General features: G+C 44.9%; 1 protein-coding gene across 3 annotated transcripts; it reads right to left on the bottom strand.

Annotated features, from left to right (window-relative positions):
• Positions 1–40,789: 40,789 nt before the first annotated feature.
• Positions 40,790–124,221, bottom strand: RCOR1 (REST corepressor 1). Of its 3 annotated transcripts, none has more exons than XM_041476276.1 (13): positions 123,985–124,221; positions 123,165–123,344; positions 123,010–123,069; positions 82,351–82,434; positions 64,588–64,640; positions 60,387–60,548; positions 57,712–57,830; positions 54,260–54,338; positions 49,522–49,716; positions 48,454–48,531; positions 48,231–48,288; positions 47,401–47,630; positions 40,790–45,230 (listed from the first exon to the last, which is right to left on the bottom strand). In XM_041476276.1, exons 2-13 carry the CDS (start codon positions 123,340–123,342, stop codon positions 45,189–45,191), a joined length of 1,338 nt encoding a protein of 445 aa, XP_041332210.1. In that variant the 5' UTR covers positions 123,343–123,344; positions 123,985–124,221; the 3' UTR covers positions 40,790–45,188. The 3 variants fall into 3 exon arrangements, with proteins under 3 accessions (XP_041332210.1, XP_041332208.1, XP_041332209.1); XM_041476274.1 differs by lacking the exon at positions 123,985–124,221 and adding an exon at positions 123,611–123,716; XM_041476275.1 differs by lacking the exon at positions 123,985–124,221 and having other exon boundaries at positions 123,165–123,407.
• Between the last annotated feature and the right edge of the window lie 19,958 nt (positions 124,222–144,179).

The following is a 144,179-nucleotide window of genomic DNA, read 5'->3' as shown; positions in this document are numbered from 1 at the left end:
GGTCAAGGAAAACGGCTTTGAAAATCTAAAATTCAGTTAATTTCTAAAGAAAGAGAGAAAAAAAAAAAGACAACACCAGATGATTTTACCATGAAGCATTAAAAGACACAGGTGCAAGTAAAAGGGTCCCAGTAATCCCAGTAAATACAGCATAACCTGAAGCCTTCAAAGGGATAGCAATAACACACTTAATAACCAATGTCAAATTCTTGTGCCCTTGGAGTATTCCAGTAATAACTGGAATAAGACTGATTTTTGTCTCTAATCTTATACCTCTCGTTTCCCACAGTTCAGAGAAACCCTGCTGTCTGAAATAAAGTTCTGAGAAGACAAAGACTGAACAAGTCTTGGCATGAATAACTAAATTAATAGGGATGGCCTGGGATGCTGAGACTCAGAGATAGGTACTGTAATATCTGGAACAATTCTTCTCCCCTTTGTTGTCCCTCAAGAAGCTCTAATTAGTTCATGCAGCAGATAAAAGCTTTGAAAGGTCTTCAGGATCTTCCCTTGTAGCACAGTTCCAGCTCTGCCTCAATGCTCTGCTGATGGACAGGAGGTGAATGGATCTCTTTGTCAAGTGCTCTAACCCCTGCCTCTTGTGTCATCTCCAGCAGCTGACACAGAAACAGCACAAACAACAATAACACAATAAAGCAAAGTTTCAGGCATCAAGCTGCAGTTTGAATTCTGAAAGGAGACAGGCACTGCCTGGTGGCGTGCAGTCAGATGGCTCTCCCAAGAGAAGGGATGGATTTAGAGCTTTGGTCAGGTGGCCTCTTGCAAATGTAACTGTGGCAGTGCAAGGAATGTCCTTGTCCTTCAGCTACAGCTCCTGGCCTGAAAACTGTTGCTTTCCCTTAGCAGGGCTGGCAGAGTTGCTTGTGACATGACGCCCTGCCTCGGGGGTGGGCTGGTCCAGCATTGCCCTGGGGCAGGTGAGGAGTGCTCAGGTGAGCTGCTGGCGTGTGACAGTGGTGACCTCAGGCAGGGACATGACCAACTCGAACAGCTGAAGGGATCATCATGTCTTACACTGCTGCAGTTTCTTCTAAAGTGCTAATGTATATCCAAGGATGTCTCCTCTTTGCAGTGCCTCCTATTTTTTATAACTGGCATCTCAGTACAGTGGTTTTTGGGATCTTCTTGGGATGTTACCTTGCCATCTCCAGGCACTGAGGGGGTCTGCCACAGACCTGCAGATCCTCCTGTGGCTGGTGGGCAGCTGTGTTCTAATTACCCCATCAGCAGGGCAATCCTTCACAGCAAGAAAATGCCTTAGCAACTCAAAGGCACTACTAAAAGACAAGGAAGGAGGCCACAAGGAATTTTTTCCCGTACCAGTCTCACTACAAAGTTGGTCAAGTTTAGCCAAGAGTCACTTGTATCAAAAGAGAATATTCTTTAACTAAAGTTAATTGTAACTCTTAAGTGATGATCCAAATAATAACTTGAAATGAATCTTTACAGAATTAAACAAATAGCAGCAGAAAGGCTTGGAGATGCCAGATGGTACCTGCCCAATCTTTAGGGCTCCCAGACATGCACAAAGCCACCAGGCTGCCTTGTAAACCTTGAATATCTTCACTGTCAACTGACTTTGCCCTCTCTTCTGCCTCCCTCCCTCATCATCACTATGGTGACTACTGTATTGCAGCCTTTGAAACTCTCTCTCCCTTATTCATCCTTCTTCCTTTAGCATCCCTTTTCCTTTTGACCCAGTCCTGCCCTTTAAATGATAGGATCAGCTCTGGACTAAGGCTGAAGTCATCCCAGCTGTCCAGCCTGTCCCTGCTGCGTGCTTGTCTCATTGCTCATCAATCATCTCCTGAACTACCTCAGTTTGCCAAGCAACATTTTAAGGCAAACTGAAATAAGCAACAGTTCACCTTGAAACACACACTCCCAACTGTGACAGCTGAAGAACTGAGTGACAAGCAGCTGTACAACAAAGGGGAGGGGAATGAATGTCCTAAGGTAAACTTTCCCTTCTCTTAAAACAGTCTCCTCCATAATACAGGTAATGAATGCTCATCCATCTTCCCTTATTGATTTAATCTTGTGTCAAATCTACCTTTTCACATATTCTGGAAGAGATCCTGTTTCCCTCCGTGTGTCACCCACCATCACGTAGTGCAGCGACTGATAGGAGCAGGGTTGGGGACGAGAACGAGCTGTGCTGTTTCTGATGCAAGGCACAGCCCCAGAGGCTCAAATGTGCTAACTCAACTTCAGCTTGGCAAATGAAGTCCGAGGCTTCAGGCAGAGCCTCTCAGCCCTGTGTGCCCCCCTTAATGTATTGGAAGGGAGAGAAAGTATTAAAAGCATCAGATACGTGAAGGATCAAGTACAACTGTTATTTTAACGTGACTTGCTCCCTTTCACATTTTATACCGATTTCCTATAGAAATAAAGCTTATGAGTTCAGCTGGGAAATGCACATCTCTCACCCTTCAATCTTCTTTTCCCCATTAGCCAATTTCAAGAGCACTTAATAGAAAGTAAAGTCCTTCAGGCTTAAATTAATTTTTACAGGATTTATAAAAAACAGTGGCCAGGAAGCAGAGACCATGGTTTGGACTTTCCCAAGTTGACCTCTAATGATTTTGCTCCTGTCACCCTATTTCTAGAATATCACTTTGCTTTAAAATCGGAGGTGGGGGGAGAGGAGGGGGAGGGAGTGGGGTGTCAGGGGTGAATTATGTGTGGAATGTTGTAAGGGCAAAACAAAGGGGAAACACAGTGCCATGGTGAGTACACCAGTGCATCAACCAACGCCATCCACAACAGCCACAGGGAAGGCCCAAGACAGGATCCTCACAGCCACCTTGGGCAGCATGCCATGGACAGGCATAGGAACAGGAGGGGAATAGGGCAAGATACTGCAATGCCAAAAACAGAGTGCAAAAGCCAGGAAGCCTCATGTAGCTGTGTAGCTGTGGTCAAACTGGTGGGACCAACGAGCTTCTCCTGAGCAGCCCACCTTGTGGTCCAGTCAAGGACTAATCCAATCCTGGCCTAAAGGTCTGAAGTCTCACTTAATATGAGCCATAAAAGGATACTGTAGATTTGGGATATATCATCCAGGAAATGTCTAAATATAGCTTTACATGAACTGAACACGGGGTGCTGACAATGACTGCCATGAATGCGCGACCTCGGGATAAGGATGAAAAATTAATCAATTAAAAATGTATAATAAGAGATAGCAGCCACTGAGGAGGTGCACTGCACAGTGCAAAGGGCTGATTGAATACCAGGGAGCAGCTGTGGCTCAGTTCTTCCACCTTTAGCTGCTGTATCATGTAAGCCCTGGTACCAGTGTTAGGAACTGTCCCCCCTGTTGAGCGCTGGGGTGAGCCCTGTGCTGCCTAGAGATGTGAGAAAGAGCTGCACAGTGGCAGCAGCAGGAAAAGGATATTCCCTGGCTGGATTGTGGTCACTGCTTGGATGGTCAACAGTGGAAATGGGCTATTGGTGGTCCCATCTCTGGAGCACAGCAAGTTCTGTAGCATGTTGTGGTTAGTGGGATGTGCGAGACCTTGAGAGCTCACCGATTGTGGAGGAGTGGGGTGAGGCATTGCCCTGTTTCCCTGGAGCTCCCCATGTGCTGGGAGTTGTGCCTGCTCAACCACAGCCCCACTGCTATTTATGCTGACAGCAGCAGCCCCTTAAAGAGAATGATCAAGTCAGGGGAAGGGATGGGTTAAAAAGGAGGAGGAAACGACAAGACAATCTCAAGAGAAACCTGGAGCAGCAGAAAAACACAGAGGCTGTAAAGTGCAGAGAAGATGGAAAGCAGGATGAAAGGCTGAAGGCAGCAGAGCAGCCGTGGGGAGGTCAGGAAGGCAGAGTGGCTGAAGAACATGGAAGTTGCAGGGCATGACATTCTTTATGCTTTATGATTTATGCAGAGATAACAGTAGATTTGAGTATAGTTAACTTAAAAGTCAATATTGCCCTTTACATGATAGGAACACAGATCTGCAGAGAAACAGGCTTCATTATTTTTCCTGCTTACAGGATGACCTACTCCCGGGGAAAGTCACTCTCTGACTGGCTCTTGTAAGGTACCAGAGGTGACAACAACTGTCCATTTTGGCAAAAAGGGAAAAGGTTACTTTAAATGGGCCACAGGAGATGTTGTTCTCCTTTGTTTCTCTAGAGCTAAAATAAAAGATAAGAGCACAGAAATGGAGTGCAGGAGGGAAGAGCTGCAGAAACAGAAAAGACAGCAGCTCTTGGAGTGCTGACTCTTCCCCTCCATCTCATTGTGAAAGAAAGGGCAGAGCTCACACTCTCACCATTTCCTCTGAGATGATTTGTACCAGCGTTGGGCTGATCAGGGCACTGCTCAGCCTTCCTGAGCACCCTTGCAGCACTCTAACAAAAATGCAATCTTGGCTGCCTAATCCACACTCTGAAATAGGGGCACAAGCAGACAGAGAAGAGGAAACAGGGAGAGGGAAGAAAGAAAATAAGAAACCGAAACCCAAAAATGAAGATATTGGCTAGATTCCTTCAATTTCCCTAACTACATCACTTTTCTAACATGAAGTAGATTACACCCATTTTAGTAACTTAGCTGTTTCTGGGGTTTGAGAAACGCATGGGCAGGGCAGACCTGAGAGCTAACTACTTCCCCAGAAATGTTTACTTCACCTAGTGCCCACTGCAAGCCCAATATGAGCAGAAACCTCACTCACTCATTATTTAGCCCTTATTAATGACCTTTTAGTTTGCCATGTGGATCTACAGAACCCTGAGTCCGTGACAACAGGCTTTTTGTGCTAATGAATTCTGTGTTTTTTAAATAATTTCATTATTTTTATTTTTTTAAAACGTTGTGGAGGGACTGAGTTCAGCCCTGGGTAACCCCAAATACCTTATATCTGTTGATTTTCACGTTTTCACCTCTCTCTATTCAACCACAGTTAGTTCTGCTATAATTTAATGTTGTGAACTCTTACAACTGCTGCATTTAGAAGCACCCAAGAAAGTCCCCACTGCCCATGGCTGGAGCCTGTGTTTGGGGCATTTTGTTCATGGTGGTTTTGCATGACAGGCTGAGGATCACAGCTGCTAACTCCTCTCTCCCTGCCTTTCAGCGGTGTCAGTCCCACCTCAGCCATCCCAGCACACACACTTGCTCTAAGAGTGCAAATGCAAGGAAAAATAAGTTGTTAAAATATTGACCCTGCAGTATGGAGTGAAGCAGAGAGTCTCCTGAGAAATCCTCCTCTGCTGCATTTTATTAAACAAAAATAACCTGCAGAGGCCAGCGAGTTGAATATTTGCCCAGGCCCCAGTGAAGAGATTTGATTTTTATTGTACTTTTGCCTCTTTCCTGTGAAGAAAGGAGGATTAAAACACCTCCCCAGGTGGACAGGGGAGTCTGAGCAGAGCCCAACATCCAGGCGAGGCAGCTGACAATGGGGGATGATGCTGGGGCTGGTAGGGGAGAAGGGTCAGGAGCAAAGAAAACCAGACAGGCTTTCTGCAGCACTCAGTGACACTCCTGCATGAAGCCACCCAAAGGACTGATCCTCCAGGACATTTTATACAACTTAACTTTATGCCAACAGAACTGAAACAGAGCTAAACAGACATTTGCCCCCACTCCCATAAATTTTCATGAGTCAGCTAGGTGCTCGTTGTGCTTTGGATCCATTATTTTTCATAACAACCTGGTCATTGCTCCAAGAGGTGCCTCAGAGCTGAAGGACAAAGCTGAGGAGCAGAGGTGGGCAAGGACCACACCAGCCCAAGAACTGAACCAGCAGTCCTTGACAAAACCAAATCATTACTTAATACTTTTTTTAATGCATTTTTTTTCAAAGTGTAGAGTCCAAGAATTAAATCAAAGTTATCTAGAGACTGAAGTATATGTATTGGTCTCTCCAGATTCTCCCCAAGCCCCTAGAGGTAACACCTGTGATACTGGGAGTTCAATGTCAACACTCACAGAAAGAAACCAGCCCCTTTTAGTTCATTTCTTGCTCTTCCATGGAAATATCCACTTTAAGTCTCTTCACTTCTTACCCCTCAAGCAAACTTATTTGCATCTTAATTTTGGAAGGTTACTTTGGGGAAATGATTTAATACTGTGCTGTATTTGGGATGTTCAGGATTTTGCAGTGAGGGCTGGCTCAATCCTTTATTAAGTAAGGAGTCATCAGCATGTTTTCAAGCTACTCAAGCATCAACACAACCTGAAGTGGTCCTTTCTCACACATCAGTGGCCAAACCCAGCCCAGAGCTGCAGCTGCCAGGGTGGAAAGCACGGCAGCTACCTTCTTGGTCATCAGCTAAAATACCAGATTACAAGGCAAGGCCCAGGCATCTGTGCCATTAACATTCAAAATGAACAACTGCTTGTGGGTCACTAAAAGCCTTTCCTTTTTTCTATCTAAATTACTTATTTCTTGGGTTATTACCAAATCTTTTTAGCCTTCACATGCAGGAATTTCAAGAGGAATTTATTTCACGGTGACAGACAGACAGAATATCCCTGGGAGAGCTGGGAAGCCCATGCTTCTACAAACATTGGCACATGGGTTTTCACAGGCCAGCACTGCTTGAGACTGTGTGAGCAGCGTCTGGGGAAGCTGAGACACTCAAAGGAGCGGCTTTCCTCCTGGACGTGTAGTGTTTCCAATAAAAGGATGTTCTGTTCTCTGCCACCTCTAAAAACAACACTGTTTCTGTCATCTCCAGGTTTGTTTTGCTACGTCTGATATTTTTAAATTGTTTATTAAAGCACTGCTGATTTAATTGGGTGTTTGTAATAGCATGAGATGTGTGCTGTTGGCTCCAGCCAGGAGCCAGAAGGCTTCTCCCATCCCACTGACATTGCCAGGCCTCCGTGCTCACAGGAAACCCTTGCCAGTCACCCAGTACCAAACCTCCTCCGTGTGATGCCCTGCCACCACCAGCTGGGGTGAAACCGCTGTGAGAAGGTGTCTCAGGGTCTGAAATCATGCACAATATCACCTTGCTTTAATTTCACCATAATTATCAAAATTTGCCTTCAAATCCTATTGCAACCACAACACAGAAAGAGTCTTTGTAAGAGTCTCCTCTCCTCACTTCATTTACCAGAATCGTGATGCTGCAGGACCATTGCACTGGAAACTGTTATAAGGAAAACTCATTAAATTTCATTGCAGAAGTGATCAAATATGAAATGTATAGAGCAAAATAATTTCAAGGAAAGATCCTAAAAGAACTCATTTCAGGAAAATGAAAATGCAACTGTTTCCATCTGGAAACTGAAGAGAAGACTGTGCTTATGTAGTTACAATGCTAAAACAAATACTAGTAAAATACGGAAATCATCTTTGTAATAGTTAAATGAAGTCATTTAACTATTACATTGACATATATTGACATAATGACAATAGTCATTGCTAATTAAGAGACTACTTACACAAAATACACTAAACAAAAACAATGTTAAAATACAATATTAAGACATAAATACACAAAAGGGGGATTCTAAATTAAGTAAACTCTTTGTTTAATGTGAGTCTTATAAAAATTACACTTTTCCAGAAAGACACCTATTTCCCAGCATTTAATTTTTCTCTGCACCAGGCTATAGAGTAAGAATGAATAAATGGTTGTTTACAGTGTTTAATTAATGCTCCATATCTCACATCCACTGATAAATGCTTGGGACTCATGGTCGCCAGCAATGTGAGCAAGCTGCCAGGTCTCCATTTCACTCTGTCTTTCTTCCTGCCATCCTGCACGGTCCAAAGTCACTTCTGCAGAGGAATGGCAATGCTGATGTCCCCCTATCCCGGGCTTTCCCCAGAACCAAAAGCAAATAACATGCCATGAAGCCTGTGTCACCTTTCTCTCCAGTGCCCCCTTCCACACAGAGGAGATGGGCATTATCTGCCTTACCCCAGAGATGGCAGGGTTTGTGTCTGAGCCCATCACCCACCCACAGCAAAGGCACAGAAGGGACAGGGAATGCACACACCAGGTGCCACAGAAAACAAAACAGGAGGCCAGTGGGAGAAATATGAGATAGAGAAAAGGATGGAGGAGACAAAAGTTGAGGAAAGGAAAGTGAAACTAAGAAAAGTACTTACTCCTCTTGAGGGGAAGGCACCAGCCCCTGGTGAATTCTTTATTAGACAAAGCTTTCCTTCTGTTTCCAAATTCCTCATGCAGAAATGTAGACAAGAAAAATTTTCCTCCTGTCCTTGACAAAATAAATTGGGATGTGCCCTATAAGAAAACCTACTGAAGGAAAGTCAGCACTGGCACAAGAACAAATGGGTCTGAGCTGGCCACAAATCCGTTTAAGGTGGCAGCGACAAGCTGGTGGCTCTGGGGTGGGAAAGGACAGGAGCCTAATTAAGTATGGAAAGGATTTTGATGCATTCATTTAAAGGATTATAGAGTGTGATCACCTCCAAAGACAGGCAGCTTGTCTAAATGGTGCCCAAGACCCCCACCTCTGTTCCCAAATCCCACTGTACTTTCTTTGCCTCACTTTTGTCAACCTCTCATTCTTTCATGGACCCACACTTTCAGCACCGTGTTTCAAGAATAAAGGTCCAAAGCACAAAAATTTGGGTGCTATTAATGCAGTGCCACACAATTTTATACAATTACACAGGTAAGACCAACTCTTTCACTTAGAAATACAGGGCCTACCAAGGACTGCAAGAGTACATACAGATCCATCCCAAAATAATGCTTTCTGTATATTTCAGGAATGAGCCTTAACTATACTTAGGATAAGGAATTTGTCTTCATGTGATGAGCGTGACCTCATCTTCTACAAAGGGAGAGGTTGTGAGAAAGCAGACACTCCTCTCATCTGCAAGGTCCAAATCACCAGTATATTTCATATATTTAAAGTACTGATCTGGAACCCATTGCTGTAGTGTCTGGGTGCCTCATAGTCTGCCTAAAAATAAACAAATATCAGTTACCCAACTGGGTGACTCATAATCATACACGAGCCCCTTCCAGTGTGAGCAGATTGCCTGGTTAATTAACTTGAAATCTGACTAACAGATGATCCTAATACTATCCTCAAACTACCATCAAACCACTTAGTATGTGAAAAAAGGTCAAAGTGCACAAAGCTAGTAAACTAATTGCCTCTTCCCTCGTACATCATGTACTAGGAAAAATTACCTGTTCCCATCTCAGAATTCATCCTTATTGACAAGAAATGCTCATAGAGGTCTTTCTGTTCTACATTCAAAATATGGGCAGAAGGGCAGGTTTTCATCATGGTACCAGTGAAAACTGTTCACCAAGGCACGAATCCAGCAAAAAATTCAATCCACTCTTGAAATATTCGCTGTGATGCTCATATATTGTGTTGTTGATGCTTCTGATAATTTAACCTCACCTTCCATCATCTCCACACTCTAAAAAATACAGTCTATTGAGAGAATCCTTCTGAATCTTGATCTCATGGGAAATATTTGCTTTAAATAACGCAAGTATTTTTAAATGAAAATGTTTCTGAATGAGCAGAGCCCATTGTGACTCGGTAAGTGGTTAATTTCCCTGAGTTTAGCTTTTTGTTTTTAAAAACTCCTGTCTTCCTATAGGTATACACACACACAAGAATACAAATAGACAGATAGATATAGAAAAGTACAAGTATACATAAAAATATATAGGGCCACAAGGAACCCTCTTTACCAAGCCAGACTCATCCCAGAGGGAGCTTTGCTGGCAGGCACAGGAACCTTTGCTGTCCTTTGACTCAGCAGCAGCCCTCACAGTGCCAGCAACATTAGCTTAGTTACCATTCAAAAGTGCAGAAAAAAATATCTGGGCTTAATTTCCTTAGAAAGCTACCAAACTCAATTGTTCCAAGAAAAATAAAATTCATCCTTGGGGGAAAAAAAATAAACCAAAACAAAACAAAAAAACCACAACCAACCAAACACATCTACAGATCTTGTGGCATCTCTATGAAGTGTTACAGTTGGCCACCTTTAAAAGAAAATTGAAGTTTAAAACCATGTCTTACTCCACATGCTGCTTGCTTTCCAGTCTAAACAACTCCTTTGGGCTGGAGCAGAAAGCAAGGGGGATCCTGAGAGACACTCCTTATCTATAATCATCACCTATAACTGCATTTTCCTTTAGCTGGCTCTAGCATTTTCCTGGCTAAACCCCACCATTCACATGCAGGGAAGACTATTTGGAAGTCAATACAGAACTGCAGCTCTAAAGTCATCCTGAATTGACTTTTTCAGCCTCCCTGCAGGTGCCAGCCATGGTTGCTTTTTGACATCCCTGCATTACATTGGCTTTGTTTGTACAAATTAGTGACGTTCTTCCCCAGTGACTGATTTGAAGACACTTATTACTACCAACAGCTGCAGGAACACTCTTTTTGCTCAAGTCATAAAAATGTGGAGTTTGGAGCCAAACAAATAGGCAAAGAAAAGCACTCTGAAGGTGATGAGAAGACTCCTACCAGATTCAGTGGGACCAGAAATTCACCCTTTCTCCTGGGGGCTGACAGGTGTGTGCAGTTGTGCCTTGGATTTGGGGTTTATTTCCAGCTCCCACCCCCCAGGTCCAACTGGGCAGCCCTGCAGCACTTGCACACAGCAGGATCAGGTGTAAAACCAGAGCTCACATCACAAAGAGGTCTCGTATCTCCAGCAATCCCAGCATTTTTCTGCTCAGAATTACATGCTGGCCAGCATGTTTAATGAATGAGAAAAACATCTGGTCTCATAACTGCTCCTGTGAGCTCCACAGATCTGAGCTGAGGCAACTCTTCACAGCTAAATGTGCACGTACAATGCTTCTCTCGGTGCTGCTGCTTGAGTTTTCTATCAGCCTTCCAAAATGTGTGAAAACAAAGATAATTCAGGTTTTCACCTTGCTTTATTGACTGTTTCAAAGTGATGTTCACCAGTGCCTACATAATTATCTAAGTGAGATAATACAGCAAACACCTTTCAAGCTGCAGGGCTGCACCAGTGGATGAGCTGTGCATATCATTTGTACTGTGAAAAATAGTGTTGAAGGAAGCAGGGATTTGTGCTAAGTTATCAATCAAAAGTTTTTGGGGTTTCTGGGGGAGGTTTTTGATTTCGTTGGGTTTTTTTGGTTTGGGTTGGATTTTTTTTTTTTTTTTTTTGGTAGGAGTTATGAAACGACATGAAAACAAATGGAAAAAATGTGTTGTAGAGGCAAACACAATGCTCACCACAAAAGACATCCCAAAGAAAAAAAATAATTCCCAACATTATGTTATGTGGGTTTTGTTCCAGGAATAATAATTAGAATGAATAGCATGAACTGACAGGAGTCTGAACAAAGGCAAGAAAATCTTCATGTTGTGGAGGTTTTTTCCCATTTATTTTAAGATTCTTGTAAATGCCATGGGATATTTTCATCCTGGTGTTGGGATTGTGGTGGAAAATGCAGTTTCATGTGCTACACCTGGCCCTTTTCTCTGCACTACATGCTTTTCTGGATAAATAACTGCAGTTGCCTTTTGGGCTTCCTTGCTCTAGAAAAGATCTACACAGAGCTACAAGGGGAAAAAAATAGCTGATTTTACATGAAAGTAGCAGCAAAACAAATTATACAGCGGATATAGTCAAATCTATCCAGTGAATACACGAAAAAAATAGAGACATTTTAATTATTTTGAGTAAAAGCAGTGTGATGCTGAAACTGGTAACAACCTTTCATCATTAGCAAGGGCTGCCAGTCTTTGCTGGGGGTCAGAGTCTTGTCTCTATGTAATGGGGATTTCTCATTGAACACAGGTACACACACCCCTGGTCACTGAGCTGGGGTCCTTTTCTTCTTCCAATAAGTAAAGCAGGAGATGAAATAAGAAAGGAGATGGCACGAAAACATCAGATTACTTTAAAAGACATTCAGACTACAAGTTTTATTTCTGTCCAAACTAAGTCATTTGTGCCAATGCACTGTGTGCTGTGACCATTAGACTGCAATAAAGGGAATTCTGCCGTGAATGTTACTGAAGGAAAATAGCTTCTATTGTAACTCCCACCTTGGGAATTGTGCCTGGATTTGTTTTTTGAATGGAGGGGTTATCTTCCTTGCTTTAAAGTTCTAATGTAAAAAAAATACCTTCATATCTTTCTTATTTGTTTATTTTTAATTGATTTCAGTGCCTGAAAATAAATGCATCCCTTTTGTTTGGGTGAAACCCTGTAGTGGAGTAATGCCCCATGCTAGGAGGGCTGCCTTTGCCAGTATCCTCAAGATAAGCCTTTCCTTTTGTTCCACTCTGTGATTTGGTGACATGTCTTAACAGCCTGGGTTTGGCTCCTCTTGCCTTTGTATCCTGAAGCAACAAGAGCAGTGAGTTTTATCTCAGAGCCTGCATCAGTGCTCTCCAGCACACAGGGCTACACTCCACCCATGCAGGGCACACCTGCTCTGGGCCATTCCAGCTCATGGACATCAGACCTTGCTCCAGATGGAAGCAATTTGCCAGGTGCTACACATGGATGGCTGAAGCAGATCAGAAATAGATGCTAAAGTCCATAGAGACCTCATAACTGAGAGAGCTTGGTTTTGTCATGGTACCAGTGGCAGAGGGACTCAGAACACCTTGTGATCATCTGGTCATGAAGAAAGGACTATCCCCCAGCACTGCTGCTGTTTGGGGTCACTGATAGCAGGCAAATTCATTTCCAAAATCCTCTCCCAGGCCTGGACTCTGTGATTCAGTAACCAGCTGATGCTGCAACACCCATGCCAGCTCCGTAAGCCCCAGAGGCATGTCCCCTGTGTGCCAGCAGTGTGTGTCTGTGTGACACCCAGCCCATGCTGCCCTGCCTCACTCTCGTATCACAGCCCTGAAATACCTGCTGAGCACCACCAGCACCAGCAAAACCACGTCAGTTCCCACACTGGTTTACACCAGCAGCACAAACTCAGGCTTTGAGCACAATCCTGAGGTATTCTGGAACCTTGCCATGAGCAGTGTCTAAAGCTCCCTCACCCACTTATTCATCCAAAATTCAGGAGAGAAGTTACAGCCCATCATCACCCTTCTTTCTACCAATCCATCATCATCCAAATTTGACTTGTTAGCATCCTTCCCCAGGTCTATTCAGGTTGTTGTTACCTTTCTTGTAAGTCCCAATAGACTTACACACCAAACAAACTGGCAGGTGCAGTTCAGGTTCAGGCAGGGGTCTCTCTAAACTCACTGTGCTGGGTTTTGCACAGGCAGCCAAACCACCCTGATGAATTCCTGTCTTGGTTTGTATCACCTGATTGTTCCTGTTCCAGGCCATCACTGTTGGTCAGCATCTCCAGGCTGTGTTACAAGGTTTATCCATAGGGGACATCTGAAGAGCAGCTGCTCCCCTGTTCATCCCTCTCCTCCCAAAGCATCATGGCATGACCAGGTCCAACACAGATGGAAAGGCTGCTCTGCCCCTGGGCTTTAAATAAACCTTAAGTCTCAGTGTCATGGAGCCCTGCTCGGGATCTTCATACAGTAAAACAGACAAGTGCAATCAATCAAATAAACAGATAGTACTGTGTACAGCAAAAAGTTCTGTTTTCTACAAACAACATCTTAAAGGTGAAGCTTGATTCTTACCAGACACCCAGAGAAAGATGAGTTGCTGTTCCTTTCCTGTGTTAGGTGTGGTAACAGGTCTTCATATTCATGGAAATTAGGGAGCTCGGTATTTCTGAGGTCCCTGAAGTTTTATCTCATTTGATCAAATGAGTTAAAAATCTGAAGGGGACAGAGTGATAATATGAGCACATAGTATCACTTGCATAGTAGTCATTTAGCCTGAGTCACAAACACCTTTCCTGCAACTTCTGGGCCTCTGTGAGAGCTGAGGGCAGGACAGCAGGACTTGTGCCACCTGGACCTTTCATGGTGGGAAGTTTTCCCGTGTGCTGAACAAGAGTACAGCAAAGTGTCACTGACCTCAAATGGGACATCTCCCTGTGGGCATGAATTCACCTCTGCTTTTTCCCTGCTGGCCCACTAACACCAGGGGGACAATTCACAACATGGGACTCCCATTCACTGCTGCACAAGTAGTAACATCCTGCAAAGCTTGGGGTGGTCCATTCATTCAAACCACCACCACAGGACCCCCTACAGATCCTCTGACAAAGCCCTTGGTCTCTATGGCTTAGTGGTTCTCAGGAATATAAAACTGCTCCCCCTTTCCTGTTTTCACTTTTCTGGCTCTCACAGTAAGAGCAGAGGTTCAAAAGGCATGCAGGAGAGCACCCCAAACACCTGAGGTTTGTTTCCTCATTTTTTGTTTCAGTAGCAGAAATGCATATGAATTTGCAAGTGGTTGGTTGATTCATGTTTCCACAAGGATATCTTTTCCTTCCCAAGCATCCCCACCTTCCCCAGATATGGGTCACACCTCTCAGCAAACCCCTTAAGGAAATGCAGCTCATTGCAACCTCCTTCAGCTGGAATATCTCAGACTGGCTCTTAAGAGATAGCAAACAATGCCAGCAAAGTCCTTTTCAAGTGATACAACTGCATCAGCACTGGGACATTTGCCAGCACAGATATTTTCTGGCAACAGAAGAGTGAAAAGCCACTGCTCCAACCAGCATAACAGCACTGGCAAAACAGCAGGAGAGACCATTGCATCCCTGATAACATCCATCTCCTCTGTCCCCCTTCCCCTGGCCCCATTTTCTCCCCCCTCACTTACACACAGTTTTGGGTCTGCCCAGGAATGGGAGGGTTGCACTGCTATCTTCTCATGTAGATAAAATGTCTCCTGTAAACAAGTCCAAAGGATCTGTGGGAGATGTGGGCTGTATGCTGCAAGACAATTCATTCACTCATCACCTCCTTGAGCCCCTAACCCACAGCATCTCCTCAGATCTCATCTGACTACAAAGGCTTTGTTTCAAAGGGAAAGCTTTGAATGATCTCCGTGCAAGAAGATATTCCATGTTGGCACTGAGAGCTGCAGCACTGCTGCTCGGTCTGTGGGGCACTGCTGAAAGCACTGCAGAGCCAGCGTGGCTGCAGCCCTGTCACTTGAATGAGCAGGGAACTTCATGGGGGATTGGGGCTATTTCATCAATAACATTTATTCCCCCCTACCTCCTGCCTGTGAAAAAGGAGAGAAGTTCAGTTCTGGACTCTGCACTAATGCAACTGTAAAATTACAGTTTATAAAAAGCTCAGAAAGGGGAAGCTGAGGGGCTGTTTCAGCAGCAGCCACAGTCCAGCCTTGCTGCAGTGACCCAGGTGGATTCCCCTGGGTGAGGACATGCTGACAGTGTTACAGCTTCTATCATGATGCTTTGGCAGAGCACAGAGCTCAGGGAGGCTTGGCACAGCCTGGATGCAACTTCCAGAGCCTCTGCAGGCTCACACCTTGGCTCTCCATTTAGCAGTCAGCACATGGTGCAACCTGACAGTGCCTGGAAGGAGCCTGTGCCACACATGCATGCAAGCAAACTGAGGAACAGGTAGGAAAAATAAAGTATATGAAGTCACATCTCTGCTGGCATGCAGGTGAATCCTCATGATAGACTCTAATCCTTCTTGTTAACATACCTAAATTTCTTACTAGCATTTAGCAAGTTGATGCTATTTGGACAAAATGCTACAATCAACATATAAGTTGGCAGGCACAGCAAATTGAAAAGGCTTTGAATAATGTTGTCCCAATTCCTAGCTTGAAAGCTTATAGCTTACAAACAACATAACATGTAACAACATTGTGTATTGATTTCATTAAATAATAGCATCGATGGGGGGGGGGGGAATTGCTCTGAATAGCAGCTTTTAGGAAAATCACTTTATAGTCCATAGCATCTGATAAAAAACAGTGCTAGCAATCCAGACCAAGGGGAGAAAGAGCTGAATCAGAGGCCCTGGGGATGCAGTGCCAGTCTCTGCTGCAAGGGTGTGGGAATCCTGCAGCAAATTTTACTAATTCTCCTCCAGCCCTGCAGTAGCAGCATGTGACTGCAATCCCCCAGCCCCGCGCTGCCCTGCGTACCCAAGAAGTGCTGCTGAAATCCTTCATGGCCAGGCACAGCACCAATCCTCCCGAGCAGCACTTGTGCTCAGGCTGGGCAGATCATGCTGCAATTAACTCTGCCAGGATTAAACACTTCAAACTAAAAGGGGAGAGATTTAGATCAGATGTTAGGAGGAAATTCTTCACTCTGAGGGTGGTGAGACACTCGCACAGGTTACCCAGAGAAGCTGTGGCTGCTCCAGCCCTGGAGGTGTTGAAGCCCAGGCTGGATGGGGCTTTGAGAAACCTGGCCTAGTGAAAGGTGGTCTTTAAGGTCCCTTCCAACCCAAGCCACTCCATGATTCTATAATTTGGGTAGGGGCTAGAGCAGCACTGGTGGGGTTTCACCAGGACAACTGGACCAGACTATAACCAGGCAAAGTTGTCTAGATGCAGGTGTTGGTCATCTCCAAAAGTGAATTTCTGTCAGATAAATGTACCCAAGGTCTCCTCTGCTTCCCTTACCCCAAACAAGCCCTAGTAGGAAAAAAAGCTGCCTAGTGCATATCCAAGTGGCATTTTCCATCACTTCTATCTCTATTAACTGCTGGATCTCATAACACTTCCAACTGGTCTGGCTCTGTGGGGGTAAGGCCAGAGCCTGGCCTCCAGTAAGACAAGTGGGAAAAGCCTCAAAAATTGACAAATTAGCTCATGCTCAGAGCAGCACGAACTGTGTTGGGTCTGTGAGGCAGCCATTTAACCTCACCACTAAGTTTCCATCAGGTGACACCACTGCCCCTGCTAGGGTGGATCCCAGTTAACTGGGCTTATCACCTCCCCATCCCTGGCTCCTCTCATTCAGAGCAGTCTGTAAAGGCACAGACCTTGCCAGCCAGAAGCACACTATTAGTAGCACTAGCAGTGGCACTGTTATTATTAGCCAGTCTTGTATTTATTTTTTAGGGAGTTCTACTGCTGGACTGCAGACCTGCCTGCAATGCTCTTCCAAGGGGGGGGCTGGGGAGGGCAGACTCCCCGGCACCAAACCCATCATTAATCTATTTTGAAAACAAGATTGTGTTTTCCAAATAGCACTGCATGACTCGCTCCCATTCTGCCAACACATTTTTATGGTGGTTTGGGATTTTTAGGGGGTTTCTTGGTGATGGGGGAGGAGCTTAATGACTGATAAGCATACTAGTGTGCTTGCAGCCAGCCCGGAATAGAGCCTGTGCCCCTCATCCTGGGCTGCTGAGGGAATAAAACCCTCCTGCATGGGGTGGGCAGCAAAGTTCTCTTCCAGGCACTGGCTGTAATGCATTGCAGCTGCAGATGTGTCCATTGCAATATGCAGCAGTATCTGGAGGCAGCAGCATCACTGGCCATGCCCAGGTGCAGGGGTCCCACCTGTGTCCCTGCTGGGACTAAAGATGAGGCTCAGTGCCAGGCTGCGGGTCAGACCGCTCTGAAGGGTTTACAGTGCCTGAGCACGCAGCAGTGCTCCAGATCCGAGCGGACTTGCCCTGCACCTCAGTGCACAGCAGCTCAGGATGGAGGGCTGGTTCCGTGCCCAGCTGCTGCTATTGGAGGAGATTTGTGTTGTCCAGATGGGAAGAACTGAGCTGGCTGCCGGCAGGATGGGGAAGGACAGGCACAGACCATCGGCTTTGCAGTGAGGACAGTATGGAAAGCGAAACCCCAGGATTTTAGCTGGTAGCTCTGGACCCCTTTGGGGAATTCCCAGCATTCAAGATGCTGTTTGCTTCCTCCCGGTGTCCCCTCGGGAGCCTTGCGGCAATTACAAATGAGCGTGGTGGAGCACAAAACCTGGCTGGGACAGGGGAGGCAGGCTGGGTCTGCAGCGGGGCCCTCCCGTGCCCGGGGGAGCTCGGGGTGAGCTGCTGCGCCACCGCTGCCCCCAGCCCGGCCTGGCAGGGCTGAGAGCACAGGCCTACAGCTCAGGAAACAGAAGCTCTGCTTCCAGCAGCACCTTTGCCTCCGGATGATCCTGTACAAGGCTCCATGCCTCAGTTTCCTCTCTGCAAAACGGGCTCGCAGCCACCCTTCCGTGAGCTCTGTGACCGGCAGGGAGGGGAAGCCCTGCAGGAGCCCTCACACGGCTCTGCCCTGAGGAGAGGCAGGGAGAGGGAAGGGGTTGGGTGTGCGCCAGCTCTGTAGCAGGAGCAGTAGAAAGCACCTTAGAACCTGGGTTTCCCACAACGTTGATTTTAAAAAACGAGGAAACCTGGGTGAAGGGGAAGAAATTAAGAAAGTCAGGTGAGAAACCAGGTGGCTGGTGAAGTGACACAACTCGGGAAACTGAGGCAGAGACAAGCTTCACTTGGGAATCAATTCACTGACAGTGAAAAGCCTTTTCAGCAGAGGCTCTCATCCACTCTTGAGACTCAGACATTCCTGGCAATGAGAATTCCATATGCTGCTTCTAAATGTTGCAGAAAGTCCCAGCTGCTGCAGGGAAAGGAGCCTTCCCCCCAGGACAGAGTCGGGCCGGCTCGGGAGAACGTGAGTGTGCTGCAAAAGCAATCTCTGGGAGAGGCTACTGGGTGCTTCGCTCATTTGGAACAGCATTGTGCTTATTCATCTTTGTGCAATGTCCCCTGTGATTGCACACGGCTGCATGCAATACTGGGGAAGTTAGGAGAAATTCAATTATATTGATTTACGGAAGAAAGAGACAATAACAAATGTAACGGGTAGTTGCTATTCCATATTTTATCGTGAGCCATTAAGACTTCGGGTTCTAATATCCTCTACCTTTAGAATGAAATTAAAACAATCATTTTCAGGGTGAGGTGCTTCTCCACGCAGAGCCTGGAGCTGCCAGCTAACCAAGCGTTGACACACATAAATCAAGACCTCCTCAAATCTGGGTGCCCTGAGATGCTTACTGGAAATCTGTTGGAGAAGGTTCCTCTCAGTAAAGGTGCTTCTTGGTACAAAAGATGCCAAGCAGGTTGCACACTCATATTGCACACTTAGTCATGGGTTGCATAAATACACAGTGGGAATCTGAGTCTGAGGAGTCTCTGTTTAACATCCATGCTTAAAAGACCTACCTTCTACTTACTGTTTAGGAGAGCAGAGCCTACAGCAGGGAAATAGAAAACTCAAAGTTAAGCTGAAGCAAGCAGAGAATTGTACTGGTCTGTAGCATGTTCCAGCTCCCAATGACCAAAACCTGATTGATTTTAGGGGAGACTTGGGGGGAAAAAAAAGGTTTTTTGAGAGAGGTGACAAAACCAGTCACCCAGAACTTGAGGCTACCAGCTGAGAAATGCCTGGCATCTCCCACTGCTGGATACACATATCACTAGAGGCAGCGTGATGTGCTGCTGCTCTGACACCAGGTGTACAGCTCTGCTCCCACAAGGAATAAATCCCTGAGCCTCTCCTAACCAACTTTTCTCCTCTGGCTCACCTCTCATCAGGTTTTGCAGTACCATGACAGCCCAGATGGAAAACAAAGTGCAAGTGATCCTCCAAAGCTCTGACTTTCAGCAAGCACGGTGTGAAACCACCTCATGGATAGGTGTGCTGCCAGTGCAGGAGTTTTCCTCTCCAGCATTCAGGTTCTGCTGGGGACACACAACCAGGCAGCTGCTCTGTCTTGCGATGGCTGAAAACACTTGTTCTTTTTTATGAGCAAGGGCTAAAAGGCTGTTGAGACACATTCCAGCATTGTAATATTCCTCTGAATAGAAAACAATAGAATAAAACTCTCATTTCGTGAAGTAGAGCATATTTATGTTAATTGTGGTTTAGAAGCTCTGCTCAGGACTTGAGTGAGTGACCATTTGTTTGCATCATCTTAAGCTACCACTGCATGCAGTTTATGGCAATTTAACAGAGTATTTATAGCCAAGGTTAATAATTTCTCTGCAGTTTTTCTTTGCTCTTTGTCACCACCTGACACCTTGAATGGCTCCTGCCCACCCACTGCCTGCACCGAGCATCGATGTGCTGCCAAAACAGCAGCGAGGCCTCTTCCAGCTCACCTTGTCTCAGCTGAATGATGGGAGCAACTTCTGCTGACCTAAAGCAGAGCCCCTGATGCTGTCAATGGTGAGGGCTTCCCAAAAGCCACCCTTAATAAACACCACAGCAGCCTGCACACCCCTCAAGGGTCTGGTGAGACTCTGTTGCAGCTCCCACAGGACATGAGGAAGACTGTGAAGGCATCCAGCCTTCCTGCAGTGAGCAGAGCAGGGTGCTGCTTCAGCTCACAGCTGCCTGGCACTCCTCCAGGTGATGCTTGCTTGCTTTTCAAAAGCAAGCCACCCACAGCCAAGTCCTACCACAGGGAGTTTCCCCAGCACTGACTTTCTGCATGAACCCCAGAAGCAACTCGTGGTCCAAAAGCACGGCTGGGTGGAAAGTGACCACCTGAGCCCTGCACTGCCCAGAACTCTGCTCCTGCACACAACCTCCCAGGGGCTTGTGGTTTCTACCAGCAAAGTCCTCTCCCTGGATGGGGAGAGCCCAGAGGGCAGCTACATCCATCAGGCTCTTCTCTGCCATGGAGCTCCTGTTTCACAGCTGTTTAGGTGGATGGATGGATGGATGGATGGATGGATGGATGGATGGATGGATGGATGGATTCTTCCACCTCCTCAAGGATGCCCAGCCCCTTCAGGGCAGCTCACTGAGGGCTGTCTCTGTCCCATCCTGAGCCTGAAGCTCTCCCCTCCCACACCTTCAGGCCATCTCTGGGGAGAGATGACCTGGTGTTTGGGTGGAGGCCAGGCAGGTGGGAGTGGGCTCTGGGGCATCCCTGGGGTGCAGGGCAGAGGTGTGAGGGGAAGCAGCAGCTGCACGCCTTCCCTAGGGAGCAGAGAGCTAAGCTGCAAGTTTCAGTGCCAGTTTCAAAGGCTATGCTTCTCACAATTAACCCTCTGACCTCCCTGCACACCCTGGCAGGGTCAGACAGGGTAGGTTGCTCAACTGGGCTCTGTACATCTCTGAGGGTGGAGATACTGTGTTCTCTCTGAGGGCCCTGTTCCCATGTTTGCCACTGGTAACATCCATAACATCCAGGCAGGCTGGAATTTAATCTCAGTCAATATCTGAAAATGTCATCAAAGCTGGAGCAAAGCTGGTCTCTCTCATCCTTACCACAAGTCTCCTCTGTTTCTCTGTAAAACTGTCACCCTCTGCCTGGCCTAGTCCAGCTCTGCTCCTTGGGAGCCTGGACCATCTCAGAGCTACACCAGGACAGCAGACAGTCTCTCAGCTAGACCTACTCCCCTCTCTGAGCTCACCATCCACGTGATAATTCACAGATTCAAATATTCCACCTCTTGCCATTTAACCTTTTTCAGCAAAGTTAATTTGCAGAGGCAGATTGTGAGCTCTGTGGGACAGAAACCACATTTTTCTACTGTGTTGTACATAGTAACAGTTTCTATGTAATATTCCATAGAAATAATAGTCTTTATAAGTCAAGCTAAATATAACAGCTCTAATGAAGTTACCTCTGGTCTTAAACATAACATGCCACCTTTCCAACCTGCGGGGCTTCAGCACACGCATTGTTCCCCTTTAGCAAAAATAGGGGAGTAGGATGGTTGTTTTTCTGTCCTCAGGCAGCTTTACCTGCTTGCTTTTTGTCTGCAAGCTGCTTAAATACATCCTTTACTTTCTAAATATCACATGGTGACCATTAGGACATGTCACATTTCTCTTTTGCCACCTCCTCCTGCCCAGGCCATTTCCCTGCTCTGTCCCACCACTCCATGACCTCCTCACCCTCACCCCTGCCACTGCCTTTCTTGGCATCTCCATCCCTCACTACTTCCCAGCACTACCCAAACCTCAGCAGAACACAGGTCTGCCACCTTTTGCTATGCTCTTTTTTTTTTTTTTTTAAATTTCCTGTGAGTATACCTAAAAATGAGGAGATAAATCTTCTATGAAGGAAAACAAAATGATCCCCCAACCTCAGGATAAACAAAATGAAGCCTTTTCTGGTTAGCTAGAGCAGAATTGAAACTTTCCTCTAAAAGTGTCACCATAAGAGCTTAAAAACTAAGGAAACTAATGACTTCAGCTGGTGAATTAGGCAGCTCAGGTTGATTGCTACTTGTGAGTTACATGGCATCACGCACAGTGCAGCAACACAGCCATCCCGGCTAAAAACATCCACAGTCATCTCCAGGGCTGCAGACAGTAATGAAAGACAAGGGATTCCTTCCTGGCCTGAACTGAGAGTGCCTTGGATCACTGCACCCTAAAGATGTGAAGTTATTAAATGTGTTTGTTGGGACCATCTGCTCCCAGAGCTGCAGCAGGCAGGGGAGGCTGCCTGCCATGGCTGCTTGTCTGTAGCTGCTTATCTGGAACCTGAGTCACAGTTGGCTGCTGGTCCAGAACTGAGAAGCGAAAGACACCCAAATGAAATGTAGTCAGATCGAGCTTTGGCATTTCACTCATGGTCTACCTTGCTTCAAATCTCTTACAACTTCTGCTACACATGCAGAGGAAAAGAGCGCTCCAGAAGTTACAGATACTCTACAGATACACAGAACCAAACAGTGGCTCAGCTGAAATTGAGTATAGATGTGGGAAGCTGGGGCAGGAGGGAGAACCCAGTATTCTATTATGCATTTCAGGCTCACAGATAGTAAGAGTCTCATTTTCCTTTCCCATCTGCCACCTGCATTCTCTCCCACTGCAGGCAGTGTTTGGAGAACCCAAATAAACCGAGTACCCCGATGATGTGCCAGTGCAGATGCAGTGGTGGCACTTGCTGTTTGCACACAATTGCCTTTACTGTGTAAAACTGACTTCATGCTTTTGTAAAACAAGCCAGAGACCCTGTCCCACACTGCTTCATGAGAGCAGGTACACCTCCTATAGATGTACCTATAGAACTCTATCTATTCTAAGGGCAAAGAAGGCACACTCATTATTTGTACCCAAAGATGAGCTGGATGAGACTGTGGAGAAGTTCCCTTAAAGTACCCATTTTTCATTCCCTGCAAAGGCCAGACCCAGGCAATAGTATTCTGAACGGTGCACTGCAATAGAGTGTGGATCACTGTGTGACATGGGGACATCAGTGCCTCCAGCCAACCTGATGGGCTCAGGACCTTGGAGCACTGTGTACTGCTCTCCCCACTGCTCACTCCAGGTCATGAGGTCACTCTCTTTGGCAACAGTGATCAACACAAGTCACAGCCAACAGCCCTGTGGCTGAGGTTGTGTCATGCAGCCTCTGTGACTCCCTTTGCAAAGGGCAACAAAGCAGGGTAGGGGCTAATGGCACTGGTCAGCTGGCTGGCTCCTGAGGAGTGTTCCAGATAGCAGTGAGGGGTTACCTGCTGTAGCATTCTGGCTGGGTGCCTGGTGCCTACTCTGTCGCTCTATCACTCCCTTTGCCACTGGGACAGGGGAGAGAATAAGATGGAGAATGACCAGCAGGGTGAGATAAGGCAGTTTTATTACAGCAAAAATAAACAAATGGAGATCTGTGAGTGCAAGAGCTGAAGAGGAAAAAGGTCAGTCAGTACCTCCCATCAGCAGCGATGTTCAGACACTTCCTGGGAAGCAGGAATCAGCACACATAACAGTTCCTGTGGAAGGCAAACACTGAAAACTCACTGAAATGAAACTCATTGAAATGGCCCCCTTCCTCCTCTCTCCCTTAGCTTATATCTCTGAGCTGACATCATACAGTGTGGAATATCCCTCTGGCTAATTTGGGTCAGCTGGCCTGGCTGTGTCCCCTCCCAGAATCTTGCCCACTGCCATTCTCTTTGGTGGGAGAAGGAATGTCAGAAGGACACTGCTGCTCAGCAGTAGCCAGAACACTGCTCTGCTGTTATCAACACCCATCCAGCTACCAATGCAAAGCACAGCACAGTGAGGGCCATGAACTCTGCCTCAGTCAGGCCCAATACACCTGCCTAATGGGGTCTCAACTTGGGATGTTCAAATTACAAGTAGCAGGTCAATTTAGGGAGTTAGACCTGGAGCTCTGTGCTTGCAGGAGCTTGAGATGCTCTTCTGAGCATGACACTGTCACGAGGAACCAGCCACCTGCCAGGCCCAAGGTCTCCAGGATGTGGCTGTAACTTGACTCCAAAACCAAAAACCCATGTAACATTCTCATTTTCTGTTTTACCACTCAAGAAATGCTGTGTTTTCTCACGTGGCCAACAGCACCCAGCTGTCACTGGTGAGCGAAGGCAGCCACAGTCCCCCTGGCATGCCAAGCTGAGTGTGGCCACAGCCAGGAGAAGAGCTGCACCAGAAGGACTGTGGAGAGGCAGGATCATCCTTCTGCTTTGCTTTCTATTCAAATGTTTCCTCATTTTATCACTTTCATTCCTCCCCTAACCTTTTTCTGCTGTTTTCTTCCTCCTCTCTCCTTGGTCATGAACCCACGCGTGGCTCCTACCAAAGCCGGTGGATTCAGCCTCCGGCATTTGAAGCTCCCAACACTGATCCAAGATGTGCTCTCTCTCAACCAAGGATCATCAGCTCCCCACCAAGAGTGGTCCCCAATCTCTGCACTTCATTTCCCCCCACAGCTTTTCCTCACCAGTCCCCAGAGTCACCCAGCTGTCTGGGTGGGGTTGGATTTGGAAACAGATGTCCATGGGGACACAGGACAGCCTTTGGCTGGATCACTGGAACAAAGCTCTGTGGCTGCTCGAGCTTTGATGCCGGGTCTGTGAGTCCCTCATGGGTGCACATGGTCCATCCCTCTGCCCAGCTGTGTTTGGACCCACAGCTCTCCCTTGCCAAGCTGGCACCTCTGCTCACATCACCACCCCCTGCTCTGCTTCCAGCACTTGCTCAAGAGTCAAAACATACTCAAAGTCACAAGGCATTCACGGTGATTGGGTACCTATGTCCTTCATTCCCACTCTGTTTCACTGAGGCACAGTGAAAAAATACTCTTCAGATTCAGCTTAGTGCAAGAAATTCTTTCATTAAATGCTCACCAGAAACCCCTCACCTTATCCTTGCTGCTTATGCAGCACAGGACTCCGCATTAATCCAACCTGCAGCCACCAACAAACCACATTTGTTGCTAACAAACATGCAGAAATGCCTGGCAGCTGATGCATCCATGACCTTGTCTCTGGCATCACAAGGAATTACTGTTTTCCCTTTACCTGATGCCTTCTGTTCCATTTCCCAGGACGTTGAACAATCAATCATGGGGTGGGGAGGGAAGAAGGGAAGCAAGGAGCTGCAGGACATTTGTAGCCCAAGTGAAAAGCATCAGGATAACAGTCTGGCACCAAGTCATTCTACAGAAAAATTAGCAACGATCCCCACTGCAACAGGAACAGGAGCTGGCTGGATATTTGTCAGGGTTTTGGCATATGTGGGTTGGGGTTGGTTGGGGTTTTTTGCTTTTACACAAATTAATTTAGAAATTGAATGCAGAGGTGCCTCTTTTATAGTGGCTCAGCTCAGAAAAATGTCGATTTGCAGTTTTTGTGAGGGTTTAGGTGATAATGTTCCTCTTGCTTTCACTGTAGCAGCTCATTTCTACACCATGGACACACCAGTTTCCTTCCTCTTTGCTCATTTGTGAGGAATATATGTCAGCTATATATATGTTGTTTGTTTTCTGTGTTTGTATTTCAGACCTCCTTTTTTCCCTCTTCAGGCAATCCTTATTGACAGACTAATAAATATTACAGCCTCTCTTTCCTGTGGATTAGGAGGGCTGCAACTATCAGTTCAAATGCTCAGAATAAGCCATTTTTTCACTGCACATAACAGGGGAGGGGAAGAAAAAGCATCATAACCCACGAAGGGCAATCAGGCAGGGGAGCAGCGTGTACACAAAACACTCTGTGGCAGCTCTGGACTTGCACTGTACCTGTTCCTGAAAGCTTCATTTGTCATTTCAGGGTTTTGTATAGCAGAGGATCCAGCTGCAGGCTTGAATCACTGTATTCCCATCTGGGCAGCTCACAGAAATCATCCAGGAGGAAAGACACACAGCAACCACCACAGGCTTTATTGTTTGCAGCAGGCCAGGTAAGAATGGGTGCAGAACAGCAGCATGCCTGTATTTCTGGACACACAGAGCTGGGGCTGAGGTTCCTGAATCAAGGGCAATCTTCTGGTCTTCTCAGGCACCCAAATATCTCAGGATGCCACAGCCTCACCTGCTCTCCCAGAACCAGAGCTGCATTAGTTAATCCTGTTAATGCTGCAGTGAGGGACAAAACAGGGAAAAGCCACACCAGATGTGCAGGCAGGATTTGCATCACTGATGTATTATGGCTGCAGAATTCAATGCTCTAGGAAAGGCCAAGGCATTGGTACTTACTAAAATCACTGCTTTTCCTCAAAAAAACCCCAAACTTGTTCCTTGTCTTTCCTGCAGGGAAATTACCCACAGACTCATGGAGCTTTGAGAGGACACGGCACCAAGTGGATAAAACTGACAGGAGTAAGGGAGAAATGAGATACAAAATTAAATAATGGATTATAACACTTGTCTCTTGTCTGTAAGAATTTGGAAAATAAGAGACAGGAAGGTGCCCAGCACCAGAAATACCATCAATAAAAGCTCATGCAAGATTTTATTTTTATGAAGACATGCTCAAAAGGAAGACAAGCAAAGCATGGCTCTAAAACAAATATAATTTTTCACAGTCAAAAAGATTAGTCTTGCTCAATAGTCTACAGCTAAGTGGGAAGAGCTGGTAATTAGGTGACACTAAAAAAGAAAGAGAACTCTGCAGTCTCACAGAAAAATGTTGGAGGGATATCACTCTCATATAAAGATAGAAACTGCTGAGGTCTAAGATGGGAGATTTACATCTAACTCAGTATACTGAAATGCCTAATTTAACAGTAGGTTATAAGAGCTGTCAGAGACACCAAACTGGAAAAGACCCTGCTGAAAAAAGCCCAGTAAGGATTCACTGAGAATTGCTGAGATTGAGTAAGGATTGCTGAGAATCACAGCTTTAAATCCTGACCAGAAACCCATGGTGGACTGAGCAAGCACATCCCAACACCAGGGACTGGTGCAGAACCAGAATTGCAAGACCCAAAGTATTGTGGTGCAGATTTGCAAAGTCCAGTGTCTTTGCAGAAAGGGTTTTCCACCCAGTGTGAAAGTACACGTGGGCTTCTGCAGCCCTGCTGCGCTGACAAGAGCCCAGTGCAGACAGAAATGGACCTGGGAGCAGCCCCAAAGCCACCAGCACAGAGGGGAGGAGGGGAACCACCTGCAGGGATCTCTCCAGACCCAAGGCTCTCAGTGAGTGAAACACCAGTGTGAGGGTCTCTTATCACCTGGACACCTCTGTGAGGCTCAGTACAAGGGCTGGAAAGAAAATGTGATTGAGCTCACTGCTGAACTCAGCTAGCACAGTAGGAAATAATTTCTGTCATAGGCAGAGGCAAGCTACAGGTCTGAGGAAAACAAAATGTTGAGCACTTTATTTCAAGTAGCAAGTTTCTGTCCCAGAGCTGAAAACATCTTAAGCTTCAGCATCTGGACTCCTCTCCCCCAGCGTGGATGGAAACCTGAGTGTGCACTGACTGTCCAGCATCCCTCATGGGTTAAGGGAGGAGAACAGGCACCTTTGGGATGCATTTGAGCTCACCTGGTTTAGAGATCTAACTCAGGAGAGCATGAGTTGTGTCCTAGAAGAGGGTATTTTTCTTCATCAGATCAAAAGGGAGGCTTTAAAACAAAGGTAAACATGAGTTGGTCACATGAGTGATATGGTCGAGACACGAGTTGGTCACCATCGTCTGAAACCAGCATGGGATTCATCTCATCTAACTGAAGAAAATTTCCTATCACAGTACAGGAGCTTGCAGAGAAAAAATAAAGAGAAGCAGAACCAAACAAGGGAACAAAAACAAAATGAAAGCCCAATTCCCAGTAGCAGGTAAAAACAATGCAGAAAGAAATACCTCTAAAGTAAAATGAAAAAGAGACAGAATAAAAGAAAGACTTAAGCTAGTGTTTCTGAACATACTGGGGGAAGCCAGATTCACAGGCCAAGGCTGGCAAAGGCTTGCTTATTCTGGGAAAATATATATATTGATTTTGGATCATTGTCCTTAAAATCCCAAAATAGCGTGATTAAAGATTACAAAACAGTAACCATGTGTCGAAAGTCTATCTGCCAGTCACAGCAGAACAGCTATGGAAACAACAGATAAACAAAGCACAGCTCGTCTGTTACAAGTTAAATTGTTCCGGGGAGGGGAATTATTATGAATAAAATCCTCTGAGCCCAGAGTGATTTGGCTCAGTGTGGGATCTCCAGCTTATCTGCCTCAAGGGAAGCAATGCCTGCTGTCCCAGACCAGCAGAGAAATGTATTCTGAGGTGCCATTCTGTGTGCTGGGGGGCAATTCCACCCTCCTCTAAAGGGATTTTAGAGGTGCCAGGCCAGTGAGAGCACAGGAAACCCTGATCAGGTTCATGCAGGGACAGGGAGAGGGCAGCTCTGGCTCTCTGGGTTGGAGAGCAAGGCTGGCCAGGCCCATGGCACCTGGAAGGGCACTGAGGGGACAGCACAGGGACACACATCTGGGGTGCACAAGGGTGAGGAGGCCAGCCCCGAGAGCAACCAAATTCTGCTGAACTGCTTGTTCAGTGCAAGTCTGTCCTTCTGTCCCTCCAAACAGTGGGGCTGAACTGCAGTGTCCCAGAGCAACCCAGCCAGGGCATTTTTGGGAACAGCTTGAGTCTGCAGCCAGGGACAAGCAGAAGATGCCTTTCTTCAGCTGGCAGGAGGATTTTTTTAGATTTATCTCCTACACTGCAAGATGCATCCAAGTCATTATTCCAGTCAGGCAACGTCCCCCTCCTCCTACACATACTGCCTGTGGAGCACCCATTGCTGGGCACCTCCAGCCAGCCCTGGGGCTGAGCTGTCACAGCTCCCTGCAGGGGCAAGCAGGCTGCTCCCGGGGGAACCGGCACTGCCCCTGGGGCTGCAGCTCCTCTGGGGTCTCCGGTGGCTCCTCTGCATCCACAGCACCGCCACTTCGGGGTCTGCTGCAAGCTTGATGTTTGTGTTTGGACACCAGGAATTTTTAGCCTCTGGCACAGGCACAAGAAAGAATGGAGAAGGGAGAGGGTGATGGAGAAGAATTTGATGCTGCTCTGAGCACACTGAAAACTACAGAAAGAAAAAAAAAAATCCTGCAGAGGTAGAAAAACTGATTTACAGCTGAGCTCATTCTTAGAGTGGCAGCCACCAACATCTGCTAATAGCAGTGAAAGTCCTCCCACTTTGGCTACCCATCAGCTTCTGTATAAACTCATCTGAAGGCTGGCAGGCATTCTGGGATGGCTCTTCCAGTATGTTTTATTGCTTTGGCACTTTCAAAGGGAACAAATTTGTGTTCCTGGTGGCCAAGGGCCACATGTAACCTTCAGCCTCCCCTCCCACGGACATTTAAACCCCCCTGCATCCCCTGTCCCATGCTGACTCCTTGACGCTGCTCCAGGCTGATGAGTCCTGGCTCAGCACCCACCTCCACCAGGTCCCTGCCTCCCAGAGCAGGATGACAGCACAGCATCCGACCTTCCTTCCCCTGGTCAGGAGGGAGGCTCAGGTAACCAAGCCCAGGGCAGGCATTGCCTGCAGCACACAGCAGCCCCCCAGGGCACTGCCAGCAGGCCAGGAGAACAGCTACAACTTCTGCTCAAATTCCTCTGCAAAGGACTCAAGATGCTAATGGGTTTTAATTTTCCATGAATTTGCAAAAGCAGTATCCTGTAAAGCTGCAGATGATTGTTCATGCTTCCTCACCTAGTCTAACATTTATTATATTTTTCAAACAGACATTAGTATTAATTTAATCTTGATTTTTTTTTTTTCCTGAAGCAGGCTATAATTAAATATACTTTTCCCTGTGACATTTGCTGGGATATAGTGAGGCCAGGGCATTTTTAAAGACTCATTCAATATAACTAGCATTTCAATTAGTGTAAGCACATGAAGTAAACACTTAAAAAAACCAGCCTAGTCATTTGAACTCATCCACATGGGACAATTTTATTTTTAATTGACTGCAGTTTTTTATTTTTTCAAAGGATAGGAAGTCTGATTGAGTGCTGGAAGTCCTAGCAGAGTATGCATGCTAAAGCATGCTGAATTACGTCTCATTTTCTCCTCAGAGCTGCCATTTATTTTCCTTTCCACAATTGAAGCTTCATGTTGACACTTAATCTCTGTGTTCCTGCCCTTACTTGGGGAGGTTTTCATATAGGAAATTTCCTTCTGAGCAGCACTGTTTCACTGAAGAAAGCTTCTCTTTTGGTCCATCCCATCAACATGCCTGAGCATTGACTGGGAAAAGCATGAGTAATATTTCCAATGCCTTACCCTTCCTCTTTAAAAACAGTAACAGAGAAATATGGTATTCATCTCATTCCTCTGTTTCAGGGAACATCTCTTAAAAATACACAATAAAGGCCTCCTTTGGGAGTTCACAGGTCCCAGCTACCCACTGAGAAGTGGGTTATTAAAGCAAGAGTCACATCTCCCTGTGTATCAGTGCAGCATCACACACCAGACCCCTGACCTTGCTCGGGGTGCTGGGCAGGAGGCAGCAGCGCTCTGCAGCAGGAACAGCCATCCAGCCTTTAATAAGTTGTCTCAAATTACCATGGGAGCCATTAAGGAAAGAGATATTTAATTACAGTTCTCTGCTAGAGGAAAAAAAAAAAAAACCCAAGTATCATTTTAATCCATCTCCCACAAGCTTGGGAAAGGAAGGGCACCTTCCCTGTGCCAGGTCACCCTTCTGTACCACGGTGACTGAGGGTCACTGGGAAAGGACACCAGTGACTCCTGGAAAGCAACAGGGAAGGCTTTACTTTTCCAACCCACTATAAAGGCAGCTGTAATTCAGCTCTGGAGAGGTTCTCCTGCTTGGAGAACGCTCCCTGTGACCCTGCAAGCACCTGATGTTTGTTAGCCCCGAGGGTGGCATATTTGTGAGAGAGCTCTAACACTTGGGGCTTGTCACAGGAGCCACAGGGAGAAACTCTGGCTGAAGCTGAAGGGACAGGCTTGGGGAAAAAGTGAACCTGATCTTCCCCTGCAGGAAGCAGAGGCCAGGGGACTTACAGGGCAAGGGGGGATGTCCCTAAAGTGACTGCTCAAAGGCATGTGCAGGAGGCTCCACCATGGCAGCAACAGCTTGTCCTCCAGCAAACCAACTGGGCTGCAGTAATTTCGACAGGTCTTTGGCTCCAGTTCTCCCAAGACCTGGATAAACATGGGGACAGCACTCAAGAAGAAACTCTGCATCTGCACCTTTTCTCTTCCCAATAATACTGCTGCCATACTAAAATGAAGCACGATTACAAAAGCCAACAGTGTTTCTAAAAATAAAGAAATACCAGTAAATGCCTACATATGAAATGCAGCATTTTGTCTAACGCTCCCAACTGAACTAAACGCTGTGCTGCTCACTCTGCCGTTCCCAGGAAAAGCACAGTGCATCTCCAATTGATTTACCCTTATTACTCATTTTGTACTGGGGTTTGCAAATTCCTCTCCCAGCACAGCACAGAATTTTTCTCCATTGCTGACAAATGGCAGCTGGCTGACTCCAATAAATCCCACTTGGTCACTATCAAGTATCTCCATAATCATTCCTCCTAACCCAGTGGGTGAAACTCTGCCGGCACTGCATTAGCAGGAGGCAATTTCAGCAGTTGTCTTTGTCCTTCCCCTAGCCTCTTTCACAGATCCCAGAGCTTTCCCATTATTTCAGAAGCTGGAGATACTTTCCTCAGCTTAGGTGCAGGAGGAGATTTAAATGCCATCATCTCTGGGTGGAAAATCACCTTTAGAAAAGCTCAACCCAGAATCATCAGCCACTTCCAAGGGGAACAGAACATCCCACTGCCCTTTTTCCCATTTCACCCAGAGGCACTTGGCTTGAGCTGGAACCCCACAGACCCCATGGCTGGAGTCAGATTTGTGAGCAGTTTAGCACCATGTTTGGTTTTGTGCTGTCAGCTCCTACACACTGATAAGTGTCCTTAACATGACACTTCTGGGGCTGGCATTTCCTGCCCAACAGGAAAATTGCTGACCCAGGGGCTCTTACTAATTTATCCCTGGCCATGCTCAATATTCACTGACAAGACCCCAGAGTGAGGCCCAGGCTTCCTTTTCCTGGGTGTGAATAACTCACCTCCCCCTTTTTTTTTGATTGAACTTGCAGCATGTGAATACCAGAGATAAAGAGGGTAGAAGGAGCAAGATGACGAGTTAAACATGGAAGCAGACCTGCCTGCCATGCCAGTGAAGCTCCTCCATTGGCAAACCACTTCCCCACCTCTCCCTATGGCAGCAGAGAGGTGGCACAGGAGAGCACCACAGGGAATGCAGACCTGTGAGCTCTGTCTCTCAGTGAAAGGTGACATCTAGAAAGCTCCTTGCTGCAGGAAGAGGTGGCACTCCTGGCTCACTAAGACACTGGAGCCAACCCCAAACCCCCCCAGAGGAGCTCCATCCACCTCCCTGCCCCCTGGGCTGGTTTTGCCTTGAGATCCTGGTGCCCCCCAGGCCTCCCAAGGAAACCACGTTGTTTTTTTCTCAGGAACACCTGGGGCCCTGCCTGGACTTTGCCAATTAGAGGCAGAGTTGCAGAGACTGCAGAACTGCTCTCATTTTGTATTTCATTTTTTCATTTAGATTAGTTCAGGGATCAGAAAATGAATGAGCTTAGCTCAAGTCCCACAAGCCTGCTTTTCCTCCAGGCAGCTAAACACGCTGCTCAACTTGCTAGGCAAACATTTAATCACTCTCTGCACTCAGCATCCTCTGTCACACAGGAGGTGGGCTCTGGCTGGGCTCCTCAAAGAGGCAAAGCAGCCACACAATTATTTCCCAAGCAAGCTGTGGCCGATGCACGAGGATGAACACAAAGACAGGAAATCACCTTTTGGGAAGAAGAAACCTTGGATTGGGTTAAATGGATTTCTTGACTTCCAGAGCCTCTTCAATGCAGCCATGAAAAGGAACCAGGTAACTGGTTTCAGCCAGTACCTACCTGTCTGATAATTCATTCCAGGAAACACAGGAGAAGGGAGATCCACCTCTGCAGGCCACCAGTGCCGAACACCACGAGTCTGCATTGAGGACATTTACATTCTGTAAAGTCCTCCTTCCAGTGAGAGCAGCAGCAAACTAACAGTACTTGGTTTATCCAGAATAAGACTGGGGCATAGCTGCCCCCTCATTTACAAGTAGCAGGCTGGGAAGAAGTGGCTGATCAGTGTTTTTAACTTGGCAGAAGGCGATGCAATGAGATATGCTAAGTAGAAAAGAAAAAAGATGCTGGGCAAATTAAGGCAGCAAAGGTAACAAAATTGAAGCCACTTGCTTAGGGACCTTGTGAATTCATCATTGCTTGAAGTCAAACCTGGGCATCATTCCAAGAGCTACGTTACAGCTCAAGAATAAATTACAGGTGTGACAGGGCTGATGTTCTGGAAGCACAGAGATATGATAAAGGCTGTGGAAACAGTCACATCAAGCGGATGCTATTATGAATAAATTGGCATTCCTTACCTGATGGGAGCTGCTGAAGTCTTTGGGAGAGGAAAGGGGAGAAAGGCATAATTAGGGCAAGCTCCCACAATTGCCTGTACAGATGGCCTGCCCACCTGAGACATCTCCTCCCAAAGACAACAGCACCACTTGGCCTGGCAGGCTGGATGAAGCCTTTGAGGTAAATACCAGCAGTGCTGGGCTTGGGAGAGCACTCCTCCCTCAGGTACCAAATGTCAAACACATGCTCCACATGCACCACCTGCTCCCTCTGCTGACCTGGGCAAATGGGGACCTGCTCTGTGGGACCCTGTGCCCTCAGCTGGGCACCTTGGGCTGGCATCCAACACCTGCAACCTACCACCTTACATGTGAAAGCAGATGCATGTTTAAAACCCCACTTCTTGGTTTCCAGCCTTCAAAACCTACAAGAAGTCATCCCACTTGATCACTTATCACTAGACATGTGGGTCTTTCATGCATCCCAGCACAGCTTATGTCTCCCCTTCAAATTATATTAATCTAGACTTTTTTTCAGAGAAATCCCCCAAATAAATCATTAGTGATTCATAACTTATTGAAACAGTCCCCAATTCTTTGGAATAGGTATGCTTAGGCTGTCATCTGACAAGATTAATCACTTTCCAGGGCCACTGGGAACTTTTTCCCCATGCCTGCCTCCTCAGAGCTTTGCCGACTCTGGCAAAGTACAGGCTGGAGGTGCCACCTGCCACTCCTGCATGGAACACAGGCTGTTGAGAAGGAGTTTCTGTACAAAGATAACCAAACTCAAAGTTTCACAGCAATAAAGAATGTGGCACATCTGTCACTCAGCTCTGCTAATGATTAATTCCCTTTGCTGCCTCATTTCCAGGACTTCGTCAAGAGCTGACTTCTAGCCCTACCACACAGCCTGGGCTAAGGCATCCACCTGTTCACCCTCCCTGGCCAAAAACCATCTCCTGCAAAAATTAATTCTGTCAGTTCAGGGCTCGAAGCTGCTCCCTGCTCCAGGGGCACAGCTTACATTCAGTGCCTCCTTTCCATCCCCCAAGGACTTGTACCACGTCCCTCCAGCCCCTCACCATTCCTGCCATCGCCCTCCTGCAGCCTCAGCCTCACCTCTGGACAAGAGGTGGATTTTTTGCCAGCAGATTTCAGTAGCTTTGAATGGCCAGGGTAATGCAGATTTATGCCAAGCTTCCCACATAGAAGGCCTCCTCATAAGGGGGGCCAGGAAGGAGTGCAGAGGAAATGCAAGGACACATCCATGCCCCTTCCTCCTCCTGTAGGGTTGACAGTTTCTTTCCTAGTTCTGCTGCAGGTGCTATTTGAGACAGCAGCCTGCACACACTGCCCAGCTTCCAGCCACAAACACATGGCTTCCAAAGGCTTCTCTGAGCATTAATCAAACACTTCGGGACACACAACACTTCGGGACACACAGTTTTCACGTACTAATTTACTTAAATGACATGTTACTTTGTCTTCTCATGTGAGACACCTAAACAGCTGAACAGAAATCACAAAGTGAATATCAAAGGAATAATTAGTATACAAAAAAATAAACCAAGCCAAGCTAAAGCCACCCAGGCAAGACCCCTTGGGGGTCTGCCTGCAAAACAACTCATTTAGAACAAAACAGTCACACACTGAAGAAATTTGGACACTGTTCTCCAAAGCTCCAGCTATTCTAGGAGAACAACCTGCTATAAAAGGCTGTTGTGAAAAAAAAGGGAATTTGTGATGTGCAGCCAGATTCAGCAGGGAAAACAACCCAAACTTTTAATCCATTACTCAGGAATGGCCTTAGAGACAGGATCATGGCAGCAGTCCCAAGCCCAAACTCCCCCACAGACTGCAATGGGGCTTCCACTGCTCCCAGCACAGGTTCCAGGTACCTTCTGTTGATTTCTAGACACCCACGCTGATCTGCAGCTGGAGCACAGCCCAGCAATCTTGTTGATGTGTATAATATCAAGACATTCTTCATGTGCTCTCCAACTTTACTCTCTGCTTTGATTATGCTGGTTAGGAGTTTCCAGAAAAACCTGCTAAAAATACCATCATTGCCAAGGAGCAAGCCAACACCAAGGGCAATATCCTTCTAGTGTCAGAGAACTTCAGCCCTCAGAGAGCTGTGATGTTCCTCCAACAGGGACATGCAGCTCAGGTCAGCCCCTTCCCACCAGCATTGACTTTTCATGGGCCTTGTCTTACACCTACCCAAAAATAACCCTTTGCTTTTAGACAAGATCCTCTTTTACAACACCTTGCTTGATCACACTGCCTATAATGACATCTCTGGGGCTTTTGGTAGCCATGTACCACCAGGATTAGGAATTGTCTCTTTCTTAGGTACATAACTGCTCTTCTCTAACTGTGAAACATCAGCTAAAGGTTTTACCTCTCAAACACCCACAGGCTGGCAATGCCAGGCCTAACTGGTCATTATTCTAGGACTAATCCATGGGAAGGACACATCCTAACACTGCCCATCTGCAGATGTCAGCTCACAGGTGAGGTAATCTTGCCTTAGGTTTGGCAGAAATTAGCAGCAATTATAGTTTTGCTCCACCTCCATGAGCATGTTAGCAACTGGCAGCAATGCTGTGAATCCCCCCAAGCAACCAGCAGTTGTTTGAAGCCTTTAGCAGGTTCTGAATTTTTAAACAAAGACATATTCTCCTGAGGGTTTACAGGCCATTAAGTAAACATTTAACTTTTTAGTAAAAAGTAAAAACATTGAAAATCATCTCAATTACTCAGCTTTCATTTATACAGCACTGTGACCTCTCCATCCCAGGAGGCTGCAGAAACAAAAGTGAGTTACTAAATGAAAAAACACACCTTTACAAGAAAAACAGAGATGATTCCACTGCTTTATGGCAATCTTTAGTGCAAGAACAGCAACAAAAATCACAAACACCCTCTTTGCTTCATTTTACAGATAACTTTTTCTTAACAGAAGCAAAATATTGCAGAAGGATGGAAAAGTGGACCACATTCATTGCCCTCTTGTTAGTACAATTACTAGTGAAATCCTTGAGATTACCCAGTTCAATCCACAAAGTAACCACCTCCAGTGGACAAAGTGAAAAGGAGGATGTTTCATGAATGCAACATAATTCCCTGCTCTGTGTCCTCAAACAAACAGGTCCACCAACTAACCAGGAAGCCATTTGAGGAGCTGGACATTGTCTCAAGTGAATGAAGTATTGCTGAAACCTTGCTGCTCCTCAAAGGACACCAACACATCCCCTCATCAGCAAGGCACATCCTTGTTAAGTTTCTGCCTGACCCACACCTAATGAGAGGCTGACAGGTAATAGTTTAAAACTGCATTTGCTCTAATTTTATGAAGTTATTTACTATCCACCTGATCCAACTTTCCCTGCAGAATGTGTAAATGCACCTAAAGAAGTCTGGATTAGGCTCCCTATTTTTTAATGCCTATAGCAGGGGCATTATGTGGTTTAAAGCATTAATACAAAAAATACCTTGGGAAATGCAGCAGAAGTTAGGGAGTCATAGGTTATTTTTATATATACATATATACACACACAAAATCAAGTTTTCTCCTCTTATTGTAAGAGATTTTCTCTGCACCTTGAGAGCCAGGCTGGCAGAAGAGAACTCGGTGTATTTCTCATTCTGGAGGCCCTAGGCAGTGAACACTTGAGGGAAGAGAAGATGCAAGTCAGTTGATATTTATTATGATCTTTTTTCTTGACACTGAATGCTGAACCACAAATCTGGAGCCCTGTCAGATGCCAGCACTCACTGCTAACAATGCACTAAAATAAAACCGTGAGGAAGAGAAGTTATCCATCCATGCCTTGGGCTAAAGGCATTGTTCATAACAAATTGCTTGACTAGTTTATCTTCCCTGTGTGCATGGAACAGTTCTCTTAAATTATTTTTCTGCTGCTAAATCCCACAGTGGTTCTGGGTCACTCATTGAAAGTCAAAGCAAGAAGCTGCTTGTGATGGAGCACAGGCACATGGTATTGTTTGCTTCCCAAGCAAAGCACGGCACTGAACCCATGGCCTCCCCTGATTAATTGCAGAAACTGAAATCTTTATACAAATACTTTTAAAGGATAATTTGTTTAAGCTTAAAAGTTATCTTAGAATATTTGTGCCAGTGAGACTTGACCGTACAAGAGGGAGAACCAGTCACGCAGCAAAAGGGAATTAGCTTAAAGGAGAACATCCAATTGACTGCTTTTGGGTTTGGTTTATTAATAGTTGGTTTTAATTTATTTTTTGGGAGCATTAACAGCACAGCATATTGATAAGAGACACAAAGCTACTTTTGGTATTAGAAAAGCTGCCCCTCAAGTTGTACTGGAAAGGCTAAACATGGTAGAAAAGATACCATTATAACATTTTCAGCATTAGTGACACTGTTTCACAGGACGCTTCTTACCTGAGCTGTCCCTTTGAGAGAGGTGGGATACAGGGCTCAAAGGAATTGAAATTTGGCCCACTGGGGTTCCCCACACAATAAAGCTACATTTACAGAGCACTTACAAGATTCCAAGCCACTGGCGAGCTAGATTTGTTATCAGAGGCAAATTCCAACAAGCAATGAAAATTTGGGATCTTGAAGACATACTTGTCTAGAAGCTTCAGAAGTTTCCAGCCATCCCGAATTCCCCACTGTATCTTGTGTCAAGAACACAATATCCCAGAGGAACTTTCCAAAGCATTGGTATGAGGCATCAACATTTCTCTGTCCAGCTCCAAGCACAATGCCCAGCACTGCAGTGAGGGGTCCAAGTCCTTGTCCCCTCCTGGGTTAAGCCCAGGCAGCCATGGCACCAGTGTGGTTAATGGCCAGCTCCCACAGCAGAGACAGAGCCCTAGGCTCTACCTTGATCTATAATAAGGAAGGGAATAAGCACTTTCAGGATGTAATACATTAGATCAGTTTTCAACATCTAATTTAGGATTAAATTAATTATACCCTAGAAAAGCTTATTTCTCTCTAAGGGATTCTGGACAGTGAGCTCAGGCAGTGATATCCTTATCCACTGATGAATCCTGCACCTTGCCATAGACTAATCAGGCACACGTGGATCTCTGGCAAACCCACTGCACCCATTCTTCTATTTCATTAATTCACTTTCCATTGTGTCTTATTCTAAACCTTGATACACAAGACAGCATCAAGAAATCTGCAGCTGCCGAGATCTTCTATTCATCTTTTCTAATAGAAATCAGCTCGGTTTTGTCACACACACAGTCTCATCCTCCAATTCAAAAGGAAATCCAGGTCTTGCTAAGCCATGGTCTCACGTGCTAGAAATTAGACACATTAGGTCTGTGCCCCCAAAGTGTGCAGAGAGGGAAAAGCATCTCCCACTTCACATTTTATTGCCTCATTCCACACACCTTCTCCCGCTGCAAACTACCTTCATGGAAAGAACATATCCAGAATCAGAACAAACAGCTCACCTCTCCCTCACCCTCGTCTCCAGCTACAAACAAAAGATGTCAGCATGACCCAACTTCCATTTCCTGATCTGCCCAGTGTGAACTCCTCACCTGGTCAAGAAAATCCTGCCCTTTAGTGCCCTTGTTAGGCTAGGCTGCAGCCTTCCTCCATACAAACTTCTCCCCGTTCAGCAGGGGAAACTTCCATGTGATTTCTCCATCTATTAAAGTTCAGATCTCCTCTCCACTACTGTCCTCAGTAACTCCCTTCTTGATAACCCTAGAAACTTTGTTCCCATAAAATCTTACAGTGATTCCTCCTTAGTTCTTCTGCAGCAAAAGAAAACAATTTCTCTACCGCTCTCAGCAGGCCCTTTGCAGAAATGTTTTTGTTTGTACACATACATTTTGTTGACTGTTTACTAGAAGCATGGGCAGAAATTACATTTGCTCTTACTATTTCAAAGGCTATTTGGGTGGCTAAGCCAGAGCATGCTTTAGAGGTGAATAAGAGGTTTGATACCTGGTTTTCTCTCTCAAACATTAGTCTGTATCTTTCAGACTGGAAGATAGTTTATGAAATTAAATCCAGATTTATACTGTTACTTCATAGGGAAGATACTTGGGGATCATATTAAGATCTTGGCACACTTAGCAGCACCTAGAGTGAACTCTTCCCTTTGAGCCTGAACTCCAGCTTGTACCACATCCTGCAAGGCAGCTCCTACTCTAAGGGAGAAGTACTCGGCGCCACCATGTTCAGATTCCAATTTGTTTATGTAGGACAGGCTATAATACAGCATTAATTAAACACTGCATGCCCATTTACAAACACATACCATTACCAGGCACAGGTACAACACCTGTGTTTCCAAAACCAGTGGCATTACCACTACTTTACCTTTGCTTTTAGACTCCATGTTCAGGCAGGGGAAGTCCCCGTTTCCTCACCTTTTTGTGCTCCCTGATTGAAAGGAAGGTCCTTCCTTTTTATTTGTTTCTCTTTGTTTTACTTTGGGGTTGGGGGGCACATGGGCAAGAAAAATCTTCATTACAAACCAGCCTAAGTGCTTGGAGTCAAATAACTCCCCTAAGAAAGCAGACTGCTACCTTACAATATTGGTACCGTATTCTCTACTAGCAGGAAAATGACAAGGAATGCTTTCCAGTAAGGAAACAGCCTCAGCTCTCAAAAATGCTGCTTGTTCTTCCAAAAACCCAAATCAGCCTCGATCCCTACCACTCTGCTTTACCATATAGAAATGCATGACTAATTCCTGGCCTCCATGGGCTGCAGAGCTGGAAACCACCAGTGTCCTGCTGTAGGAGTGCTGCTGCCTTTAACACACATGAGCAAAGCGCAGAACTTCGTGTCACCTGTCCTGTGCTAATCCTGGGCTCCCAGAGCACTGCTGGGAAAACTGCTCAAAGCACTCTCCCCCAAACAGCCCCACAAAGTCCTGTCTGTGCTTCTGTGTTTGGTGCTTGGCAGCACTCCACCATGTGTAGACAGAAAACGTGATCTCGTGAAAATTCCAAGGTGCAAAATTTCCTGCCCTTCTGAGCATCTTCAATAGCAGCACTGCACACTGCTGAGCTTTGAGGGCAGGTGTTGCCTTTCCCCATGTATTTAAATGTGCTTCTTTCATGTCAAAGGTGACAATCTTGTTAACTTGTACAGCCACGTGCTTTGTACATGAAGCAAAGAGGCAGCAGTTTATTCTTCAGATCCTCCTGATCTGACGGACGACACTGTCAGGGAGGGGAAAACCCCTTTTGTATCTCCTGACCAAAATCTGAAAGGTAGGGGGTCAGTTACACATCAGAACCACATTTTACATCAATAACATTTTACTAGATATTTTATTACATCAATGGCTTGAAAAAATTTTATTTGATGTCAGCAAACATTGGAAATCATAGAAAAATGAATTATGTAGAATTTCACAAAGGAATTTACCCCACTATAATTCCTCATACAGTAAAATAATCCAAAACCAAATGTTACTTTTCAGTGGCTAAGCAATTTTATAATGCTATGAACATTCATCACAGTAAGTGTGCTGAATAATAGAAAACAGGCAAAAAAGACATTTAAAATATTACTTACAACAGCATTATTACAACATACTTTCTTTAAAATCCCAACGAGTATTTCATCACTTCAAAAGCTATACAGCATTTCCATTATATTTGCAAACTTAACCTTATACATCTTTTAAAATCTTGAAAAAACTTCTTTTAAGCAATCTATAAGCAGTTAACAAAATTGATAAAATCTACATAATGGAATACTATACACTCCAGTATAAATTTTATTTTAGGAGAATATGAATGTAAACACTCATTATTATACAACATGCATAGACTATACTGACCTTCCATCTTCTGAACTGTAACTTTCACTGCAATTGTGCTTTACTATCAACAGGAAAAGCTGCATTAATCCAGGGAGTGGCAGAAAGTATTTGCTTTAGGGGCATTGCACAAGATCACTAGATTTTGACTTACTGAAGACAAGCTGGAGCTAATAAAATAATTTCTCTTCTTTTTTTTTTTTGTAAAATATCAGCCCATTCATCACTGAATGAGCTATGTACAAATTCATACCAATTTGAAAAATAAACGCATTATCAAAAAAAATCTCCTATGATATTTCTGCATTTCATTGACTTGGAGATTTTTGTTCACAAATCCAGTGATCAAGTTAGTGTAATGCACTGTTTGGCTCATATTTGGTGTGCAAGAATACCAACAGCATCTTAGCGAATTCATAGAATAAAAACTGAAATTTAAAGTGACAATGAGCATATTTTAATACATAATGTTTCTGATGTATTTGTACAGGAAAGAAAAATGTTTGTCAGGACATTGCTTTAAGAGAGTAAGAGTTTCATTCTTACTTTAACTATTAAAAAAGTGTTCTAGTGGATATTTATGGGGTCTTCCTGGTTGCAAACTTGTAAAAATATATTAAGAAACCATTATCCCCATAGGTATTAAATATATCGAGACACAACCATTGTGGTTGCACTACCAGGTATGGCTACTACGGTCTTAAGCATCTGATTGTACATTGTTGCTTTACTGTTAAGCACAACTGAGGCGTGTATTTTTTTCCCTTGGTTATAAGATTATATTACAAAAATTGATCACTGTTTCAAACCAGTTAAACACGAATATTCAAGTAACAAGGTTGTTTTAATGGATAAGTGAAAAAAGAAGTTACCTAGCACTTTACACAACTACATAAAAATTAAATAGAACAAATGAAATTTGTTTATGCATATGCAATACACTTTTATATCTTTAAGATTTCTAAAACTAAAACTTAAACTATCATTTTCTTTAACGATACCATATTTTGCACAATAACTTATACTTAGGAGAAATAATTTCCCATTTTCCACAAAATATATATAATTATGACATTCACATCGATAGTTTAAGAAACAAAATTTAAGTGAATATTCTTATTTTATGCAGTTATCTTTGTGGACCCTTCTAGTCAGAATGCAACCAGTTGATGTATCTAATGCTTGACCCATTTAACAAAAGAAAAAGAGGGTCTTCACCTAAACAAGGTCAAACCATTTCAAAAGCTAAAATGATTTTATCGCATTTAAAAACATAGTTCAAGAGAATGTAAAAAACTAAACGTTTAAAATACAGTGCTATTATATTGCATGTATCAACTACAATAAGATAGCAGTAAACTGAAAAATAATTAAACAACTTTTTTCTTCCTAATATCACAAATGATACACGTTTCCCCCTACCCCGTGGGGATGAAGCCAAAACACAACTTTTCTGATAAGATGGACAGATTTGAGGGCAAAAAACCAATGAGAAGTCCTCACAGGTACCTAAGTCTCCAGCAGAAGCCTCTCCTGATGAGCTCCCCAGCTGGGATGCAAGCTCCCACACCACTCCCACACCAGCGAGGACCTGTGTCCACACACTGGTACCAGCAGGAGGTCTGATATTTAATACTAGAGTGTTTCTAAAGAGCAGCATTGCTTTACACCACAACTGTCAACTGGATTCACAGTGCTATTTGCCCGGTCTTTATTCCTAATTCACACTGGCTAACACCTAGCATTCCTTCCCACAGAGACTCCCAGCTCCAACTGGCACAGGTCTGAAGGAACATTTGGGCCACCAGAGCTGCCAGTTCACAGCAACAGCAATTCAGAGAGGGAATAGCTCCCGTCCATCCTGCCATCACCTCGGATGATCTCTCTGGAGCTACCAGAATGGAGCTGCTCAGAAACAGCTGCCAAGTGGCTGGAAGGGCCCTTTTGGGGCTCCACACTCTACCTGCCCTAGGAAACCTCTACCTGCGCTGTGCCTGTGTGTTGCTGCCCAGTTTCTGACATGGAACTTTCCTCACACACGGCCCAAGGCTAAGACCACACCTCAGTGCCTCAAGAGGCCACATCCCCTGCCTTTCCTGGGGCAGTGACCACACGGCAGGAGGTGCCAGAGCCAGCTCTGCTGCCCAGCTGGCATTAGCCTGCCCCGCTCGGGTACAGAGAGCAGAGCCACCACAGCACACAGCCAGCACCACAGCCACCACAGCACCAGAGCACAGCCCAGCAGCCAAAGCTCAGCACCAAGCCCAGGGCCCGGCCCCGAGCTCCACCAGCCTCAGCTGCGGGCCAGGCCACGGGCTGGCTCATGTCAAGCAGTGTGAGAAAGGCTGGTGCTGCACATCACTGTGTGCCATCTTGGCTTGAATCCTCTGCAGAGGAAGAGAGGAGAAAGGTCCTTTTTTCCACCTGCAAAGACACCTGGTGGTTTCTTCCAACATCATTAAATTAACCATTTTTAAATGCTTTGTGACTAGTGTTATTTTGCAGCTTTCCACTGGACAAGAAGTAATACTGCTGCTTCTAGCTTCCCTGGACACTGTCTGCTCGGCAGTCAGCAACCACCTTGTTCAAGGTGCAAAGTCCTCCCACGGGACTTGCAAGAACAGTTCCAGTTCAAGCCAGCTAGACAGGCCACAGCACGGGCCATCCGAGCAGAGGGCTGGGATTTGAAAGCTGCATGCACCAAGTATTTGGAAAAGCACCTCTTAGATTTTAAATTGCATATTTTGGTTCAGAACATGAAAGCGATGTGTGCTTCAGAAGGGTTAAAATGGCCAATGAAAATTAACCCGGTTCTTCTCCATTACACTTGCAAGAAACCAAAAACTATTGAAGGTTGAATTTTGTGCTCCAACCCTCATCCAGACTTCCAGTGAGAGAAGCAGTTTGATGTCTTTGGCAAACAGCGCTCTGAAGAGGAATGAGACACTGGGACAGAAAGTGATCTATGGTAGCCAAATGCAAAAAGGCACATATTCCCCCAAAAGGAGAGGCACCAGAGAAAGTTGTTTTGACTTAATCCCACAGAGGATCAGGAAAAAGAAAGTTGTGTAGCACTCACTTAACAAGTTACAATGCAAATGCTGAATGCCAGGGGTTAAATAGCGTATCAAACAGTTTCAGGTTAAGTATTCCCTTTTGCACTAAATAAAAGCCATTAAAATATACAGGAATAAAATGCTCAATTAGGGAGCTTTCTATGAAGCAAGAACACACAAATACAGTGAAAAGAATTGCACAAACCAGAAGTGTAATGAGTTACATCTACAACCTTGGACTGACCAAACCTTAGAAATAACATTTCCTATCACTTTGCATTATTCATGATTGCTTGCTAACATGTCCTGTCACTGCAGAACAAACCTGCCACGGCTGGCATGTGCACAGGCCCCTCCTTTATAGAAAGCTCACTAATCATAGTGTCATCGTAAGAATACACAGGAAGCGGAGACCACAAGGCCATGCAGCAATACATACTTATACCCTACGGACCAAGTGTTATAAGAACCCCTAACGTGTAGAGTTACTGTGGGGCTGCTAAGGAGCTCCTTGTTTTGCAGGTTGGTCAAAATTTATAGACAGGTGTTACTGGTTCTAGAAGTTCCCATGCTTAAGCATGACGTTGGTGAAATGGAGAGCTGAGCTACCTGGGTGCTTTTGAAAGAAAGTGGAGGCAGTATGGAGGAATGAGGGGAGATTAAGGCAGATGTAGCACAGGACTGGAAGCGTTTGCCTTTTTTTTGGTAATAGCTGCTTGTCCACAGATATGATGCAGATGGCTGTCTGAGGTTTGCTAATACCTGATATCCTGGATAACACAGTAGTCAACACAAATTGTTCTAGGCTACAGCACCTTCTCACGAAGCAGATGCATATCTGACATCAAGAACAGAAGTAGCCTGGAGGGAAGGAGAGAGAAAAAGCAGATATTTAGTTTAAAATGAATACACACAGGCTTTCTTGCATCTCCAAACTTCAGCCCAAATCCATGGTACTAGAGTGACAAAACATACAACCCTGCCACATGGGAGGAATTCCAACAGCTTTCCCTGTTCCGAGGCACACTGGGATTTGTTGTTGGAAACATACAGGAATTGTATGTTCCCAATTGTATGTTGTAAACATACAGGAATTAAGAATGGAGTTAATGCTGCTTTATAACCAGCAGCCTCACCTCCCCCCTTCAGATAAAAGGAACTATGGCCACTTGCTATGGCAAAGCCCAAAGCCCTCAGAAGCTGATGAACCTTTCACGAGGCTGGTGGCCAGACAGCCAAGGCATGCCAGGGAAGAAAGCACCCGAGAGATTTCAGTGTTAGGCCAGCAAAGTCTTCTGGTACGGCTGACTTGACCAGACACTGCCTGTCCAAGTGCCCTCAAGAGCAGGTACCAGCTATGCAGCACTGCACAAGGAGGGACCAGGAACCCTCTCCAGCCCATGTAGGTCACTTGCGTCATAACCCCAGCGACGTTTCAGCTCGGCCCCAGAACCACTGAGACAGACACCCGGTCAGCACTTTGCTCACGCCACCTCTGCAGGCAGGAGCACCACACGGACAGCTCCTTTTGGTCTGGTTCCCACCACTCAGCACTTGGGCTGCTCCAGAGTGGGCACCATCCATCACTAATGTGAGGATCACAACTGCTGCTCTAGTAGTCATTTTACCAGACCTTGCTGTCATGCCTCCACTCTCCCAACTCATTTGGGATCCTCATGGCTCCAGTATCTACCCAGCTGGCCACATCAGCCCACTCCAGCTCCTGCTGAAGCCATTTTTTCCCTATGTCAAGTGAGACTCTCCTTTTTTGACCTCAGCTTTCAGAAGCAAGGGTGTATGTGAAGCTAGGAAGAATCTCAGAAGGCTCAGAGAAGAAAAGCTCTGCATTATCAAGATATAATTCTACAGGACACAGGAAAAGACAGTGACAAGAGCCACGTATCTTTCAAATTGGTGGCTATGAACTAGCACCAGTGCTGCTTTGCTCCATCTCTCAATTCTGGAAGAATGGGACAATTTCACTCACACATGCCTGTGAAGGCAAGTGTTCTGAGTTTGGTTTTTTTCATCTGTCATATCTTTGGACTTAGTCCCCAGATATAAGCATCTTTGAATTGAATGTTATTAGATTTTGTGAAGCAGTGAAGTTCTGCTTTTTGAATGTCTGAAGGACAATGAATGTCCAAGTGATCCAGCCCTAATCAGAGCAACAAAAATATACAGCACACTGGGAAGTCTTTACTCCATGCTCAACCAAAATTTGCCTTATGCTGTTGACTGTGCTTGCATTTACAATGCACAGTTTTTTAACCAAGTTGTCTTCTAAATTAGGTCAAAGGGAATCCTTGATCAGACTTTTTAGCACACAAACCTCTACCATGGTTTTCTTCTACAAGACTAAGTATTAATCTTTCTTGTTAATACTAAATTTTTTTAACTAACTTGGTACTTAAACATCCTACAGTCTCTTTGTTAATTTCAAGCCTACATAGACTTTGGAAAAGTGTTAACTCTCTGAACCTCCATCAAGAAGAGGCTGTTCCTAAAATTTGCCTTTTCAGAAACAGCTGTAAACTTAAGGAAACTGTGCCCTTAGGTAACTCCAGAGTGAAGTTCCATGCACTCATGTTGCTTATAGCCTTCTTCCCTTCATTTGAGTGAAACCACTCACCAAAAATGAAAGAGCAAACTTTGGCTGAGAAGACTCTATGGTCCCACAAAGCCAAACCTAGAAGAGCTGGGGGAATTGAGTGCAGGGAAAACATCCAAGTGAGATAAAGATGCACAGGGTTTCAGCAGAAAGAGGTATTAAAACATCTGTGCTCTGATGAGATACACATACTGTCAGAGGGATGCAAATTTACTGCTCTCCTTCCACTTGCATACAAGCCTGGATCTCCCAGTTCCCCAAATCAGTACTGGGACTGTATATCCAGATGAAGTGAAATATACACTGATTGAAGATTGACAAAAATGGCTTTTGCAAAGACTGTATATATAAATACACACACACATCTATTTGAACTGAGCTCACATAGGGAATTTGATGTGACTTTTAAATTGGATTTACCTCATCTTCCTCTTCAGACATTTTAGTGGAATTTTCAGGAGATTTTACAGGCTTCTGGCTATTGGTTCCATTTGTCTCCTCTTTGCCATGCTCTGCCTCCCACTCCTGTAGGACTTCATCTATGTTGAAACGACGTCGATAATTTACAAAAAAGTTTTTCACTTGCACCACAGATTTGTTTCCAATCACATCAGAGATTGCCTGAAAGTCTCGGCCGTATTTCCTGATTGCTAAAAGCAACAAAAAAACAAAAAACAAAAAAAAAAAACCAAAACAAACAAACAAACAAAAAAAACAAAAAAAACAGTGTGTTATTTCCATAAAGACCACAAATCAGGTTCAAGACACAGCATAAAGATCCAAAGCTGAACTTCAGTCAAGGTTTTAAACCTTCTTCAGATTAATCCAGAATAAAAAAAAAAGTCTAAACTGTGAAAGATACACAGTTAAAATCAGCCCTGGAGCTGAGAAGAGAATAGAGGTTTACTAAAAGATGGGTAGAGTCAAATGTACAAGGCCTGTTTAAATCTGCCTGTACTGCTTGAAAAGTTACACAGACAAAGATGACAGCGGTGACTGCAGCCGAGTTTCACTTTCTGAAAACTTGGACAGGCAGACACTATTTGCAAACATTCACATGATGCCATTTATATTGCCCAGGGAGGGGAAGGGGGAATATTGTATCCCTGTTCAAATACATTCTTTGGGCATTAGCACACGGCAGTGTTGAAGTCCTCCCTCCTTAGCCACTGAAGAGAAACTCAGCTCTGAAATGCAGCAGGGTTTTGACTATCAACAACTGAAGTACAAATAAACTTCTAGTGCCATACCTTGTACAGCAAGAAGCTGCTCATCTGTGGTCCAACGTGCATTAAATTTCTGGACAACCTAGACAACAACAGCAACAAAAATTAGGTTACTTCATTTATATACTTTCACTTGTATCTGAGCTCATAAAAACCTCTCGAAAGTGCAACAAGGAATTCACTGTTGGTCAAAGTGTATCATTAACATTTATCTTCACAATTAACTAAGGTCAGAAAATGATCTCACCTCTGGAAGTCTGTATTGTTCTATACCACCTTCAAGCTTTTCTTTGAGTGCGCTGTTTGTCTGTTTGATATTCTGAATCTGAAAAGAAAGTTTCATCCCTTTAAGAAGGATTAAAAAAAAAATCTTTGGACAAGTCTTTTTCCAGCAGCCTTGGCAGGAACCTCACAAGCTCAGCCTTCCAGTTTTTTTCACAGCCTGCCTTTTCCAAAAGGAAAGTTTGCTATATTGGAATAATGTACAGCAGGAGCAGCTGGCAAATCAGGAGATCCCATTTAATTTATTCTGCGCTGTCTGCAAGTTATTTGTAGCAAGAACTGCCCCAACTTCTAGGTCTTTATGAAGCCCAGCATAAGAAGACCAAACCCATCTGCAGCAAGTAACGAATCAAAGACTGCTAAAGAGTTCAGCTTCTCCCAGAGTGCCAGGAAAAAGGCTTCAGGCCAAAATATCAATTCTATTTAGTGTAATAAAGAGCTTGAGACAGATCTCTGATTTAGAAACAGCGAAATGTTCAGATTTAGGCAACAAACTCATGTAGCAAACATTTATTTACTCACAGATATTTGAAAAACGTTTGTTTAAAAGGCAGATCCATCAGGGAAGCAAAAGGTACATAGAGAGTTTCTATGATACCTGTCTAGGAAAGACTAAGCCAAACATATCTACAACTTCTAAAAGTACCACGTGAAAAGGCAAAGGAAAGAGCTGCTGCAGGTGGAAATTGCATACTGCTGAAACCAATGTCACCTGAGGAAAGTTACAGTTAAAGCTGTAGAAGGAATTCTGAACAGCAAGAAAAGCTAGGTGCCAACAAATGTTCCTTCAAGTCCCTGCTATGAACTTTTCCTTGTTTTACTACAGGTCAAAAGTAGGCTTGACCACAGAACTAAAACCTAAGAGATGTAAAACCCGAGCAGCATTCAGAGCATAAAGGACAGCAGCTTGTCAACAGAGGCATGCAGCATTGTGCATCATCACTGCCAAGCTACAAAGTCCTGCCAGCTCTGCAGAGTGCAACAGGCACTACCAGCAAAGCCAGCAGTTACTCCTGTGCGATCCCGTTCGTACCTGCCGTTTGATTGAGACTAATTCCATGTCCAGTTGTCTGAGTACAGTGGTAGCAGCTGTTGCATTGGCAGAAACAGCCTCCACATCTTCCTGGGAAAGGAACATTCCTTTGGGAGGTTTCCTCTTTGCTCTGTTCTTGGCCTGTGTACTGTGCTTCTCCTTCTTCACCTGAGGGACAGTTTCAGCAGGTGGCACCTGGCAAACAGCAGTCAGTCATTTTACAAAAGTAAGTATCTTTAGAGATCCCTTCCAGCTCAAACCATTCTGTGACTGAATTTTAGCCACCATCAAAGGCTGGAGAACAACAATGCCTGTATGCAGAAAGGAGGACATTTTTATTTTAAGTGGCATGTCATGCAAACTGTCATATAAATTTCTCCTTTCCTTTAGCAGCTTTCAGTGTTTACAGAGATACTGTGGTTGCCTTCTCTGCCCATTCTCATTTTAGGAGACAGATGCCCAATTTTGCATTTATTAAATGTTCTGGTTATTTTCAAACCTCCAAAACCCTTCTTCTTGTTTTCATCATCAGATCTGAACACACCACCAGAAGGAAACAAAGTGAAGTGTGGAGACAGAAAGAACATAACTAAAACAGTTTACTGAGAATTGTTGTACTACCTGACAGACACAGGGAGGAATAAACCAAATTTATTTAAAGGCAAAGGAGTGAGGTGACAACAGGGTAATTCTTAGATTGTTACACCATTTCTTGGAAGCCAGGTCTTCTTGCACAGCACTTGTGTATCAACTGTTCCATCAAAATGGTGCAGTTTTGCCTAAAATATACTTTAAGTGTTTTTTAGAAAAAGGAGTATTTCACAGAGCACTTCCTCTTTTTATCCCTTATGTCTAAAGCAAAGACAGGTAGATTAGTCAGGACACTTACTACAGATCCTTCAAGAGCACAGCTTGTTCTAAGATAGCTAAACCATTTCTTCCAGAAGATATACTCAACAATCAACTCATACCTAAGATTTTTCACCCAGTAACTGGAGCCTGGCCAAGAACACAGAACAAAAGGGTGGCAAGGAGAGAAATAGCAGAGGGGAGACAGTACATCTGAATCCTCTGCTTGATCACTGCAAGCTTTAAACACACTGGCTCCACTTGGTGCTATTGTTTTTCTCCTAATTTGCAGCTACATGCAGTTTCTACACAGTTTGTGGCATTTGCACATTAGCATTCAATGCTTCGATTTGAAACCACATGAGGCTGAGCACCAAACCCCAAGTAAGTATGAGGTTCTGACTCCCAAAGGACTTCAGCAGAGCTGCCACAGATAAAAGCTTTCACCTCCTCATGGGCACAATGGCCAGAGCCCCACAGCAGCAGCAATGTGGACAGCTGCCTGCTCTCAACCTTCTTCTTCCACCCACTGGTGCAAAGAATTCCATGAGATCTAATGCCTAGGGCAAGCCCAGAGGCAAGAGGTAACTCTTGCCATTGCAGGAGGGATACCCCTATGTCTCTCTGCAGACAGGAAAGCAGGTGGCGAGCAGGAGAAACCAGACTGGCTCAGCTATGAACAAGTAAGTAAGCTCTGCTCTCTGCTTCAGAAGAGAGCACTTTGATAACTGAGCCAGGTAAATTATTCAGCACGGATAGACATTTCAGATCCACTCATAATTTCATCTACATACTCTGCTTCCCAGGACCACGCAGCAATGCCTCACTACAGGTTCAGCCTGTCTGTTGACCAGCAGGGAATGCCTGCAGTGCAAACATTCCAGAAGCTTCAACATTAAAGAAAAATGAAAGCAGTTTCAAATTACTGTTTTACACAGTTCAAAAAATGCAAAGCTCTTTTGTGTTGCAGACAAGAACCAGAGCTCCAGCAGAACAATTTTTGACAGCTCCAAATGCCTCTAGGCCCCAGCAAAAATTGGAACATCTAGTCTGTCCTGGAAACTCTTCTTTCCTGGCCACACACATTTCTCTCAAGAATTAAACCAATTTTTGAAAACCAGATAGAATTAAGATGCAGGGATTTAGAAGGGATTTAGCAGTGCTCCTTTTTATTTACATATTGCCACTGCTATCCAGTGCACTTCAGTCTTACAAACCCCCTAATACAATATTCCCTTCCTCAGATTTCACTGTGTAAAAATAAGATAAAGCTATCTCAAGCTACATAAAAACAGAGCATGAAGTGGGAGGCACTTCCAGGAACAAGGAAGATACAAAGGAAGCAGGTCTAGGTCATGACCTCAGTATTACGGAGTCACTATGCAAGGAAATCCAAACAGTTGCACTAACAATGAAATAAATAAATAAATAAAAAATTCCTCTTCCAATGATCCTCAAAAGAGGAAACAGATGAAAGATTTCAGACACTCTGAGAAATCCCAGTAATACTGGGTAAGTCAGAGAGCAACCAACAGGTCTCAGAGCTGAAAAACTGAACTCTGCAGATTTGGGACAGGGAGGTTCCTTATGGTAAGAGTCCAGGGCTGCTGGCACATCATAGCCCCTGCATGTCTGACCACATCATTCAAAGAAACCTAATGATCAAGACAAACTTATGTCCTCCTGGGTACCTGCTTCCTCTCTCTCTCAAGGCATTTCAATAAGCCCTAAGTTCAGGTACTGTAAAATCAGAATCACTGAGTCATTAAGGGTGAAGAAGACCTCCAAGATCATGCAGTCCCTCTGACTGAACACTTGTCAACTAAACCACAGCACTACCTGCCATGTCCAGTCATTTCCTGAACACCTCCAGAAATGGTGACTCTGCTATGTTCCCAGGCAGCCCATTCCAGTGCTTAACCACCCTTTCAGTGAAAAAATTCTTCCTGATGTGCAACCTGAATCCTCCTTGAGGACATTTTCCCTTATCATGTCCCTGGACGCCTGGGAGAAGAGACCGACCTCCACCTTGCTGCAACCTCCTTTCAGGTAGCTGCAGAGAGTGATAGAGGTCTCCCCTGAGACTCCTCCTCTACCACTAAACAACCACAGCTGAACTGAGAACAGACTGTGAAGGCTGTCAGCTCCATTTTGTCCTCCAGCACAATCCCTGTCCTGAAAAGTCCCCACAAGGCTGCCATGGCATAAACAGCCAGACTGCATACGCTGCATGAGTTTCAGATTGGTTTGAGTGCCATGGCCTGTACCAGTGTGACAAGGGGGGCACAAAGCCTCCTCCCACACTAAGATTTTCTGCAAAAATGTCTTGATGGTAACTGTCCAAACTAGACATCTGATCTGGTTTGGCCTTACAAGAGATGCAGCCAAGTTGGTGAAGAACTATCTTTCCCTCTTCTGCAGCAAGTTCAGGACATGTCAGCATTGGTTAGGTAGGAAGAACTAATAAAGGTTGAAGAGAGTTCTTTTACAGATGCAAGCTTTTGAAGAGCTTACAGAAAAATCTTAACCGCAAATTCATTAAAATAATGGGAAATGAGACAATAGTATTATTTATAAAACACTCTAGAGCTGCAGTACATAGCTGGAACTTAGCCAAGTGAGAACCCTTCCTGTCTGGGTGATGCTGAGGCTTCTGAGAACTCAAGTTTCTTGTAAGGATTAATACAAATGGCTTCACATCCATTCTGCCCCTAGGAAGACATCAGGAACATGCTGGTTCCTTCAGTGGAAACAACAGCAAAACTTTCCTGGAAAGTCTAGAGGGCACCCTCACGTGGGTGAAGAGCAGATGGGAATGTTGTGATTTTTCAGTTATTTCCATTCAAAATTATTTGTTGGAGGAATTAATCTCACTGAGAGTGACTGAAAAAACTTGTTACTCTGGGACTTTTTTTTTGACTGTGTGGGATCATGTTTTTAAATACCTCTAGTGGGTTTTCCCTAAATATAATCTTTTAAAAAATTAAGAAATTAAATAGAATGACTGGGAGAGAGAGACTGGGAGAGAAATCAGGCTAGAAGCAACCAGGAAAGGGAGCTAACTTCAAGGAAATAAGGTCTTAAGCATCTTCCTGTAAGTCATACATACAACCCACACTGCAGCTGAACAAGGCGTTTTTATTTAGTAACAGGGAACCTGCAGGTTATACACATGGAGATGAAGTATATGATCTCCTGTAGGGCATCACAGGCTGGGTTTTCAGGACTGTTGTATTTGTGCAGCTATTTTCATCCAGAACTCTATGCCCACAGAAAATGAAGTACTTGAAGTGAAACACAAGTACTACATTTTGAGCTGATGTAACAACAGGTTAAGGTCACCCTGCCAGACAAAATTAACTAGGCACAAAAGCTTTCTCCTTTACTTTTCACCAATACAGCTGCAATCCTGGTGCTAGTGAAGTGACAAGTATTGCTGGGGATTTCAATACATCAGCAATGTACCTTAGAGTCTAATGTGTATATAAACACACTTCTGTTGGTCAACCTAGAACAAAAGGATGGATTCCCCCTCCACCAAGCCATCTCCATAGGGGGATGTGCTTCTACTCCATCTCCATGCAGTTAGGTTGATTTAAACCACTGAGGGTGGTTTAAGCTAACAAAGCCAAAGAGAAGATAAAAGAGACTGGAAACAATCACATTAGTACATTAGCATGGGATGGTGAAGTGTTAAATTTTCCCAGCTCTATCCATAACCACTTCTTTATCTATACTTGTCTTGATCCAAGAATAATTCTGAAGACAATTCTTTTCTTGTATGACAACTAGACAAAGTACTAAAGAAAATTAGATACTGTCAGCTTTACATGAAGTAGCTAGTAAATAAACACTTTCATTTGTACAGGAGTAAGAAACAGAATTATACCTCCTTTTTGCTCTCCTTGTTTTGTTCAACTTCAATGTCAATAGGGTTATTTCCATTTGCTTCCTCCATTTCATCCTCACTGGAAGACAAAAGCAAACAGTACTGTATTAGTTTGTGAGGCTCTCTTTTTCTATAAACAGCACGCTAAACAAAAGCATGAATGCCATAGAAAGCCCAAAAGCTTTCCTTAGTTTTATTCTCAGGATGTGGGTTTTTTGGGGGTTGATGTTGATTTTATTTGGTTTAAGTCAATAAATTCTTAATTCTGAGGATAGTGCATATAGGAATGCTTCTCAGCAGTGTACTTAGGCAAAATAAATCTACACAGATGAAGGCAAGAGACATGAAATTAATTCCACAAGTTATCTTTCAAAGAACATGGGACACTAAGCATTTTTACTTCAGGCAAACTGAGACAGAAAGAAAGACCTAAAAATATAGCAAGTTGCTAAAACACAGATTTCATACAACTCCTTAATATTTAGCAAAACAGAGATGCACAAGATGAACTCCCTCAAGAACAAGCACAAAAAATGCTTGATTTTTTCTGGTTTTAGGTTTGGCATTTTTTTCAGTGACAGCCTCACATTTTATTCTCCCCTGGAAAAGAAAAAGACGTTATCAGTTACAGAGTAATAGGCATGAAATTGAGGCCATATTGAAAGCAACCTTGGCACACCTGTCCAGTCTGGCTTAGGTGGCATTTTAATCAAACATTAAATCAAACACGTTTTCATGATTTAGAATTTTTGTACTGTACACAAAGTCAATTGCATTGTCCATTTGAAATGATGCCCAGAAACAGAAGAAATAAGCTGATGTAATCAAAGCATTTTTATTAATCAAAAAAAATAAACCTATTTTGTCATACCAGACTTCATAGCATGTGCTGAGCAGCATCAGCTGGTGCAGATATGTCACAGCTCCAGGGCATGGCTGTGCTCACAGGGAGCAGGAGCCAGCAGGCACAGCACGTGCTGGTGAGCTTGGCTGTGGCATCAGCTCTCACATGGCCATGTCCCTGCTGCAGCCACATCCTAAGGAGGAATGAGCTGCCATCCCTCTCCACAAGAGCAGGCACTCGTACAAGCCACTTCTGCTCTCCCAAGCCACCTGTCTCACCAGCTGATTCACAAGACTTTTAGTCTGGGTAGTGATGATTCCAGGGAATCCACCCCCAAGCACCCCCTCCCAGAGCTGCACACACAAAGTCCCTCACATACAACTTACAAAAGGTGCTGAAAACCTGGTCCCAAATGCACTGAGAGCTGTGTTACTGGCAATCTGAGGGGCTGAGGAACTTCCCTGCCTAGCCACAAAGGGGATATAGAGGTATTTGAGTGAGGTACATCAGACAGCCTCTTCTCTTAACCCCATCTCCAAAAGAACTTCCTTGTGTTCTCACCTAGGTTGAGATTTCAGCCTTCTCACAACAGTCTTTGCTGTGCTGATAGTTTGCTCTTGTATTCTACCAAGTGCCCCAGACATGAGCTGAATTAAAGCCCACCTCCTCATTTCTGCAGTTGTAGACACTGATTGCCATAACCAGAGAACACTTTTGAAGTTCTGCCAATACCAAATGGCACAACACAACCTGAAAATCCAGGCACCCTAAACTCACCCAGAGTGGACTCCACACCCTGCATGGCTGCACTGACAAATCCTTTGAGGGTGCAGGGGTTTGACTATTTTACATAATGGAGAGGAAGAACAGAAATCAAGCTGACAGCCCGGTGCTTAGCTTCCTGCAGATGTAAATCAAGTAAAGCATTTCCAATCCAGCTGCCTTCCTCAAAGGTTACAGAATTACAGCACACGGCAGCCCATACAGTTCTTTCCCGTTCACCAGATGGTCTGAGGTGCTACTTTTCCTAGCAAACAGGCATAGTTACTGAGAGGTGTATTTCTAAATTCCAGTAATTCCATTTGTGAGCACAGAACAAAAAGAGAGAAGAGTATTAAAAGACCTTAAACTACATGGTGCAAGACAAACACATACTCCATACAAAAGATTTCCCCTCCCCAATAACTTAGTAAGAAAGCTGAAAACCTAAACAAACAAAAAGCCCCAACAACCAGGATGGGGAGCAGAAAAACAGTCTCTGCAGAGAAGAGAAAAGAACAGAATGGAAAAAGAGACTCAGGTCAAAGAAAGCCAACCAAAAACTGGACAAGTTGGCTGTCAGTACTCTCTCTGGCCCTGCCTGCTAAGCAAGTATTGCTGACCTAACGGAGAGATGGGAGAGGTTGAGTGAGTCATTGGTGCAGCACAGCTCAACCCTAGAAACGTCTTTCTTCCCACTTCCCAAACACGACCTGCTCACAAGCAGTGGAGCCAGCAAACAGCCAACTGGGAAATGCAACAACCCCTCTGAGGGGAAAGGCATTTCCAGAATTTTGTCCAATTACGTCAGAAGTCTTCCAAAGGCAGGCACACTTCAAGTCTGGTTTGCAAAGGCCTTAACTGCATTTTAGAGCAGGTTGAGAAGGCACCTGCATCAAGCAGATGGAGTTGCTGCTGTTCAGAGTGGTTGTTTTTACCACAGTCACCTGAAACCTCTGCATTTCTCAGGCTCTTTCAGCTCCAGAACTAGGTGAAGTCACCAAGTGACAGTAACTGTACAGATACTTACACTGCTGACCTACCTTTAAGGCTTGCATGGGTATCCAGGAGGGTGAGCTTGCAGAAAATGCATGACTCAAGCTCATTTGCTGAATCTCAGTGTTTAATGACCTCCTGATCACCACCAGCCTCACCCAAATGCCAAAGCACCCAGCACTCCCTGGAACAGCTCAGCCAGAGAGCTCATCCTGAGTTCCCCTGTGCTACCCTCTTCTCAGTCACTCAAAATCAGAGCCTTAACTTCATGTTTCTCAGAAAACAGAGCTTGGCCTGGCAGCCTTTTCTTGGTCACAGTTCTCTAAGGGGCAGGAGAGGAAGGGTCTGTGTGTGTACAGGCACAGGCTGAGAGGGCTCCTGCACTGGAGCCTGTTTCCTGTAGCAGGTGCACATTTTCATCTGCTGAGCATCACATGGAGGAAAAAAAGGCAGATTTCAGCCCTTTCATTAACTCCTTTTATTGTCCTGCTTATCAGCTCTTCTGGCTCTGCTGACAACAGTGCCAATCAGATTGTAAACAGCTTTAATTTCCATTTCCCAACCCTCAAGCACTACCAGAGAAAAAGTTTTAGAATGGTGGGACTGTAGCCAGTGCACTGGAGGGCAACCAGGAACTGCAGTGTCAAAAGAGTGAACACAGCTAGCTGCCAACTGCCTTTTGGCTTTAAGCAAAGCAAAACTCAGCAGGGAAGAGAGGTGGGGAAAGGTGTGGTACCAGGAAACATTTTGGGGAAAATCCTGCATCTGGTTTCTTACAAGCTAACAGGAATTTCTGGGACAGACTAAAGAAATCAGTGTGTGCAATAGATGGCCTTTCTGCTTGCAAACCTACCTTTCCTCACGTTCCCTTTTTTGTTTACGAGCATGACGGTCCATCACACTAGTTTTAGTCCTTGTCTTCTTCCAGGAGTAGTAAAATTTCACCAGGCTGGCTATTGATTTGTCAGGAAGCTGTAAATTAAACATGTATCCTTTTATATGTTTATATGTAAAGTATCCCCAGAAGTTCACATACAATTGGTCTGTTTTTCCAAGGAACATCTGACCTCTTGACATTGGATTCTCCCAAAGGCTCAAGCAAGGCAGTTCTGCAACCTGACAAAAATTATCTATGGGGGAGCGTTTCAGGTGAGTGCCTACTATTTAGGACATCAAGATCTCTAAAAAGCATCTCAGCAAGCTTCCACTCACCAGCCAAGCAGCTGGTTCCCTCCAGAATAGGGGAACACAGCAAGAGCAAATCTGAAATGAGGCCTCAAAATTGAGGTAACAGTTTTAAAGCCAGAACAGACCTAAAAGCCGACACAGACACATGTAAACAATCACAGAAACTGCTGAATTGCAAACATCCCAAGCATATCTTTGATGTTTGGTTAAATAGGTTTATTCACACCATTCACATGACAAAGTCTATTCAAAGGTCACAACAAAGGAGATTTTCAAAAGGTGAAATGCTACTGTATGGTGAACTGAGGGTACAGGAAAACACAAATTTTTTTTTTGTCCTCTTACACAAATGCCATTACCCTGTAACTAGGAAAGAAAAGTCTGCCTCCAAAAAGCATAAAACTATATTAAGACTAATTCTCTACTTTTGAGGTGCTCTATCTGGATGCTCTTACACAGGACTTGTAAAAGGTGGAAGTCCAGTCTTTTCTTATGAATAAAACATGTGTCTGATTCAGTTTGGAGGGCAGAGCAGGTGGGGAGGAAAACAAAACTCTGAGCAAGAGCCAGATCTCTTTCACTCAAACACTGCAGTTTAAGTCTTCACCTGAGACAAACTTGGTTCTCAAACTGCAGACTGACTTTAGGTTCTAATAACAGATCACACCAGCACTCCCCCTCTGGCCCACAGCTGCACACAGGCAGATATCCACCTGGCAAAGCACAGGTGCTAAGTCAATGCTGTGTTGCCAACAGCCATGCAACAGGCTGGTGCTCTGAAATTAAAAAGAGTTCCACAGAACCAACTCAGGGACAAGGCTGTTCATGACAAACATCCACTTGGCTATAAACCTGTACTAAGAGTGCCAAAATATCAGAACCAGCTCTGGCAAATAATGTAACTTGCCTTTCATTCTCTGGCTTTGGAGATTTCTCCCCTCAGTTCCAATCTGCAGGGGTGCTAATGGGGCAGCATCTACAAACTAACAACTAACACGCTCCTGAGCCATTGATTCCTGTCCCCTGCTAAACACAAAGCTTCATGCCATTTAATTCCTTTCATGCAGAATCGCTTTCCTGGGAGTAACAGTAAAAAAATATCATTACCTAGGGAACAGTGCATGAGCTTGGCATCCCTGTATTGGAATGCACTTCACTCAGGGACAGAAAGCCATGCTTCTGCACATAAACCAAATTGAGAACTTCTTGCTTTGGCAGTTAACCAACCAACAGGACGGGCTTTATGTTCTCTTTTCCCCAGGACATTCCCCTGCCCTATTTTCCCTCCTATACAAGAACACAGGAATAAAGCTGCTTCACTCTTCAAGAGTCCCATCACCTGACCCAAGGTGATGTTGTGATCCAAGGGAATGGGAGACTCTAGGACTCCAAGAACATTTGGAAATTAATGTCCATGAAGGACAAGGAACATCAAGGAAGACATGATGAAAACAAGCCTCCTTCTGCCATCCTTTTGAAAAGGGACCTTCATCCTTGGACAGCAAGTGACCTTTCACTTTTCAGCAGGATCCACAATACAGACCTGTGTCACATGTGCTTTGAAGAGGCTGAACAGACTGCAACAGCCTAGGCTCACTTCAAAGGGTCACAAACAGTGGAACTGGGTCCTGCTGGAACACTCAAGAGGCTACTTTACTGAAGGAGAGCAAAGACCAAAGTCTAGTTCCCACCCAGGTGATGAACCACTTGAAGACACTCTCAAGATACAATTAATACAAATTTTCACAACCCATCCTCTCCCTCTTTCAAAAGAAAACTGCACACTCCCTAGCACTTCCATTTCAGGCAGAAACCTATCCCTGAAGTTTTCAATCATACATTTAAAACAGTATCATTACCAACCTAAAGCAAAGGACTGAAGCTTGCAAGGATGTATAAGCCTCCAACACAGCATCTGCTGACAGTCCCAAATCACATTAAGCACAGACTTTATCATTCAATAAAATTAATTCCTAAAAATCAGACTGTAAGAAAGGAAATCAACTTTGCACAGAGATGATCTTTAGTGCATATGTGTACAGACCATGCCTGAACTCCAGCTGAGACAAACACTACCATAGCACACAGGGGACTGAAAACTGTAATTTCCAACCAAAAAAATCACACAGTCATAGTTTATCCTGAACCAGTAAAGCACTTCAGGAAAATACTTCTACAGAGACTCTGGGAATAATATTGTTTCTTTCTATTCAGGGTAGCATTTTCCCTCTAACATTCCCTTTGGCCTGCTCTCTCTCAAGAGCATTAGACACACATTCAACACAAACAGCACTGAAGACAACAGTCTGTTCTGCTTTCCCACTCCTGCAACACACTTACCATCTGCTGGATCCTGTGAAAGGTTTTCCCATGGAAACTGAAGGCCTGTTCAAACAAGACCTTGTCTTCCACTGTCCACTCATCTGGGAACGGAGTAAAGTTTGGCAGATCTGCCAAAGACTTCTCGATGTTGTGCTTGTGCCAAAACAGCATCCCAAGAGCCTAGAAATAACACAGACACCAAAGGTGACAATTGTAATCAAAAGAAACATCACTGGAAAATGGAAAGGGAGAGCTACAACATTTTTCTCAGGCAACACATTAGACATAATTTTAATTCTCAGCTACATCAGATGCTTTTCTGAGTGCAAGAAACCTGGAATCTGCCCCCCAGCTAGGCTGTGAAGACCAGCCCCAAGTTTATCAAAACCACACAGGTCATCATGTAATAAAAGATTAGCAACAGAAAGGTGGGAGAAAAAACTTAAGAAATTACTTCAGCTTTACTGATCATGATATGCACAGGTAAGCTGAGCAAAGGCTTGGGAAGTCTACCTAAAGAAGACTGGACAAAAGGCAGCTTCTTTCCAGTGCCGGACTCCATTTCCTGGCAATTAGAAGGATGGTTTCATTGACTGGGGGTTTTTATAATTGTTTACGGGGTTCTTTCTGAGGGGGAACAGAAAAGAGAAGAGAATGAAACAAGAACTGGAAGAAGGAAAGGCAGAGAACATGCACCACCTTGACTTGCTGCTAAAAAGTTCCTGGCCCAAAGAGGAATAAATCTCACACATTCTGGGGGCTGCTCTTTTGTTCCCTTGAGAGAGACCTCATTTTGCTGCTGCAGTCTCTGGTTCTCAGTTCCAAAGACAAAGTGCCTGTGCTGCACTTCACCACCTGCAAACCCTTCCCCTTCTGCCGTCTCTGAGACACTCGTGCACAGCCCCCCTCCCCAGGGCTCCACAGCCCCTGTGTGCTATGACACAACACTACCTCTGGCATGCCAGCAACCACTGCAAGTCATTTTGGGATGGTCTGACTCTGCAGAGCTAAAAAACAGCCTTTCACAATTGCTGAGAAGTGAAAACAATCCCTAACATGCTGAGTAAAATGTAAGAGTAACCTGCTCAACATATGCAAACTCAGCTCAAGTTTCACAGCCACAGTTACCCTCATCTAGTAGTTTCACCTTGGCTGCCCAGCATTACAAAATCCCTCCAAAACTGGGGTTTCCCCATTACTTTGCTATGCAAAAAAGTAGTTCCTTTATGGGATCTCACACCCCTGAGATTCTGCAGAGAGCATGCATATAAATGTTAGTGTTATCCAAGATCTTGCCCAGATTCTACTGGGCTCTCAGTGCTGCCTGGACACCTTCTCCTCCCTTCTGCCACCATGCAGAACAAGTAGTAATCTCAGTTGTAGCACAGTCACTCGAGATGCCACAGAAGCCACACAGCTGTTTTGGCAAGGATAGGTCAAAGAAACTATTTTGCAATCACGAAGGACTGAGTTTTCTCTCCCCTGACAATCTCATTCAGCTTCAAATACGAGATCTACCTGACATCCCTATGATGAAGCAAGGGATAAACAAGGAGCGAGACATTTTGGGAGGGCAGAGTAGCATTAAATAGCACTGAGGTGTTAGTAAAGACTGAGGGAAGAGCTGCTAATATAAAGCAAGAGGTAAACAAAAAATATTTTCCTTATAGGCTTGTTTAAGAAGAGATCAGTATTCATATTCCACCTGTGCAGCCCTGGAAGAACTTTGCACTCATACACAGGTGAGCACAGGCCCTTTGTCCCAGGGTGTGTGACAAAGGCTGGCAAGAAAGGCCGGGTCACAGACAGACTTACTGTGGTGCTTCTAAAAGTCTGTGACTACTACAGCACAGCACAAAACCCCACAGCTGTCTGCAGCACCAGCTGAAGTGCCTGCCCTGCCAGAGCTCACTGGCCTGTGGGGAGCCCACCCTTTGCCTGCCCTGGGGCTGGCCAGGCTGCAGGGACTCCCAGCAGCACAGTCCTGAGCCTCCAGCCATGATCCAACAGCAGCAGAGCCAACAACAGGGCACTGAGCCATGGGCAAGGGGAGTGAAAGGACAGGGATGGGAGCCGGGCTGGCACGGATCGGGCAGCTGGACAGGAACTCTGCTGGGCAGAGCAGCACCAGCCGGCACACGCCCCAGCACCCTGCCAGCAGCTCCCACCCCCTTCAGCAGACTGGCACATCTCAGCCTTTAAAGGGATGTTTTGGGCAGTGGGCACAGGTGGAAAAAAGGCAATCTCTGTATGATGACTGTTAGCTAAGCCACCTGGACAGAGGAGCAAAGTGACTGGCCGTCAGGGGAACGCGCGTGTGGGAGAGAGCTGCCTTGGCCAGCAAAGCCCAGAGACAGTGGCCAATTGCTAAAGTGAGCTTTTACTGGCTTCCAGAGAGTCTGTATCAGCTTGTCCAGTTACCCAGCCAACAGCAACTCCGATGATACCTGCTGAAGACAGAGTTTCCCTTGGTGACACAAATAATCATCCTGATTTGAAAGCCTTGACACTTGTCCCTATAATACAAAATGAATGTGTTCCTTCCAGAGCAACACAAGCTAGATCCTCTCCAGTTATTTCCTGAAAATGCCTAGCACAGCTCTCTAGGAAATCCCAAAGGACATGGCAAACATGTTTAACTCCTAAGTATTATGTGAGAGTGCTACAGAAGGAATGAGAATTTTTAGGAGCAGGGACACTTTTACAAGCTGCTCAGTCACTTTACGCTCTGTTGTGGCAAGTCATGCAACTTCTTTACACAGAGGGAGAGAGAAAAATGGAGAAAAAGACTCAAAGGAGTGAGTGGGAGGTCTATATTTTCAACATTAAAATTAATGCAAATCTCTGTTAGCTAAATTTAAGTTTCTCAAATCACAAGAATTCAGTGGGTTTTTTTTTTTTTTTAAATCACAAGCTTCACTGTCATCAGTCTTCTCTATCAGTCTTTACTTTCCAAACAACACTTCTCCACTAAAATAATGAAACCCATTTCTACTATTCCAAGACCATCTCTCTTGAAATGTTATCCACAATAATAAATACTAGGGTATACCAATATCAGCTGAAGAGAGTTACCATCTTTATTTTCATTTTAAGTTCACAGCCTTTTGATGCCTTCACGTTCATTTTATTGCTGTTTTCTGCTCTTAGAAACTACAATTATCAAGCCTGACCATTCCTAGTTTTGCCAGAAATTTTGCTGGCTATCTCAACTTCAGTGTTCTTGTTCAGCAAGAAGTCTTTTTGAGCATGAGTATCAACCACTGGAAGTCCGACTCAAGGATGACACAGAATCATTTCCATAGAAGCCCTTTCCCATCCCAACCATCTGTTTCTATGCTCACAGCCTCTGTCTGAACAATTTCATAAACTTTCATGGTTTTGTACTTGTAGAGACAGTATGCGATTTGCCAATACACTCAGTCATGACATTCCCTGCCTTCCCTTTCCGAGCAACTACGAGTGCATGAGGAAACTCCACAGAATTCAGAAAAGTTTCCCAGGCACAGATCTACTCATCTCCCCAGCAAGTTTTGAAATCATTGTCAGTTAACACAGGAAAGATTAGTACACAATCCTAGACCACAGGGAATAAAAAGGAGAGGTCTGTTTCTCAGACCAGGATTTCAACCCCTAGGTTACAGGTACTGGATATGGGTCAGTGGCCACTGGCAAAGTCCTCCCCTGTTTACTGCACTGACAGCCAAGGTGCTCATCTGTGAAATGCAAAATGATTTGCAGCACACTTTTAAGGTAAATAACTGTGGGTATCAGTTTGCCTCAGAAAAGCACATGATGGTTCAATAGCTCATTAATAACTGGCAAAACATCCATGAAGCAGAGATGGAGCAGTCAGCTGGAAACTGCAGTGCAATCAGGCAGCCATCCAAAGATAAGCCAATCTTTTTAACATTGTTTAGGGGTTCTCAAAGTGCTCAAGAAGCAGTCACCAGAGGAAGCATAATACTCATGGCCAGACTCCATTAGAAATTATGATGGTTTTGTTTTTCTTCTTTTGACTCTTGATGTAAAACTAGGAGTAAATTCTGTATACACAGGATACAGGCTACTATTAAGAACAGTTGGTTTTGGGACAAGTCGTAGAGTAGAAAACATAAAAGGTACAGAAAGAAAGAAGTCGTTCTAGGCAGTCACTTAAACTCATGCTTGAATACTTGATGAAAAAGGTTTTAAAATAAAGTATTCAATGGGTTGTTACCTGCTCCATATTGTATCCATGCTTCTCTTTAGCAATGGCAATATATTCGTCCACTGAAAAACAAAGAGAAGGTGTAAGTGCATTTCGTATCATGATCTCATCTCCCCTTCCCTTTCCCAGTCTAAACCCAGATCTGCAGCTCTGACTTCAGCCCTCCACAGAGAACTCTCATGAACAGCTACGGTTTCCAACAATCCAGGAACAGAAGGAAATGTAATAAAAACAAGCCACCAGACAAACTACATGTTTTCCTTAAGCCTAAATGGTCCATGATATCCAATGCCGTTCCAGTACTTCTGAAACACAGCCTACAGTATTTCAGAACTTGTTCATCAAAACTGTAGGCATGACTCTGTCAGCTGCTTTTTGGGGTGTGTGTTCATTTTGTGGTGGGTTTTCTTTATTGGCTGGCTGGTGGTGATTTTTTTCATAGCCCCAGAGTTGTTGTTTTCTTAAGGAAAAACATCCCCAGACACAATCCATACCTTCCAATACTGCAAGAATCCTAGTGTTGCACAACCACTGCAGATACCTTGGTAAATTTTTCAACTCTTAGGTCTCAGCAATTTTTATCTTGGACCAAACCCCCACACTCTTGTATCATCATGACCCATGAGCTTCTAACCTTTACAATGTGAATGTGCACTGAGAAGTTATACTTTGTATAGATGGGACTAAACCCAAATGTCTCTCACTCAGTGTGACTGAGCCCACATTATGTCCAATAGCACCCACTTGAGAGGAACGGATCAAAGTTAGTAGTCGTGGTGGTGTTGTGAAGTCTGTGCCCTTGTGTCTGATCATTATTATCCACACTGTAATGAAAGTAACACCCTTGAAAACAAAAAAATTAATCTAAAAGGTGAGACTCCTGCTTCATCTAGAGGAGTGGAAGATGCCAGAAGCACTGGTTGCCTGTACAATCCCCAACAACTTGCTAGTAGTACCCTCACATAAAACTGATACACACAGCCAAAGTTTTCATCCTTGTACAAAAATTAGACTTCACAATGAGTCACATAGCAATGAACTCAAAAATCATTCCCCCTTCTTTTTCTACAGATACCCAGGGAGGAATGAAAGCAAGTTACAGTGCTGGACACCAGACTCACAGAGAGCATGCACAGCAAGGAAATGGTTCTGTGCACTCTGCAGCTAAGGAAACCACATTTCCCACAGTCTGGACCCCATGATTAACTTCAGCTCTCAAAGGTGCTTCTTGCCTATTTTCTACCTTTATGAACACTCTTATGGAATAGCATAGTATCCTTTAAAAGCTCTTCCGTCAAGCTGGGACAGTCCTCAATTATTCCTTCAGCTTCTTAAACTAAGCTATAAGCTCAAAAGGTACTGGGAAAACAGAAAGGATAAATCAGAAACACACAGCAGGAGAGCACCAGCCTCTTATTTTCAACTTGTCATTAATAAGAATTGAGATCTAGGTACTTAAAGTAGGCATCCCATCTTTAGCCAATATGACATGTGGTAAAAATCAAGACCTTCATCTGAAAAGTACAAAAACTCTGTGTTAATTTTCACAAAATGGTGTTGGAAAAGAGGGACTTGTTAAGTGCTCTGCAAAAGTACATGAGAATATTACAGCCATATGCTGCGGCAGGAGAAGAGCATGCTGTAAACACAGGCACAGCTCCACATTAGCAAGGACATTCCATGAGGTTCTTGTCCTTCCATGCTCCCACCTGCACACCATGGCAACTCCCAACAAGCTGACAAACCTGTTCATTGCTCCATGTTCTAGATCCATCCAGTAAAAGTTTTATTAGCCTGGTGGAAAAAGGTCTAGCCACAACCATTCATTTGCACTGCTACAACACAAACACATCTGTCTCTCTAAGTCGACAAATTATTTCTAAGAACCATGTTGAACTGGGATGAAAACCATCCCTTCTTGCAAACAACCTTTTCTTGCACAAGAGAAACATAAAGGCAGTGGAGGTGCTTGGGACAATGACCAACTTCCTAGGCTGAATTTGCTGCATTGCCTAATATAACATCCTGAGGGTTACCAATGCCTAGCATGAGCCCTGAAAATCAGCTTCACCACAGGAAGAAAAAAAAAACCAACTTGCAAAACCACATCACAAGCCGAGAACATGATCCAGAAAAGACATATAGGGTAAACAGGGACAGAGAAGGGAACTGCCTCATACACACCATCCCTTCCCTCCACATGCCCAATGGGGCAGGGAACCTCAGTAGAACAGGGGCAGAACAGCAACTTCAGGTGCTTCCAGAGTTACAAAACCACATCAAGGACAACAGCTGCCAGGAAACTCTACATGCAGCATTTCCCTGTAGTTCAGCTAAATGCTCTCTGCTTCCTTAAAAAACAGGTATTGCCCATGCAGTGTTATATATTTTGTCTAAGGAGGACGTGAAGGAAGGAGGAGGGAAAGGAGCCGAATTCTCTCAAGTCCAAGGCTGAATTAAGCTCCTGAATGCTAAGTACTACTGCATTAACTACCCTGCTTTCACCATGGAAAGATCTACAGCTCCTCATCTTATCCTTTAATATATACAGAGAAGAAATGAGGTCGTTGTCCTTTCCAGCATATTATCTTTCTTATGCCTGACGTTGTTAAGTAATGAAAACGTATTTGCTCCCCAAAAAATCATTACAGCATTTTCTCTCCTAACTAAGCAATAATATTAGCAAGGTCTCCACATATCAATAGGATTTCTCTTCAAACAAGGCAATACACCACAGAGCCAAACAGTAGATTATGAGTGACTAGACAACATGAAAGTAAGCTTTCAGGAAAAGATGCTTTTACTGTCACGGTAGGTTCTGTAACACCTCAGTATTATATCTCATTGTTACAGTGGAGGAAGAGAAAAGAAAAAGGCAATAAGGCAGTAAACTGACCAGGAGCACATAGCAGTAGTACTCCTACACACTAAAAGAGCATTTGTGGGTGAAGGACAGACAAGGAGTACTCCACCGTGCTCTCCTCTTGGCTTGTTTCCTGCCTGCTTACTGCCAGACTAGCCCCTCCTGCTTGTCATTTCTTGGCTAACTGAGCTCACTTGCTTTGATGCTTGCACCCGAGAGGAATGACAGTCCCTTGAGCAATCCTTTCGATTGCTCTTTCTTTACCTTCCCCCTCCATATGAAGTTAGCAAGGAAGAGCATGGCACCAGCTGAGTCACGGATCCCTTTAGTCTCCCATACCAGTAGAGCCTGGAATTGTCACAAGCTCAATGCTTTACATGCCACACCAGATAAAGAAGTGTCCTCTTCCACCTCTGCCTTCCCTCCGCACCTCTAGCGAGCACTCGGCAGCAGGCATGTGAAATTCTCCTCGCCGCATTTCAGTGGCGTTCAGTCACGCTCGGTGTGTAACCCAGCAATCTGTTTAGACATCACAGCCCAGAGCCAGAGGAGCCTGAGGCAGAGCCCTGCTTACACCAGAAGAGACAGACTGCCAGCACAGCTCGGAGCTGCTTTCCAGAAGAGAACAAGCAAGAGCAGCAGAGAAATCCCAGCTCATTTCCCCCAGCAAAAAATACACCACCAAGCACTCTTCCTACCAGCATAACTTTTTCCTGAACAGGGTAGGTAAGAGTATCCTCACCTCCCATCCAACTCATTTCCCTACACCAGAAAGATATTTCAACACAGACTAGGCCAAAAATACAATGAAACTTGAATAGAGACAGTTGTGTGACAGAAGATGCATTGCTCCTGTGAAGGTTCTTGTTGCTACTAGAAACCAGATGGGGGGAGGGACAGAGAAGAGAACCATAAAATGTATTTCTTCACCTATTTGGCTACATTTCTTCTCTCATGTGCATTTTAGCTGTGTTGGGGTGAGCAGGATCACTCTGTCCACCCCACACCCAAAATGGAGTGAGCACTGGCCCAAAGAGCCCCTTCCTACAATCAGTCATGCTCAGGAAAGCAGGAGTAGCACAAAAGTCAGGGATGCAAGGGGAATAGAGCCTCACATACACACTGTCACCAGCAAAGAGGGGCACAGAGTGCTCAGATGCTAAAAGACATCTCCTGAATAAAAGATGACTGAAGGACCCTGGGTGTAGTCCTAAGACAGCCAAAGAGGTAAGGGAAATGGAAGGGAGTGGCAAAGGAAGCACAGAAAGATGTTTCCACCCCCCTGCCCTCTAGAGAGGGGAGTTTGACCAAAATGGTACCCTTAACCCCCTGAATTTTGTGTTCTTGTTCCCAGCCAGCTTTCTCATAAAGACTTGCCTTTTGCTAACTCACCCTCCTGCAAAAATTCCTCACCAAGAGGCAAAAGAAAGAGGAACCTCTTGGCTGACACAGGGAAGGAGGAAAACGAGCAAACAACTGCATTGCTGATTTTCAGTCCCACATCCTTGAACAGTGAATTGAGACGTAAAACATGAGCATTTATTTCAGAAGGGCAGGAGAACTGTGAAAAGAGAAATGCCTGAAAAGAACGACTCCCCTCATCACCGTTTGATCACATTTCAATCTCTCTGAGTGGGTCCTTCTGGAGAATTTCTCCCTCCCACCCAAACTGCTTGTCAATGACCCCACAAGAATCACATGGTGCTCAGCAGAGTCAATGACCCTAAGGCAGGTTTGCAGCATGAGTGAGTGTGCTGAAGCCTATAGAAAGCAACAGGAATGCAGAGGTAGAGCTGTTGCTGCAACCTCAGTTCACCCCTATTACTAGGGTACTGCAGGAGCTCTGAACACTTTGCATATTACGTGATGCAATACCCTGGCAGAACAGGGTGAAATGAGGACAAAAGCAGCATCCTTTGCAGCCTCAGTAATGTGCTTCACAGGCTTTGATCAATGCTGGAACCTGCAAGGAATTCTGGATGTTGCTATACATCTTTCCCTCCCCTCCATCTCCTCTGAGAATAGGAAAAAAAATGAAAGAAGAGAAAAAAACAAGAGAGAGTCAAGACCCAAAATAAATCTACACTATATAAAGAAAATAAGGACATGTAGACACGTGAAACTTTTCCGAATTCCAAAACACAATTATGACGGTACACAAACAACCGAGCACAGTTTTCGCCTCGCCTATAATAAAAACGAGCAGCTGCATTGCCGTCCCGCTGCCCTGGTGGCACCGGTGGAGCACTCCTGCCACCTCGTGGTCCCAGCTCGGGAGAGAAAGCTGCCAAAAGCACACCAGCCTGCTCAATTGTCTCCCTAAAGTCAGCTGCACCTGGACGCAGGGGAAGCAGGCAAAGATCCTGAGAAAAATCACTTCAATGAAACTAAAGCCCACCTGATCTTAGAGGTCGTTCTAACCTTAATTATTCTATGTTTCTATTCAGAAGGTTCTTATGCCTTGGAAAAGCTATTTCCTCTTCTTGGTAAGATGTGATGTAACAGGCAGGAGAAGAGAGGGAGACAGAGCATGGAGGTGTTTTGTGTCCTGTGCTGACCCACCTGGGCAGGCACACAGCCTCCTTTAACACCGTTTCTAGGAACAGAGAGTGCTAGTTACATAGACACAAAGGCTACTTAAAAACCACTTCACGCAACTGAAGGCACAAGAGGATTTGGGCTTCAACTCCACTGCATCTGCAGCAGGTGAGGATAAAGTCTGGATGCAATTGCAAAGCAAAGGATAACTTACCCCTTACCTGGAGAAGATTACTTGAATAGGATCAAGAGAAAATATGCTACAGCAGGGCACGGTAACTTGAGTCATGGGACTTCACAGTATCTATCAACCTCCCACCCACTTATCCCCTGTTGTTCAGAATTTACTTGTATATCACCTCTTGTCCATGTACCAAGGACCATAGGGTGCCAGTGCATTAGAAGTCTACCATGGCAGCAGGCCCAGACTAAGCACCCCTATCCTCCATCCACCTCTTTCCACTTGTGAGCACAAGCACCTGCCTGGAATCCCAGGGAACCAGACTGGCAAACTGTGCCACCCAAAAGCTCTTTCCCAGCCCATCAGCTTCCTCACCCAAGCATGCAGTCAAAGGCATACAAGCACTGAGTGGTGGCTGGCAGTATGGAGATGCTCTGACCTCCTAGGAGGGGCAGTCCTAGACTGTCCTGTCACCAGCCCTACCCACACAGGCTGCCCCTGTAACAGCTCTGGAGACACTCAGGGCACCCACCACCACCAAAGCTGAAAGCTACTCATGTAAGTTTTATATGGTTGTGTACCATACAAAAATTCCTTTTACTGGGAGGTTGCACAAGTCTGAGAAGAGATGAGCCCTCCTAGTTTTTAGAAAAGAATGAAATTGGCTCAAGCCGAAAGTGAGACTCATTCCTTGCCCCAGCACAGCACAGTGGCAGGGATGAGCAGGCAGGTAGGAACAGGTCTATGTAAAACTTGCACTGGTAAGGAAAAAAGCTGATCACAGAACCACACCTGGAGCACAGAAACTGCAGCCTGAGAGAGAATAGATCAAGGAATAAAATGGAGTGCCCCCACTGCTGGGAGATGTATCTCTTTAAAAACCCTAATACCTACCGAGAGTTTCCTTTGTCACACAAAGGCAATCAGTTCCCAAGCAGTGCACACTAATAAACTAAAAAGAAACACTGTATTTCCTACCTCCTTTTTTATTATTTTTAATACTGCTCTTTGCATGGCCTGCACCGCAGGACGGGTTCGAAGTTGAAACCTCAGCGATGGATAAAGACACCACTCATCTGCCTTTAGATTTTGCTACACCAGCCAGAAAGCTGTACTACAGACACTGTATACTGGCTAATTTGCATAATTTTTGTGGCTTGCCAAAACTATATTAAACTGTTTACCAGGAAAGGTCTTTTGGTAGTACACATGTAACTTTTAAAGCCTTTACCAATGGATGTTCCTTCCTGAAGTTGCACCCTCTGCTGACACCATCACACCATGGAAAGTCTCAACAGACTGCATGTACACAGGGCAGTGTGTTAATGAGGACTGCCAGAAGGAAAGCCAGATGGGTGATGCTGTCTGCTGCTGCTGTACTCCTTCAGAAAGGCCATGTGGATGCCCATGGTAAGGACATGCACAGAGGATCCTCTGGGAAGAAAGACTGCCTCTTATACATCCATCACATTCAACCTACAATCAGAAATTTGCTCTGCCATAGCAAATTAGTTACTCATAGCATCGTTTGCCATAGCAAACTGAACACCACTTTACTGGAGGGATGGCATAGGTTTAAATATCTACAGAGCCCTGGGTAAGTATCTACCACAAGTCCAGATGTTGCCAGATGTGCTACAGAAAAAGATTACAGAGATCTGACAGAGTAGTAACAAAGGAAAGAATTGTCTTTGGGACTTAGCACAGAACAGGAAGAGCGAAATGAGATAACCATGGGACCTAAACTGTGACCATATGACCATATCAGAGCATGGCTATCATTCAGCACTGCAAGCCTGATCCTAAGTCAGACACAGACACTGGACTGTATTAAATGTAATTATCAGAGCAATTGATATTGGGTTTAAAGCCATCTGAGAACAGAAACCCAGCACACATTAGCTTCTGGCAGGGAGAAAACTTTCATTCCCATGTGCAACCTTCCAAGACAGAAAGACAAGTCACAGACAGGATAAATGCATACAGAAAACACCTAAATAACAAAGTGAGTCTATGGCAGAATAGCTCTTTGCATTATTCAGTACCGTGCTCTCAATTCAGTCCAAGAAGACCTAAAGCCAGATTTATTCTGCTGTCAAACTTTGGCTTGAGTTCACTCTACTGGGAGGTCACAGCCTAGGATTATACACTTCAACTACAGGCAACACACCCAAGCAACTCAAGTAGCAACTTGAGCATTATCAATACAGTTGTGGCAAGAGGTAGATTATTAAAAAAAGTAATAATCATATTGTTCAGTGCAGGGGATTCTAACTTGGGTTAGAAGAATTTCTTTTGCATAGATTTTTGTGTAGAAATTATCATGCTCACTCCTTGAGAATGACTGATCCAGTGAATGCTTTCCAAAAGCCGTATTTGCTAATTTGAAAAATAAACAAACAAAAAACCTAACAAACACCACACCAATTTGACACACACTAATGACAGAATCACTATGAGAGACCCCAGAGTCAGGTTACTAGCAATCCCATACAAGGCTTCAGTACCCTGCCTAGGAACATTCTCAGCTCTTCATCCACGTCATGCTTTATACATTGAAATTCTTGGTCTGCAAAACAGTCAGCAGGAATACTATAAAGCTTCATTGAGTAACCTGCTGCCAACCAGCTTCAGAAGCCACCAAGAAATATCCAGACTGAAAACACTCTAAAGAGGGTAAAACCTTCCAACAAGGTCCATTTTCTGACCTCAAAGAGATGTTGAAAGCTCCTAAAAACCAGAGCTATTATATTCTCTGCTGTTGTAGGAATGCAGACTAATGAAAGCCCTGCATCAGTGCCAGGCTTCCTAAACAGCATGTGTAACTCCACTTCCCCACAACACAGGGTCTTTGTGCAGCATGAAGGAACATGCACAAGGGGTATGCAGGAGCAGAATAGCCATCAGGTTAAATTACAGCTCATTATTATTGTTACTGATAATAAGGCCTGTGACAAGAAAGGAGAAGCCATGCTGACTCCCTTTATATTGGACACAAAAGCAAAAGAAATTATCAATTTGTCCCATGGCTATCTCCTTGAGGGATGCCACTTGGGCAGAAAGGAAGCATCAGGCAAGCCAGCAGTGAGCAAGAGGAAGGAGACAAGTCTGAGTCACACAGTTGCTGCCCTCAGCAGATGTGGATCACCCCATGACAGACAGGTCAGCCTTTGGGAGACACTGACATTCAGTGCATCCATTCTTGCACTTATCTGCTTCCTATAGGCTTAGAAGCAGAAGTGGTGCAAAGCTGCATCTGACCTCTATAAGAAGTCCATGCAGAAAGCCAGCAGGGTTCCACAGCCAGACCTTGAATTACATCATCCTTAGAGTAGCCTCTAAACCAAAGGAGTAGTGTTATGTAGTCAGATATTAAGGTATTAAAATACTGCCAAATTAAATCGATTTAGAAAAAAATCAAGTAACAGATTCATACAGCACATGCTGAAACTTGGAGTACATGCAGGCTCTCAGCCCTTAAGGCTGACCCTAAGACACTCTGTGGAAAAGCCTATGATAAATCAATGTTACCAAACAGACCCTGGAATATCAGTGGTGGGTTACCATGGTTTTAGTCAGGAGTCAGACACCCAGTCCTTACTGAGAAGTTATTATGTATACATATTACCACTAATGCTTGCAGTGCTAGAAAATTCACTACAACCCTACCACAATTTGAACCTGCACAAGAAGCACATGAACAGGGAAGAAACTTAAGGTAGAGGGCAAAAGTAAGAGTACAGGAAAATTAAGTAGTAGGAGTGGTTTCTAATTAGAGCAAATGATGCCACAGCAAACACATAACGATGAGGGAAGCTCTGGCACATGTTCTGGAGGAAGCCAAGCTGCTTTGCCTCCTGCACTAGCAGGTCTGTAAAGGTCACACTTGGCAACACATGAACTCATCATAGCAAGCTGTTAGGGCTATGACCTCCTCAAGCATTCCTCCATGAAGACATCTCCCACCAGAGCTCCTCCCTGCCCGTGCACAGCTTCCATCACATACCTATAAACATATACTTGCTGCTAACTTTGCTCTAAGGAAAAAATTTTTTTAAAAAAACCAACATAGAAAGTTACCCTCACTTCCCTGACCCTTCCTAATTTTTGCTCACAGCTACCATAAGGGACCAGAAAAAACAAGCTAGTCCTCTGAAATGCCCCAAGCCTGCCATTCCCAGCAGGGCTGGAGCACACTCAGCCCGTCCCAGGGCTGGGCCAAGCAGTGAAGCAGCTGCAGCCTCCTCGTTCTCGTCACACTGGTCCTACAACTCACACAGCGCCAATCAGGCTGGCTAAGGCTGCTCCCAAACGAATTTCAGATCAAGGCTCAGTGCCAGGTAACTCTTAACACAGCCATCATCACTCCATTACATCCACGTCATCCTGTCTCTAAAGTTCTCTTCGGAAAAAAGCTTCCTCCGAGCCAGCACCGGCTGGATCCCAGAGTAGCGGCAGCCGGCATTTCAAAGTGGGTCAGCTTGACACGTTCGGAGAAGGCCTGGATCACGCTGCAGGGAAAAGAAGAACTAACAGGTGGCAGGAGAGAACAAGGCACATGAAGAAACTGGTGACTGCCTCCCCCCTCCCAGCACAGCAGCAACAATTCCTCCAGGAAAACACAGCTACCTTAGATAAGACATCCTTTTCCTGGATAGTTTCCAAAACATTGTCTTCTTCAGGCTTTTTTTTTGGTTTGTGGGCTTAGGGGAAAAAAAACAAAAACAAACCAAACAACAAAACAAACCACAACAACACAATTCAGTGTACCTTTGTATGTACCCTAGTTCTTTCAAACTAAATTGCTTTCCTGGCTCCACTACTGTGAAAGGGTTAAAAATTCATCTTAATTTAAATATGCATTCAGGATGCAGATGTATCAACCTGCAGCAATAATGATGAAAGAACTGCTCTGAGATTTCCACACAGAGAGAGCTGCAACAGCAACTAGCACAGCAGATGACAAACAAAGGGGAAACTGCAGCTAAGTTTGAGGCAACTCAGCCATTGCAGGGATACATCCATAGCCTCTGAATGCTGGTTATCTTCTTGTTGTTATTCATAATACACTACTATAAGCACCAAAAGTTGCCTTAGTTAAAACTAAAAATTGCATTCCTTCACCTCTGTCTTTTGAGCATTTTCTGAAGTGCAGTTACTGCAGCTGCTGGGAAAAGTGGCCATGACATTTATATTATTGCTATTCTATTTCTATTTCACATTATTAATTTATATTATTTCTACAGAAAATTCAAGCAGAACCTTAAATTAAACACTAATTCTTTCATTTCTGCATTAATGGAAATGCATTCTTCAGCTACTGTATTTACATCCAAGCTTCACAGCTGCCAGGTTCGCCGCATAATATGAAATTTGGATTAGGGATAAACATAAACCCAATTCTGCTTTTACATTAATCCTTTTTGCTGTCACTGGGACAGACAACAAACTGATATTTCTAGGTAAGGAGCATACACAAACAGCACAAACTTGAGTTTGGATTTTTTTGCCATCTTTACTTGAGCAACAAAAGGTCAGAATGTACCTTCAGAAGACAATCACAACTCCTGAAGTCCACCCCTTAGAGACCTAGCAGCTCTTTTTTCAGTACTCATACTTTTACTACTACCAAAAAAGAAAAAAGGAAAACATCACCTCAACAAGTTACTTTTGTTTGTGTCCTTGGAGACAAACAAGCAGAAAAATCCCAAACAGGAGAAGCATAATACATATACGTCTTCCCCCACAACCTCCCACAGCACTCAGCCAACCACAAAAAAACCTCAAGTATAAGCTCAGCTATGAGTTCAACAACAGTTTTTTCTCTCTGGTAGCAAAGCCCAAGCGGCTCCTACTCTCCCATCTCTGGCCAAGGTGGCTGCATTTTTCCTGAGCATCAACACAACCTTTTGTGGAGTCACAAACCAGGTCACCATAGAAGACGCAGGGGAGAGCAGATTCAAAATAAAACAATTTCAACTGCTTCAAGGACACTGATTAGGTCATGATGGAGAGGAGGGACTTAAAAAACATCTTTTTTGGTATGTACAAGACTATATCCTCTGCCTCACTGCTGCTGCCTGAGGAAGGGTGCCTGTATGCTGGGGAGGACGTGGCTCTGAAATATCCCTGAAGCAATAGTCCCTTCCATTTTAAATGCATCCTGTAAATAGGGGCTTTATTTTCTAAAAGGGAGATTTTAAGATCAGCACTTTCCCCAGTCTACACTCTCCCATTTGTGGTTTTCTGCTCATATTTATTTATTGCACTCTACACCCCATGGAAAATGAGAGCTAATGACGATAGTGACGGAGTCACATGTTCACAGAATTCACAGGACAAAATAAGTAAGCCAAGGGGAAAAGACTATGTCCAAACATAAGCTCTTCTTCAAACAGCTATGGCTCAGATACACACTGAGAACAGAGACCAACCACACAAAATCATGATCAGACACAAGCAGTAAACCTTGGAAGACATTTTCGTGTTCTTTATTCTGGTAGTAATTTTAAATTAGAGAATAGACAAAATAGATTCCCAAGCCTGCTCAACATTCTCTTTACAAGAAAAACTAGAGTAATCCAGAGTTCATTTTATGCAAAGATTAACCCTTGAACTAAAGCTAGAGACAGACTCTGTCCACTTAAACCAGCAACCTGTCCTCTGAAATTCTGGCATTCACCATCACAACAGAGGAGAGCTACCAAAACTCACTTGCACCCTAAGAAGGCTGCAGACACACTAAGGACCAGAGCATACTTAAAAATGTAGTTGGGACGTGGGCTTTTCAAATCCTGAATGCCAACTCAACTTCTTAGGGCAGAGCACCACACGCTCCCGAACAGTCACCCAGCCTGTGGCACAGTTAACTAAACCTTGCCCAGCCAAGCACCACAGGGTTAATATCTTCAGTAACCATAGCAACCAGCACTTCTTCCTCCATCAGAGCCTCAGCTGGCACATTACTGCCTTCCCAGCATCAGGCTTTCCAACACGTTTAGGGACTGCTCCCTTTCCCCCCAGCCACAGGGTGTGGCCAGGCACATTAGGAGGATGTTGGAGCATTCAGCTGTTTCACCTAATTCTGGCATTTCTCTGTCCCCATGTCCCGTGGGTCCTTCTATTTCCCCTCCACAGAAGGAAGGAGGATGTCTGAATTCCCGCCATGTGCACCAAGGCAGGCATAATGTAAATCAGGGAGCCAGCTGCAGCCTCAAAAGAGGAGATGCCACAGGATGACATTGGAAGGGACTGGTGAATGCTCAAGTTGGCAGTACCAATCAGCCATCAGGTCAAATGGAAGTAGCACTGCAAGACCAGAAGATCCAGCTGCCATCCATGATCCAGTGTCCCACAGGTATTAGGAACAATTTTTGCCTGCTCAGTAACACCCCATGAACTGTAAATACACTGGAGATATCCACCAAGTTATCAGTGAGAAAACAAAACTCCCATCTAGCAGCACACATATTCTGTCGAGAAGAGAGACAAAAAATTAGTTTCAAAGCAGAGCTTATCACTAGCAAAACAATACATCTTTTCTTCTTGTAGTGCACTTCTGAACTGCAGATGCATAAAAGCAATAATCACATCCTACCCTCTCGCCTGGTGTCCACGCCTCACTCCTGGGCAGCTGCTGCATGCCAACACTTGCTCATTTCTAAACCAACCCAAAGTCATTTTTTTGGTTCCACTCACTGGCATGCTTGGCACAGAGAGAGACACTGCTGTTTTATTAATAGCTTCATGCTGGCCCAGCTCAATCCTGTGCAGGGTTTCCACAGCATCGTTACAATGCATTTTTTCACGATTTCCCCTCCTCCTTCACCATGTGCCACTCTAAGAGAGCAGATGCCTGTCTTCCACCTAGCTGTTCCTGCTCCTCAATGTCACCTTGTTCAAGGCATCATTCTTCCTCCTGTGTCTTTCCCCACCCTCTGTGACAGAGTCCCAGCACAGCCAGAACAGCTGCCCTCCATGGCTCCAAGTCCACAGAGCCTCTCAGGAGCTCTCTTCGAGAGCAAGTTCTTTGTGAGAGGTGTGACCCAGCCACAGCACAGGGTATTTGGAGCAGAGCAAGAAGGGGAGCAGTTATTTTAAGTCCAAATGTTCAGTTACCTCATAGTGACATTTCTTTCTTTCGTCTTCAAAAGAGAAAGGACAAACTTCTAGTTTTGGGCTATCTTTGTGACTACTGTGGTGGCACTGCTATGCAAGTGACCCCTCAAAGGCAGAAGTCTGGCAGTAGATACGGACCACGCTGGTAGCATTCAACTTTGGTACTAATACGGGCAAGGCAGTAAGTGGATTGAACCCAGGAATAATGGTCAGCAAGGCAGAGGATAAAAAAAATGAGCAATATGCCAACACGTACTTTTGCTTTCATCTTCTCTAACACATCCAGCACTTCATGACATCCAGGTAAAAGGCTTCTCCAGTGTGATTAAAACAGTTCTTCAGCACACAGGGTGCATGGGACTGAAACAAACTTTTAACTAATTGTGTGAGCCTGGAGCATCAGGTATGCAGATATCCACCAGGTCTCAGCTGGCTAACACACTGGTCTTTCCGGGATTCATTTCAGCAGCTTGCAGGAGACTCTCCTGCAACCTCCAACAGTTTAGCCAGTCCTCTGCCAGCTCCTCCATCAGGTGCACTGCTCTGAGCATTGTCACAGATCTGCTCAGTGTTTTTTAGCACAGAATCCCCTTTAACAAGGGTGGGTTGCCCAATTTCCACTGATTGCACAGAACTCTCCCGCTCACGAGAGCTACAGCTGCTTCCATCTTCTTGCTAAGTCCCAGCCACAGGAACAGAGAAGAGCCCTGTGATTCTCAGGCACAGGATGAATTCAAGGCTTTGAAATACAGACAACAGTAATCACAGGTACCAATGTGTGCTGATTGGAAGGATCTGTTCACCCACACTTCAGCCTGAGGAGCAGCATTGAAACAGATGTGCCAGCTGGGACTCACCAATGCACAGCCCAAAGAGCTACACCAGCCTCCTGGAGCCCACAGGAGAACTCCCTCCACTTGCAATTTCACATTGGCAATGAATGATCTCCCACATCAACGATAATACATCACAAAAATCCATGGTTTAAAAAGGCATCAAGAAATACAAGAATCCATCACTTCCCTGGATAGCTTCCAAAAGCCAATCTCCACAAAAAACCTCCACACACTCGGACATTTCATCTCAGTCTGTGTGGGCTTATTTTGCAGCCATCTATTTGTATTATGTGTGTCTCTTATTATGTCAAAATTTCTCTTTGAGAGAATAACTGACAATAGCCCCCTTTGAGTCTCTCTTCAGTAAGCTAAGCAGATGGAGTTTGCTTCAGCTTCTGTTTCCAAACTGTTCCAGCAGCTCCTGTCTCCACCCTTTTCTCAGTTTTTAAACACTAAAGCCAAGGTTCATTCCCCTGAATGTTGCTGGGTGGAAAGGCAGCAAACTTTTCCAGTGACTACCTCACTCATTACACCCACATAATCTTCTGGGTCAAGCAGGACACTGGGAAGCTTTGCTAAATTACCTGCCCACTGCTTCCCCAAGATTGCTCTCTAAGCTACTTCCTCCCAAACCCCAGGCTTGATGTAGAAAGTCAGAGATTTCAGTACTGAGATTCATAACCCTGCAGTTGGGTCATTAAGAGCCCATTGCATTGGCAGCAATCCAAGTAAGGAAAAGACCCAAAGCACTCTACAAGACTGTCAGTAGCATTAATTTTATTTACCATCCTGTCAGTCCACAGGCTCACCCACAATTCCCTATCAATTCCCACATCACTCATGGAAATGCTGATCATCATCAGTCCTCTCACACATCCCCCTGGATGTCATTTAATTCGGATTCACTATCAACAATGCCAAGACTTGTCAGTGAACTTGAGAGACACTGGAGAGACCTCCTGTCTCCTGATGTTCTTTCATCATAAACGGTAAAGCAGATTAGAGAACTCTGCTTGTGATACATTTAGTAAGTGCTCTACAGCCATTGCAGAGTACTGGTATTTTGGAAGAAGTTCCCATCCCTTGCAAGGAAGGGGGATTGAATCAGCCTCTCATGCAATCAGTGCTTAACAGCTCTCTTGAATACATTAGAGCAATAAACTTATTTCTACCAATCAATCAACTTTTAGTTTCAAAAAAAGAAAAGCTCCTACCTGCAGCAGCATTTGTTTTTCACAGCTCGTTTTTAAGAAATACCAGACAGAGACAGGAATACCTGATTCCTTTCAAAAGGACCAGCTCAGATTGACACAAAACAAAGCTATGACCAACCAGCCCCCACCCTGTTCTCTCATTCCCTGCACAGCTGCCCTCTTCCCATCTGCCACCCCAAGGTCCCCTCAGCCACCTCTCACAATGCTCCTTTGGACTTTTACTACTACTAGATATCCAATTTCTTAACTCCATCCCTCTGTATCAAATAGGCACCTGGGAGGTATTTTTGGTGCCATGTACAGTGCACTAACCTCATACTTCACTTCCCCAAACTCCAAATGAATTTTACTATTTTTTTGCTGTACCTCTCCTGCAAGGTGAACTCACTAGCAAGTCTTATACTCTTACTAAAATATTCAATATTTTGAGAAATTCATTCTAGCCCTCCTCTTATATTCACATGGTTTTCCTCAACACTTTTACTGTAATAACAGACAATTGCCACCTAGTTTTTATTTATCAGTGTCAAAACTACTTTTTAATTACCTGTTATGTTCATGACATCTTCTTAGCAGATATTATATCCTCTCTATGCTCTTTGAGTATATTTCTGTGCCAATTACCACAGAATACTCAGTTAAGGATTATTTTACTCAATTCTTCCTTTTCCTCCTCCATTCTGTCTTCCCTCTTCAAGAAACCAGTTTCCTATCAGGCAGGAGTTAAAGATTCCAAATCTGAGCTGAGATTCAAAAGACATTCAGACTTGAGAGGCAGCTACAGGAATCCTGTGTCACAGACAACCCATGAACAGTCACTCCTCTTGGTGGTGGCAACTATTCCTTGCTGTTTTACCCTTGAAGAGGTTTCTAGTTGTAAGTAACTGTCAAATACATTCCTCTTCTCACCAGTCTTATTTATTTCAGCATCAAATAGCCAACAGGGAGCAGACAAGGAGAGAAGGCAAACATGATCCTTGCAAAGCCCTTTTTATCTGCAGATCAGTACCATCATCGTTCTGTAACTTAAGGGGCAACTTGCTCAGTAGAACAAATGCCCCAGGGCAGAGCATAGGCCCCTCATGACAGAGCCAGTTGGTGCACAGTCTCTGCTGCCTTAATTTGCAAATGCCACTACATCCTCACATGTGCCTTATCATGCATCCCAGGCCCTGGGTTTACAGGAAAATCAGGTATTGACTTAATAGTGCCACCACAAAACCTGCAGAGGAACAGGAATGCATGATTCTCATTCTTGGCCCCCGAAGTCAGAAAGGATAAAAAAACAAAACCACCAAGGTATAAGCAGAAAGTCAAAATAAGCTCTCTTCAGTTCCCTCCCCCCAGAAGCGCTTAGGTTTAGTTACTACATTCAAACAGCAGCCCTTTAATCAAGGAGTCCTACTTATTCACGAGGAGAACTGTAGCTAGACAAGCCTTTCAAACACTAGTTCTGCCATCTGGCAGCAGCACTGAGACTTGTTCCCAGACACACACAGAGCGCTGTTAATTGCCCTCACGTGGACTTGCAAGGCACTGCAATTGTTCTGGAATTTAAATCTCCATGGGCTCCAGATGTGGATTTGTCTTTGTAGAGGAAAAGGTACTACTAATTACCAAATATTTCCCGGACCCCCACCCCAAATATTTCCCGGACTCCCAACCCACCCCCCTTTTCATTTTGCTCTCCCCTGTTATTTCTGTCGTCTTCTATAGCACCAACAGCAAAACAGAGCTGATTGTGTAGGTCTGCAGATGAGCAGTTTAAAGAATTCATACCACGGAATGTTTGTCACTTTTCTCTTGCTTTCCCTGCCCCCGTGGATTTGACACTGAGCAGCTGCCCAGTGGAGAACAAAGATCATCTGGGGATTGCTTTGTAGGCTTTTCTTTTTTCAAATTAATTTTAATTCATAATGGAAAGGTCACAGACATAACCCATCTACCAAAAATGGCAACTTTGCATTCTTGAAATGATACATATAAGGAAAGAAGGGAATAAAAGTAGTGGAAGAGACTTACATTTTGCTTCAGACAGATTCTGGTTAGGTGACCAGACCAGCATGCCGAGATTCTCTCTCTCCTGACTTCGCCTTGCAAGTTTGGCTTAAGAGAAAACAGATACAAACCAAGTTACAGACAAAGTAATTTCGGATGCAACATGGATACAAAAGCGACTTATCACACATCTGCAACTTTTAATCAAGATATAAAACCCATCCACAGAGTTAAAACCCCATCTTCCTATTCAGACCTGAGGCTTTTCCTTGTTTCTTCAATGCATCACCCTCTATATAACATGACAGATACTGCACACTCTCATGCAGTACACTAAGCAGCATACGTTAGATCTAAATTAAAAGTTAATTAATGTTTCTCTTCCAGCACACTTGATTATTTTTCTTCCAGCCATCATTAAATGAAAAAGGGAGGAGCTAGGCTCAGGCAGCAGGCTCCAAGCCCTGGACACCATGAGACTGCAGAGTGCAGACAGATTAACCCTTCAGGGTAGGCACATGCATAAAACCTCCCACACTACACTTCTGAGCACCTCCTGCACTGTCCCAGCAGCCCTTCTGTGCCTCCATCCCCCATACAATCAGGAATGTCCACCCAGGTGACACTGGGTCCCTCAGGTCACAAGCAGGTGCCAGTCTCAAGTGCTCCAGAGAAATCCAAATGCATTCACAGCCACACTCGGACAAGTCTGTTTTTAACCAGCTTTACACCACGCTGGCAGGAGAGCTCTGAAAGTATCAAGTGAAGACCCACAGCTGGAGGTAGCTCGAAAAACCAACTTCAAACTAAGGTATGTTTCAAGAGTAAGCTCTTGTCAATTCTGATGATGTTCGGTCACAAGCAGTCAAAAGAGGAGGAGGAAGAAGAGGATGAGAAGAGGAAAAAAAGGAACTCCGTCCTTTGAGTCAGTACACACACAGCCAAGCCCAACCACCCACCCTGGCAGAGAGAAACTTGCAAATCTTGTTATGAATGAGTACCTACAGTACTATTTCCACTACAAAATGCCACATAATGCTCAAGTTTTATGCAATATTTCAACACAATGCTATTTTCTCTGCGCTGTGCAATTAGACATATAACCACCACAGGTTATAACCTGCACTAAAACAGGTCAGAAAAGATCTAGTAACAGAAAATTACATTACAGTACTATGAACATTCATGGCTTCACCACTGTTTTTAACCTGAAATCTGCTCAGCTAAGAACAGTCAGGGTTTAGATGACAAAAATATTTTAACATTGAAGTACAGATAGCACGTAATAAAAATAACCACCTGTCAGCAACATATTTACACTGCACTAGCAGTTTTCTTTCATGATAAACACCATGATTATGTTTCACTTGGGTTTTTCGGAAGGTTTCACATTGTTTTAGGGAGGTTAGCAACTGTGCATACAAGGTATTTTGCACCCTGCATGTTTATTAGTTTCTACACTAGGCAAAAAAAAAAAAAAGGAGTGAGAAGAGACAACATCCTCTGTTGGCAAGAGATGGGAGGTGAAGACCAGACACAAAACACAAAGAGTGTCTGAAATTAAAATTACAAGTCCTGAAACATTTGGCATTAAATTTTACATTCTTCATCATCTCAAGTCTAGGCTGGAATGCAAAGAAGGAGTCAACCCTAAGCCTCCCTTTTATCAAATTTTTTCTCTTCACTCTCCTTATCCAGGATGGCCTGTTATATACTAAAGTCTAACATGGGGTTCATAGAACAGAAGAGTGAAAAGTCTCTCGCCTCACTTTAACCTATACTGAAAAGCACATTCTTATCCCATAAAAATACTCAAATATAGCAATTATCAGTCAGGTCTCCATGAATTTAAACACTTTCATCCAAATCCCAACACACCACCAGTACCCACTGCAGCTCAGGAGCCTGATGCCAACACTGCCAAGTGATGTGTAACACCTCACAACATCAGGCAATGTCAGCCTGCCTTTAGCAGAGAACCCACCTAAATCAGGGAAAGGAGAAAGTTTTCTCCCAGTTTAGCAGTCTGAACCTCCTCTGTTCTGGGCTACCTCAGGTGCACATCCCAGCCCAGCTGCCCTGTCAGGAGCAGAGCTCCATTAGCTCAGCTCACCCACAGTAAGTTGGGTGAAGTTTCACCTCCCATAGTAAAAACCCCAAATTAGGTTTTGGGGCATTGCAGAGGGAGCCCCACAGCCCTTCCAGGCTGTGACCTGAACCAGCAGCCCTAGGAGGTGATACCCAGTGCAGGGAGGTGCTGCAAGACCTCACAGCACCAAAAAGCAGGGTGGAGAAATGTGCTCCTCATGCTCCACAACAGGTACCCAGGAACCCCCTCTGCCAAGGAAATGCCTTGGGTTAGGAGCTACCCCCTTCCAGCCACACATTCCCTCCCTGGGCATCATACACAGAGGTGCCTGCTGATGCTGGGCTTCATGCCACCCTCAGAACCCCCTTCTGCCCAATTCCCACAGCCCAGTGTCTTCCTCTCTCCAGCCCCTCTGCAGCACCAACCAGCCAAGTTATGCTGGGCTCATGAAAGGGTGTGAAGCAACACCTCCAGTGTTCCTGCTCCAGCTCTCCACCCAAGCCCACACCTATCCACCCTCAGGCCTCATTCCCTGGCAGCTGTAGAGGCCAGTCCAAGGCACACAGTAGGGTTATGCTGAAACTCACGCTTTTCTGTAAAGGGCACAAGCACCTAAAGGCCAACACACATAGAAAGAAGGGAGTGGGGATGCTCCTCAAATATCCATAAAGGCTGATTCTCTCTCCCTACATTCCAAGACGCTTGCCAGGTCCTTCACCTTCCAGGACCACTTCCTCCCCAGCACCCCTTCTCAAACACACAGCCCCACATTTACTGTGCCTCATATGTAAGGCAGACATGACAGGCATTCTTCCAGTACAGTGCTGACCCCACCATAAATATACTCACTTAAGTACTCTTGCTCTTACTGCATGATGTACCAACAAAAAGCTTAAGAACTTGCTCAGAATTTAGAAGCACATTGAAATGAAATGACTGCTTCACAGCAACAACCACGAGAGCAGAAGCGGGGACTCAGAGCAGTGGCTGTTACATCCCTTTATAGCACCATTCCAAGCACAGCTGCAATGCTCACCAACACTGTCCCATGCTTCTGAACAAGGACTACCAGGACAAATTCTGACACTCTGCACTTCAGTGATAAAGCTGTAAAGATAATTCAATTTACTCTGTTGCATATTTCATGTAAGAATAGCCACGTAAGAAGGGCAAGGGTTACTCTTTTTTTAGGAGAAAAGATCAATTTAAGATCAATGAGGTTTACTTGTTTAAGCAATTGCAGTTAAACCAGTGCAACCTGTGTTTAGAGAAGCTGTACACTGGCAGACAAGAAGATCTGACATTTCAGGTAATCCTGCACTTTCATCTAGCTACCCACCAGATATTTGTAAAATCTCCACCACAGCCATTAGCTCTGTGTCACAGCTGTTGTGGAATGAACACTCCGTAATCATTTTCCCACTGTTAGCTTTCCCATTTTTCCCAAGTCTGTCAGGAATCATGGTTGCTTCCTTCAAGAGGAAAACCTTCTACTACAAGCAGCACCCCCTAAATTTTGTTCCACTATCAGGATTCACAGGGAATGCAAACTTCCAATGCCTTTACCCAGGCAGAAAGTGCAACCAGGCACAGTGACAGTATCATGTTGCTTTTTCCACAGCAATTACCACATCTCTCTCTTTTCTTACCACTAGAATATAACCCTACTCCACAGACTATACACTAAAACTCAGGAGAGAACCAATCCAGCTTAAAATTCACTTTGAGAAGAAAATGTTGTTTTAAAAGTTTGTCCCATTTTACAGATGTGGTTTACTGCACAAGCCCAAGAAGTTCTACTGTGCAAGGGAGGAGACGAAGCAGAGCAGAAGACATATATATCAATACTATTCTAATGTGTTGTGGCAGTTTTTGGGTTTCCCTCCCCCCTTGGAGCTGTGAGGACACATCTCAAAACCAGTGTTCAGAAATACCTTGGTTTGCACAGGAGAGAAACAACATGGCCCCTTAATTTCCCATCACTTCTACCCAAAGACTGAGGCTCTCAATCCCTGGGGGCTCCCTGAGCTAATGCACAGGCACAGCACATGCAAGAGCAGCATACTGCAAGATTTGAAACCCTGATCCACAGCAGCTAAGGCTTTCCTCATCTCTACCCAGGAGCTGTCAAGCCAGGACATCTGATAGGGAAAGGAAAACAGGGATGTCTCCAAACAGGAACTACCAAAGGTCACTGTACCAGTGGACATACATCAAGTCCCCCCTACAGGTCATAGAGTACCTTCCCTGTCCTTCTGACCCCTCCCCAATTTCAAGTTAGCCATGGAGTAACTGGCATCAGAAGGAAATAATCAGAAGGTTCAACAGCACCACTGCAAAAGAGCGTTGTTTCCCCTTCCACCATCTACTTGACAAACCAAAACAGAGGATCTACCTGATCTTTAAAAAAAAAGTAATCCAACAAAAACGCTATCAGCTTTAACTCAATACCAGTTCCTGGTTTTCTACTACGCATATGTAGAGACCAGTAAGAAGAGTAAGGAAGCAGGGACAGCCAGGACTCCTCCCTCACCCACAGCACCAGTTTAAACTATCCTAAGGACAACGGGTGGAATGGACACCATACACGAGGAGCATGCAGGAAGGCAAAACACTGCCTGCAAGCAGGAGCCCAGCACTGCGCAGCTCCTGCAGCTCCAGCCTGACACATTACATTTTATTTTCTTCTCCACGTTAGAGAAGAAACATGCCAGAATAAACTCAGTAGGAGCAGAGGTCTCTCAAAGAGCCACCAATCACTCTGTCATCTGTTATTCTGCTTCTGTGCAAGGCAGCAGCGCCAGCTCCCACTCGAGTTCCTGCACTTGAGGGACCTGCTCCATCTCACAGCTCTCCCCAAGGATGCTGCATGATCCAGCCACAGCTGTGAGCCGTTCAGGAACTTTACATTTCCTCTTGACACCTGTACTGACCCCTTGAAGAAATGATACTCACCTCCTGCAGATGTCAAGACACATTTTGCTCCTAGTTGCATCCTGTCCAAGTCAAAGTGAGGCTTGGGCAAGATGCCTCCAGCATTTTTCCTTCTCCATAACCCTCAGCAGTCACTAATGTTTTGCTGTTGATGTTTGCACAAGGCATTTCAGAGCTACTGAAACCCTCTGGATTTCAAAGCAAAGCGCAGCAACACATGACTGTGTGAGAGCACTGCAACACACCATGAAGAGTGGGACCCTGCTCTAGTCAGCTGCTTCTGTTATTTAGAATAAGGTAACTCAGAAGAGTAGGTCCACAGTCAGGTGCTGGATACAAATACATACTTCTATACCTTCTCTGGAAAGCAAACATGAGCTTTAAACCAAAGTTTAAAAGCACTTGCCATAAAACTACAGGCAATTCTTCAGGTACTGGTCATTTGCAAAACAACAGGTAAGAATATACTTCCAGATCTGAACAATGTCTTCCACGAAGTCAGTAAAGACTACACAACAACTGAAATACCCAAGGTTAAGGATGGCCAGATTCCCACATTCAAAAGCTACTACTTTACTAACAGCACTCACTGATCTCTCCCAACTGGTACTAACTAATTTTTAAATCACACATTGCAGATTTTAAAAGAAAGTGTAAGAAATACCTCTTCCTTTTATTATGCAACCCTGAGCATTATATATAAAACATGCATTGTATAATATCCAAAGGTGAATAGATGCTTTTATTGAGAGTATCTATTCACCTTTGGAGCTGGAGTTGCCATATAATAACTTAGCTGCTGAATGCTTCTTAAAGCAGTTTTGGATCAAGTCTAATGTATTTATTTCCAGCAAAGTGAGATTAAACAAGTACATCCATTCCCAACCCTGCATTTTCTTTATCAATGCAGAACTTAAATTTATTGCATAGTGTAAAATTCCCTGTTTACAGTACCCATGATGGCTGTTAAACAAAATAAGGCAAGGGAGGCACAGGCTCCCATAGTACAAAAAAATTCTCTCTTATGGGTTCACTGGTATTACTCAGGCTCACAGTGTAACTGTAAATGCACAGCTGTGGTACAATAGCACAACACCTATGCGACACAAGAGAATTCAAACAAAATTCAGAGTCAGAAGGAAAGCTTTTTCCACCTTCCTTCTCCACTACTGGCACTGGTGTCCCAAGCAGCAACTCAAAGACATTTGAAGAACTTTGCTGCTCATCTCCATTTCCTTCTGCATGTGACTTCTCCCTGAGTCAGCAGATAATGCTTGTGATCCCCTTTCATTCCTGTTTTCCAAGGATTGCCTAGTCATAGCAGCTGGTACTTCACAGAAATACCATCACTGAACAGACTATAGCAGCATTAAATGAAACAGAACTGGAATCCTGCAAACTGAGAAGCACTTTTTAATTAAAAAGCTATAAATGAAGCAGCAGTTAGCTCTTCCTATACATGACTACACCTGGCTGGCACTATAATCTATATGCAAATAAAGTTGTGAGGGCATTTTTGTATCTGCCTAGGGAAACAAAAGCAACTGTTTGGGTTTCTATACAGAGCAGCAGCACTGGAAACATGGGGTGAAGAGCCTTATTGCCTCAAAATGACTGTAGGTGCTGTGCTACAAAACCCCAAAGTATCACATTACAACTGTGAGCAAAATATTGCTTTAAAAATTACCCAGTTAAAGATTAATCACCCAGCAATGATTACAAAGGTCACTTTGCAGTGATAAAAATTATTACCATTAGAAGAACTGAAAGAAAATGAGAAAACGCATAGATAGCAATAGTTGCCTTTTCTCAAAAGTAATCAAATTCAACCCATCCTAAGTTTAAACTTTGCATCTCTGTATTATTATTTTTAAACCTTTTAAGAACACATCTGATCCAAGATGCCTTTCCAGTTTAAGACCCAGCAGTAATGCAAAAGCTGTGGCCTACATTCTGCCCACAGCCCAGGCCAGACCGAACAACAAAGCCAGAACAGATGTTGAGGCCTTGCCTTGTATTTTTTTCTTGAATAATAGGAGTCTGCTCATTCTCTCCTGCAAGCAGGTGGCACCAATGTGCAGCCATAGATGAGGTCTGAATAACTATACAAGCAAACAGCTTTTCAATATGCACTTTAAGTGTGTAAAATCTTCTACACCCATACAATTCCCACCTGAGCTCTTCATCGAGTTCTGCACATATAAGCCCTGCAATCCATACACGAGCAGGAAGCACATTACCCCACCAGGAACATGAATATACCCCTGCACATGCTTAGCATTGAGCAACACACCTCTGCTAATCAAAACAGGCTTTTGTCTAGACATGGCTGTGGTTTTGTACTGAAACGCGAAAGGGTTAGGGTTTTTTTAAAGGGAAAGCATAAAATTAAGAGGACAGAAAATGCACATTTGATCAAGATTTTATCAGAGATCTCTTGCAAGCCTTTTAAAAACACCATCCACTTTTTTTTCTTTTAAGGAGGACAGCTGCTAACTATACCACAGCAATCCTGAATGCACAGCCAGAAAGCAGCAGCCAGAACAAAGCCAAAGCCTGCAGCACACGTGTCACATTGAGTTGATGAGGCTCACCTGCCCTCCCATGCACACTTCTCCCTGCTCCACAGCTTCTGTTCTCCCAACACTGACCCAACAAGACAACACTTCTTTCCTTCCTTCCTTTTTTCCCCTCCACACTATTCCCCTTCCAGTCTCATTCAGGCAACCAGAAAGTTACACAGGAATGCCTACACGCACGCAAGTTAATATCCACTTATAGAATTTAATACACAGAAAAGGAACAACAATAACACAGCAGTTTCCTCAAGTGCCAGGTCTTGTGCTGCTGACAAACATCTAGACACTGCTAAATCTATTTGAAGCCAAAGAACCTACTGATGAGGAAGCAAAGATAAGGCAAACAAATCCTCTCTTTCCATCACAGATCTTGATTCTGCTGCCTCCCTTGATCTTTGACAATCAGCAACTCCTACATGCACAGCTCCACGTTCGTACAGCCTCCCATTTCTTTACCAAGCTAGCCCTCAGCTCTTCCCACCCACCCACTGAACACGGTCCTCTCTTGTTGCTCCCTTAAGAACAAGAGCAGCTGCTTGGGCCAGTCCTGCCCATTATTCACAGGCAGCACTTAGGAATAACAAGACCAGGCCCAGCAGAGAGACTTCCTGAGCCTGGTACTGTATCTGCATCACTGGATTTAATGGCCCTTCATGGAAGGAGGGAGTAAAACAAAATCCATCAAATAGACTAATCCTTTTTGAACCCATTTGTAATTTTGGCATCTACAACATCCTGTGGCAGAGTGCTTCAATTTAATTATATGTTTGTTGTCTGAAGGAGAACAAAGAAAGCCCATGCACACACTCCCTTCTCTACTCTGAAGCTGCTACCCAGCCATTTCATTTGGTGGCCCCATTTCCTGCCTTATGAGAAGCAGAGAATAACTGCGCCCTGTTCACCTCGTTCGTGCCCCTTGCTGTTTTACAGATCTTCTACTATCCTACTCTCAGTCATCTGCTTTCCAAACAAGACAGTCCAGGCTTTTCTGCTTCTCCCTCATATGGACATGGGAAACAAGAACAATTCCTGTACTTTAGTTATCTTACAGCTCTAAACAGCATGTACACATGGGGGAGGGATGGGAATGGGGCACAACCAGAACTGTACGCAGTGTTCAAAGAGAGGGTACAACAGAGGATTTATAAAACATGCCATAATGAGGTGGTATTTTGTTTTCAGATGCTTTCACAACAGCTTTTAACAATACACTTGCCTTCCCATTATTACCACTGAGTTGATGAAATAAACCACTGTCTACCAAGATCTTTATCTGGAAAGGCAATACCAAATTTAAAGACCACTGCTGTACAAACAGTTAAGGGCAGTTTAGAGACCACTACTGCACACATACAGTTAAGGGTTGTTCCACCCTACCCCTCCCCCTCAATATTAGTTAGCACATAACAAGTGCCACCTGTCACAAGGGTGAACACGTTGCCCACTCCTTCCATTCAGCAGATGCCCACACTCTCTCCACCCCTCCTCTGCCCCCTCCTCCCATTCACATACTGTTTTCTGACAATAGGACAATCCAGCTGTTAGTAGTAAAATAAGGTGCGAAACAGAAATAACAAGATACATAATTTGAAATGGGGAATACACAAGTGTTGCTTTATTTGGAGAGTGACAAGTGCAGAGTGATTCCTCTGCAACCCCCAGGTGCAGGACCCCCTTGGCTTCTCAAGAATTCCTTCCCCAGTAGAAGTGACACAAGGAGCAAGAAGCCAACAGAAAAGTTTCTCAGACCTTGCATCTCCCCCTCTTCCCTTTCCTGTTAAACAGCAATGCTGCCTAGACCACCCACTCAAGTAGTCCCCACTCCTCAGCTCAGGCCACCCTTTTCCATTCCCTGGCAACCCAAACATGCAGCATTTTACTCATCTTTCCCACACATTAAGAACCAGCTGGCCTGTTTCTATTGCCCAATGCAAGAAGAAACTAAAGAAGTCTCAAGTGTCCACTAAGCACAAACTACTTTTTGATATTTTTAGCAATACCTCTTCCCTCCCCACCCATCAAAAGTTCATGACAGCCTTCTTTTCAGATAGCTTTAAACTGATTAGTGGAAGTAACAAGTGGCTATGAAGCACCAGTGGTATAAAATGTAGATTCTTGGTGAACAGAGTGACTGCTTTTGGTGTTTTTTCCACTTCCAAAAACTGTGCCAGGATGACAGTCAGGAACAAATCTGACTAACTAGAACCCAGTCTCCAAAGAGTATGGGATGTGGGCACCTCTCACCCTCACCCAACATCTCAGGAGATGAGAATACATTTTAAAAAACTAATGACCAGCTATTCTCAATGACTTACAAAATAAGGGTGATGGACACACATATTACTGCTTGGCAAGACAGTGCAGTGAAGAACAAGCAGACAGGACATACTCATGTCTGCATCCATACAAGAGTCCACCCAAAAGGACAACTGAGAAAGTCCATGTTACTCTGCTCTACAATATACCAAATAATTTTACCCAGTCAAATGAACCAATCAGGCACAGTCAGCTCTCAAAGATGGTAAAGGTCTGTCACACTATTATTCTTTAAAACCTGGGTCAAACACCAACACTTTTCAAGGCCACTTTTCAAGCAGGAAAACCCATCACACAATGGTGGCAAACACATCTTCCAAACTCAGCTGAGTGCTTTGAATAGGCTGGACATCCACCAAAGAAGGCACCACCACAGCACCTCCCTGACCGAGGTAGTGCCCTCCAAGAGCAGCAGAATCAGGCCCTGCCAGCATGCCCAGGAGACGCCCACCTCTGTGTTGAAGTCAACTAAACTATCCCATTTCTACCCAAGCTGGTTTTATAGAGGTGGCCTGGCTAGCAGAGCTGTGGAGACAGCAGCCTCTGAAAAGGGGACACAGTGTCCTCTCCCAGCACAGCCACCTCCAGAAACAGATACCTGTCCTCAGGCCAACGCCAGCATACAAGAAGCTTACACATCAAATCCCACCCAGCACTGAGTCATGCACGATGTGGTGTGCAACTGCAACCAACAGGCTGCGAGCATGCCCAGTTTAACCCACACAAATCCGACTTCTAAACGTCTGTGACAGTTGCATATCCTCCTCTCACCCCCATCCATGACACTCTTCCAGGTCCTTATCCTCACAGCACCCCTACCAGCAGATGAGAGCTTTTATCAACACACGCGCGCGCAAAGCGCTGACTGCCAGGCTCGAAGAGCCTGAGTGAGGTTTCCCCAACCCCATCTAAGAGCGCTAACTGTGGCTCATCCTCCCTCACCACCCCACTCTAAGAAATGCTGAAATCAAATAGGGACCCACAAATAACACATTTGTGGTATTTCAAACCAGATCTTGAAAACTCAGTCTGCTTCCAGCTCTCCTTGGAGATGACTGGTGCATTCATTAGCCCACAAGCTCCCCAAGGTACAGACAGTCCCTCTCCTTTTGTCTGCATGGGGCCCACCTCCACAGGGTGCTGTAAGGATAATATTCATACCCAAAAACACGAAGTCAGATTTAACATGCCCTTGAAATGCAGGCGGCTCCCGGATCACAATTTTCCAACAGATTTCACAAGTTAGTTTGTTTTTTTCCCCATTTCTGCCAAACTCAGAGGCGCAGTACTGACTATATTTAAAACGTAGCTAACAATCCTGGCATTCTGGTTTTAACATTCAACTTTTACTAAAAGACTATCCAAAACAACTTATCTGGTTTCTCTCCTTCTCCTACCTTCAAAGAATCTCAGAACTAGTTTGTCCTGCATCTACATTAATAATCAGAGCAAGAACGCCGTATGATAACAGGAGAGGCTAAGCAATCCATCACTGCTGCACACCAAGCACCGCCTTGCACTCATTCTGCAGATTCCCACTTCACATTGAACCTAGCTGATCCTAAAAGGTGCCAAGTAACAGTGAGCCAAGCCCTGGAGACACAGGCTCTCGGCATTAAGCAGCAGCAAGTACACTTGCAGCACAGAGGAACGAAACAGGGGCAGAGCTCTGCAAAGACGCTGGATTTTCCTGAGCTGCCTCTGCTTTAGGATTACAAACGCTCCTTCTGCAGTGCCAGCATTTGCATACCACAGCATATTTACAAAGAAATCAATCGGGACACAAGCCCGGAGGTGAACACGGAGTAGAGGCCCACAGCACTCGGAGTAGCCTGTAGAAAAAGCTCGTGGCTTTCTACTCAGACGCTTCAGGGAAAAGCAAACCGGCAGGAACCCCTTCCCCACCCTGTTTAACAAAGAGCACAGAAGTTTGCAGGCGCAGGGCCCTACAGGCTCTCAAACGCAGCCACCACGTGGTGAGCCTCAGGAGCCGAGCTCACACAAAGAGCCGAGAAGCAGCAGGAGCCGGGGGAGAGGGCTGGGAAAGCCTCGGCAGCCAGGAGCCGGGGGAAGGGGAGAGGCAGCCTCTTTCCCCAGCCATCGCCAGGAGGAAGCAAGTACAAAGGGGACAGTGAGGCTAGGCAGATAAGGAGAAGCCCGCGGAATGCCAGGCTGGCAGTTCAGATAAACTGAGGAGCCAGGACGCTGCTGGAAGGAGCTGAATGTGGTTTGGTGGAGAGCTGAGGGAGGAACCCGGCTGGGCACTGGCCCGGGAGGGGAAGGAGGCAGAGGAAGGGTTCGCACAGCACTTACCTGCACCAGAGCATGTCGCTCGCATGCTGCAGCACAGCACACACACAGCTACAAAATTAACTTAATTTTACCGTGTTCGGGGCCATTAGTCTTTCCAATGCAAGGAGCGAAATCCTATTCAGCACATAAAGGCTTCTTTATTGAGGCTGAAAATTCTTGTTTTCTCCAATTTGGGGGGTGGGGGAATGTATTTTAGGCATAATTTATGCTCAGGCCAAAATAACCCCTCTCTCCTTTTCTTCCAAAAACCATCATCGTGAAAGCAACCAGATCGTCCCTGCATATGTTAAGAGCCCAGAGGTCTTGTTTTCCCTTTCCACAAATTAGAGAATGGAAAAAGCAACAGCAGCAAAAAAGTAGTGGCCATCCCCTAGCAGCTGTTTGACAGGAATACAGATGCGCCTCCCTGCACATCAGTTATGCTGCCCCGCACTGCTCTCAACAAATTCAGTGTGGCTTCCCAGTTCATCTGCTTCACCCAGTGACCACTGGATAACTCCACAAAAGCAAGCAGTGACTCTCCACACTGTACCCTACTGAGCTCCAGATATCTAAAGAAGCATTAAGCAAGTCCCTGTCATCCTACCTTCAGTGCTACCACCTTGGCCACTGGAACAGACTTCATATTAACACCTTCTGAGCATCAGTGATCCAAAGCAGTTCCTTGTTCTGCCACCAGTTTGCTTCAAATCCCAACCTCAGCTCCCTCCAGCTTGTACCGAAGTGCTTAATGGGGCTTGTACACATGAATGCAGAAGTTAAAAAAAAAAAAGGCACAGCAACAAGAACAAGGCAGCAAGGGAAACAAAACACGCAGGGACATAAAGAGGACAGAGAGCCTCAGGGGAGGGCCAGTATTTAGAGTTACTAGAGACTGAGAAGCTAAACCATGCTAAGGTTGCTGGCTCTTCAAAGGGGGAAAAAGTCTGCAGAGCATCTTTGAGAACACAACAGCCGTACAGTTGCATATGCAGGCTGGAGCACAGAAAAGCTGAGACATACTGGCACCAGAGAAGAAAGCAGACTGTCAAAACTACAAGACAAGACAGGCCAAAATACAAATCATTTACCTGTAGCGAGGGGCTCTGCCAAACATTTTAAGACACTTCTATATTCCTCGGCAGAAGAGCTGTGTCCTCTTCACTTCTGTCCTGGCCTGCATTTTCTCTGTAACTTTCCCAGCACTATTTATTGCTTTTACTGAAAGATGACCATGTTCCCTGACATCTGGATTTTCACAGGCTGCTATTTCAATAAAATACTTTAAAGAACAGACTATAAGAACAGGTACCATGAAACAGGTTGTAGCAACCTCTGTCCTTAGTTCAGCTGAGCTCTGATCTGTGACCAGAAGCTGCAGGTACTGCTGCAGCCCTGTGCATTTGAAAGTCTTTAGTCTTCTGCTCTGTGCCACTACTCAAATACAAATTGCTACAAGTCCAGTTATATCTATATGGAAAAGCAAGAATAAGTGTCAAAATAATTTAGGGTACATTGGTTCCACATACTTCTACTCTTCCTTCTACCTCAGAAAATCCTTCAGTCTCACCTCCCCCCTTGCACACACACAACCCCTCGGCAAGAGCTTAGCACACATTAAACCAAGACTTGTTAGCATGGCCAGGGACCCTGCTGAGAGCCTCAGCTCCCTTAAGACTCCGATTGGTCTGACTTTCTAACAACAAAGCTATTTGTAGTCAGATATTCATTATGCTAGCAGTGATTCTTGGTATAATTACTAATACCTAGCCTGAATATACAACAGCAAAGGAGGAAGAGCCCACAGCCTGTAAAAAATACCAAGCTTCACTTAAAAATACTCTAGAGTAAACCAGGTTCACCAAACAAAACGACTAAAGCCCTTTTCCTATGCCAGATTTCTGCAGCATGCTTTTACTGAGCAGAACAACAAGAATCTTCCTCTACTTGTTCCTAAGATCCCACCCAAGTGATGCCCGCAGAAGGCACTGCCTGGCTGTACTGGGCCCAAATGCAAGACTCCAAACATGCTCTTGTTAACACTTCCTACACCTCCACTGCTGCATGAGGGCATCCAGCATCCAGTGCTGACATGCTCAGCTCCCACACCTCCACAGACACTCTCCACTATCCTGCAACAGCTGTGGGAGCTTCCTGCAGGAGAAGATACAACAGGTGCTGCTGTGCAAGACACAGAAGCAGCAGGGAAATGGGATTCCTTGAAGCCCAAAACATACACCATCTTCACCATCATTCAACAGGAACATGGTCTAAGTTCTCAGCAGGTGAATGGTAGATCTTTGCACCCAGATATTTTTTCTGGTATATTAGAAATATATTACATAAGACTCAAATACCATATATATGGTATTTGTATATATACATACCATATATATACAAATATACAAATTTGTATATATACAAATACCATATATATGGTGTTTGTATATATACACACACTTTCTATACTACATAAGACTCAAACACAAGCATTTCTGCTCCAGCAAGACCTGAACACAAGTAATGCTTGCAAGATCGTTGGCACAAGGCAGGGAGACAGAAAAACCCCTGACAATTCCCAAGAAATACAGGATATTCTTCTCCTCCGTGATTATCACAGATACCAGCACAGGTATCCAGGCTGGTAAGGCACATGCTTGATCAACTCACATGGCCTCCAGAAAAACAGTCCCAACAACAACAGTCTCAGACCTGTAACCACCTTCGGCACAGTACCTCGGACTGCCAAACTGCTGACAGCTGGGCCTTGCTTGTTTCCCTGCCCCCACAGAGAAAGACAGAAGAAAGCTGCTTACAACACTCCATAAAAAACCACTTTCTCATAGCGGTGTTCCAGCTCCACTGCCAGCTGTTCCAGACTTGCAGAACAGGACAATCCCATTGCATCTGATGCTGTCCTGAACAAGAGGCATCAACTTACATCCAGGAGAGTTTAGACGTTGTTGCTGAGTTTGGTCTGAATCTGCTAACAGAGTCCCCTCCAAAAGCTTCTGTTTCTCCTTCTTCCCCCCACCTCACTCTCCCGCCCCTAGACACAACAGTTTGACTGCATGTATGAACAGGCTCATCTAAGACATGATCAGTCCAGTAACAGTTCAACAAGTCCCAGAACCCTGGCATGTCCCCTAACAACCTCAGCACTCCTTATGCAACTATCCAGTCAGTATGCAGAAGAGTCACATGAGACTAGCACAGATCCTGGGAGAGCAGGTTTTAAGTTATTCCTGCACAAGAAAAAGGAGTGATAATTAAGCAATGTCTAGTAAGATTCCTGGACTCTGTTTGAAAGTCCTTCCTCCCTTGACTAGAGCAGTACACCAAGAAAACTACACTCCCTTTTACACAGTCTGTTTAAATATCAGTGCTATCTCCACTAGAGAACTCTGCAGCAATTTCTAGGAAAGATGACACCAGAGCACCAGTTTCCACATCCCTGGCTTACTGCCCTTGAACAGTTCTTTCTGTGCAGAGTCGGCAAGGTTGAAAACTTGTTTCCGTCTGACACTGACTCATGATGCAGCCTCCCCTCCCTTGCAGCCCAACCAAGAGCAGAGCCCTGCTGAAGTCCCAATGTCTACAGGAACAGAAGACCTACACATTTTTTCACTAAGCCCCACTTGCTCAGTTGATGCTACCAAAAAGTTAAAGCTTTCACAAGCTTCTACTTTGCTTCTCAATCCCTAAAACTGAACATCATGTGGCAGCAGGCTCAGTGACTGCCCTGCAGCTCTGTGTAAGTCAAGGGCACCATGCCTTTGCTCTGCTGCTCACCCCCCTGCAAGGAAACATTTCCCCTGCAGGAGCAGGGCAGAGACAAAAGGCACAGGAAACACACCAGGCACGGTATGTAGAAACAAAATGTAAATATTTGTCTCTTACAGCCATCTCCCTATGGAATACTGCCCAGTGCACACATGTTAGGTGGTCAGATGCTGCTCCCTCCTCAAGTTTATGATCTGTCATGTCCAACTGTGCCCTGTGATGCTAGCACCTTCCTGAACAGGGGACTCAGTTCAATTGTATCAGCCAAGGACATGCTACCAATACCACTAGGAAAGCAGATTTTTGTGCTTTCAGAAGCAATTCCTCTGCTGTTCCTACAGAACCATCAATTTTGGGCCACTAAAACCTTGCCACAAGGGGAAGAAATACCTTTTTTTTTTTTTTTTTTTTTTTTTTTTTCCTAAAATAGAAGCAGCAATTATCCTCCCTGGTTTTGCCATTTAGCTATCCTAACAATCTTCCAGTCTTCTTGGCTCTCCTGCATAAAACCCTTGAAACTATGACGCACTCCTATCATTTCTGCTGTTGTTAAAAAAACTTGTGAGATTCCCTCGTTCCTCCCATTTCTTTCATTTGGGTGATTTTAGTATGATTCTCAGCACTGCCACTAAAAGTAGCACTTGTGATCTGAGAGGGGAACTTTCCTAGCCACCTAAATTCTGGCAGAACAATGTACACACATAGAGGATAGAAGATTCCTTGGTTTGGGCATGTACTGTCTCCTTATGTCATAACGTAGAGACAATTAGTCTTGTTCTCCTCTTCCATCATCCAGATGTGTAATTATTTCTGTGAGTTTGGAAACATGGGGAGTGAAAACTACTTTTTTCTTTCTACCTTTCCCAGAAGTTTTCAACGGAGTCAGCTGTAAGAACTTGGAATTTCACTGTCTCATTTAGGAATGAGAAACATGTCATGCTTATTTGAGTTAGCTCATAAATTTCGACCAGGTATGCTTTCAAATAAAGTTCTTTAATACAGGGTACATTTATCACTGTTCAAAGGTGAAACTAGAACATCACAGCACACTGCAGTAATAAATGTATTTGTTGCCATTTAGTGAATCTCTAAAATGAGACAAAGGAGGGACAAAAAGTGTCAGAAATAGGAAGTATCAATATTGTTAATTCAAACAGAAGGTTAAATATCCTGGGGGCTCTGAAATGGTACATAAATAAAGACCTAGTGTCATAATGCAAACATAAAGAAACAAGTACAACACCCCAGTCTGCATGGAAGCGTCCTTCATTGTGACATGAAAATACCAAGGACAAAAAGTAAACCTGATCCCATGTTATCACTAATTAAATTCATAGGTACCAATTTTCTTTTTTTAAATAAAACATACATTCAAATTCAGTAGTGACAGAAAACATTCTGAATAACTTAATTTCAGCAGTCATTTCCATTTAAAGCTTTTCACCTTTAATCTTAAATATATCTCAAGAGTATCTCTTCTGATTTTTCCACAATGGACATGGTGAAAGTGGACTCAGAGCTTATAAATTACTCTCTTTCCCTGTCAAGTCCTCACATCAAATACGTAACATCCATGACTTTTCCACTGAGATTAAGAGGTATTTCATGTACTGAATCTCGCCTAGAGAAGTATCTGGCCTTCATGAAACACAATGCCATCATCCATTAATCAGTCCTAGGTGTCTTTTACTTCCAGTTATAAGGATATGTATTAGTCTGACCTTCTGACTTAGAGCCCAGAGTTCGCAAGACACCCATAAAACCATTTTATTCATTTATTAAAACAAACAATTAACCCAAGGGTATTATTATTTTCTTCTCATAGACCTAAAATATCTGATCCTTGGAATGGGACTCTCTGCATTTCATTACTGATTCATGAAGACCTACTCTGCTAAGTTGTTTTGCGGCCAGAAGTCCCATGTTTTCTCCTCTGAAGCAGCACTACAAGAAAAGCTTAGATCACCTGCTAGAATGCTTATGCAGTGCAGTTCTGAAGAAAAAGCTGTATAAAAATGGATTTATTTCTGACTACCATAGAAAGTGACTGAGCATGGAACTACGATGCTATTGGAAAACCATGTTTTGTTCCCTGGAGCAGAAGTAAGTCATTTACCTCAGTGCCTCAATTTGCTCCTGCCTTCAACACCAGCACTTTGCAGACGTACATGCAGAGGGCTAGAAAGCCTAAGGGCCGTGATCAGGACATCCCACACTCCAGGGCAAAAAGAATTCCTGCACTTCCATGAGCCAGACAAGGACTGATCTTGGGGGACTTTCTCAGAATGCAGTTCAAATTGAGAAGACCACAGAAAGCCAATTCCAGTTACCTCCTGGTGGCCATAGGAGGTAACTGGAATCACACCCAAAGAATGAATCACCCACTGTTAACAGCTCACCAACACAGGCAGATCACTGTGCCTGCTGAAAAACAACTTCCACAGTAGACTCAACTACAAAAATGTCTTTTCTGAGGTGAAAGGAAAAAACCAACAAACAAACAAAAAGGTGGAATCCTGCAGGAGAGCTACTGCACTTCAAGGTCACAACCCCAGTTATGTCTAATTTTTCCAGTACAGACACCACCAGCAGTTGCATATCTGGTTCCAGTGCTAATGAGAGCAGACACCAGGGTCAGGCCAGTTAACTGGGCAAGTCTCTTGGAAGCTTTGTCCCTTTTGCTTCAGACAAAGGCCTTTCCAGGGACCCACGTACCATAAAATGGCTCCTGGCCAGAGGGGGCAAAGCAAAACCAAAAACCATTCACTCCAGCCAGACAAAATAAAGGTGTCTTTGGGCTCACAGCCTCAGAATGGAGTCTAGTAGGAAATGAGAAGCCTTGACTACCTAGGAAAGTCTGAAGCCTCCCAAATATTATTTAAGGTTTCACAAAACTCCCTTCTACATAGGAGACCCCATAGGAAAGGAAAAGGAAGGAAGACGAAAGCAAGCTATTCAAAAGTGACTAGACTTCCTCTGTAAGGGTTATAAAGCCTTAACTACAAAAGATTAAATTCACAGCCTAGTCCAGCTCACACAGGAAAAGCATTCTAATATAAATCAAGAGTTAGAACCACGTGCAGATCTGTAGCCAGAGATGTGCTACACAGCTCAAGCTTTATTTAAACTACTACAAGAATATAGCAGGACAATGATACCCATACACCTGAGCTACCAAAAGGAGTTCATGAAGTTCGTTCTTACACCCAGGAATCTCACTGCAGAGTACAGTTAACTTACCTGCAGCTGCTAAGCCAAGCTAGGACAGTTATGACATAACTCAAATCTCTGTACAGAGAGGAGATGAGAGCAGGCTAAACTGAGCAGTTACTGGTGAAAAAGGAGCCTCATCACATTATGCCCACTCTAGCACTGCAGGGAGGTTCCTCCATGGTTATACTGGCATGATTGTATCAATTCAGCAGCAGAACTTCATCAGGAAGCCAAAATTCTGTGTCCTTTGGGTGTGCTCCTCAGAGGCTGCTGAACTAAACCTTCCTTTCCTACAGTCAGGTTAAAACACACAGCAATCCTCAGGCTGAGTCCAAAGATGCTCTGACATTCTGCAATGTCTTTACATATGGTATCATTGGAGGGAATATTGCCAAAATACAACAGAAGGACAAGGCAAGACCAATCACACCCTCCCTCAAATCCCCTATTTCTCCATAATGAAATTTGATAAACTATTATATGCCAAGAGAAAGTCTTGCCCTAGCTCAGGATGACTGACAGAAAAGGAATTTAACTCTGTCTGGTAAAGTGCTGGATGGAAAAAAATCAGACTGAACCACCCAGTTATTTACAGCATTGCAGACTTCCTGTTTTGATCTAAGTCAGCAAGATCTTCTGGAAAACCCAGGAACAAAGAGCAGTAGTTAAGGGTGATAAGTTAGTTACAGAAAAGCTAATGATCTATCTCTGTTAAGACTTTAGAATAGAGGAAACTGCATCTATGCCTCTCCTTTTCTAGCACTATTTCAAAAACTAATGCACAGGCAAAGGAAGTAATAAAGAAATAATAAAGTAACGAACTGGAAAGAAGAGCAAGGTATCAGTCATAAGAAAGGAGACTATCTCTGCCTTTGGAGTTTCAGACACAATTCTCCTCCCCTGCTTCCCCAGTCCATCCTTCTGTATGTGCCTGAATAAACATCAGTTTATTCCAACCAGGCACTGCCACTCTGTGGTTCCAAGTGCAGAACACCTTTGGGCAGAAGTGATTCTGAAAAGTTCAGAACTGTCTCACCTCCATATTAGGTGAACTGACTGAAAAAGATATGCTATTGAAGCAAAAAACTAAACAAATGAAGACATGACATTTAGGTTCTAGGAATCTTTTTTTCTTATCATAAAAGCTCTTAGACTACTAAAAAACATTTTAACAGATCACTAAGCTTTAATCAAGTCTCTTGACTCCTTAGGATTGTGGAGAACCACAGGTGATAGGATAAGACAATACCATGTATTAAAACTAGCTACATAAAAGTGATAGGACAGGGAAAAAGCCCCAATTCTTTCACATCATAAACTGGAAAAGAGGATAAATGGCAATACAAGGCACAGCCTGCAGTCCTCCAACCTACAGGGACTTGTTCCACTGACCTAGCTGGGCTCTGGGTCATGGCATTTACACTCTGAAGTTCATGGATTCACTCCATAGCAGTTAAGTACAAAAGCATCCCTGGAGCATTCCCACTATGTACCCTGCTGTACTGGCAGAGCTGTGCTTTGTACAGTTATAGAGAATCACCTCCCAGCAAGTTCTGCTGTAGAAGGGTGTGGTTTACTGGTCACACAGCACCTACATGAGGGATTCTATTGCCAGCAGATGACCCATACCTCTTCCTCAATAAAAACTAACAGTGTATCCCACCATCACAAGCCTGCACACAGCCAGTAACTCCAAAAAATTTTAAAGCTGTAATTGATAAAGCCATGAGGAAAGACCTTTGCGTGGTGACAGAATCAGTCACAGCGTCACTTAATAATTATCTGCTCTCAAAACACCAGCAACATTGCTCCCTGCTTCCCTGTAAGCATCCCTACATGGTGCTGCACGCCTCTGTCTTCCAAGGCCCTAGACCAATTACTGAGAAAGATCATTCACTTAAAAGCATAAAATTTCACAGAGCTGAGAAGACGCAAGCAGCAGGCAGCCAGACTTCCAGCAACTGCTCTTGCACCCGGAGGCTCCATCCGGGATCCTCTGCACACACTGTGCCAAGCAGGGACCAAGCCAGCACAACACACTTCACACTTGCTGCTTAGCCCATCAGTGTTCACACTCTGACAATTCAAAAGCAAGTTTCCAGGAATAAGTAGTGGGGATTTTTGTCACTAGATAGATGGATAACTTTTGTTAGCGTACTAAACACACCCTGCAAAAAGTCTTCTGATAACCAAGGAACAGCTGCAGACAAATCTGTCTGATACACAAAATGCCCTGCATAGCTGGGAATGCACCTTACAGAAATACATTTGCCAGAACCCTTGGGTGCATACTAGCGAGCAGGTTGATGAGCCAGTGCTTGTTTCATTCTTCTCTTGGCAAGCCATTCCCACAAGGTGCTGATTAGGACAATGTCTGCTTGGCTGCAGGATCTAGGAGAAGCTGTTCTAGCTACTCTGACCTCTTGCCCTCTTCTTGGCTCACCTGTGTGCCCATCTGTCAGAACACACGTCAAACGACAGCCTGATGTAATTTGTCATAGCCTTGGAGCAGCTCCTGCTTGTCCATGTCACGACAGCATCTCTTCATGGTAAAGTAGGTCACCAGGAGGCCTTGAACCCTGAGAGGGGCCTCCTTAAATTATGCTTCTGCATCACAGTAACAAGAGCTTATTCCCCTCAGGATGCCCTAAGGCTCCATTATAACTGAACCCAGGAAGATAATTTCACTATCCAGTAGACCGCGGTTTTGACAGACCACAGCAGACACATTCAGGACCTGCTTTTAATCTCTCCCTTCCAAGAGCCAACTGAACATGAGTTCTGTTAAAGTTTGCAAATAACAGGCGCGTTATGCAGACGCACCTTGCACAGAGTGGGCTGGAACAAACCTGAGATGTGCTACCAAGGACTTCTGATGAACATGGCAGGCACCCAGCACCCTCTGGCTACCTTGCACATGGCCGAGTGACAAGTGCTGTGGTGTCTCTGTAGACCAGCTGTCCTCTCATCACTTCGTAGGGGATAGTTCTGTAGTTGTCACTCAGTGAAGGTTCTGAATTCATTTCCTGTTTTACACCATCATGGGGAAAATGAGCATAGCTCAGAGGCGTAAGACAATGAACAGCGTGACTGATGCAGAGGGTGTTTATTTAGGCAAGCAGTTAGAGAGAAATCTGGAAGAACTGAACATGCTTCTATTAGCATCAGTTGACATTCCCTTCTCCAGCTTTCGCAGTAGATTAGGCCTTTGCGTACTGGAAATTCTGGGCTTTAGGCACTGCTTGAATCCAGTCTGCCAGAACACTTACCTGAAGAGTTTCCTTGCCTTCTCTGGTACCTTGTATTCCCCCCCACAGATTTTCAGGGCACAGGTCTCCAGATTTTCAGAAACCCTTTTCTGTGACAATCTCACAAACAAAAAGCATGGAACACAAATTGTCAAGAAACACCACCCAAAACCTTTGTGTAAGGGGTGAGAGGGTTTCTCCTGAATCAATGAAACCCCCTGGCTCCAGGGCTGTGGCTGCTCTACAGTGCCAGGCTGCACCCACAGAAGTGACACTCAAAGAGGGACAGCACCAAAGCAGTCAGACCAGAGAACTCCCCCAACTTCAGTGGTCCCTGGAAGCTGTTTTTCTCTCATGAGCAAGCAAGAGAGGCAGCACCATGAACTACAAAGCTAAGGTAACCCAGAGAAATGTGCCCATACATGAGCAGCACTGGACGGTGCAGGCAATCTGGTCCCTCAACACTCACTTACAGGCAGAGGGAAGGACTTCAACTTTGAGACGTGTCAAGGCTTCTCATCAGGCACAGAACAGGTCTGGCACAACAGAGTATAAACCCAACACACATTTACTGCTTATGTATCTCTCTTCCTTCCAAGCAGCCTGAAGGGGAAATGTGTAAATTTAGCCTCTGCTTTCCCTGTTAGAGACATCTCTCACTCTCACCCAGTGCATAAATGCAGGCTCCTCCCCGAGGTAGCCAGGCAAGCCAAGCACTGGCTGCACCTGCTTTGCTTTGCAATAAAGCCAGATGAAGCACACTGTCTCCATAAGGAATTCACGGTGGAATAGTTAGTGCACCTTAGTTAGCCTGCAGCCAGATACACTTCTGACTTTTGGAAGACAGATGACAAGGGAACATTTCTTCCTGTTCTACCTCCAGAACGTGAATTAGTCTGTTGTGGTCAGACCAGACCTCAGATGCATCATTTTTTTTCATATGACAGACCACAAACACTGACATCTCCTCTTCCCATCTTACTTGTCACCAAATCAGGTGGGGAATTCCAGCCCTGCATCATAAAGTACACATTCTTCCCAGGCTGTTTTCTTCTCTGATGTTTCTACATTCACACACATTTGTCCTCTCCACTCTCATCCTCATACTGAACAACACAGGTAGTTTTAACATAGAATGGAGAAAGCTGAAAGGTTCAGCTTTCTGCCCAAGGTCACACTGGAAGTCAAGCAATGAGCTTCCTATGGTGAAACACCTGTCATCATTTCCACCAAGTGGCAATGATTCTCACGTGTCAGGATTTCAGGTGACTCTGCTTAATGAAACCAAGCTCTTCTTGGAGTGTTCTCCCTGCCACCAGCTCTTACCTTCAGATGTCAGTGTTCTTTGCTGCAGGGCAGAGTACTCTAAACGAAGTTTACCTTCTCTTATTAAGGGAAGACTTGTCTGTTGTCACATTTGAAAAATCAACTAGAGGATATTTTTTTAGAACAAGGTTTTAAACCACTGGGCCAAAAGGAGGAGGAAGGGAAAAAACACCATCACATTATCTGTATACCACAGTGGCTCACCTCCCAACTGATTTCTCATTCATTCAAGTCCAGCCTCCATTGTACAAAGAGCACTGGCCCAGCTGGGGGCTAAGAGAATACAAAACTTAAGAACCTGATGAGAAGCTCAGCTGTAGAGGACACATATGCAGAGTAGAGGTGCTAATTACTCATCTTACTACCCAGATTAACTGCACTCTGAAAGTTCTGTCCTAAACGGGAACAGTTTCTACTTTTCCTGTGGCACACAAATATCCCAAGCTCCTCAATGTGGATTGAAGTTAAATACCAAGAGCCATAAATGCTGCAGGCAAAAGCATTTATTTTCCCCAATCCCAGCACAAGCTCATACTCTGACAATTCAAATGACTGAAAGAGGGGAACAGGCTATTTTTCTTCCCTTGCCACTGCCCACCTCTTGTTCCTACACATCTAAACCCTGTAAGGAACCTATCAGTCAACTTCACTTATCAGTCAAGCTACTGGCAGTGGTCAGATGTGCCCGAGAGCCCTCCAGAGGCTTGTGTCACATCCCAGCATCCTACGTGTGCTTTCCCCCATCACTGCCAATTAGTCAGACATCTATACAGAAGGGCCATTTTTGGTGTGCTGACAGCTTCCCCTGTCCAATTCATTCCAGGGTCTGTCCAGGATCATTACTTCATTCTCTCCCTCGCTTCACTAACACTCTAGCTGTGCTTGGCCACAACCAAAGACTATTTATTTATGGCCATTTGGAGGCATTATTCCCACCACTTCCCTCAGTGCTAGCCCGTGGTCCTACTCCACTCAGTTGTAGCTGCACAGCAATGTAAGTTAAACAGCCACTTAAACATCTGTTTCGACAAGAAAAGCTTTATCTTCCTACAGGTGTGTGACACAAATGCATCACACGTATGTGTGAAACAACAGCGTGTAACTGTACCAAAATCCAAGTACAACGGGGATCTCATGCCTGTATTGCAATGGCACTAAGTGCCTGTTCTTACTGAACAGGGTTCTGGGCACACCGGATGACATTCACACCAGAGTGACCATCTGCTGCATCGACACCCCAATGGCAAAGGAGGGTCCTGGTCTGAACGTGTGACATGGGACAGTGCATGAGGCCTGTATTGCAATGGCCCTAAGTGCCTGTTCTTACTGAACAGGGTTCTGGGCACGCCGGATGACATTCACACCAGTGACCATCTGCTGCATCAAGGACACCCCAATGGCAAAGGAGGGTTCTGGTCTGAACATGTGACATGGGGACAGTGCATGACTGACTGATTGCTTGTTTTCCAGAAGGGGTAGATCTGTCAAATAGCACAAGGAACAGGAACTGACATGACTCACAAGATCTGAGTTAGACAAGGCCTGTCCCAGCCTCTTAGAGGTCCAGAAATGTGGATGATAACAATATTTCCACCAAATATTTCCATCATATCTCCAAAAAAGAGACAATGCTTTGTGCTGCTCAGGGATGAAGCAAGGTGTCTGTAAAGAAGGGAGGTTAGAGGTGGAAAAAGAGAAAGCTGTAAGGGCTCCTTAACCCAAACAAGTATTTAGCCAAGAACATACATGGAGTAAAACAGAGAGGTGGAAGAAAAGGACCTCTACTGTAAAACTCAAGCCTGAACAGAAGTAACAAGACTTTAGAAAATGCACTCAGAGCTGAATCCAGACTCAAGAGCCTGCAAAGCACATGTTCTGCAACTTTACTCAGCTGAATGCCATGCCAAGAGCTGGCCTGCATGGTGACTTACAGTGTTTGGCTCTTCCTGCATCTGGCTCAGGCACATTCCCCAGAGCCAGCAGTTCATTTGGCTCACTCACACTTCCAGCAGCCTGCCACAATCCAGGTAATCATACACGAGGTCCCCATGCCCTGACAGCAGTACAAAGGGACGCTGCCTGGCTTCAAAGGACAGGCAGGACAACCAAGAGGAGAGTAAAATACACTGGCGGGACAGCACAAACACACAGCTGCAATCCCACACACACCTTTTCACAGGCTATGGTAAGCAACTTGTGAGCTCCACAGTGACCAAGCCCAGCACAGCAGGGCCACATAAATACTGCTGTGGAGGACATCATACTTTGCTGATGGTCACGGGAAATCACAAGTGACAGCAACAACAGCAGGTGCCAAACACAACATGTACCCCACTATGTAAGTCCTCAACTTCAAAGCACACTGCTTCTGGAAAGGGCAAAACAGAAGTCACAGCAAAGAAGACCTCCAGCTGAATGGCCAGAGCAGCATGGCAGAGGGCATGTGAGCAGAGCAAGCCACGGGTCTCCTTGCCTGGGAGGAGAGAAAGCAAGGACAGGCCTGGCTCTCCCATCACCAGGCAAGCTGCCTGTTTGCTCAGGATGCCAGAGCAGTAGCCAGCCATATACGTAAGCCTCTAACACAGACAAGAAGAGCTGCTGCAGGCAGAAGCAGAAGCTCAGTTCAAGGTGGAGGTGTCAGGCCATCAGACAGCAGCTTTTGGCTAGTTCAAGACTGTCATGAATGTAGCTTCCTTTCTAGCACCACCCCACTAGCCTAGCCCTGGCTGTCTTCTGCTGTCAGAAATTCAATTCAAGACCACATTCTCCAAAGTTTAGGAGAGTGGATTTGCACTCACCTGAACCAAAAACTTTTTGTGTTTAATCTATCAAATCACAAAACAACAGAAAGTATAGCCAAGTATCTTCAGAAGAGGACACTAAAAACACGAGATATTTTAAAATTTCTATTTTGTAAAGTGTCACTTCCCAGCTGATCTTGGTTTTCTTCCTTCTTTCTACCCACCTCCCAACTTAGACACTTAAGTTTCCAGCTCTGCTGACCTCACAAGTCCTTCTCACATCATTGCTGAATCTTCACCAATTTCTCTCTCCCTATAGTTGCCCTCCAGGACTACAAAATCTTGCCAAAATGCAAAAGATAAAATACATTGTTGTTGTCAAGTCAGCTTGTCCTTTTAACATATGGCACAGAGAGTCTTGCTTCATCTCAAACTCAAAGCAATTAAGTTTAGCAGTCAGCTCTCATTACAGTATTGCAGGAGGAGAAATTTTAGGCTCATTAGAAAATAGTGTATTGAAATTTCTGTATTAGATTCACGAACATTGGAAGCTACATTAAAAAAAAAAAATCAAAGGCAACAGAAAGACACGTTTCATACAGCCTGAAAGCAATCCTGCGATTTGTTTTAAGCTTTTCAGTAACATAAACATGGCCTTTTGAGTTAGCATTTCATTTCAAACCACTTCAGAAATATGTGACTGCTCTGTGATTGTTCTATTCTTGTGGACATTTTTGTTGGAAAAAGTAAACCTGGATACATATGTTCTCTAGTCTGTGGTCACTGATTCCCTAAAACAAAGGGAAAAAACCCAAGGGCATCAAAATATGCTTTTAATTACTTTTAAACTATTGATGAGAATCAGGTATTTACTCCCTACTGCATAATCTCTATGTGTCAGGGACTGTACAGCTCATCAGGATGTTCTCTTTCAAACTTGTTTAAAAATTCTTTTTTATTTTGAGCAAGTTCTCTACCAAGCCCATACAACAGTTATTAATCAAACAAGGAGAAAATGACATGCAATAGAACTGTTTGCTGAAATTCACTACAACTGTCAAGTGAAGTGCCCAGGTACTTCCTGAAAACATCCCCTTCCCTCCACTCCCATGAGATGCAGAGACTGATGAAATACACCTCTGCAAAGGAAACTCCAGAGGTAAGTCTCACTCAGATCTTGGCTACAGCTTCACTTAGTCACAAAAGTGAATTTTAGTTAGAATGATTATGCCCAAAAAGATATGGAAAGATGGATTTCTTTTGAAGGCAGTATCCCATATCAAATCTGTTTCTACCTAGAGCACAGCTACTTAGAACATTTTGTTCAAACTGAAAAATTTCCAGCCCTTTGATTACAAAGGCAACCTGCCAAGTAAGAGTATAAAATTAGCACATTAGTGCAGTAGTGTCTTCCTTAGTTTGGATGCAGCTTCAGTGCCTCAACTGCATGCCACAGTTTTACTGGGGTAAAACTGAGCTAAGAGTAACTAGATTCATTCTTTTCTACTCCAGAGGCTGAGAATCACTTTTACAGCAGTGAAATACAGGTATCAAGCCAAATTATGTCTACTCATGAATGACTAAGAGCAGAGCAGCAGTGAGGGTGCAAAGACAATCCCAGCACACAAGGAGAACCCTGCTGCAAGAGCCAACAAGCACCAGGGTAAGCCAGCAGCACCCGACCCTGGCAGCCCTTCCTGCTGCAGGGCATATTGCAGCACAGGTGTTTCCCACTGTGGCTTGCAAGTGCCAAGTCCATTTTTCAAACCCTGGTTGTAACTGCTGTTGACTTTAGAAACATAAGCTATTTTTAAAATGCATCATCAAAAAAAAAAAGGTTAAATACAACCTTTTTCCCTTTATTCTCATGTTTGATAAACATTTCAGCAGGCATCTATCCAACTTAAGCAAGCTCTGGGTGTGCACTGCTCCAAGCTTTGTCCCAGTCCTGGCTGCATGAATTAAATCCACTGCCTATATGAATACACAAACGATTTCTCCTACCCCATCACATCTCCTCCTACCTCCTGGCCCAGCAGACCTGAAATCATTGCACAAGCAACACTCCTGCACCCAGTGATTTCCTTCTCTCCAGCTGAAGGACGTGGCTGCGGCTACAGAGGTACTGCTGTGGGCAACATACTGGAGGGAGCAATAAGCAGACAGGACAGCATTCCACCAAACTGAGCTGCAGACAGCTGCTCCAAGAGGAGCCCAGCGTGGGCTCCCAGAGCCTCTTCCACAAGGGCTCAGGTAAGAGGGCATCAAACAGTCCCCTGCCCAGCAAGTGTCTGAGCAACAAGGACTGTGTCTAAGTCTAACTCTCCAAAAGCTCATTTATTTGCTTTTATGATCTTTAAAAATATTATTAGGGGTTTGAGAAGTTCTGCCTTTATTTTTCCTCCATCCTTCAAAATAACTTCAGCAAGATGAGTACAACAAACAACATGAATCTGCCTAACATAACTACTCACACACACACTTTAAACAGCTTTAGCATTTATAAATATTTTCTCAATCTCCATCCATCCTTTCAAACCAGCAGTGGTCAGCTTCAGATTGGCATCTCCACTCTGCACCAGTAAATTGATGTTCCCCAGTCACTAGCTACACCAGATCTCCAACACTGCAAGACCTCCCAACTCCAATCATCTTTGCATCTGCTCCAGTAGAAAAAGTAATTTTTCACCCAAATCTACAAATACACTCCTAAACCCTTGCCAAATTTTCAGCCTGCTGGCAGAATGGCTGGATTTGTGCCTGCCCTGTTTGCACCACAAGGACTGCACCTGACTTGTGTGTGGAGGACACCTTGCTGTTTCACCTGAAACTGCCCAAGAAAAGAAACTGATCCCATGCACTCCCAATCCAAGACAAATCTTGTGGAAGAATTGTCTTAAAAACCAAATCAAGAGGACTAAAAACCCATCCAAAATACAGAAGGAGCTAGAGCACAATGCAGCAGTTTCCCAGAGAGCAGACCCACTTCTCGGAGCCAGTACACACAGGAAGAAATTATTTGCCAAGCAACTCAGCTTTTGGGCTGAGATCCAGAGGACAGCTCTGAAAAATCATCTTTCCACCACCAAGTTCCCACCAGCAAGCCTCTCTCCCAAGTTATCTGATACTTGCATAAAGCTGAACAGGAGAAGAGAGGCGATGAGAACTTCAGATGAGATCCAGCTGTACCCTCCGAGCCTCCCCTCAGCGCACGCAACGATGAGCCCGAGGCTGAGACTACAGCCAAGAGAAAAGCTCTTGCATATCCTCAAAGCTCACAGATTTGAGTCAGCCAGCAACCTCAAGGTTTGCTTTATTCACGGAATAGGTAAGGAGACCTCCCCTCTCCCTCCAAATTCATAGGACAGACTTCAGAGCTACTCTCAGCAATTCAGCCTCAGTGCTCAGCAGGCAGGGGCCAGCTAAAGACTCCAGGCAAGCACTCAGCCCGTTCCCAGGGCAGCCCTGGCTGAAGGGAAGAGCAGCTCTCTCACCTTTCTCACACACCTGTTCGCTCTCAGCACCAACAGGTCAGAAGAGTGACATGACTGGCCAAAGTGACAAATACTCCACCAGCTAAAGTGTGGGGAGCATTTGCTCCTACAAGAACAAGTGGCTTCCACAGGAGAAGCTGAGGCAGAAATTCTTCAGTGATGAAACAAAAGCCTTAAGGAGCCTGAAAAGGCAAAAACGTCACTGCTACACAAATGCTTGAAAAGCAGGCAGATATTATGTCCAGAGAGGCATGCAAGTTATAAAAGAGGTTAAGGGACAGATTTCTAATACATTTTCCTCTCTTATAGAGCAAAATTATAATAAAGTAAAAATCATGACCACTTTCTTCCAGCCTGAGGGAACAACACAACTACAGTGAAGATCAAACCTGGCTGTCTCTCCTGGATGAACAAAGAACCAAGAAAGACGACTCAGGAGCACAGAAATCCAAGCAGGGCTGGGTTAGTAAGAAGGTGGAGAGAATCTGTAAACTGTAGTAAAACTCTAATGAAAATTGAAGAACCACAAATAGCACTTAAGAAACAAACAAAGGGCTGAGACATATAAAGGAAAAAAATCTTTTCTTGTAATAGTTGAATACAGAAGTGTTTAGGGCAAACCAAGCAGGTAGGCTTCCTCCCCAGAAGCAGGTAATTTATGGAAGGACAAACAAGGACAACTGCAATTTGTTAGGGTGGTCAGTAAGAGAAGGTATAGCAGCGAGCCAAGATGCAATGAGAAAACAACTTCAAAGCAATTGCTGTGGGAGGTTAAATTAGGTAAGAGTGTATTTTGCTAAGAAAGAAAAAGAGCAGGTGGTAATTGGGAGCATCTCTATAAATGGCCTTATTCCAACAGGAATGACAGTTACTGCAGAGCAAATGCTTATAAAATAAAAAAAAAAAAAATCCATTTAAACCAGTGGCCAGAGCATAACTAATTACTGCTGTGATACAGGAAGCCAACAGCTGCAGGGACAAAGACATGCTGGAGCTCAGCCCTCAAGTAGCATATAGGGGCTATCACTCTCTGAAAGTTTGGGTCTCCAGTTCCCTCTGGGCCCCATAATGTGCCATACATCCTTTGTCACACGTTGACAACAAAAATAACTTGAGGGAACAGGCTGCCCTTGTTTCTTGAACATAAAATGCCAAAACACAAGCTTGGGACAGAACAACTTATCAACAAGTTAAAAGGTCTACACCAGCTCATGCAGCACATAGAACACCTATACTAACAGTGTGCAAAAGCAGTGCAATTTTTGAAGGTGTTTAACCTTGCCTTAGTCGTAATTTTAATTTTTACAGCTAGAGTTTAAAAGTGATCTTGTGATATTTTAAGCCCATGACCTTTGTTTAGAGTGTATGTCACTTGTAGCAGTACCTATTTTAATGCAGGCTAAAACTTTTAGACTGAGTGGCACAAAGGTTTTGCATTGAGAAGCACATAGCTTTACTCCACAGCACTTAGTTTTTTACAAAAGGTTGTGTCAAAACCTACCTGCTGAAACTGCCACCCCCCCAGCCACCACCTACTCATGATTCAGATGTAGAAGAGGGGTTTCCCCCAAGGCTGGCTGGTGTCAGGGGACTCTTCTGGGGCTGGCTTCATTCTGCCAGCCTAAAGAAAGACCCAAAGTTAGGGGTAAGCCCAGATATCTTCCCCCACAGAAGTGGCAGAATATCTGGAGTGGTTTTTTTTGTTGTTGTTAAGACTACTTAATCCACACATTGAGCTGGGTCTGCCTAGCAACAAGTTAGAGTTTTAAACTTGTATCATCCTACTTGTGTTCCCATGACTACTGTCATGAACAGTGTGGTAGCAGCTGCACAAATCAGCACAAGGGTCCCAGGAGGGACATCTTTAAGATTCCCAGACAGAAAACAATACCGAGAAAGTACAAATGCTACACCTGGTATGCCTGCCTGCCTTCACAGTCCTTTACTCCTCCCAGAAGCACCTACACCAGCTCCCTCCTAAGGATGGAGAGACATCAGCCAAAGGAATAGATGCACACACTGGTATCACTGAACATTTTACATTCTTTAGAACAAAAAAGCTTGGGTTACAGACGCGACACTTTTAGCTTCTCACACAGCTGTTAGCGACCTAAATGCAGACCTGTGCACAACTCCAGCCAGCAGCACCTGCTGCATGGGGCAGTGGGCTCTCAACACAGGGTGGGAGGAGAAAAATCCCCCATCACCATTTACACAGGGCCAAAACTCAAACCAGTGTTACTGATGAGAACAGGGGATGAGTTTAGACACCCAAAGAAAGTGGGAAGTCAGAGGAAAGAGAAAAAAAACTCCTTGTATTTCAATGCAAGCTGCATGTAAAGAATTGCTACAAAAACAATCCTGTTACAGACCAAATCTTCCCAGTCCTGTCAACTCAGTTCTTCCAGTCAGGTGATTTCCTACTCAAGGGAGGTTTTTCTTAGTCTTTATCCATCCCCAAGCCCTGTGTAGAACTAGAATCTCTCTGTAGCCTCTCCAGGGACCAACAGGCACTGTACCCCTGCATACAAGCCTTGTTTATCCATATTCCTTAGGGACTTCTGAAACCAGAAGCCACAACTATGATTACACATTTGTTATGTTGTGCTTTCACATTAGGGTTACAAAGTCTAGAAGGACACCAATTCAAGGTCATGCACACTAGTAATTATTCTCAATACCAAACTTTCAAATCAAAGTCTCTCCGTGAACTAAAACCTGATAAACCAACCTGATAAAACATCCAGTCATCAAAAAGTATATGCACAAGCTACAATGGCAGGTTATCCCAGATACCTACAGAGAGCAGAACTGAAAAGCTGCAACAGCCAGCCACGTGGCTAGACTCTCCTAATTAGACAACTGCACTGCAAAAGCAAGTTCTCTCAGGTTAGTATTTGTGAAATCCATGCAGGTGAAGAGCAGAGAGTTAGGGGAGGGGGAAAAAGATTAAATAACTTTAAGGACAAAAACTCACCACCTTAAACTCCTGCCCCTAAAAGGGCAAGGATATTTTTCCAGAGACACACACAGAGTACCTATGAGACCCTACTGATGTCCCCTAAACATACCTGCACGATAGAGGGACAGGGCTGAAGGGGGGAGAATAGACTAGAATTGCTTCACAAGATGGGATTTTTGCAATTTTATCACACTACTGCAGCCACCTCCCCTCAGAGAGGCAACATTTACCGATACTTCCTTTATGAAGTTAAAAGAGCAAGCTGCTGCATAAAGCTGAATTTTTGAGGATACTTGGAAAGGTACGTTAAACTCTCTGGCTTAATCTCAAAATCTTACATGAGAAGTACAGAAAATTTACTGAGTTTGACATCTACAATAGTTAAAGCCAGTGCTCATCACAATCAGCTGCATTTCAAAACAATGTGAGGAGCACAAAAGCATCCCAATTCTCCAGTGTGCTGGAGAAACTTTCACTGCCTTCAATAAGGTTGAACACATCCTCTTGCACTTTCAGAAAGCACAAAGTCATCAAAACTTTCATATGGAACGATAAATTAAAGGCTTGAAAATTTTAAAGAAACAGACACCTAATCAAGCATTCCTTAAACAATGCTTTTTAAGATCAAGTTTAGCTTACAAATCAACTTTGTATTTTCAAGAACTGAACTTCAAACTGCTCTTTCAAGTTTAAACACCTAATGAGGGATTGCTCATCTTGTTACACTGCCAAGCCTAAGGCTCAAAAGACAAGGTCACCCAGTGCAGAAAAGAGGTACAGACTTCCTAGGAAAGGGGCATACTCTGCCTAGCCCAAAGTTCTCGTTTTTTATTTGCTCTCTATACCCAGCTGCTAGTCACCATGTCTCAATCTTACCTTACACTTGGTATGGGTAAGGCAAGCAGAACCAGAACCACAACCAGAAACTGCTCTGTCCGAGGGAAGCAGGTACTAGCACTAACCACAAGTTTCTGAGGAGGCAGTTACTTCAGATTTACCTTCCTGGCACATCTTAGGAATTGCGTATTAAAGTTACAACACAGTTAAATACATACATATGTCCAGCAGAGCACTGCCATCCATACTCCTCTGCAGGTATGTGACAGGGCTGGAGCCCACTATAAGCCGCATTATAGAGTACGCCTTGATCACAGAGGCAAAGATTTCCGAGCTAATTATAATGACTAATCACAGGGAGCTCTAAGCCTTCACTTGGCCAAGTCACAGACCTAACTAGGACTGAAAACAAGAGTTTTAAGAGCACATCATTAAGCAGCAGGAACCAGCTATGAAGAACAAAGCAGTCACTCTACCTGGTATTAATTCCAGTCCAGCCATTAATACATTTGTCAGTACATGAGACAGCTATTACCTCCACATGCAAACACTGCATGTGCCAGGCAGGGAAGGAAGCCACAGGCTTTGGCTACACCGAGATTTGTTTGTTTACAACGGCATTAAGGTTTGAGAAGGATGTTCTCAGCACTATTTGAATAATGAGAAAGCTCCAAAGCCATGCCTTGAAACATGTTTTGAGTGGGAGCTGTGCTCACTTCTAGAGGCTCTGCACCCCTTCACAGGATGAGTGAACAGGCTGGGTGAAAGCTGACCATTGGGCAATGTAGACTCAAAAAGAGTCTCCCCTCAGGCAAGCAGCCCACAGGTGAAAAAGATATGGCACCAAATCAACAGCTGTCCTCCTGCTGTGGTGCCAGAGGTATGGATGACAGAACTTCCAACTTGAGCACTACTCACCTTTTTCCACAGGGTGGATTTTAGAAACAGAGGATAAGCTGAAATGTCAGCATCTGCAAGTCAGCTTCACTCTGCAGTAGCAGGACTGCAGCCTTTCCTACGCTGGAGATTGGACCAGCAGTACGTACCACTGACAGAAAGAGATGAGACAGACGCACCCACACACCAGCAGAGTTGCCAGCCCAGTAAGGAGACAGCAGGAGTCACCTTCCCCCTTCCCCAGGGCTGCTGAACACCAGCCTGACCCTTTGACTGTACCTAAATTCCTGCAGTGCTGAAACAAAAACCCAAGGGTTTGGCAGCAGTTTCTGGTGGAGCAGCTCGAGGTGGAGGACCTTTTCATCTGCTCTGCGCTACAGCACATCCACAGAGGCTGTGACCTCTGAGAAGGAGGGCAAGACAAATATAGCCCACATATAGAGGAAGCATGGCACTGAGCAAACTACAACTAGGGGGAAAAGCTCCTTTTCTCCCACCAGACTTGAAATCTTCCAGTACCTAAATTTTCCACCACCTAATTCTGAAAACACACTCTTTTTGGGGACGATGCACATCTCCTCAAACAACAGTGAAAGACCCACGGTGTTTGTGGTTTACCAAGACACCAGGCAGCCTCTGTCAGCCCAAACACTCTGGGCATTAGTACATTATGGTTTGGTATTTCTGATTAGATCAAACACCCTCTTAACTCTTCCTTCTTTTCCAAAGGGACTGTTGCACTGAGTTCCTGCCTGTTGAGTTTAAGGCACAGTCATTTCAAGAGATGAGATAGCTCCCCAGCATACCAGTATTTCCAGTTGCAGGAGTTTGGTTCTGAATTTTCCACTTGCTTAGATGGAGCTCCCGAAGTCTCACCTAAAAAGCACTCTTTTTTCCTCATCCCTTTTCTGAGGAGTCCATTCAGCAGAACACCATTTTTTCCACACCCACTGGGTACTCACACTACTTGCAAACTATTAAGAGTGCAAGTACAGGCACAGGACCAGCCACAAAGAAAGAACCAGAAAAAGTAGACAGGGAGTTGGATTTGTCAAGTGTTAAGTCATAAGGGGCTTATAATAACCTCTTGTTAAAAAGGTTACAGTCCTGACTGTGTAGGTCAATAGGTGCCTCTGCCCAGAACCCCATGAAGTAGCTCATGATACAACCTAATATAACCTTTACAGCCACCAGAGAAATACAACAGTTCTAGGGGAATCAAGACACCCAGGGGCTGTCCCAGTATTATACTTCTAACCTTTGAACCTAAATAGGCAGAGAGCAGGCACATTTTAACAGCCAGAGTAGGATGGATGTATTAGTTTCCTTCCCTAGGACATGGCCATGCCACCACTTCCACACAGCAATCAGGCACTCCAGGTAAGAGACAGCAATGACTATCTTAGTTGTTTTTTGGTTTTTTTGGTTTTTTTTTTTTTTTTTAATTCTTAGACACAACTACACTGACAAGGTTTCTCACTATAGTGAAAGAAGTTGCCGGTTTCATTTTTTTCCCCCCCTTGATTTCTTGGCAATGCTAAAACAACAGAGTCACGAAAGGCAGCCTGGGAATACCAACAGTTTGTGCAGGAGCACACAGAGCACAGCTAACAGTGTGGGCCAGAGAACAAGCTCCTCAAGGATTAGTGACATTCTGGCACTGAGCACCTCCCAGTAGGCTCTTCTGAACCGAGGGGTGAAAGCACTACAGGTGCATTTCCTTCCACCATTTTTACTGCTACAGTAACAGTACAAAACCAAAAAACTGGGAAAACAGCAACACTGCAAGCAAGGGACTGAAGTCTCACAGCTGACAGACATCCCAAACTTGCATTTCCACAAGACACTGTTGAGTCAAACCTGCTTTTCCACATCTGTTTCTACTGGAAAGAGCCCCAGAAGCTGCTTGCCAAAGATGACCAACATAACCAATGTCCAAAGATACAAGATGTGACTTGTATTTTTACTGCCATTGCAACAAATAAGGAAATCTAAAGTTGTAATGCCACAAAGGACAAAAAAAAAAGTTCATCTGCCTTCAGTCAAAATTTGGGAGTAACTGTTTTCTTCAGGGAGTTATTTAACACTCCTCAAAATTATGGAAGCTTTAATCATTAGTGAAATTCACTGGCTGTGTTGAAGTGCTCACTAATGTTTTCTTCCTCCTATTTTCAGTGTTCCAATAGCATAAATTAATAAGCAACAAATAAAACAGTCAAGTACAATATCAGTACTTCCCCATATGAAAGATTTTTATTTAGCTTTAGGATATGCAATGTTTCCTTCCACTGAGTTTTTCCATTAATAGGACACGTGGGTTTCATTTGTATGGATTAAAAGAACCATAATAGTTTGCCTCTTCAAAAATCTTCCGTGTCTGTTTCAGAACTCACAAAAAATGCTGACCTACTAATATCAGCCTTTGTTTAACACACAGAATTTTGGGCTGGCAAATAATTGATTCTGAGCTCTCATAAGAAGAAATAGCAGACACAAGAGCAACTGTGCAATTTTTCACATCATATATGTGAACTCAAGGCTGAACAGTGAAACAAAGGTGAAGTGCAAGTTTTACTGAGTCTAGTGAGCTCTGGCACAGGATTTTCAGCCCAAGAAGTTTCACCTAGTCTTTTCCCAAGCTGAATTTGCTTCTTTAATACACACACTGCCTCTGCAAAAGGCTTGCATTTACTGTACAGCTGCTCTTATCATACAAATAACAATAATAAAGCTGTAAATTTTTGAGATAATAAAAGAAGCAGGATCAATGTAGTGAGAACATACTTTCCCAAAACATGGGGAGATTGGGATAGGTAAAAAGGATGGCAACATAACTTTGGCAAAGCACCTACCAGGCTCTGCCAGCTGATGGAATAGGCCTTGCCACTGTAAAGAGACTTACTAAAGGAGCTGTGAGTAAGAACCACCTCCTACAGAGGATTTCAGACACAAGCATTTTCACAGTCAAAGAATCAAATCAGGCCTTCCTTGGCCACAGCCACAGCAAGTTTTAGCCACAAAAATATTATAAACTTATTTATAATATTTTAGTATTATAATTTTAATATAATTTTAAGGTATTTTAATTCAGAATGTGAACTTGTCATTTTCTGATTTCTGGAACTGTCATTTTCTTTCAAGGATGAAGGAAAAACAAAGCAGCAGCACAACCCTTAACCCTTTCCTCATACTCTGGTAAAGCAAGGGAGATACAAAAACTTTCTATCCTTCCCCATGCCAGCAAGAACACGATAAAGTCCATTCACCTCCTAAACTTAGGCAACCACTGAGAACACTCTTCACTTACAGACCATACCATGCAACAGTTTTTTGCTCTTCTCTGAGTATTTAACTCATGATACCCAGATTTACATCCCACCCCTCCCTTGTTCTAGCTCTCTTTTCTCCTGCAGCTGCACAGAAAAGGATTTCAGATCTTTCAAAGCTTTCCTAATTTCACTGCTCTTTGCAGCAGCTCCCTTGTGGCTGAGAAGTGAAACAAAATGAAATGCTTTCTCTGCCCCTCTGCATGGGGACAGAGGAACTCCCACGTAAAATGCTGATGTAAGAATAAGCAGTTACAGATATACCTCAGCCACAGGTATAACTGAACATTAAGTTTAAAAAAAGAAATGCACACAAGGCCTGGTCTGTGTGATTTTCCCCTCAGACACAACCAGAGCAGCACCAGCACTCAGCATTCTCCCAGCCAGCTAACCTGAAGGTGAAAGCCTCCACAACTCAACAACAAACAAGCTTTAGGATCTTTTGGTCAACCAATTATTAAAACTTTTAGTGAGAAACAGACACAGCATCTGTTCACTCTGATAACACTATTTCATAGATTTAACTTCTGACATTACCAGTGAGACAGGACAACTTAACAGTTTTAGTCAAAAGGTCTAAGTGCAGCATGTTCAGCTTATTTAGGGTTTTCTTTCTTAAAGAGGGAAACAAAAGAGACATAACAAATGAACTTAATGTAGCTTTTAGCCTTTAGGACCAAGAAGAGATAACAAAAATCAGGGAACAACGTGGCATTGCAAAATGATTCCAGGGTGATTCCACAACACAGGAAACAAACTCTTCCATACACGAGAAGATAAAAGTTCACTCCAAACTTCATAACTACAAGGTTTACTTTTCAGAAACAGAAGAAAACCACCCAGAGGCCAGTAAAGGAGGATCTGATGTCCACCTGACTGATCATTTACTTTGGGTGAAGCTACTGTGAGCTTGCTGTATTATGTATTATACTGTGAACTCAAACACAATCACCTGCTGATCCCATGTTAGGTACAGATTACTCAGAAAAAAAAATTGTTTCTTCAGATCACACACTTCCCCCTCCCTTCCACTCCACACAGCACAGAAAGCAATAACCTTTGTATAGGTCACTGTATGTCTGTAAGTTTAAACCAGAACAATGTACATCTGAGTACACAACAGAGAGGAAGCAGCTCACAATATTTTTCCCCCCTCCACCTATTATGCTCAATAAATGAATTGCTCAAAAGAGCATAATTCACCAGGGTGACCGTAAAGCCCAAGTACAGTCGTGGTACACGGCTGATAAGTCAGTGTGATGCACGTTGTGTGCTACAGAAATGCTGCGTTTGACCTACAGATTGAAAACCAGTGTCAACTGCTGCCTAGCTAAGAGCTCCCCCTTCCTCCCCCTCCCTCCTCCTCCTCCCCCCTGTCCGCTCCCTTTTTCCTCCTGGTCAACCAAGAAATGCACCTCCCTTGTATCTTATTTTGTCAAGAAAACCAAGGGGTGAAGGAGTGGGGAAAAATTATTCTGTAAACGAATACATGTAATAGTGAACTTAAGAAAAAAAAAAAAAAGCCTCTTTGCCCTCCCCCCACCCTGAGATCTTAACAGTTAGGAACGGACATATATATTTAATAATAAAAAAGGCATCCAACGTTAGTGCACAGTCTGAGCATGACCCACGATAAATCTTTTTCCTGAGTCCACACAACAGTAACTCTCAGGATTATTCGATAAGGAGACACTGTGGCTTTCCACACCATTCTTTTTGTTTTAGTGTTGAGAGGTGCGGAGGATTCAATTAAGTTTGGGCTGGGCAAAGGGACAACTCCAAACGCTAGGATCTCCAGACAGAAGGAGGGTTTTCACTAGCTAAAACCTCCACTTACAAAGGAACAATACCAAAAAAAAAAAAAAAAAAAAAAAGAGCTTAGATTTCAAACTAAAGAGGTCAACAGCCTGTCTTTCTATATACGGAGATACATCAGTAGCACCGTGCTTCCAGCACCTGCCTTTCAGCACAGCCCCAATTCCTTTGTTTGCTCAAAATTTGCTTCCATACCACTTTAAATTAGCTTACAAAGAACCGAAGCAGAATAGCTGGAACGTGAAACATTTTTTTTTGAGGACAGAGGCAAACAGCGTCTTAAGAAGAGAGAAAATTAAAATAGAGACCTAAGTCACTTCTAAATACCTTCGAAAAAAATTGTAATTATAACTTGATGTCTTCTAGTTCCACCCCTATCACTGAAACCACAGAAACACGAGTTCACGAGAGGACGGAACAAATAAAAAAAGAAAGAAAAACAAGCAAAAAAATCCGAAAAAAGAAAAAAAAAAGAAAGAAAAAGAAAGAAAGAAAGAAGAAGAAGAAAAAAAACCCACCCAACTGCCATCTCCTGCCTCCTCCAGCCCTGCCAGCTTCCCTGTTCCTCCCTGCCTGCAAAGCGCCCTCTGGAAAGCATCGAGACTTCTTTTATCAACCGTGTGCGCTGGGGAAGGGGGGAGGAGGGGGGGTCCTTGTTCTTGCTCTGGGTGTTTGAGAGTGGAATTAGGGGGAGATTATTTTTGTACCCGATGAGCGGAACCGAGGGTGGGGGGAGGGGGGGGTCGTACCCCACTCATCGGGGGGCGGAGGGTCCAAAGCACTGGATGAGGGGGAGGAGTTGCCCCCCCTTAAAACATAATAAAGACTTACCGGGGTCGAAATCAGGGACCACCGCCTGGTACTGCGGCCCGACCCTCATTCCGCCGCCAGCTGAGGGAGGCAGAGGGAGAAGCGTTACCCGCGTGGGCCCGAGCGGCCCCTAGAACCAACCCCCCCAAAAAAACGCACCCGCACCCGCTCCTCACCGTGCTCCTCATCGCTGGACGACCCCGAGCTCCCCTCCTCCCAGGAGTTCACGCTGCTGTTGCCGTTGGGGGCGGCGGATAAACTTTTGCTGCCGCCGTTGTTGTTATTATTCGCCCCGGCGGCGTTCTGGTTCCTGCCCCGCCGTTTCCCCGAGACCTCCGGGCCCTTCTCGATCATGGCTGGCATTTAGGGGAGGAAGGGGAGGGGGGGTGTGGAGAAGAAGGGAAGGGGGGGGGGGGCTGTGGGAGGCGCCAAGGGCGGGCGGGAGCCGGGGCGGGCCGGGCCGGTGCGCGGCGGTGGCGGCGCTGCTACATCCCCCACCGCGATCGCCCCGAACTTTGAGGCTCATCCCAGCCCTGCGCTGGGACTCCGCTCAACCTGCGCTGCTGCCCGCGGCCAGCCCCGCCTCCCCCCGCTCCTGCCCCTTCCCATTGGCCAAACCTACATTTTGGGAGGCCATCCCGCCCGCCCATTGGCCGGCGCCGCCTGTCCATCGCGGCGGCCCGGCGCTTCCGTTCGCTGGGCGCGGTGGAGGCGGACCGCGGGCCGTGTGTGTGCGGGCTCCGCGATCTCTCCGCGATCTCTCCGCCCAGCGATACCTCTGCTCCGCGCTCCTCGGCTGCCAGCGGAGCGGGCGGGAGGCGGGGCCGCACCCCCCGCCAGGGAGCCCCTCCCCGGCCGCTCCCCCGGCTCGGCCCCGGTTCCGCCGCTCCGCCGGGAACTCGGACCCGGGAGGAGCGTGGCGAGGGACTACTTTGCCCCCCCATCCGCCTCCCCCGTGGCGGAAGGTTACGGTGTAGTTTGAATGGGATTCCATACAAAGCTCAGTTGCCCGCGGGGAGCTGATCCCGGCAGCGATGGGGGTCTGTACTTGCTCTGTCCGGGACGGCTCCCGCCGGCAGCAGCGGCGAGAGTCCCACGAGGGGATGGGGATCCCGGCGACCCGGAGTGGTCCGAGGAGAGCAGGGGGGCGGCCCGACCGAAGCGGAGCCCAGAGTGCGGGACAGCGCCGGGGCGGGAGAGAGCCGGGGGAGCGGCAGCCGCCAGCCGGGAAGCGGCACGGCACGGGCGGCTCCGCGCTGCTGCCCCGTCAGCAGGGCGCTGCCCCCGGGGCAGAGCCGCCCGCCGGGGGCACCGCACGCTGCCCAAGGAGCCGCCGTCGCCCTCGCCCCGGGCGCCGCCCCGGGTCCGCCCAAGTAACTCCGTGGCTCCCCCCGGTCTCTTGTGCCGAGCCGGGCTCCGCGCTCGGGCCCCGCTCCCCACGCGGCCCCGGGGCGGAGCCGGCCCCGAGCCCTCCCGGCGGGGCGGCCGCGTCCCACGCTCCGTGCCGGCCCCGGCGTAGCCCGGCAGCGGGCGAGGTGCGGAACAAAAGCGGCAGCGGCGCCGCGATCGCTTCCCTTGCCACACGAGGCTCCTGTCGGGAACACCCGCACGGCGTGGGGGAGAGCTGCCGGGGGGAAAAGGGGATGTCCAGCCCCGCCGTGGCTAAAATGGGCAACCAAAATGTATCCAGAGCGCACGCTGCTATTTGCGACTCGTACCGTACATCAGGCTGAGGCAGCACAATGCACGGTCATGGGCAGCAGCTTGCGGGGTGTGTCTGCTATTTTCATTCAAATTAACTTCTGTAGCAAGTTTTTTTTTTATTGGCCCGAGCAATTAAAAGTGCCATTTGACTAGCAGCGGTTATCTCGTATCAGCCAAACTGTCCCCAGCCACTCCCCGCCTCCCTCTGCCATTTTAATCCAAGAGAATTTGCACAGGGGGAGGGGGAAAGAGCTGCTGGGGGAGAGCCATCGGCTCCAGCCCTGGCCTTACCCTTCCTTCTCTATCTTGTGCCTAAGGTTATCAAAATTATTTCACTTCCAGGGAGTAGTTTAGAAAGGGTCCTTAATATTCACGCACTATTTTTCTCCATTAAAATTAAGAAAATAAATACCTTGTTGAGGTGTGTGGTAGGTTGCTTCAGCATACTGAGGTCTTTACAGTATCTCCTTTCCCATCTTCGCTCGGTATGTGTGTTGTATGTACATACTGATATGCAGTCAGTTTCCTTTGTTTACACATGCATGTACCTGTATTTATTCACCCCAGTTATTTACCACTGAAAAAATAAGCTTATTTTCACTACATAAAAATAAGTACATGTATAAAAAGAACTTTTTCTAGCTCACAAAACTAAAATTTATGATGGTGGCTCTAGATCCCACATTCTTTGAAAATACCAGTTCTAAATTAGGGGAGTAATTAGTGATGCTCTTAAACCCCAGCACTGACAGCCACAAATATTTCCCATTGCAAAGTGTATTAGTTCTGTAGTAGAGAATACATTGTCATGATAGACAGGAATGCAAACTTGGCTGAGTATTCATTATCTTTCTCCTCTGTATTCGAGGATTTCTACTCCAGAAATGCAAGGGCAGGAAGGGAACATCTGATCTTTCATTTTAAAATGAGCTTTGGATGTCCCAGTACTGAAGGGGGAAAAAAAAAAGTTCACCCAAGACTTGACTGAAGCTGAAACAAACCTGAACCTGAACTTGAACCTGAGAGCACAGATGACATTTGGAAATGTGTGTGCAGCTTAGGCTGAGACACACACGTGTGCACAGTTTTGCAAATCTGGGCCTAATTTTGATCTTCCTTCACTTCCTCTTCCTCCCTCCCTCCTCCTTTCTTCATGGCCATTACCCACTTAGGCCCCAGGATTAAAATCTTAAGTCAATCATCTAAATTATTTATAACACAATTTCCCTCACTTGAACTGTTGAGACAACATTTACTGCCGGCACTTCACCCCCGTGTGCCTGTCCCGACCCTGCCCGCAGCCCGCCCGGAGCGGCGCTGAGCAGCTCCATCCTGTCACGGGCTGGGGAAGCAGCACATTCGCTGCTCCCCAGCTTTGGCAGTGCCACGAGGGATGCCACCCCTGCCTGAGCCGTGCCCCAGGTCGGCCGGGCACGCTCTGCCCCTCCTGCCCTCCCGCCGGGCTGCCCCTTGTCCCCGGCAGACGATAAGCTGGTGCCCAGGAACAGCAGCGGGTCCGTGCTCTCTGCCTTGGCTGACAAGGGCTGCGTGTGTGTCCCCTGTGTGTGTGTGTGTCCCCTGTGTATGTGTGTCCCCAGAGCAGGAAGTCTCAGCGTTGTCACCGTCACAGCCCGTTTGCACCTGTCACAGCTGTTGTCCCAGGCCAACAACAACCTCTTCATCCACAGCAGGGCTGCTCTTCATTTTCCAGCCTTTCTGCAGTAATTCATGAGCCCTGAATACAACATCTCGGATGCTGATGGAGCTTCTTGTTTCTAACCATTGAGAAAATTCTTCCTGTTTGTTTCTGCTTTCTGAGCAGTGTGTTGGGTTTCTTTATGCTTAAGCTAAAAGCATGAAATTTTGGGAGTGTCCCAAAACAGCACAACTGATTTTGGTGTTGTTCTTGAAGGAAACTTTGAAAAATTATTTTCTGGACATAAAGAAAACTCTTTGCAGAGTGTAGGCGAGTGTGTACACAGACATTGTTCACAAAATACAGAACTGTGTTTCACTTTTTAGCAGTAACAGTGAATACACTTTATGCAGCCTCTAACTAGTGCCAAAAGAGCAAGAAATTCTCCTCTGGCTTACAGCACTTGCTCTGGAGAAAACCTGTGTTAACACTTCATTATTTTTAAGTTCTGCAAAGTGGGAGAGATGGGGAGGAAACCCTTTGAGCACGAAGAGAGACTCTGGTAGGTACAGGGTCTTGTTTACCTGGATCAAAACTTTATTTAGACACATCAGGCCATGATCCCACACATGACTGCGCACACCTGTGTGTCCTGCTCAGGCTCCTCAAGAGGAATTTTGTGTATGAACTGCAGCAGACTCAGTTGTGTAAAGCAGGGATGGTATCTTCCTTGCACCTGAGCTTGGCTGCAACTTCTGGACAATACCGTAATGTAGTGGTTAACCTGCTCACCTGTTTAGATATTAGAGCAAAAAGAGTGGAAAAAAAAGTCTCTTCCTTATGGAGACAGTGTCACTGTTGTGCATATACTGTGGCCTAACAGGTTGGACCAGCCAGGACTGTCATATTAAAAAATTTCTTGAAATTTTTTTCTCTTTGTTAAGAGAAAAGCACCTCTCCTTGCCAATTTTTAAATGAAAACTTTTCTTATTGTCATTAACCCTGTAAGTCCCAGAAATAAAATACAGATTAAGTAGAAATGCAGCCAGGATGCCCAACAACTGAGCAACTTTTATTCCCTGGATGAAAAGAAGAGTTTCTGCTGCCTCTTTTTTGGCCTCCTTCCTGGCCAGGTGAGTGTTTCAAGCCTTTTCCCAGGACAACAATGCTCATAGTGTCCTCGGGACTGCTAGTTCTTGCAACAAAGGGTTACGAGAGTTAAAATCCTTCCCATTAGCTGGAGTTGTAGGAAGCAGCTCTCTCACCTCCTTCATAATGTATTTTCCTTGAAAACAGATGCACTAAAAATGCTTACCCCAGTGAGAATGTTCCTGTGTGTTTACACAAGTATGTATGTATGTATGTATGTATATTATGTATTATGTCTATATATATATATATATATGGCTGGTTACCAGTAGTAAAAGGACAATTAATCACGCTCTAGACTGACTGTTTTTAATACTTGAAAGGCTATTAATCAGGAAAATGTTACCCTTTGAACAAGGTTGTTTGTTCAAAGGGTAACATTTGAACACTATGGGTTGTTTTCTTTCCCCTGGTGCTAAGCTGCCTGAAAATGCAGAGAGGAAATCGGGTTTATTATCTCTTACTTTAGAACTTGGTGCTCCAAGTTCGAATACAATTTTGGCTGGAATTTGGAAGCAATGCACATGAGATGATACCAGGTTCTCTTAGGTTTCAAGGGAACTTGGGTGTTCAACCCCCAAATCTCTGGAATCATTTATGTGCCTGAAAAACATAAACAGGCATGATGTGCAAGTTTCAAAAGCACCTCCTTTTGCTGGAAAAAACCCCAAGGGGAATCTAATTTCATTTTAATGTGACTAAAAGACTTTTAAAATCTGTCCCTAAATCTCTTGCGGGCCTTTGGAAATTTGTCCTTGGATCCTTTCAGCCTAAAAGTTGCTTTTAGAGAAGGAATTATATAGTAAATTTTAATCCAAACTTTTATTTCCCACTGGAGAGAATGGCTCATATCCTGTAGTGAGTGGGAGGCCAGCGGAAAAAATCGAGGAGGGGAAACTATGGTGGGAGTGAGAGGGTGCAGATCTGGGGCTGGATCAGCAATGGGAGGCAGGAAAAGGGCTGCTGGCAGCTGCAGGGTAAGCCTGGCAGGACCACTGCAGCTGAGGAAACACTGCCTTGGCCTGGGGCAGGGCTCCAGGCTGACCCAGAGGGGAGCCACTAAGAGATGGCCTGGGAGGAAGGAGAGGATGAGACACGAGTCCTGCACAGGCAGAGGCTGGCGATGCCAGGCAGAGCAGTGGGACGAGAGCACAGGACAATCTTGTGGGCAGAGTTGCAGAGAACACCCTGTCTGTCCCCAGCAAAGCGTGGACGCAGCCCCCAGTGGGTTTGTTTCAGCATTTGTGCTTGGAGATGTTTCACAGCTTGTGAAGCTGATGGGAACAGGAGTCACCCATCTGTACATGCTACTGTCACCACCCCCTTTGCAGAGTTTTGGCTCCTTTTTGGCAGGGGCATACAGCTTTCCCTGCCACCCTATGCTGCCTCACGGGACCCCACTTCCTCCTTTTCCCCCTGGGAGCTCCTCTCAGTGAATTCAGCTTGAAGCTGTTGAGGAGCCCTGTTGCCCCTCAGCTGCCCTGCTGCCCAGCCAGCAGTGCTGCAGGGCTGGGCACCCTTGGCAGGCAGCACCCAGAGCCCCTGCACCTCGTCCTGCACCTCGTCCTGCACCTCGTCCTGCCCCATCCTGCACCTCTGATCAGCCCTGGAGAAGAGCTCAGGAGGAGAAAATGGGAAATCACAGAGTGAGGGGAGGTGAGACAGGCCCTGGTGGTATTAACCCCTCCATAGCTGGTGCCTTCTCCCAAAAAACAAACCTTGAGTGAGGTGGGACAGGCACCTTCCCCTCCCTGAGGATGAGGCATGCAGCAAAATCAGAGTAGAAAACCTCAGAGAGCTGATGGGTTTGCTTCACTCAGTTCTGCGTTTAAGTTAATCTCCATATCTGATGAGAGACACACTGTGTGAAGAGATTCATCATTCCTTAAAAAAACATATGGGGGGAAAAAAATTTCCTTTTAGGGAGCCACTTAATCGTAGGGATGATTGCAGTTAACACAGCACTTAACCTGGGAATACACCACTCTCTTTTTATAGACTTCCATTTCACTTGTCTCTGGGGCAGCCAGTGAGCAGTGCTAGTCTGTGAAGTGGGATGGAATTGCAGGGGACAGCTGCCATCATTTTTAGGGTGTCTGAGAGTCAAATAACATAATTCTTCTCACAGGAGATTTTGAACAAGAAATGCACACAATCCCTTCGGAGAGCTCTCTGTTGCAAGACCTAGTGAGACAAGGATTGAGGTTTAACAGCAGATACCCATTGTAAGAGCTTCGCAAGGAATTCAGTGTTTAAATCAATTTTTTTTTTTTTTAGTGAGGGAAGAGATTCTCCCCAGGAGCTCATGCTCATGCTGGGGAGTACTGTGGCATTACCTTTGAAGGACTCTGCTGTGTCAAGGATAGCAAGCCATGAGAAACACCGGCCAGATCCAGCAGGAAAACTCCCATATGCCAGCCCCTCCATGGTGGCAGCTTTCCAGTGGCCCATGTCACAGTGGGAGCAGCAGAAAAGACTGCCCAGAGAGAGGTGTCCCACCTTTGCAACATGTCAGGCAGCCCCTCCCAGCACCCTCTCACGGAGGTGCTGAGCCCAGGGCTGTGAGCACAGCAGTCCCTCGGCCAGGTGGTCTCCTGCCTCCCTAGGAGTCCTCCATGTGTCTTGCTGTCTTGCTGCTATCCTGGTAATCCCAGCAATGGGGAAGAGAAGTCCAGCTGAGAGGCAGCTGCTTGCTCCTGAAATCATACCAAAAAAATCCCTGCATTGGCTTTCTGCCAGCACAGCCCCCTTTCCTCCACCACTCGGCCAATCTCTTCCCATGACACAGGGATCCTAGGGAAATGCAGCCAGGGCTGTCCTACAGGGCCTCTGAGCACTGGCATCCTCAGGGGAAAGGGAACCATCAGAATTAATCTGAAACTCCCCTAAAACTCACAGTCATAGGTCCAAGCAAACTGTAACAGAGTAAAAATGTACCGGTTGGTATGTCCATACATGCATGTGAGAGTGAAGAAAATCATCTTATTCATGTCCTTCTGATGTAGGTGGGGATCGCTCTGCTGAAATCTCTGGGAATTCCCTTTTTTGTAAAACCGGTAGAAGGCTCAGGCCCAGCTTCTGTGAACACATCCCTAAGGCAGCACAGCTCAACAGGACTCTAGTGCCAGCTTTTGATTGTACACTTTCTCTTCATTCAGCCTAAATATAATCTGGAAATCTCAAATGCTAATGATTTCAGAGGGAGGAGAGAGAAATACAGGTTAGTTCCTTACTGGTATTTGTCTAAGGAAAAGCCTCAACACATGAAAACCCAGAAAATAAATTTTTAAAAATCAATGGAATCTCTGTTTGGTGTCAAGTGAGGCACTAATCAGGAACCAAAAGAAACAATTTTCTAAAAAGCCATGACCTAGTACCTCTTAAAATCACAATTTTAAAAAAACAAAAGCCACATTCCTATCTGCCCCAAGCTTTCCCCTTATTAAACATGGAACACACCAAATACAGATTCATTTCCCCTGCCCAGCAGCACTGAGCACAGGAGATGGATGGTCTTTCATTGGTACCCTCTTACAGCCACTGCCCCTCTGGGATTCCTCTGTTGACACCAGAAACCTTGCACCAAACTCAGATATCAGACCAAATCTTTATTCTGTGGTCTTCCTCTTCTCAGTTGCATTGGTGTAAATCAAAGGTTTAAACTAATCCCAACCTGTTCAGTGGCACTGGAAGGCTCTGGATTAATATCAAGCAAAGGCATCTGTCACCTGCTGTTTCTGTGCCTGTGGTATCAATAGTGATTTTGAAAATTATTATTTCTATACAGTCTATAATGACTTAGAAGGAACAGTTACAGCCTGTTGTGCAAATGTGAATAATACTTGCTTTTTAAAAATGTGGATTTTTCATACGACAGGAACTAATGGCCCTTTCAGAGCAGTTATGGTCTATCTTGTCAATTTGGTTTCTATTCATGCATGCTAAGTGAATTTTTATAGCTAAACTAGGAGTCCTTAAAAAGGGGCCTTATACTGGAAATGCAGATGTGACTTACTGTGAGTTGTGCTAGGAGATCATCGCTGCCCCTGGGGAGCCAGAGCCAGTAATCAGAATTCCCTTTTCCTGTGCACATAACACGACTTGCAGGCATTCTTTCATCTGCACTGAGGCAGGAAGGAGAGGCAGAATTAGCCCCTCATTACAATAATGTTTCTCACACTTTCTCCAGCTACTCTCTGCAGGCATTAGTAAAGGGGGCCTGGCTGTCAGAAATGCTGAAAACCTACATCTCCAGTTAAAAGAAACCAGAGAGCAGAGTGCTCAGTGGCTCTGAAAAATCAGAGCCACAGAGCTTTAAACAAATGCTTTTATGCTCTTAAAAATATAAATATACAGACTCACCTTAACTTTACTCTCTACTGTGAGTGCTTTGTTGAAAGGAAATTGTGTATTTTCCAGACTGATATCTCTTACAGCTTCACTATAAACTGTACTGCATCCGTACATCAATATATTTACCTACCTGCTTCACAGCTGGAAAGAAAATGAAGCCATCTCAATCACCTTCACATTCAGCAATAGAGAAACCTGATTTTTTTTCCTCACTCAATGCCAATTAAAATCCGAAATGTGGATAATCTGATCTCCACTAAATATTCCAATTCCCTCCATAGCACAGAGTGGATATATCTCCATCCTCAGTGGCATCCTGAACCTTTTCTAAGACTGGAAAAAGCAAAAGAACAGAGGCTGTACAGTCTTATTACTTATTTATTTTAAATGTTGTAGCTGTGCCTCCCTTCATCTCTTGGCTCCTTACCCAAAACCTGTGTAATGAGCGACATCACAGGGCCTGACTACCAGCAGACACAACACCTCCACTAAAACAAATGCATTTATACTGATTTATGGCAGCCAAGGAGCTGCCACAGCAATACCCACCTCTCCAGGGAAATGGTACACCTCTGACAATGTCTTCCCAGGGCATTTCTCACAGATCCCATGCCTTAGTGGAGCAGGAGCCTTCCCCAGCCCAGCTTCTAACCCTGTCTCCATCGCTGCACCGAGGGCTGAACCACCTTGTCCTGATGGTAGAGGCTGTGCTCTGGAAAGGCACGGAGCCAAACCTGGCATGAACCCATCAGATATGTACAAAGGGAAATCTCGACAGCATCTGTGAACAGAGTTTAAGAGAAAGGAACAAAATAATACCACATATGTTAACAGATTGAAATGGTAGCTATGGTGACCATGGACAAAGAACAAACCATTTTGACTGAATTCAGCCAATTCTTTCTGACAACAAACTGCAAGTATAAAGCAAACTTTTTAAAATCCCTAATGAAATCATTATACCAAATCCATTCAGCTCTGTTTGGCTTGTTTGCTTTCTAAATTTCCATTGTAGCTATTACATTAAACCTATTAATCTTTGATGTAATCAAATAATTTCCACCAACTAAAAGTGGGAATTTTCTCACTATAAAAAAAATAATTAATTGATTGCATTTTCAAGGAAAAAAATTAAAAGCAAGGAATAGTTATTGTAAAATGGCAGACATTCATAATTCAGGGTATTTTCTTATGCATGAGAAAGTGTCTGGGTTGTGTAGAATACAGGCTTGTTTATAAAAGTTGGATTACTCCGCCTATCCTGATATGCATCGTAGCTACGAAAAATTACTGTCCTGTTTGTTGTGTATCACAGTGTCGAACATCTCAGCCTCTCTTTCCTCCAGTGTGCCATGGAGCTGGAGCTCTCCCTTTGAGGGCTGGCCAGTTGTGCCTAAGGGAACTGAGCTGAGGACGACGTGGGAGAGCAAGAGCTGAGCTGTGGAGGAGCAGAAAAGCCGCCTGCTAAGAGCCAGCGCTGCAAACAGGCAGGCAGGAGATGGGGAGGATCACTCCAGCAGCAGCACAGCATGAGGCTGCTCCAAGTGCTGTGCAGCTGCTCGCTTGCTTGCAAACTCCCCCCAGGAGGCTGCCAGGGACCAGAGGAGCCAGGGACCAGAGGAGCCCCCTCAGTGAATGTCACGGAGGAGGCTCCAGCACACGGCTGGCTGTGGAGCATCCAGGCACACCTCGAAGGAGACCCCAGCGCCTGTTTGGTTTCAGTCTGGAGACTATTCCAGCACACCTGAAACAGGCGGTGCTGCCCCTCCGCCCTGTCCCTGCACCTGGCTGCGCCCACTGGGGAAAATTTCAGAGCACAACACAAAATCTTACTTCTAACCTATGGCAAAGCTGCTGTCATTTCCCTGGGTGAGGGCTTAATATTTAACTCGGCGTGCTTGGTCCCTTTGCGGACTGCACAGTTCCTAACAATATGAATTTGCAGCGTAGCTGTGCTTTTGATGCTCCAGGAGCAGTAACTTCAGCTTTCTGCGGCGCACAGACACTCTCAGCTGTACTCTCGCATTTCCATTGCACGAGCTCATCGCTCTTTAAAGAACAAAACCTAAAAAGCAAACTCGCAAGAAGTGCCCACCATTCGAACGCTGCTCTCTTTTATCTGTGTGCTGACGGAGGCTCTGGCTCAGCCTTCTGCCAATTAAATTAAGCTCCCAGCTATGCCACCGCTGCCTGCGTGACGACGGGCACTTTCCCTGGCTGGCTCTGCCTCCAGCTCCCGCACACCGCAGCGGGACCGGGTTTACGGCCTTTCCTCTCTGCCCTTCCCTGTGCTCTCCACCCACACTCTTGGCTTTCGCTGCTGCCAGCGCCCAGGGCAGGTCCTTGGGGACTGTGCTGGCTCCGTGCGGGTCCCCAGGGAGCAGGGCTGAGCCAGGCTGAGCACATGTCAGAGAGCAGGTCTGAGCCAGGCTGAGCACATGTGAGAGCAGGGCTGAGCAATGATGTGCACATGTGCTCCTGTGCTTTGTACGGGGACAGCTGGGGAATCAGCACTCTGTCCAGCACAGCCTCACCTGCTCAAGACGTTTGCTTTTGCTGCACCTTAAGTGCGGCAAGGAGAACATGGAAGCAGGCGAAGAGGGAAAGAATTAAGCATGTTTTCTTTCGGTAGTGCCAGCAAACAGTAAAGAAGCAGTTACTTTAATTTTATGTGCAGTAAACCCTCACTAGATGGCTCCTTACAGCAAGTAAATCTATTCCCCACAGAAGGAGCGCTGGTGTGGCAGTCTGCGTGAGAGCAGAGACAGCATGTTGCTAACTGGGCTGTGTGGCTGGCTGAGTGCTGTGCATGGAAAAGCAGGATATAACACGGGGGTGTGGGTGAGCAAGTGAGCGCTTACACGAATTCCGAATGACACCACTCTGTGAGTCGTGAACTGTGACTCACATGGGCACCAGTGTCTCGGGCACATCAAAAATGCAACTTGCCCTTTTCTGTAGGGTTTTATGTGAATCTGTTTCACATTCAACTCTCTAATTCAGAACGCAGAACTGGGCTGTGGTCAAGGGTACCAGCAGTGGAGATCGTGCAGCAGAAACAGCTGATCCCAGCAGCCAAGGTAACAGATGGTATTAAAGCTGAACCCCCTAATGTCATGTAATCACTCCTAAAAAAAATAAGCAATGCTTGCTTCTGAGATGCCCCCCTATTACCATCACGAGAACATGTTATTTATAATGTGTGTATTGGCAGGATGTTCTGGGCAGAAGAGCAAAAAGAAATGAGCTGTCATCTGCAGTTAACCTCTCATTCATACATCACTGTGTGCATTCAGTGGTTCAAGGTTATGCAAGTTGATTGTGCCCTCATTAACGAGCAGTGTTAATTGGTGTCTATCCTGGTTTGAGATAAACATGTATATTATGTGTTAAAAGTACTGTAGGCTGTGAAGGAGCTGTATGGTATACAAATGTATAGGGGCCCTGCACAGGGAGCTGCAGGGAGAGGTTGTGAAATGCTAGGACTGATTTAATCCACCAGCGATTCCAGTCTGTGCAGCCCACGTCCCTGCAAGACAGCCTGGTGCTGGCTCGGGGGCCAAGTGACTTCTGCTGGCACAGCTCTGCCACTGTGTGTGCCCCCGGCTCCCCACTCTGGCTCTCGCTGCAGCCCTGAGCACTGCCTACAGCCCACTTTTCAAGGTGAATTAGCAGTGATTTCAGTTTCCCTTAAGCCCCGAGGCTGTAACCTCTGGCCATCAGCAGCTCATAGGTGGTTTAACCACCAGTACACCAGGGCAAACAGACACAGAGGAAGGTGCTGTCCATCTCCATATAAACTCCCCCTGCTCAGGACTCAGATGCAGTGCAGCCAGGTCGGCTCCTTGTCTCTGTGTCAGCAGCCCTTAGGGCTTTATCCGCCCTCTTTGCTCTCACATTTCCCTCTGCTCATGTGCTGGCATGGTGCTAACTCAAACTGAGCTCATGTACACAAACCCACGAGTCTCACCTGTCCCGGTGAGGGACAGAAAACAAGGTTTGACATTGTGTCAATGTTGTACATCATGAAAAGACCTTTTATTTTTTCCCTGAGCGTTGCTGAAAATCAGCACAGATAAATACCCTGAACCAGGTCATAATCAACATGCAACATTTATGCAAATATTACTTAAATTAGAGAATTATGGCAATTACATTAAATAACCTATATTATATTATAGAATATTATAAATGCTCAGAAGAATTGAGTTACATGTCTCATAAGCAAGCACAAGCCATTCCAGGCCAATACAAGACTTTACCAATAAAGTAATATTTGATCATCTAATTAATGGAGCTGTTATCTCCCCAGAACAAGCGGGGCTTAGAGCTTTTAGGCTGTTAAACACTTTGTCTCAATGCTTAAAAGCAAGTAGCACCCGGCAGACCTTTCCTTTTCTCAGCAGCGTTCCCTTGAAATGTGGTTGTTTACTTCAGGCCTTGAAGGCCGGATTAAGAGTGGAGATTGTTTGCTTTAAATTATACACACAAATTTTATTGCCATTTATTCTGCCACTAATAAGCTATTTAATAAATGTCAAAGTGGCAGAGCTCACCGACTGCAAAAGTGAAAGGGTCAAATCTTTGAATCCAGAAATAATACTGAGATTTTCCTCTCCTTTCATGAAAGGTACTTGCAGCACACAGCGTTGAAGTGCTTCCAACTTTCATAGCAACAAGGAGAAGCAGCTCATGAGTCAGCCCAAAGAGGAAATATGTCATTAGCCAGGGAGTTTTCAACATATGCAAAACCATCGACTTGTCTGTGACATCCAGGGAGGAATTTTTATAATATTCCTTGTAGTCAGCAGTTTATTGCCAGAGCTGTGGGTGTGGCCAGGTATCTCAGTGGCTGAGGCTGTGATTGCTCCCAAATTCACTGAGCATTTCACTCCATGACTCTCATGCTCCTCCTATTCGAGACAGGAAACAGATGAGACATATTTGTTTTTGATAACTGCTGGAAAGACCCAACTAAATCCTGGTGGTTGTACCTTGAGTTCCTCTTCATCCTTCATATCGTGCTACCGCACCAAGGAAGGGGTAGGGCTCTTATCTCAGCTCTCTACAGTTCCAGCCCTTCTGTAACTGAATGAAAATAAACACAAAGAAAAAAATAATCAGCTTCCTACATTTTCTTGCCTGTGTAAATTATGCATCACACTCATTATAGGGAAAAGGAAGACGCAGATTTGGAAATCAGTCGTGAGTTTCTCCATATTTCTTGAAATTATGCAAGTGTTACAGCTGCATACACAGGGGACTTTCTTTTTTTCATGCAGCTTTACACCAAAATAAAGGCCTCAGTTGTTCTAGTTGGTGATTAGGCTCAATATTATGCCTCTGGGAATGGGAAGCACAGGGACTCAGAGGAACAGAAAACTTAATGAATTCTTCATTTGAAGAAGAAAAAAAATTTCAAAATGTTTTCCAGAGCTCACAGGAGAGATTCGGAGGCTCTTCCCTCTTCAGGAAAATGCAGCTTTTCAGGTGAAAAAATTAACCCTTGTCTGCTCTCAGCTGCCCCTCACCAAAGGTTCCTTGCCCTCAGAGCCCAAGCTGAGCTGCATTGCACAAATCTCCCACTGGCTAAAATGAAGTCAGCGACCCCTTTACCAGCTCTTTTCACTAACATGGCTCATACTGGCACATCTCCCTGCAGGACTTGGGGCTCACAGCAGGATGACTCAGAAACTCATCCTGAGTTGCACAACAAGCTCCAGAAAGACAAGGAATACAATCAGTGAATTTGCATATACTCATTGTGGAGGGGGCTTGCAAGTGGTCCATGAGCCAGGCTTAGCAGGACCCTAATTTGGACAGGCTCCTGCATCCAGGTCTGACCCATGAACATCAGACCTCAAAATAGAAAGCACTGCACCACGGGAGAAAGGGACAGCAACCCTGCCCAGCAGGAGCAAATGGGAAATATCCTTCTCTGGAAACACCTTTGGGTAATGGGGGCTTTCCTGATGTTGGTGTGGGTTGTTTTTCTGTTGTTTCCAAATTTGAATATTTTATGTAATGGAATAAATAAAAACAAACCCCAATCACAGGACTGCTTGCAGAGCAACTGGGCAGCTGGCAGAGCATCAGTGAGGCAGGGCAGCAAATCCCCACTGTCACCCTGAGGCAGAGCCTCCTGGTGCTGCTGGGTCTGTGACACCTGCCTGGGGACACCACCAGAGAGGCCACAAACCATGACAGTGAGACACCACTGGAGCCACAGACCACCACTGGAGCCATGGGCCAGCCTCAGCTCCCAGCAGCCCAGCTAAGAAATGCCCTGCATCCAGGGACTCTGCCACTGCTGCTGGGACACAGCACTGCAGCACTGAGGGGTCTTGTTTGACAGGGGCACCCATGGGCTCCTGCTTCCAGCCCTGTCTACACCAGGAGGTGAAGACACCATGGTAAAAGCTGCCCACTGTCTTATTTTATGCCAGATCAGATGACCCTAAATCAATGAGCTGTGCCTGATGCTTCTGAGTGCACTCAAGCCTGCACGTAAAAGAGGACTGGCAAAATAATCATGTTGCAAAATGCTGAGAATAGTAGAAGTGGTCACCCAGTGTATCCAGGCTGCTAAGAAAGCTCTTTTGATTAAATCAAACACAGAGCACAAGAAAAATGCTCACATCATACATGATGGTGTCTCCTGGGCTGCCTTATACTGAGATGAAAAAGAAGAAATTACCCATGCAAAACCCACATCATCCATAATCTGCAATGCATTTGGACAGAGGGAGGCCAGCCTTAATTCAAACCATGTGTGTTTGGCTTTAAAACCAGCATCAGCAGCACTCAGCCAGCCTGTGTGCCATCCTGCCTGCCCTGGATTCCCTGCTTCTCTCTCATATTCAGCATTTCTTTCCATGTTCACAGCTGAATCACTCTTGCATCAGCAGCATCACCATGGGCAGTGTTCCTTCTCCAGGGCAGGCAAGTGGCAGGACCCCCAGTCCTGCTCTGCTCGAGCCCTCAGCAGCACAGGATCTCTTCCAGGATACTGTGTCAGATTCTTGCAGGGCCCTGTGCAACTTGTTTTTTTAATCCCAAATTAAAACTTAAGCTTCAAAGCAGAGATCTAGGGGGGTCTCTTCATGCAGACACTGTATTTCCTGGAACAGATCCTTTAATTTTGTGGTGAGCTGGAGTTGAAGACATTTGTATTCAAATCCTTATTTAGGCTCTAATGCTCTTTAGTATTGGATACAGGGATTTTAGACTGGAAATGGCACTTTTGACTTTACTATCACCCCAAACAGACAATCACATTTTAAGCTGCTATTTCTTTTCCAGCCTTCTTACACTGTTCTCCACACTCTCCCAGAAACTGTAATTATTCTGCCACACTACTCGACTAATAAAATTCATTCTGTTCTATGTTCTTCCCTCATTTTCTTCACAAGTCTTACACCATCAAATAAAATCAAGGTTTTCATTTGTAAAGTGGTTATCAGCAGCTCAGCTTTTACTTACAGTTCTTTGAACAGGCTGCAGGGATGGTAGATGGGTAGAAATGTAATGCAATATCATATACTGTGGTGTAACCTCCAAGCATCACTTTGTATGTGGTGTCCCACAATACCTTCTCCTTTTAGGGGGGTTTAGCCCTAGAGATGATAACAGTACTGGTTCTAATAATTTTGCTGGATGTTAAAAATAGGCATGATCTAGTTGATGTTCATGTCACTCATGCCAGCTCACCTCAGCGTGTGCAATCCTGCCTGAACACAAGAGGATTGTAATCTCCATGGGTCCTTGCAGAACAGCCCTCACTCAGGGATCTCTCAGGGCTTTACAAGCTCACCTTGTGCTTTTTATGCTGCCTAAAATCCACAGGGATGGACAGCACTGGGCTAGTGCTGAGGCAGGGCAGGCACAAGACCACGTCCCTCTAAAAGCAGTGACTGAAACTCCCTCTGAAGGATTGAATGCATTTAAAATCTCACCATGCCCCAAAAAAAATATGTTGAATATACACAAAAGATTTGTTTGGATCCCAGATTTGCTCATCTTTTTTCATTGGTGGCTTTAGGAGCAGCAGCTTTTGTAGCTGTCCAGCAAAGGATTCATTCTCAAGTGTCCCTTGTATGCAGCTGAGCCTGTGGTGTCCATGGAGTGCCATGCACCTCCTCCACTCTCAAACATGCAGGTTTTTTCCTCAAATGTTCACACCTAAGCTGGGATGCATGGGTAGAGCCTCCCACTCACCAACACTTAATTCTCAGGCCTGGGGCCTGGGAGAGTTTTGTTTCATAGGCTGGTATTGCTCATGCTCTTAAAAAAAAAAAACAAAAAAACCAACAAATCCCACATTAAGGATAAGCTTGAAATTTTCTGTACATTTCCTTTGCAGAAAACAGAGACTCCAAGAAAACTGGGGAAGGGCGATGAAAATCAGATGTCATTCCCAAAAGGCAACAAGACAACGTTCATTTTTATAGCTTCACATTCCCTCATCTAAAATCAATAACACCCCCAAATAAATAAAAGAGGCATACCCATTCAGTAGATCTGGGGAATACTGCAAAAAAGGAGTTAGGAATATTATTTCATATCCTCAGCATATGGATGTGCATTGCTCTGGGAGCAGCTTTCCATGAGCACTCCAGCTAACAAGCTTGCTGCACAGCAATCTGAGCAGCAAATTTTAAAAGAAGGCTGGGAAAATATTCCCCAGAAGACAACTTGGAATAACTAATCATAAAAAACTTCACACTGGACAGCTAATTTAGGAGCTCTGATCATCCTTTCAGTAGCTGGAAATATAACACTTGATGTGCTTGTCCAGTCCGAACAGATGTGTGTGACTCAGAGCTCGCCCTGCACTCAGAGGCAGAACTGGCTCAGAAAAGTCCTAAGTGAGAGCAAGAGTGTGTGTGTGTGTGTGTGTGTGTGTGTGTGTGTCAGGGGCTTCCCTCCAGCACATTATTTACTGTGAATTACTTAGGCAGCCCCAGATTTTATTTGATAATTTTTCCCTTGATGTGCTCCATATAAAGGCAGTGTTAGCATTAACCAAAGCTAATCCACGGCACAGTTGGGAAGGGGATTATTTTGCCAATGATTGGTTTCTTTAAACATGGACCTGTGATCAAAGCAATATGGTTCTGATTTTTTCCTCTATTTTTTAGCTTTGTAGTGTGGTTCTTCTAAATAGTAAGTTACCGCTATAAGCACACTGTGAATTTCCAATATAGCAAAGCTTTAATAATTTGCAGCCATAATTGTTCCTGCTTCAGTCTCCAATTCAATTTGGTGTGGAATTCCCATCTCCCAACACAAAGCTTAACTCAATGGTATCTGTGTGAGACAGACTATGAAACTAGTCTGGTATAATGGATTTCATTAAGGGATAGGCAAATTATTTTCATCTGTAATCTATTTTAAATGGAAAAAAGGGCTTTGAATAAATATTTTTCCTTCAAAAATTATTAACTTCTGTGGGGGAAAAGAAGCATGGTTATTGTTGCTTATTTTTTCCTTTGTTTTTGTAAAGGGTTTGAAAATGATTTTCTGGTTGAATTATTTATTTGGTTGAAATAACAAATATTTAAGCCAGGGGTGGAAACAACATCTTTTTATTTTACTGAAGAGTCAAACTGTGCAAGGAGCTTTCACTCCTTGCCTGCCCATCTGTAACCTCTTCTGATGCTAAAATCCCAGCTCATAGACTGACATAACAAGCATCACCCATCTCCAGACCTCTGTGACCATTTCTCTGCCTGTGTGTAGATTTAGTACCTAAAATCATTTTTTAGTCCAGCCTGAAAGTAGAAAACTGTGAAATTTTAGCACAGATATCTGTTTTTAAGAGGGAGCCTGTGTTGGCAGAAGACCATTAACCCTAACCTGAACATGCACAGACTAGTAACAGGTAAGTGGAAAGTCTTATTCAAGCCCTGCACATGGCAGTAAATTACTCCCCTGATGAATAAAAGCCATTACTTAGTATTTAGCATCATAGCAAGAAGCCTCTTCGGCCTGTTCCTAACAGAGATGTTACAGTTAATTTAGTGTAAAATTATCACCTGCTGTACAATAAAACAACAAACTGCAGTCAAATAATCTCTTAATAAATGAAAATGTGTAATAAACTGTGTCAGCACCACAGAGACTTGGCAAGGCTGAATACCCTAAAGGTACCAATCCAAACAAATTCACCATACAATATATGGCCTATGTCATTTCTGGTTCTTATCAGAGATGATTCATCTGGGAATCCCTGGCACTAAGTTTTACCTCTAAAGGCCAGGCAGTTATTACAATGATATAATTTCTGCCACATTAATTAAATATAATGCCTGTTAGCCCCTTTATAGGGGTCTATAAATTTGTTGTAAACATATGCTGTTGATGGGCATATGTAATCTACAAATGCAATAAACGTTCAGTCAGCTTCCTCTCCTTGCAGAGCTGGGAGAGGTCAAATTATCAAAGTGCCACAGTGCCAGAAAAACCACAGATATACCCAAAGGTAAACCTAATCTTGCTTCTGTCACACATTATGATAAGTGTGTGATATATGATATTATGATATATGTGTGTGTGTCTATACATATATATATATGTTTACATTTATATATATATATATATATATATATATATATATACACACATCTTCATATAGAGACCTGTGTCTCTGCCAGAGAGGGAGGCAGCACGAGCACAGGGACCATGAATTGGTGGCAGCAGGCAAGAGGACATGCAAATGCTCTCACTGCCAGATCCAGTGTTGGTGAACACTAACAAAGGGCCACCAAGTCACTGCAGTTCAGCACAGTCCTTCTGCTGGCCTCTTCCAACTGCAGGGGAGCCATGGTTATGTTAAATTGCCTAAAGTCTGTATTTGCTGGAGATTCAAATGCTTGCTTTACCCAGGAGGAGAAAGAAATAAGAGGGGAGAACAAAGAGGAAAGTAAAGCCAAGAGAAGAAAAGCTGGGTAACATTTTTTGCAGTCAGCCAGACTCAGACTTTGAGCAGCATCATCACACTTTATGAGGCATCACATGAGAAAGCTGAGGAAGATCGTGTCCATTCCTATGCTCTCCTGGGAAGAGGAAAGCCAGGTGCTCAGTGAGCTCTGCTTGCCTTGAAGTCCAAGTGTATCCATTTGAAAACCATAAAGAGATCTTGGAGGATTGGCCTTCCTCTGCCCCTCTCCACACTGGCTGCTTTAGCGAGCACCAGGGCCTAGTGCCCCAGCCAAACAAGGTTTTGCAGGGGTGTGGAGCAGGTTGTCCCTCCTGGAGCTGGCACAGGTCTCTAGAGCTGCTGACTCCTGGCTTCTGCTTTTGGAGAGAGCCTGAGGGTGGTTTGCAGCACAGGCCATTCACACTTCACGCTTACTTACTCCTGTTTTGTTCCACATAGCTCACAAGGCAAGGGCAAGGGACAGCTGGTGACAGCTGAAATCCATGGAGGATCAGGGCAGGACATGACAGGATGCAGCTATTTAGAAGACATTTTTAATAAGCATCACCATCAGGAGCTCTTTTATCTTCCCAGAAATATTAGTCAAATTGTGAAAAATTGCAAAATTAGTTTTGTTTGGGTGCTGTGTCTCCTACATAGGCATTTCTGATCGCATTCCCACTAACAAAGCAAACCCTGCATCTTATAATACAGTCCAACTAGAATAATGGCTTCACTTGAGACAGCTTGGGAGCTGCCTGGCACCCCATGCTAGCCCTCTGAAGGGCTGCCCCTGGTGCAGGTCAGCAGCACTGGATAATCCTTTATGTCAAGCATCCATCTGCTGCTGCTTTTATAATGCAATCTTCACTGGTACATATAACTCTGGTCCATCAATACTTCCAACCACAGTCTGCTACCATGGGCAGCAGGAATGACCTCTCAAGTCTACTGGCTCACATCTGTCTTCCAAGCTGTTGCTGGTGTCTTTACACAGGTAATTGTGCCCCAAAACTCCTTAGGTCCCCACTCCTCCAAGGTGAGTTCTGCAGAAGAGCAGTGGAACAATTTCTCTCAGGCTTTCAGGATGGGGAAAGAAACTGTGCTGATGCATAAATTTGATTGGGCATCTGGAGGCAAAGCAACATCATTCCAGCCCCTGCCTCCAGAAGATGGCCAGCATGTCTTTTTCCATCCAAGTTCCTGGCTAGAAGGTTGACATGACACTGCTGGAGACCCATAAGAAGTTTGGGTGCTGCTACAGGGCTGGGTGCAACCTCTGTGTGGGTGTGAGTGAAGAAGGCTCAGGAGCCCATGGGGTAACCACAGCACTGTGCTGTGGCTCTGGCAGGGCACATCTCACTCTGGGCAGCACAGAAGGTAGCACAAGCCTCCCTCATTCTGGTACACCCCTCCCTTTGTTAAACT

The sequence above is a fragment of the Pyrgilauda ruficollis genome, unplaced genomic scaffold (assembly GCF_017590135.1).
Source record: "Pyrgilauda ruficollis isolate IOZ18807 unplaced genomic scaffold, ASM1759013v1 scaffold38, whole genome shotgun sequence".
Lineage (NCBI taxonomy): Eukaryota > Metazoa > Chordata > Aves > Passeriformes > Passeridae > Pyrgilauda > Pyrgilauda ruficollis.
This window is presented reverse-complemented; position numbering and strand designations above follow the sequence as displayed.

Bases quoted from the DNA above. Each gene is read 5' to 3' on its own strand.
- RCOR1 (XM_041476274.1), bottom strand. From the start codon at position 123,659: ATGGACAGGCGGCGCCGGCCAATGGGCGGGCGGGATGGCCTCCCAAAA. The intron at 60,549-64,587 runs GTAACAACCCAT...TGTTATTTCTAG, and splicing joins ATGGATACAATATGGAGCAG to GCTCTTGGGATGCTGTTTTG. The intron at 47,631-48,230 runs GTATGGCACTAG...TGTTGCTTTTAG, and splicing joins GCAGCTTCTTGCTGTACAAG to CAATCAGGAAATACGGCCGA.